Source organism: Camellia sinensis, chromosome 3 (genome assembly GCF_055761805.1).
Source record: "Camellia sinensis isolate YWXY chromosome 3, ASM5576180v1, whole genome shotgun sequence".
Classification (NCBI taxonomy): domain Eukaryota; kingdom Viridiplantae; phylum Streptophyta; class Magnoliopsida; order Ericales; family Theaceae; genus Camellia; species Camellia sinensis.
The window spans coordinates 31,861,078-32,005,256 of NC_138963.1; the positions used below are offsets into that span (position 1 = coordinate 31,861,078).

Consider the following 144,179-nt stretch of genomic DNA (forward strand, 5'->3'; position numbering starts at 1 on the left):
CAAGGATGAGACTAGTGATATTTTTATTTGGAGCCAAGAGAGGCTTAAATAATCCACTATATATGTCGCCTTGGTTACAACCAAGATGAGGTTGTGTTAAGGATCAAACAGGGATATTAGTACCCACTTTCCTTGTTGTGCCTGTTATGATTAGCCAGATGCGAGATCTCATTTGGCGCCTAAAAGGCGAGCAAATAGAGAATTCAGGTTAGGCGCTAGAAAGTGACTAGACTTATATCCGTACGGTGTATCGAGGATGCCGTCACTCTTTTGGAAGAGTTACTCCACCGTAAAATGTATTCATACTATATGTGCTTGGGGACTGAGTAATGAGGTGAAAGAATGGATCCCTGTTTCCTCACCGTGTGAGTCTTACGTGTCATTATTGATATGACTTTCATTTATGTACCCTTTTGTGACTTTTGACTATGTCATAAGGTAAGGGGTTGATGTTCTGCTACTTTAGTATGTTGTCTGCGGTCATGTATGATTCGGCCTTAAGGGACATCACTGGGAAAGCGGTCAATCATAAACTAAATGGTAAGAGGGCAAAGGGAAGATCATCTAGTATTACACCACTGTTGTATATTCACTGCCGGCAACTCACATCGCTCTATATGAGAAGCAGATTGAGTGTGAATATATTGCAAGAATTGAGAGGGTCAAACATGTTCTTTTTGAGGGATTAGAGATGTTTTTTGGACCGGTGTAATTAGATGGGTCTGGGGTATATGAGACACTATTTCTGTTCTTTTTGGGTTGATGTCTCTATGCTGGCTCTTTTTGAGTTTCTAGTATAGAGCTCCCACATGCAGGTGTTCTCAGCAGTCGCACGGTGCATTGGCTAGTATGAGATTGTTCTTTTTTAGGGAGATTGAGATAGAGATGTGGCAGTGTCATGCCAACTCATGTGTGAGTGGGAGATGTTAGAAATTGGGTGCCCATGTGACATGACCCTTTGAACCTTTTGAACCTGAACCTTTTGAACCTTATCCATGTAAGTTTGAATTTGAATTCAAAACTTATTTGGATAACCATTCAGGATATCTATATTTATCATATCAATAGATATGGATAGATGAATAGATAGATATTGGTTGTTATATCTGATTATATATTTTATATATAATATATTTAATAGATCAGATACGTATATCAGATATACGTAATGTGGTTTTTACCCATAATCTTTTTTCCAAAAACTTTCTCTCTGACTCTCTCCCAGAAAATAACGATCAAGCCATTTTACACTGTGACTTGTGTGGGTGATACTCATTTTGTAGTATCACTCCATTGCTAGATTCGTTGACTGATCAGATTTTGAAAGCACGTGATTTACCCACGGGGTTCTTCGCTACAAGATATGATTCTGATATTTTTTCCCGCTGTAATATAATACTTTGATTTACAAAACTCTTAAATTAAAATGTAAAATCATAACACATGCACTTTTGGGTCCCAAACTCAAAATCCATGGAGATTTCCTCTCAAATTAAAGAACCATGTGAAAAGTAAATATGAATGCACAAGAATTTCATAAACTCATGCCAAGATCTTGAGCTCTTTCTTACAATTCACCCTTTGAACTCATGAGAGTGCTAAACAAGAATTTACACCAGGAAACTCCTTAACTTGCTAGATATCTAGGGTAATACAACTTACATGTATGAAATTAGAGGATAAATCTTACCTTGAATGGTTTAATTGGTGAAGATTTAGCTTAATCACCTTTGTTCTTCTTCTTCCTCTTGTTTCTCTCTTTGTCTAGAACTCTCTCTCTCACTCTCTAAATGTTTTGAGCTCTTAATTGATAAGAATGAGCTCAACTCTCATATATATATATATATACATATTATTGTATAAATGAAGCCAAACATTACTTAGCGAATCAGACGAAATCAATTTTCAATTAAACTCTCCAAATGGCTCTAAAAATTCCTATTAGCATATTCATATGCTCAATTTCGGTTTCTAAATCCATTAAAACTATCAATTTCAACTCTAAAGTCGTAGCTCCAACAGATATTTTTTCGATTCAGACAAATATTCTCAAATTAATTCATATTAATGCATAATTAAATCAAAATAAATGTAATACGTATTTTGGAGCAGTTACACCGTGTCTGCCACTATATGTTTTTTCTACATAGGAAAGAAATTGCACTCCATAATCTTGTAAATATATTTGGTCAAAGAAGAGCAGTTTTCTCAATAATAATAATAATAATAATAAAATTTATTTTATATTTTTAATTTTTTTTCGAACAAAGTTTTCCCTAATAACACAAATGGGCTTAGATCATGATGGAACTAATCACCTAATAGATGATGTGATATACACTAGCGAGGGATTGGTCAAATCCAATCTCTCTCTCCAACTCCAGATACACTTATTATATAGGGATATTTTAAAGTTTTAATTTATGAGTCTTAATACTTTTAATAGGGATGAACTCCATTATGATGTGATATTTTATTTTATTTTATTATTTAATTTTTTTTGAACTGCCAACTTAGTAGAATTTACTTTTAAAACTACTAATACTACTAATCACTGCTGTATTATGTAAGTGTGATTTATTAATTTTTAAATTGATTTTGATTACTACATTTATTTTGATTCCGACCACGTACGTTTGGTCATATAAATAAATAAAAGTAAGAATTAAGATCTGACAATTTTTCTAATAAAGTGGATTTTGATTCCGACCACGTATATTTGGTCATATAAAAAAATAAAAAAATAAAATTAAAATTAAGATATGACAATTTTGATTTTTCCAATAAAGTGAATTTTGATTCCGACCACGTATATTTGATCATATAAAAAATAATTTCTTTTTCTTTTTGAAAAAGAAAAATGAAAAATAGTTAAACAAACAACCTATAGAGAAAAATAAAAACAACAAAAATAACTCGTTCAAAATATTAATTACAATTTAAGAAAAATTATCAATTTTCTCATAGATATGATTTGAAAAGTTAGATCTACATCAACACTTGCCATCGCCTATGATGCCATTGCCGTCGCTAATGTCCAAGTCCGTTGCCGCCGCCATACTTTGAACACCGCTAAAAGTTAAAGTTGAAGAGGAAGAACATCTACACTGGTATGAGAGAAGGCTCGAGAGAAAATGGAACTATTGTGAATGTTGAAAAACCAAAAATCTATGCTGAAATTGAGAGAGAAACATTCAAAACCTTCATTTCAGACATAAAAAGCCCAATTCTATACTCTAAAGTGTAGATCTACATTTTAAAAGTGTAAAAGAGGTTGCCAGAGCAATGCCGGAGCTTCACCGGAAATTTCTAAAGAGAGAGACTCTCACTGCGCGTGCTCTCTCTAGGGCATTTTCATAAAAAAAAAAAAAAAAAAGTTAGAATTAAGATATGACAATTTTGGACCGTGTTTGGTGCAACTTGTTGGAATGGTTATAAAATTCTGGATAAAACCAGAATTTTTTCCTAAGTTCGGTCTATTTTTTAGGTGGGCCCCGAGTGTCGTTTTACTCGGGTCAAAGTGGTAACGCGTTCTATGCCGCGTTGTGATTCACGTGGTATATTTGGTTGCTCAAAACCATTACCGAGTGAATGGGAAATTGAAGCCAAAGTGTGCTCCATGGAAATGGAGTTTTGGTGGAAATTCCTTAAGGTTGTAAATTGGCTTGTCCCACATTGATTTGGTGGGAGGTTTTGAAAGGGTTTATAAGGCTTAGGGTGAGATACTTGGGGTGTGCCCCAAGGGGTACCCAAGTGTTTTAGAGGGAGAGGTTATGGGCAAAATGGGTTAGACCCATTGGACCCAAAAATCACCACACGCGCGCGCCGCCGCCGTCCGGTCGGTCGGGCAGGCTGGGCGCGGGTGTGTGGTTGGGTTAGGCTTCTAATCTTTTTGGGCCAAAAACATTTGAATTTAATTTTATTTTTTATTAAAATAAAATCCAGAATTCAAATTAAATTAGTTTGGATTTTTTGTTCATCTAAACAGGGCCCTTCCCGGTTTCAAACAGAAATAAACTGTTTTGGAATTAATGCACACCCAAACAGGGCCCTTCCCGTTTTACTATCTGTTTGAATTAATTCAAATCTGTTTGAATTCAAAACCCAACAGGTATAATACCTGTTCAATTCAAAACCAAGGGCTACATACCTGTTTATTTCAAATCCAAGAGCCACCTTCACATCTATAAATAGGACCACCCTCATTTGATATTTTGCATTCAGAAATTTCGTATTTCACTTCTGTTTTCTATTCTTCATCTTGCTGCATTTTATTTTCAAAAGAAAGAGTGTAAACACTTAGTGTGTTCGTAAGGCAAACAATTAGTAGTGCTGCTATTGTTTGTGGAAGATCATTTCATCCTGGGAGATAGACGTCCGAATTCTGAAAGCACCATGGAGAGGACGAATCTGTCTTAAGGACACAGTGTTAAACACTGGACTTGATCAGAAATATAATTCGAATAAATTAAATCAAGTAAGTTATTTAATTACTTTCAGTGTTGTTTTTATTTGTTTATTTATTCAGATTTTAATTTTGTTTTTGTAACAAAATAAAATCTGTTTTTATTTATTTTTTTTTTTATTTCGAGTTTGATTTTTGTAATCAAACATATTCTCTCATTTTCTCTATTTCTTTATATTCTGGTTGTTGTTTTGTACACAACAGAATTAAATCTTTTTAAATACAGTGAAGATTGTCCTACACAACTTTATAATCATAATTCCACCCCTTCACCTAAATCGTTTGTTTGGATAGCTTGTTCAAAAATTAATTCCACTATACATTTCAAAACACACTTCTCTTTCACGTTTGACAGAACTGCTTCCAAGCCAAAGCTCTCACTTTTTCGTACATATCCTCTCATTCATCTTCTTTATTCTGAAAAGGTTCACGTGCCAAAAAAGATCAAAGCTGAAGATGCTTCATGGGTGACCTGCAGCTCTTCAATCACTTCCTCCTCTATTTGAACAATTCTTTGACCTTTAAATCTAAACCATGCTTGTGAACTGATTCCTTCATAGCCATCAATTGGTATCGACGAGCTCCCACAAATCAAGTGACTGCCAGTTTGTGTGTTGTGGTCGATCCACCCTCCGGGCAACGAAACAACGACAACAAAGAGGTACAACGTTTATAAATTTTTGTCCAAATATATATGAGTTCTGTCCAAAATAATTCCAACCAAATATACAATCAAAAGTTATTTTAAAGCAGTAATTGAATATTTATTTTCAAAAAATAATTCAGTGTGTTTGGTTTGAGTTTTCTGGATTAAATTTTTTGAAAACTGACTTTTTTGGTTTCCGTGTTTTTTTGTTTTTAGTGAATATTTTTTAAACTTTAAACATTTTTTTACTTTTTAAGATGCACCTTACTTAGATGTATCTAAAAAATAAAAAATTTGTGAAAAAATATTTTAAAAAATTAATAAATACATAAAAATACAAAAAATGTACTGAATTTTTATATATTTTTTTGTATTTTTGGTATTTATTGAATTTTTAAAAGATTTTTTTACAATATTTTTACTTTTTAGGTGTATTTATGTTAGGTGTGTCTAAAAAGTAAAAAAATTGCTTAAAATATTAAAAAAATTCATTAAAAACAAAAAAAATACGAAAAATAAGAAAGTAGAATTTTCTGAAAAATATTTTTTGAAAAGTGAAAGCAAGCATGGTGATTTATTTTGTTTGTAATATTTTCAATTAAAAAAATTTTAATGTTATTTTTTTTCATAATTATTTTTTTTTTGAATTGAATTTAAAAAGAGATTGGTTATGAGTTTTGAACAGAATTTTCAATGGTGTTTTGAATTGTGTATTTGATTATGAGTTATAACTTTTTGAATTAAGTTTTGAAATTTTTTTTTAAAATTTATAACCAAACAAATTTTCTCATTTCATATATCACATCAAAAATTCAAAACTCAATTCAAAAATCTTTTCAAAACTCGTAACCAAATAAATTTTCTCTTTTTAAATTATAATTTCAAAACTCACAAATTTAAAATACAATTCTGTTATCAAATCATAATTTTAAAATTTTACAAAACGCTACTAATAAAGTGATTTCTCCACAATAGAATGGTCCTAATATGGACTAGAGAAGTATTACTCGGTCCGTGAAATTCGTTTTAATAATTTAAATTAGGATAAATTAAACTGACACCCTTTACATTTATTTGAAATTACACTATCATCCGCTCAATTCTTTGAAATATCACTGATCTGCTCTGTCAGTTGCCACTGTTAGATAGTTGATAAAATTACTGTATTACCCTCATTAGTAAAAAAAAAAACAAAAACCTTTAAATTTTTTTCCTTCACAACTCCTTTCCTGGTCTCTCATCAGCTCTCTTCAACCTCACTCTCACACACACCACAAGCCAAGCCACCATAGCCGACCACCTTCATTGTTGCCCGCGATTAACGACCATCACTCATTGACCATCGGTGCTGCCATTGCCACCCTCACTTTTCTCCCTCTTTTGGCATCTGCAATCGAAGCCCAACCATCTGCAATAATAGAGTTTGGCCCATCACAACCTTTCATTATTGTTGCCAACTGGCAATGGATGATACCTCATCATAGCCAGCACCACAAACATCAAATCTCCCACTGCTACACAATCGCCCACAAATGTATATATCAATAGCTACATCCAAAGATAATAATTTTAAAGAGTACACATTTGGATGCATCTACATTTATGAATCCAAAGATAATAATTATGGCAGTCCAAGGCGGAATTATGTATCATCTTATCATGAGTATAGTAGTTATCAACTTCTCAATAAACACTACATTAGTGTTTTATATTGTGCAAAACTCATGAAGAAATGAAATCTTATGGATATAGAAGGACTTCTAGGGCACTTAAACTACTTGATAGGCAAGTCACTCAATATGATAAATAAATAAATTATGTCCATTAAATATTTTTATAATATTAAAGAACTAACTTAGATTTGATAAGTAAGTCACTCGATATTATAAATAAACGAATTATATCAATTAAATATTTTTATAATAATAGAAAATTAACTTAGGCATCAGAGGACCCCCAGCCGTTCAATGGCTGGGGAGTTTTATATTGTAGATGGCGATCAAGTGGAGGTTCTGTTCCTCTTCTTTATTAGCTTTATATTATAGATAAGGATCAAGTGAAGGCGCTGATCACCTTCTTCATTAGATTTCTTCATAAATAAATACGTGATTTTTTTTGTCCACACACACTATGGGGATGTTTGGGAACTATGGGTAGAGGCTTTTTTAGCTTCAAAATGAAAAATAACCTTTTAGCATAAAAAATAATCAGCCTATCCCACTGACTAAAAAAAAAACAAAAACAACAAAAAAAACAAAATAGCAGCTGGCAGACCTACACTGTCTGTGAGTGTAGGCATATTTGTAATCATAGCCTAATCCCAAATGAGTAATTGACAATTTTATCCTTCTAGATTAATTTTAAAAAAAGTAAAATTAGGGATAAATTTGTCATGTCACTTTAAATATCATTTCAAACACATTTTTCAATATAACAATTCAAATAAAAATTCAATTCAATTTTCCAAACACAAAAACTAAAATAGTCTATTAAAATAATCAAAAAATTAAAAAATTTCTGAAATAGTCACTCTCTAAACACCCACTATATATATATATATATATATATATATGGAATGTTGATTTCATTTGTACCAATTGCTACCCATTTTACTCATTTAATGCAATACAACAGTATATTATATATATATATATGTGTGTGTATTTACTACTTCCATCTCATAAAATATTTGATACTCTCTTTTGAGTTAAAAAAACATAAAAGGTTAATTACATCACTATAAAATATGGGATAAATTATAAATACACTTTTGAGATTTACTTAAATTATAAATTATTTTTTGTAGTTTTAAAAATTACATTATATCCCGTAAGATTTCTAATTTCATAACAAATAGGTCATTTTATTAATAAATCATCAAGTTAATTAACAGTTTTTAATAATATTAAAATTTTATTTCAATTAATAATTAAGATAATTTTATTATTGTATAGGTGAACAGTTAGAAATTTCACTTTTTCAATTAATTATGTTAAATAAAAAATTCTAACAGTGAGGTATTTGTAATTTTTTAAATCAGAGGGAGTAATTTGTATTTTAAGCAAATCTTAGAAGATGTATTTGTAATTTATCCTAAAACATGCAGAAACTCTCTAGTGGTAGGAAATAACAAAATGAAATTAATAGGGTGAGCATCGTTCAAATTAGTTCGATTTAGCCGTAAATCAATACCAATTTATTATTTATAGTTCCATTAAATATGAAACCAAATCAATCGATGACAATCTTGGAACAAATCTAAACCGAACCAATAAGCCATGATTCGGTTTGATTTGGTTTGGAATAGCTGATTTTAAAAATATTATCATTATTTACAATATGATTACAAAATATTATTCACAACTCAAGAATTATTATGATTGTTTAAAACTGGTTTTATCGCTATACAAAATTATATTTATAATAGTTGAGAGTTATAATTTATATATATATATATATATTTGATACTAATAAAATATTTTAATAGTTACATTTAGTAACAAATTATGTATATAATCTAAACAGTTTGATTCAATTCCAACTAGATTCGTAACTATAAAACTATAGATTGAACTGTGAAGTATAATTTGTTTATTTCAAAAATTAAAACCAAACTATGTATTGAGAAAATTAAACCGGACCGGTTTACGATTTTTTTAATTTATATGCTCAATTCAACCCTAGCACTTGAGAGTTATTCTTGGAAGAGTTTACTTTGATACGATCAGGGGCGAAACCAAGATTTAGATTTGGAGAGTAGGGGAAACTAAAAAACATTTACATTTCTAAAAAATATAGACATATTTTATAAGTTTAATCAAGGAAAATATATTAAAATTATAGATTATAAGTTTGGGAAGTTAAAAATAAATAAAAATAAATAAAAAGTCAAAAAATTATCAAAATTTTCAAAAAGCTAAAGAACTATAATTGAAATTATTATTTTTTTCTTCTTCTTTTCTCTGTAGTTATTGCACTTTAAAAAAAATCAAAAAATCTAAAATGTAATTTTTTTTACCTTATATTTTAGTCAAAAAATCAAAAAATTACTAAAATAGTTTATTGCCAAACCAACCCTAAGGCCATGTTTGTTTGGACGGATTGAATAAAGGGTGATTGTAATCTATTGGATTGTTAATCCCATGATACATAGTCCATGAACCATTTAGATGTCAGAAAATGATTGTCTAATTATGTGATTAGATGTCAGAAAATGATTATTTTATTGAATTTTATATTTGTTTGAGATATCATAAAAAATGATAAATATTCAAAAGACTAGTTTACTCTTTCTGATTGTTTAATAAGTAATAACAATATTAAATCTAAGTTATAAATTTATTTTATTTTCTAGCTAGAACTTCTAGAAAATTAAATACATATAACATCAATAAAAATTAAATAAATTTATTTTATTTTACTAAGTATAATACATAACATTAAAAAGAACATCAATAAAAATTATAAATTTTAAAATCTGAATTAAATATGAACAGAAAACCAAAATTCCCAGCACAATGGATGCAAATGTCCAAATGCAAATTTCAATTAATTATCGAACAATAATAGAAATTCAAATGGACCATATCACAAGAAAATATTTTTTGAATTTTTTGAAAGAATAGAAATTAGTTTGACAAAAATAAATATCAAAAATGTATTTTGAATTTTTAAAAATTATTTTTTATTTTTTATTTTTTTTCACGAAACTAATTTTTAATTTTTTAGAAAAAAATTACAAAGGATAAAATTACTATTTTACCAGCTAATCCAAAAGAGGGCTAGTCCAACACTTTTGTATCCCACCACTCCCCCTAAAATAGAATAGGCCCACATATGGGCGACTCACAATTTTTAACCAAACAATGAATTAGGTAAAATATTAAATATGAAATTCAATCTCACCCTTCAATCCTTCTAAATAAACATCCCTAAGGCCATCGCGACTTGAGTGGTCGGATTGGACTACTATGGCTGTAGGTTCCACTCACAGCATGTTTGGTAGGGAAATGAGAGGGCGAATTGATAGTCTAGGGGGCTTAGTAATCTCCCTCAGTAAGGGGATTAACTTGGCTAGGTTTTGGGTGGGATTAGGAAAAATAGTGCAATGATTGACTCTATTTTATATAAAAAATTTATTCTTTTAAATTTTTTTTTACCAAATGCACTTGTTTGTTTTAATTTTTTTAAACATAAATATAATTTTTTTTATTTTATTTTATAAAAAATAATTTAACAATCTCATCAGTAACCATCTCCCATACTATCATCAAAACAAACACACTTTTATTTAATCCCCTCACTAATAATTTTCACATTAACAATCTCTTCATTAACCATCATCTTACTAACAATCTCGTCCAACCTAATCTGCCAAACAAACGTGGCCTAAGTGTTTTCATAAGGATATGTCACGGGTAGGGATATGCATAATACAGCCAAAACTGTTAAAACCACATCAAACTGCACATTTTTTCAACTTTGGCGGGCGGGTTGGACAGGTGGGAGTCCCAGGAGTGGCGGGTCAGCGCAGGTAGTGGTTGGAAATTTCCAACCGGCCGTGTAAACTGACCCTACCCGACCCGCACACTGTGTCAAAAAATCACCATCTGTCATATACACATCCAGCAAGTTAATTTTAACCATTAGATTACATCTATCATACATATACTCATACACACACGATAATTCCTCAATTAAACCTAATTGACACCCACATTTCATCTCATTCATTGTCGATTCATCGCTGTTAGGGCTTTGTACAACATCTGATTTCATTCATCTTTCTTACCTTGTCAATTGGCGCTACCTACTCATCGGTAGCCTTGCTGTCACCGTTGTTAGCCTCTCCTTATTGCCGTAGCTGCTTTCTCTTTGCCTTGCCGATCAGCGTAGCCTACTCGTCGTCGGTACATGGCTTTCTCTCTCCCTCTCTCTCTCTGCTCTTTTCTTTCTCGCTGCTCTCCCTCTTTCTCTTTGCTCTTTTCTCTCGCTACTCTCTCTCTTTGTTCTTTTTTTCTCTTTTTCTCCCTGCTATATATATATATATATATAACAACTCATTACTCACTAATAATTTTTATTTATATGTAAAGTTATATTGATAATTTTTATTTATATACTTATCATCATTGTAAATTTTTTATTTTGTAATAGAGAATGGATGAGGGAAATATAAATGATGGCTACTTTGCTGGTGGAAACCCTCATACACCAACTGCAGAATCAACTACTGTTGCTAGTTCTACCATTACCACAATGCTTGTAAAAAATTCTAGTAAAACTTGTCCATGCCTTAGTATTAATTTAGATGAAAAGAAATTTGAGGTTTGGGAACACTTCACCTTACTTGATGATTGTGAGCCGGACAAACCTAGGGATGCTTGTAATTATTTTAGTTAGTTTATATATTAGATCTTTTTACTTTTTGATTCCAGTTCTATAATTTGAATTATATTTTTTATAAACCACCAAACCATTCGAACCGCCAAGGCAAATCCACCATTATTTGCCAACCGAACCGCCAGTTTTGGTAAGAAAAATGACAATTTCTAATGACACTTTTATCAATCCGCCACCCGTCGTATGGCTTTTATTTTACTTCTAAACTGCACCGACTAGCACCGCGCACACCCCTAATCATGGGTATATAAATTATTTATTTAATGGATTAGGGGCCACTTTGACATGTGTTGCTTTTAAGAAAAATATAGGGGAAATTATATGCAGATGGAAGTTAGAAAAAAAAAAATACCAACACATAGAAGAGTGCAACTGACACTTGCACCTCACAGCCTTTCATTTGCACTCCATCACAGACACACTTACACCCTTCATGTGTTTGTATTTTTTTCTCAACTCCCATTTACATGTAGTTCGCCCAAAAATATTAGATAGTCCAACACTTTGGTATTACACCCCTTCCCTAGAATAGAATAGTCCCACATATGGGAGACTTACATATTTTAACCAAAAAATAAATTAGGTAAAATATATGTGAAATCTAATCTCGTCCTTCAATCCTTCTAAATAAACATCCCTAACTGCTTTCATAAGGATATGTCACGGGTATATAAATTATTTATTTAATGGATTGGGGGCCACTTTGACATGTGTTGCTTTTAAGAAAAATATAGAGGGAATTCAATACAGGCGAGAGTTGGGAAAAAAATTATCAACACGTGGAGGAGTGCAAGTGACACTTGCAGCCTCACAGCTTTTCATTTGCACCCCACCATAGACACACTTACACTCTTCATGTGTTCGTAATTTTTTTTTTCAACTCCCACCTGCATGTAGTTCTCTCAAAAATATATGTATGCAACTAGTAGTGATGGCGTTGGAGGTCACTACGGGTGGTTTATGGTGGATGTGGCTAATGGAAGAAGTTAGTGGTTGGTCTAGGAACAGCGTCATGTGGTACTTTATGTACATTATGATTAGTGAAGAAGATGAGCCTCACAATTTTGTATTGAGTGATTGAGAAACATAAAGAGACTTGATGATTTGTGATTGGCCAAGAACATATTCAGGTGATGCCTTTGGACCAAGTAATAATTTTTTGGCTGATGGTGGAGGTTGAGGTGTGACAAATGGCGGAACTATGTTGGAGATGGGGATGCGATGGCCCCCGAGTTTTTGAAAATTACACTAGTACTTTTATATTTTATGGTATTTATAAAATGTATATTGAGATTATCTCTTAATTTTTTAGAAATTATTTTATTAATTATCTATTTCATTAATTCTTCACAATGTATAATGATGTGATTTTCAACTATTTATCATGCTATTTAATAGTATCAATATAATCTAGTCATTTTTATTTATAGAAGAGGTGTATGCCACCATTTTTTTGGTTTTTTATTTTAAAAAATCAAAGAAGCATGTATCCTTTTAATTTACCAAATATTGTCAATCAACAAAATAGTTTTATTAATAATTCAAAACTTTAGAAAAGAATTAAAAGAAAAAGAAATTTGTTAGATTTATTTTTGTACGAGCACGAAATAATCTTCTCGTATAAACTTGTTGATCAAGTTTGCACTCCTCCAAACAACGTTGCTTTGCCACCTGAAAACACAAACGTGAGCTAACCGGCGGGTGTGTGCCAGAAACCCCTCCGATGCCTAAGTCAGCAAATAGACAATAGACACAAAAGCTCTGTGTATTCTAGAGTAAGAATTGGGATACCTGTACATAGGTCTGGTCATGAGCTTTTATAGACTTTACTTGGCACAATCCTAGTAGGATTCCAACTCTCCTTATAAGAGTCCTTCTAGGAATCACACATCCTACTCACTACCAACCAAGTGAGATGGTTTGCACAATCCTAGTAGGACTTTACTCTCCTTTGCAGAGTCCTCCTAGGAGTCACACTCCTACTCACTACTAACCAAGTGAGATAGTTTTGCATAATCCTAGTAGGACTCTACTCTCCTTAGCAAAGTCCTCCTAGGAGTCTCAAGCCCAAGGATAATGATTATCCCTAAAACACACTCATCACTGCAAGCCAAGCGAGATGGCTGAACCTTTACCTCGGCTGACATTGCGGTCAACCGTGCTCACACAGCTCAGTGATACTTTAAGCATCACTGTCAGTCTTGACTCTGAGATGACGCCCTGCAGAGCTATCCTTTAGCTCGGTTCTCCTTCCACTGATACCTCAGTCCAGGATAGCTAGGTCAGGTCACTGGTAGCCCATCTCTGACCAACCCGATGTTTACATGATCAAGGACCGTGCTACATAAATAATTACCTCGACCCATAGTTTGGCCCAAACCCGAAATATGAGATGTCTTCTTGGCCTAAAACCGAGCTACACCAGCCCTTTTCTCGGCCCATTATGCGGCCCAACTCCCAAAGAAGACCCTTCCTAGCTCGGCCCAATTTATTTACAAATTACCCTCTCAATTGCCCCTTAATTCCATCTGCGTAACATGATTAGGATTATTTTTCCTCCAGCCGAGCTAAGAACGCCCCACTCTACTGAGCTAAAAAGTTGTTCAGTTTCACAGCTCGTTCGGTCCCAATAAGCCTTGTCAGTTGCTCAACACGTCCTTCCATTAATCTGGCATGTTTGATACGACGTCATTCCCAAGATACATGGCGTGCCCCCATTATCCTCGTTCTCCTGCTACAATCGTTATGTAGCTTCAAAAATTTGAACAGCCCCGCATTTTGCCTTCAACATTTATATCTTTCAAGTTCGCAATCGCACTAGAAGACGTTCTTTTTGTGTAACCGGGCTATATGTCCCACCTTTTGTAATGAAAAATTTTGATCTCTTTGCTCGGTTACTGTGTTTCTTTTTCAATGTTTTGCATCATTCCGACAGCATGCCTAGCCAAACTAATTAGGTTGGCCTTACCTGATCCTGCCAACCTTCTTTGGCTGAGATATGCATCTCGGCTGAAGAATCCAAAAAACTCTTTGGTCAAACCTGCTAACCTACTTTGGCCGAGGTAACTGTCATCTCGGCCAAAGAGTGTAAAAGTTTTGTTGGTCATACCTGCCAACTTCCTGCAGCCTAGATCCTTATCTCGGCTTAGGAGAGCTAAATGTTGATTGTTCCTGCCAACCTTCTTCAGCATTTTTCCTTATCTCGGCTGAAGAGAGCTAAATGTTGGTCATACCTGCCAACTTTCTGCAGCCTAGATCCTTATCTCGACTTAGGAGAGCTAAATGTTGGTTATTCCTACCAACCTTCTTCAGTATAGATCCTTATCTCGGCTGAAGAGAGCTAAATGTTGGTCATACCTGCCAACTTCCTGCAACCTAGATCCTTATCTCGGCTTAGGAATGAAAAAAGTGTTGGTCAAACTTGCCAACCTTTTTTGTTGCCCCCCAGTCGGGCAAAGACTTATTTAGAAAGAGTTGGTCAAACCTGCCAACCCACTTTGTCCCCAGTTGGGCAAAGACTTTTGCGCGGTCAGTCCTACTTGTTAATCGTGTTAACTCTTGCCAAAGGCTTTTTGTCTAGTATCACTGTTACGCCGAACTCTGCCTTGGTGCGCGCCCCATCTTCCTCTACCTAGATGTGTTGGTGCACTCTCTCCATTAGGGCTACCATAGTAAGGGGCGCGTCATTGTCATTGAACCCCTCAACTTATTGCTAGTTGGCAAATCTCATTTGTATTGTGCGATAGCTAGGTTTGTAGGGCAATCTCCAATCTGATTAAAAGTCTTCCAATACCAGTTATTGTAAGACTTCAATGTTTCTTTCTCACTCATGTCTATGGAGAGAAGCTGGTCACAAATGCCTCCGCTGGTATCTTGGTGTTCGTTTTGAATCTGGTCACAAATGCCTCTGCTAGTTGCGCCCACGAAGCTATGCTACCTTCTGGCAACCTTTCAAACCACGTCAAACCCAGGTCACCAAGGCTGGAAGGAAAAAGGATACACATTATAGCCTCATTTTGCCGATACACGGCCATAACCTGGTAAAAGTGGCTCAAGTGTATGTAAGGGTCCGACTTCCCCTCATAAGTGGTGAATTTGGGCTGGTGGAAGCCTGAGGGTAATGGTGCGTTCTCTTTTGTCGGAATGAACGGTGAGCTCTGCAACCTTGCTAACGCTTTGTCTGCTGGTTCATAGGCGAGGCATGGCTCTAGCATTCTAACCTCGACACTCCCATGTGTTCTTGGAGCCAATCGCTGTAGCGCGAAGATTCTGCGGGGGTCGCGAGCCTGAGTGTCTTCTCTCCTTCGAGCCCTTTCAGTCCTCATTCTCTCAGGCCTGGAGTAGCGTGTCCTGGAAGTCTTTGATTGTGTATCGCCCGACCTGAGGTTTTTACTTTCAGTTTGTGATGGTGTGACTTATCTGTCACGATCTTCTGAGTGGTAAGAGTGGGTGTTGCCTTTGCGTCCCCATTTTGCTACCACCCCTTTGCCTTTTATCTGGCTCTTCATAGACTCTATGTCAGCCGCCATTCTTCTTATTACTTCGACTTGCTCCCTTACGCGATCTTCAAGAACCTGAGGATCCATCTTCCGCCTCTGTCTATCAGGGCTTTGAGAGTGGTGTGGACTTGAGCCCCGTCTTTCTCTTGTTTCTCTCCGCGAATTCCTTCGTTGGGGATCTAATTCCTCCATGGATGGGATAGAAGGTAAACCTTCGCGCCTCCCACCCCCTTTCGAGGTTTGCCCATCAATAGCAGATTGCGGCAAGTCTTCATTGTGCACCATTGCTTTTAACTAAAGAGGAAAACTTGATCAAGAGGTTTTGCTCTTTGTGAAATTCCCACAGACGGCGCCAATTGTACGAGCACGAAATAATCTTCTCGTATAATCTTGTTGATCAAGTTTGCACCCCTCCAAACAACGTTGCTTTGCTACCTGAAAACACAAACGTGAGCTAACCAGCGGGTGTGTACCGAAAACCCCTTCGATACTTAAGTCAACAAATGGACAATAGACACAAAAGCTCTGTGTATTCTAGAGTAAGAATTGGGATACCTGTACATAGGTCTGGTCATGAGCTTTTATAGACTTTACTTGGCACAATCCTAGTAGGATTCCAACTCTCCTTATAAGAGTCCTTCTAGAAATCACGCACCATACTCACTACCAACCAAGTGAGATAGTTTGCACAATCCTAGTAGGACTTTACTCTCTTTAGCAGAGTCCTCCTAGGAGTCACACTCCTACTCACTACCAACCAAGTGAGATGGTTTTGCACAATCCTAGTAAGACTCTACTCTCCTTAGCAGAGTCTTCCTAGGAGTCTCAAGCCCAAGGATACTGATTATCCCTAAAACACCCTCATCACTGCAAGCCAAGTGAGACGGCTGAACCCTTACCTCGGCTGACATTGCGGTCAACCGTGCTTACACAGCTCGGTGATACTTTAAGCACCATTGTCAGTCTTGACTCTGAGATGATGCCCTGCAAAGCTATCCTTTAGCTCGGTTCTCCCTCCACTGATATCTTGGTCCAGGATAACTAGGTCAGGTCACTGGTAGCCTATCTCTGACCGATTCAATGCTTAGATAATCAAGGGCCGTGCTACATAAATAATTACCTCGGCCCATAGTTCGGCCCAAACCCGAAATATGTGATGTCTTCTTGGCCTAAGACCGAGCTACACCAGCCTTTATCTCGGCCCATTATGCGGCCTAACTCCCAAAGAAGACTCTTCTTAACTCGGCCCAATTTGTTTACAAATTACCCTCTCAATTTTTATCCTCATAAATTATTGTCTTTTTCACAACTATTATGTAAGAAATTATCTTCTATTAGTAATGTATCAGAATTATATATATTTTTTATGCATACACCTTGGCCCTCATCTTAAATCATGATTCTGCCCCTGGGTGTGACTGAGGTTAATTAAGGTGAGTTCAAGCTTCAGGATACTGATCATTTTCATTGGATTTTTCAGATTTTCTACAAAACATTGTCAATTTATTGGTGTTGGGCTAGTCCAAAGTTTAATGAAAGAATTGAAAACAGAGAGAGAGATGATTATAAGGATAATTTTAGTATTTTAAGTTTTATTTGTGCTGATGTCACTACATTTTGTTTGGTCAACTAACACTCAACTATTACACATATTTATAAAGTAAGGGAGGATAATGATATTTCAAGGAATAGAAGGGGTGCAAATATGATTTCAAAGGAACAGAAGGAGTGTCAGTGTAATTTACCCTTTAAGTTATTCATTTAAAAAAAATTCATATATATTGTTCATAAAAAAAAATTAAGGCCAAGTTTAGGAAGACTAAATAAGTACACTTTTTGACTTTTTTTGTATTATGTGTAGAAAAAATAGAGAGGAGATGTTGATTGATGTGACTCAAAAAAGATAAAAAGATAAAATAAGTACACTTTTTTAGGTTAGCCAAACTTGGCCTAAGTCTATCTGATGGTGGTAACCTTCTCATTTTATCGTGTTTATTTAAAAATATGAACAATAAATATATTTTTAAAGACAAACTATTCAATTTAAAAAAAAAAGCAAACAAACAAAAAAACACGATAAAATAAAGAAGTTACAATATCAAATAGATTTAATTTTTTTTATAAATAATATATATAAATAATTTCAAAAAATGAACAATTTAAATTATTGAAATAGAATTTGTGATAAAACCCCCCAAAATAATGAAGAGCAAATTTCTCCTGGACTGAGCTATCCTATTTATCTCTTGGACTAACGCAACTATGATTATCAAATAAATTTGATTTTGTGTAAACATGTACATTTTGTAATTTAAAAAATAAAGGATTCTAATTATAAAGACTAGACTCACAATAAGGCCTCGTTTGGGAATATGTTAGTTTAATAATTTTTTGATTTTTTAGTTAAAATATGAGATAAAAAAATTTGTATGTTTAAAATGATTTTGAATTTTTATAAAAAATGTGCAAAAAGTAAAGAGAAATTTTTTTTTTTTACTTTTTGATATAGGTTATAAATTTTTTAATTTTTTTAATAATTTTTTAACTTTTAAATTAAAATTATTATTTCTCAAAGGAGGCCTAAGTCTCACATGTTGAAATAACACAATCTAATCCACAGTGGACGGGACACAAGCTCAACCCAAAATAATATGGGAGTCACTTTTTCTTTAATCTTGATTGGATTTGTATCAACACTTAAGTTGTGATGGTTGCACCCTATAATTACTCCCTCTTTCAATTCCAATTCTTTGATTGCAAAAAAGTGTCGGCCAAAATTTCTCACATGTTCAAATAACATAATCTAATCCACAGTGGACAGGACACAAGCTCAACCCAAAATAATATGGGAGTCACTTTTTCTTAATTGATGGATCTTGATTGGATTTGTATCAACACATAAGTTGTGATGGTTGCACCCTATAATTACTCCCTCTATCAATTCCAAATCTTTGATTGCAAAAAAGCGTCGGCCAAAATTTCTATCACCATGTGCTATTCATTTAAAAAAAAAAAAAATTATAAATATTTTGAAATGTAAATATATTAAAAATTCTAAAAATTTTATGAAACTTGCGTAGGATTTGTCCGAGACTCACATTATGGCAAATATTTAAATAAAAATTTTAAAACTTTTAAAAGTTGAATCATTACCCTTCGAAATAACCACTATCATCACGTGATATTCATTAACTTTTATGTGAAATTTTTGGATGCACATCAATCATCACGTGGTATTGAATTTTACTTTTTTGAAGAAAAATAATCGTCTTTGATTAAGTTTTCAGTATTTATTTATTATTATTATTATTTATAATTAGAAAAATTATATTAAAAAACTCTTCAAATTCGAGTCATTTCAATAAAATAAATTCTGAATTTTTTATTTTATCAATTTAAATATTGATTTTTTGAAAAAAAAATTTCCCAATCTACACTATTTACTTATTTTTGTTAATTAATATTGACAAAAAAATAATATTTTAATCATTATACTCAAGGTAAGTGTATAAAAAATATATAAATTATTAATTTGTTATTAAATTTAATGATTAAAATATTTTTTTATCAATTTACTGAATAAAAATAGATAAATATTTAAATTGAAAACAAATTAAAAGATTATGATTTAATTTGACAAAATAAAAAAATTATTTTGTTATAAGACCCAAACTTTGGAGTTTTTTTTAATTTATAATTTTTCCAAAATAATTTGATGAAAATATATGAAAATAATGAGTATTTTTTTAGTTGTTTATAAACTTTGAAACCTAAACAGAAAATTTATTTTATATATTTTTAATAATCAAATGTTAGTTTAATAGATTTTTAGTTTTTTAAATTATAAAATTTCAATAAAATCACATTATTTTAGCTTGATTTGAAAGGTGGGGTTGCGAATAAAGAAAGATGGGAAATGTCTTGTAGTGTTTGGCCTTTTTTCCCACGTGGAACAATAAATAACCTTGGGAGCCTTGGAGGATAGTACCTTGTTTTCGGATCATTTTTGTCCTACAATTATTAGTTTTAGGTAGATCTGGAAAGGAGAAATAACTGCACATTGCAGTAGCAAAATATATATATATATATATATATATATATAAAATGATATAATATTTTAGGAGAAATTTTTTTAAAATCACTACTATTAAGATTTCATAAAATAAAAAATACATAATATTTTTATAATAGTTAGGATTTCTTAATATTTTTACAAAAAAAATTTAATTTAGAAAAATTTGTGCCAAACTTAGAGAAATTTCAATCCGACTAAGAGAAATTTCGACCTCAATACAGAAAAATTTTAATTTTCACAGAGAAATTTTATCAAGGGACCAGTTAATAAAAAAAAATATTTTAGATTTCTCCCATTACATAAAATTAGAGAGAAATATTTCATTAATTTTTCTAATATTTTAATTTTTTAAATATATACATTTTTCTATTGATTTATAATTTATTTTTTGCTGCACTACTGTGCAGTTATTTTCCCATCTGGATATAGGGATGGCAATTTAAACCCGGCCCGACAGGGACCCGACCCCCGTCCCTGATAAGAGTGATTTTTCCCTGAAAAATACTCCCGACGGGCCGAGGATAGTATTTGAAATTGAATCACCGATCAGATTCGGGCTGGGGACAGGGTTCACTTTCACAACCCCGGACCTGGCCCGTCCCCGGCCCCGTTTCTCCCCCTATCTATTTATATATATAACCCCTCTCCCTCTATTATTATACATCTGATCTGTCTCTCTCTCTCACACACGCACACTCATTCTCTCTCTTCTCTTCTCTTCTCTTACTCTCTCTCTTCTCTCCACAGACGCAGTCGGCTCCTCCTCTCGTCGCTTCTTCCTCCTCCTCCAGGTCACCACCGCCTCCTTCTTCGTTGCTTCCTCCTTATTCTTCGTCGCCTTTCGCGGCCTCCTCCCGTCTCCTCTCGCGGCCTCCTCCTCAATCGGCTCTTCCTCCGCCAGGCCACCATCAGATCTGAGAAGATTTGAGAAGATCCCGATTAGAATTGGTAGAACTGATCGCCTCCTCCTCCCTTCTGCCATGGCATATATGTCTCTTTTTTTTTATGATGTTTTTGCTGATGAAAATGATGTTGTTGATGATCGATGATGTTGTTGATGATGATAAGCTAAACAGAGAGAGAGAGAGAGAGTTACGGGAATTTTTCGGGGTTGGGGAAACCCGATCCCCTTTGGGAGGCGGGGGTGGGGGCGGGGGATGATGGGTTCCCCGCGGGGGATCGGGGCTGGGGACGAGAATTTTGTAGCTTCGGGAATCGGGGATGGGGAGTGTGATCCCCGGCCCCGCCCCGTTGCCATTCCTATCTGGATATCCCTGTCCTTATACCCATTGGTCAAACTTGTGTGAGCCCATACCCCACACATTTTTTTTGTAAATTATAATAAATCATCTTAAATTATAATTCATTTGTAATTTGTCTCATTGAATTTCAAAATATAACAGGTAATCATCTCGAATTATTATCTTACAACATTTTACATCTTCTGTTAAGATTATGTCTCAAAATTTGAACAGAATCATGTCATGTGTAAAGTACATGACATACTTATTATTTTTAGAATAATAATACTCGTTATTGATTTTTTTTAATACAATAACACCCTTATCTAGTGATCCCATTTGAACTTTAGCTCCCTTATTTTAGTGGCAAATTACAAACAGGATTAAGGATTATTGTTCCAAAATTCAATAAATGTGTCATGGGCTTTGCAGATGACATGATTTTGTGTAAATTTCTAACGGAAGAGATTAATCGTAACAAGATAATACTTTAAAGTGGTTAATTGTTGAGTTTTGAAGTTAAGTAGGGCAAAATGCAAGTGAGTCATAATTTAAAGAGGTTTACTATAATTTATCTTGTTTTTTTAAATACTAGAAAATGATTTGTAGATAAAAAAATAAATAAATTACACTAATTCTTGAGAAAAATTAATTTTTACCTCTATACTTTGCCTCAATTTTCAATTACACCCTCAGACTTCGAATAATTTTAATTTTGCCTCCAAAGTTTTTTAAAGCGTGTAGCAATTTTGCCTATGCCGTCACATTTAAAACGAAAAAAGTTTTAAAAAATTACATTTTAGCCCTAAATTTCAAAAGAAAGATGCTGACCTACCCTCACTTACTAGCAAACTACCGCCACCAACCACCACTTCAAGCCCTTCTATCTCTTTCGTCATAATTCTTTTTTACCTCTTTTTTATATCGTTAGATTCACCTCAGGGCCTAATTTTCATATCACCTCTCACAGGTCTCGTTCTTCATCTTCTTCGAAAGTTATAAAAATAAAAAATAAGACCTTTTCTTCTTGTTTCTGACATTTCTTCAAGTCATATTTTAGGCTTCATATCTTCTTCGAAAGTTTATAAAAATAAAAAATAAGACTTTTCTTCTCGTTTTTGACATTTCTTCAAGTCATATTTTAGGCTTCATATCTTTCTTGATTCTTGATGGTTGTATTTCATTCTTTCGCCATTCTATTCACATCACTTCCTACTGTGTCCTACAGTATCTCGCTTTCTTACTTCTTCGTGTAATGGACGATTTTGGTATGCCGAAAGTTGTCCGAAAACTAACTTTGAAAATTCTAAAACATTTATCTTTTGTTTCTTTCTCCTCCATCTTTCTCATTATTTTTCTTCTTCTTCACTTATAACATTATGTGGAGCATGATTTTAGTTGGTAACAGAGATGGTAATGGTAGTGGTGGAGGTTTGGCGATACTGGCAGAGCTTGCGGTGATGGTGGTCGTGGAGCTTGATGGTAGTGGTAATGGAACTTGGTTGTGAAGGAGGTGGATTTGGTGTTGTAAGGTGGTGATGATGGTGATGCTCATGGTGGTGGTAATAGAGTTCAGTGGTAGTGAAGTTGGTGGTTCTAGTGGTGATATTGGTGAAGTTAATGAAGATGATGAAGAGATAATATGTATCAATATATCATCTGTCTATATATATACATATTAATTATATATCTATCTATATCATCTGTTTATATATATACATATCAATTATCTATATATCTATCTATCTATCTATCTATAATCTCTTCATCAACTTCACCAACATTACCACCCGAACTACCAATTTCACCACTATCGAACTCCATTAACGTCACCATTAGCATCACCATCACCATCACCACCACCTTTTAACACAAAACCCACCCCCTTCATAGCCAAGTTCTATTTCCATTACCATCAAACTCCATGACCACTATTACCGCGAGCTCTACTACCATTGCCAAACCGCCACTACCACTATCACCCTCATTACTACCTAGAACTATGCTCCACATCATGTTATAAGTAAAGAAGAAGAAGAAGAATGAGGAAGATGAAGGAGAAAGAAACACAAAATGAATGTTTCAAAATTTCAAAATTAGTTTTCGAACAACTTTCGGCATACCAAAACCACCAATTACACGAAAAAGTGAGAAAGTAAGGTAGTGTAGGACAACGTAAGAAGTGAGGTGAAGAGAATGTTAAAAGAATGAAGTAGAACTGTTAAGAATTGAAAAATATATGAAATTCGAAATATGGCTCGAAGAAAAGTCGAAAACAAGAAGAAAAGTTTTTTTTTTCTTTTTATTTTTTATTATCTACTTTTGGAGCTTCGACAGTATGTAAAAAAGAAAGAATGAAACATGTGAGAGGTGATACGAAAATTAGGTTGTGGGATGAATCTAATGACATAAAAAATAGGCAAAACGAAATTATGACGAATGAGATAGAATAGCTTGAAGTGGTGATTGGTAGTGGTGGTTTGTTGACAGGAGATAGTGGGTCTATATATTTCTTTTGAAATTTGGGGCCAAAATATACCTTTTCCATTTCAAATGTGACGACAGGGGGCAAAAGTGATATGATTTCCAAAAACTTTGAGGGTAAATTGAAATTATTTGAAATCTAGGGTGTAATTGAAAATCAAAGCAAAGTATAGGAGTAAAAATTAAATTTTCTCCTAATTCTTTTTGAAATTTAGAGAAAATACATTGCATTTTGTAATTTTGACATAATTACATTAATTTTTTTTTTTTTTTAAGATTGTTTATTTGGCAACCTTTCTTTTTTCCCTTTCCAAATTCTTATCCAAATACATTGACCAAACACAACCTTAAACAAACATGGCAAAGGTAACTCATTCAATTGTCCTCCGGAAACCTCCAAACAAACATGCATTTACAAAACATAAAGACTATTGTTTTTTAGGGATTTATTACACTTTTTACCTTTAAACTATCATTATATTGTACATTTAGTTCCTGAACTATTGATTATATGCCCAAACTATATAAATCAAAGTTTGTTTATTACATAAAAAGATTACAAAAATAAAATATATACTCATATATATTATAAATTAAAAAAAGACCCTTCACAATTAAGATTTTATTACAATAAGATCTTTTAAATTTTTATTTTGTCTTTTAATGATGTTTTATTTCGTTGCGTGTTTAAATTAATATTAAAGTATGATTTTTCAGTCTTACCTATAAATTATATGAATATTATATATACTAAAGAAATAGAATTAGACAATTTAAATAATAACACTTTTCTACAAATAATAATAGAACGAAATAATACATTAATTAAGTAATAAAAAGAACTGAGTGAAAAATTTAAAAACAATCAATTAGAAATTATAAACAAAATTTGACATATAATGTTAGATAAAAGTAAGCAGATATCCATTGTAGAAAATAAGTACTATAAATAATTACCCTTATCCTTATAAAGAAAATTCAATATATGAATTGACACCCACTTTTTAAAAACAGAATAAAAATTTAAGATTTTTTTGAAATAAAATTTTAACTAAATAAGGTTTTTTTATTAATTTATAATATTTATGGACTTATATTTTATTTTTGTAATCATTTTAGGGACTAAATAAATTTAAATTAAATATTTAAGAGATTTAATGGATTCAATCGATAGTTTAGTGTAACAACTCTCACCACTGTTTACCGATTAACCACTGATTACTGCTAAACTGAAATTGATTATGAAAAGTAATTGAATCGACTGAAATACTGAACTGACTGATTAAATGCGCTAGTGTAAATGCATATCTATCTGTTGACTGTTAAGCTTATCTGTTCATGTTTTATGTTTAAACCGCAAATTGAAGGCTTTATCGGCGGCCGAATCTGAAATTGATTAGTGATATGTGTTAATCGTAATTTATGTGATTTTATGGCATATTTATTTAAATTGTGATTTGGTATGATTAAATTAGATTAAAATAAATTAAATTGCATTGGTTGGACTTAATTGCCAATATGCCACTTAGTGGCCCACTACATGGAACATTTGAGACTTGCCCTCATTCTATTTTGTACATTTCATCAGCCTTGTTGAGTGTATAACCGGCTAGAGAGTGAGAGAAGTGAGTTCAACTTGATTTTGTGAATTAGCTTGAAGAACTTGAAGAATTGAAGTATAGATTGCAAATTGAGCTCCTAGACCTTGAATACAAGACTTAAGGTAGAACATCTACCTTCTTGAACTTGTTTTAAATTGATTCATGCATGGTTCTTGTGTCCTTAGTGATCTAAGCCTAGATTGAGCCTTATAATGTTGAATTGAAGCTTAATCTTTGCATGCATGGCATACTCTTGCATCTTGAGGTTGTTCTTCATAAATTTGCCACATGCATGTTCATATCTTGAGTAGAGACTATGAATTTATCATGTCTTTGGAAGATTTGGCTCATTAGAGCATGTATTGAAGCTTGGAAGCTAGTTAAAGTCTTGCATGTTCAATTTAAGTCATGTTCATGAAAATTGGTTTGAATTGGATTTATTTGAACTACCTTTGAGCCTTGATTTTACAAATTGAGCTTTAAATCATGTCATACTATATATTTACAAGTGTTTTCCAGGAAATTGGCCCAAAGGAATCGAATTTGATACTTTTGAAGTTGAATTTGAGCTTGAGGTTCAAATTTGGGAATTCCAGATTTTGAACTCACGCTCGAGCGGGGTGACTAGCACTCGAGCGTGAAATTCGTGCTCCCAGCACTTTGCACTATTTTGAAGTCCGCTCGAGTGGGACATTGTGTCTTACACTCGAGCGGGTGTCGAGCGCCCAATCGAGCGTGATTTTCACACATCCAGCACTTTTGACTATTTTACAGTACGCTCGAGCGAGTAAGTCTACGCTCGAGCGGAAACCTTTGTCTGCAAGTCCGCTCGAGCGGAGTAACCTACGCTCGAACGTGAACCCTGTTTTCTGAAAATTCTGAAAATGCTTTTCAAGTGCATCTTTGCATCCTCATTTCATCCTAGGCATTCCTAGGCCTAGTTTAAGGTATCTTAATGAGGATATAGATGTAGAATCACACTGAGGCAAATTAGGGATTAAGTTACTATTTTCCCAACTGTATAGCTTAGTGTGTGTTCACTCTGTAACTGTGTAGGGTTGGCATCTGAGGACACGCTCTAGCTTAACTGTAGCCCAGAACTCTGTGAGTAACAACTGTGTAAAGATATGTTCAAATATGATTATCTTCTGAACAATTGAACTGTACTGTTTTCTGAAATGATACTGTTATTGAATGAATGATGTCCTAATTGTGAATTGTATTGTGGCATCCTTAGTAACCTACTGTTACTGTATTGTACTGCTACTGTCACAAAGATCTCTGCCGGTTCCCACGTTGGAACCATTACTGTTTACTGATATGATGGCCATCAACTGACTGTTCGGTCTGATAAGACCTACTGTACTGTTTTGCTACTAGATGTATCACATATGACTGTAATGACTGAATAACTGATATACTGATTGAAATGATTGTTTTCAATACTGTAAGGACATTCATTCTTAACCTCTTTACGCATTATGTTATTCACTGGGTTTTAGCTCACTGCTCATATATATATGTAGGTGTACAGGTACCGGACTGTTGCTAGAAGCGTCGGGGTAAACTCCAGTTTTGTCAAGCCAACCTATGTGCCTCACTACGAGGTTCCGAGTCCGTTCAAGCTAAGGCTATGGGGTGTTTTAGTTTCCCCCTTCTGTTCTGTTTTGTATAGACTGTATACACTGTTACTGTACTGTTCTAATAGGGATTAAGTCCTTATCCTGAACAATGTTGTACATACTGTTTTGCACTGATTGTATATATGTATGAAAAGTCTTTTTGCATACAGACTGTCACAGCTCATTGGACATTGTTTATTTACTGATTTGGTTTCCGTCATGCCCCTGTACTCTGTATTACTGTATCACTGTTAAGCAGGCCTTCGGTAATCTCGAATTACTGGCCGTTTACGGTACTAAACCCATAGGGGCGGGTTTGGGTCGTGACATTTAGAGACTTAATAGACTTTGACTTATATACTTAAAGGACCTAGTAGACACAAATCGATAGTTTATGGACTAAATAGACAATTTGATGAGAATTTAGGAATATAAAGTATAATTAATCCTTTTTTCAATTATTCGTTAGTTGTAATAGAGAAAATATTATTTCTCCTCCCAAACTTTCATGTGTTTTCAATTTGACTCCCAAACTTCGATTAATATCAATTTTACACCTAAACTTTCAAAATTTTGATCAATTTAGCGATTGTTGTCCCATTCAGTCTACAATTGGACAGAATGTGCTGACGTGGGGGCAAAATTGATTTTTAAGGTATAATTTGGGAGTAAAATGAAATTTCTAATGAACTTTGGTGCCACGTTAGCACATTTCATCCAATTGTAGACGGAATGTGACAACAGGGGCCAAATTTATCAAAATTTCAAAAGTTTGGGCATAAAATTGATATTAATCGAAATCTAAGGGTCAAATTGAAAAACAATATTTTGGAGGACAAAATGATATTTTCTCGTTGTAATCATAATAATAATAATAATAATAATAATAATAATAATACTAATAAAAAATAACTTTATCACTTTTACATTAAAAGTGTATTTTTTTTCTTACTTATTCTTTTAGCTACGTATTATTTATATTAATTTTAGTTGTTTTAGCTTAACTAAAAAAGAATTTGGTATAATTATGCCAAACTTCTTCTAGAGTTTGTTATATTTCTGAGGAAATATCATTTTGCCCCTCAAACTATTACGCAAAAATCAATTTGGCACCTAGATTTCGTATTATTTTAATTTGACACCTTAACTTTTTTAAATTTGATCATTTACCCCCTGCTGTCTGTTTTCGTCTACAATAAAATGGAATGTGCTGAGCTGTCCTCCTAAACTATTATTTGGAGGGAAAGTAAAAGTTTTCCTACCATTTCCAAACATTCTCCTTCAGATATTTAATACAAAAATGGAGAAAAGAAAATAGAGTATGTTTGTCTTATAGTTTGAGAGAGAAAATGAGGGACAATCGAGGGTCAATAAATAATGGAAGATGAAACTCAATTGAAGGAAGATGGAGCTCAAGTGGCATGGAAGACGTGATATACATCTTTCGTGGAAGATGAATGGTAATTCAAACATCATGAACTGACGCAAATCTTGGTAGGATATTCTTCAACAGTCTCAATAGTGTCACTTTACCTAGGTAGACTCAGCTATGTGCTCACAAGTAGTGTATATCATCCCAGCTATGTGCTTACATTCTGTTTGATTGTAAATAGAAACAAACGACAGAGGGTAAATTGATCAAATTTTAAAAAATTTAAGTATTAAATTAAAATAATACGAAGTATGGGTGTCAAATTGATTTTCGCATAATAATTTAGAGGGCAAAATGATGGAGTTTTATTTTTAAAACAGATTAACTACACTTAGCGTATCTCTAATGTACTGTAATCTCACTTTAGTCTTTTTATTTTTAATTATGACCATTAATTCCTCACACTTTTAAATCAAGTTGTAATGTCATTATGTTCATCCATGGTTAACAAGGTTGATGAAAGTTAATGATGAAGAGATCAAAGCGAGATTTTAATAAAATTATAAGAACTAAAGTGAGATTTCGATAAAAGTGTGAGACACTTATGAAAAAAATGTCACACTTAGCTCATATGACAAATTCTGTTAGCATTATTAATCATATATAGACAGAAGAATAACATTATAACTTGACTTATATTGTAAGGGACTATCTGTCACAATTTAAAGTGAAGGGATCAAAATAAAATTACAGTAAAAGTGTGGCTCCAATTGTAATTAACCCTTTTTAAAACCATTGGACCCAAAACTACATTATTCTCGGTGGATATTCTGTTTGTACGATGATATATCCTTTAACTGTGATATTTTGAAAAATATCACAATTACCCCTTTTTAAAATGAGAATTTAATCAAAACTCTCTAATAATAAAATTTTAATGTATTAAGGATAAGTATTAAAAATTTTCTTTGAAAAATCTAACACATATCATTATTATCAAAATATTAAATTTTAAAATAATATAACTTTTGATTTAGGTGTCGATTTTTAATAAAATTAGTATTTTAAGAATCTTTTCACCAAAATTTATCAAATAAGATTCACGTTGATTATAAAATTCTTAAAAAAAAAAAAAATTTGTTACCGCTAAAATTAATATAAATAGTAATATGTCATATCATGTGACAAACGTGTAGTTTACTTTACTATACATTATTTGACTTTTTTTTACAAAGTTGTTGAAATAATTTGTGATCTAACAACAAACAAAAAAATTTAGTTTTTAACCCAAGGGGTTGTGGCATTGTGGTAGGCCTTAGGATTTAAGCCCCAAGGTCACAGGTTCAATTTTTTCCTTGGGCTAATCTCCTGGGCGAAGCACTGTTGGTTAGGAATCTCCTGGGCGAAGCACTGTTGGTTAGGAGGTTGGACCTCAAGGATGCCTAATCAGTTACTTGGTGTGGGTTTAATGCTCCTGACTTAATCGAAACTTGCTTTGGACACCCTAGTGATCTCCTCATTGGGCGCTGCCTTGGACCTGCGGGAGGATGGGAGGATTTCCCTGTAACAAAAAAAAAAAAAAAAAAAAAGCTTAATGAATTAAAATTGTGAGTAGATTTGAAGTTTTTGCTCCTTAATAATCTTTTTAATTCAATAAGCTTTTTTTTTTTTTTTTTTTTAAAAAAAAAACTTCGTTTGAAACTTGTGGTGTGAAAACAAGGGGCTCACAAATAATATGTTTTGATCTAAAAACTATTTTTGTGATATTTACACATAAATCATAATTTATGAATTTATATTCTATTAAATCATAACTAAAATTTTTTTGGACCTTCAAGTCCCATTAAATTTTTAATAGTCGGAAATACTTTTCAAACAATGATTACTCATCATTTATGATTATACATAAACAAGATGATTTAACATTTATTTTGATTTTCAAAACTTTAAAATATAAACTTTTAAATTGAAAAAACTAAAAAGATAAAAATTATGTGCAAAAAAAAAAAAAAAACTAATCAGTGTGTTTGGTTTCAGTTTTCTGAAAAGTAAGCTTTTTGTTTTTACGAATTTTTTTTTAGTGAATATTTTTAAAATTGTAAGCAATTTTTTTTTTTTTTACTTTTTTTAGATATACCTTACTTAGATGTATCTAAATAATAAAATATTTGTGAAAAAGTATTTTTAAAATTTAATAAATACACAAAAATAAGAAAAATGTAATGAATTTTTTTTTAAAATTTTAATTTTTGATATTTACTGAATTTTTTAAAGATTTTTTCACAAATATTATATGTTTTAAGTGTGTTTATGTTAATTGTGTCTAAAAATTAATAAAAAAATTGCTTAAAATATTAAAAAAATCATTGAAAACAAAAAATACGAAAAATAAAAAAGTAGAATTTTCTGAAAAGTGTTTTTTGGAAACCTAAACAAAATTTTATTTTTGGAAAAAATTGAACTATTTTTTTATACAAAACTGAAAATTTCGTGTCTATAAAGGAGCATGATGATGAAACATTGATGCGCAAAACTGAAAAAAAAAATTTAAAAATGAAAAAGCTGATAATGTTATCAGTTTTAAAACTAGAAAAAACCGATAATGTTCTCGATTTTATTGGATAGTTGATTCAAACTAATAAGTAAAAAGATAAAAACATTTAATGTCACACTCTATTTTTTTATCAGTTAGTGGAACAATTATTTAAAATATTAGTATACATAATTGATAATATTCTTAATTTTAAAAATTAAAAAAAATTGATAATATTCTTAATTTTTTTAAATAATACATATTGTTTCAAAAAAATCTTAAATAAAACATTAACTCATTATTTTTTAAAGGGCCCATGATCAGGCTATGAGATTTTGTAGTTGGAAATGCTTTTTTGAACGGTAAAATTGAATAAGTCAAGATTACAAACTCCTAGATCTGAAAAATTGGTCCCAAAAATGAATTTTCATGCTATGAATATCATTTTTTAGATAATATTCTTGAAGTTATCTCCATATAATCAAATCGTAAGTAAACCCCTATAATTGTATATGTCTTTCATCCATAATTTAAATTAGAGAATGTTGTATGAGCATGTGGAGTTCATTATAAGTTTCATTTCTATGATGTAAACTATTTACATTATAGGACTCGTCATGTATATCATTCACATAAAAATTAAGTTAATTCAATAATTATAATATATTCAATTTATCGCATTTGTCTCTAAAAAATTAGATAACAAGTGTGTTTTTAAAAATAGACTATTTTTTTTTTTTTGGGTGACAAAAGTAATAAATTGAAAATGTTACGGAAATCTGATTGATCTATTTTTTTTTGTTGTGAAAAATACATGAAAAATTCTATAAAACAAACATTCAAATTATTAAAACGAGACTTATGATAGATGCAACGATTAAGACAGAGTCTTCCATCCATCCAGATAATGGATGATTGGAAAGGAGCCTAGTCCATTATATATTAGTTTTAATAATAATAATAAAAAAAATACAGTGCACTAGTGCCTCTGGTGCATTAATTTATAGAGCAATGCTACATACTTCGAATTTGAGTTTGTCTCGAATGGTTCGAATTTCATTTTGTTTGCGGTTCGGCAAAAAGGCTGATAACCACGATCGATAAGATGACAACTGCGGATAACAATTGTTTCACCCAGTCAATCGATGAATACAAAATCGAGCCATTCGAGGCAACTCAATTCGAGACACTAAGAATTTCTGTAATTTATATTGAGAGTAAGGTGAAAAGTTGCCGTGTAAAATCGGTCTACCAACCCACAGCTCACTCGAAATTCGCTTGTGATCTGGCCTAGTTCGGCCTAAGTCTAAGCCCAGACCCAAGTTCGGTAGTCTGGCTAAGGCCTAACCCGTCAATCTGGCCAAAGGTCCAAGTACCACTGGACCAAGCTTAGGTCTGAACAATGATTTTATGCGAGTGGCCGACTCGATTTTTTGAGAGAGCCCATTAAACCCAACGATAGCCAGTTCAGGCCGAATTATTTTTACACCTCTAATGAAAACTAATTTGAAAAGAATAACAAAATGTTAAAAAATGTTCTAAATTAGTTGAAGGTGTCGTAAAATTGTTAAGATTGTTGGTGGTGGCAGGGACGGAATTACGGAGAGACTGTTAGGGGCACGGCCCCCGCTTAAAAGAAAAAAATTATTTATATATATATCTTTTCAATAAAGTATTAGTAGTAAAATGGCCTGGCTTTGTTTTGTGGGCTGGGCTAGGCTCAATCTCTTTCTTAGATGGCCAGGGAGGGCTCTGTGTCCCCTTTTTTTTTTTTTTTTTTTTTTTTTTTTTTTTTTTTTTTTTAAAAAAAACCCTTAATATAAATAGAAGAAGTCAAAAAGAAGAAGGAAACGTAATTCCTATGACCTGCACTACCCAACGCCGCCGTCTCAATTTATTGAAAGCAGTCATAGGTTTTTTTTTTTTGATAAATCAACTTGGGTACATAAAAAAAAAAAAAAAAAAAAAAAGTCTTGCTTTCGTTATTAATCTTCGTATTATTATAGGTATGTGATTCATATTTTTTTTTATTGTTATTTTTAATTTGTAATATTTTCATTATCTTTTTTTTAATGTCATATTGATACAATTGTATTTTTTTTGAATTTTACATATTAAGAAAAAAAATCATAAATTAGGACGTATGATTTCAATTACTAGGGTTTTTTTTAATCATATTTGGGCAAATTTAATTTTATTCAGATTAAGTGTTATAAATTAAAAATTAAAATGAATTAAGACTTGTATAAAATTTATGTGTTGAATCTGAATTCTAAATTTTTAAATTCATATGAAATTTGTTTTAATTAATTTTTTAATACATGACTTTGCTTTTATTCATATATTAAATTTATATGATTTTATTTTTTACGTACTAATTTAATATTAAATTTTAATTTACTTTTTGAATTCGAAAAAATAATAATTTATATCAATTCATATAAAAATTTATTTATGTCTTAACCCCTCACAAATGAATTCTTGGTTTCCTCCCTCGCTGGGTGGTGGTGTGGTGTCATTGTTTTTGTTTTTGTTTTTACTTGTTTTGTTTTATGGAAATGAGCTGTAGCTCGACAGGAGAGGCTCGAATTGGCTCGAAAGAGGGAGAGGAGAAAGAGAAGGGAGAGGAGGGAGAGGAAGAACGAAGAGAGGAGATCGTCGCGCAGTACCACCGCCGTCGCCTCACCGCCGATCGTCGCAGCTTCAGACCGTTGCCGCCGTCGTCGCAGGACCTTTGCTCCTCGCCGATCATCGCAGGTGGAAGCTCCACCACCGCCTCGCCCCACCTCCTCCTCTAGCAGATTTTTATGGCCTCCTCCACTCCGTCCTCCTCCTCCTCCTCCCTTCTCTTCTCCCTTCTTCTCCTTCTCTTCTTCTCCCTTCTTCTTCATCTCCTTCTTCGTTCTGCAACAAAAAGACGGAAAAAAAAAAAAAAAAATCGACACCAAAACGAGTCGGGTTTTGAGCCACGAATTTCGAGCTACGTAGCACTACCGTTGGTTTTATTCTTCTCATGTCAGAGGAGCATTTATTAGCAAGGCGTCAAAAAGTAAATAAAGGAGTATTAACATCCTACCTAGATTGGTTTGCATCAAGAATAGGATGAAAAATATTCTAAAAAATAGGTGTTTTTTTTTATTATTTAAAAAAATGTTATAAAATCAATAAATCTGGTAATAAAATCAGTACAAATTATTTTATGTTGTTTTATTTTTTATATTTTTCTTGTGCTGAAGGCATCTATTAAAATTAGCGAAAATGTCAGAATTAGTTGTAAAGTTTCACACTGGTACAAAATGCTGAACTGGATGTAGTATTTTATAGGCCACTTTTGGAGCAAAACAATCAATGAAAAATATTTGAGCCCCATTACAACATATAAGAATTTTAGCCTCCGTCTAGAAAGGGAGTTGGCTTTTTAGCTTTTTAATTTTTTGGTTTTATTGATTATTTTAGTCTGGGCTAAAAAGTTTGGTTTGGGAAGGGCTTTTTGACTTTTTGAGTTTTTTGACTTTTTTTGTGAGAGAAGAATGTAATGATTATGGGTTAGATGTGATATTTTGTTTTTTGTGGCTAAAATAGCCTATTTTGTCTTTTGTGGCTAAAATAGCCAAAAAAATCCCGTTTAGTTCTTGCCAAACGGAGCCTTAATAATTAAATTTTTTTTTTATTTTTAAAAGTAAAAATTCTGTTAAAAAAAACCTTTGGGGACCATGTTTTGTCGTTAAGGACAGTTGCTATCAGATCGTCTCAAAAAGTAAAAAAAATGACTTTTAGTGATAATTTTAAAAATATCGTTAACAAATTCACCTTTAGAGACAAAAAAAAATTAATTCCAAAAGATAATAATTTATCACTAAATATTTAATTTCATTGCTAAAAATATTATGGCAATAAAAATATTTTGTTCTTAAAAAGTAAATTTGTCCCTAATTTTTTTTTTTCTACTCTAAAACTTAAATTTGTTGTAGTGCAAGTTAAAGGAAATTAAAACAGCAAAACACAAAAATGATATATTTCTAGAGGTGACAAATGGATTGGTTTAAAATGAGTGATACATGTATAAAACAATTCAACTCAAACGCTAACTAGTGCCCCGGGGCATTGGTTTGCGTAAAAAATGTGGTGAAAAAATTTTGTGAAAAGGCAAAAGAATTTTTTTAAAAATGTTCTAAAATTCATCAAGTTGTTTCAAAAGCGACCAAAAATGTTTTGTATTAATTTTTTTGATGTCTTCTTTTTTTTTTTTTTTTTTGGGGTGTTTCGGGCAGTCCTAGTTTGGCAAGACTAAATAAGTGCACTTTTTGACTTTTTATGAAATATGAGTTGGGTTTGAGTTGGGTTTGAAGTGATGTGTTAGAGAGGTGATGTAACTTAAATAAGATGATATGACTTAAATAGAATAGTAACTTTTTAACTTTTTATCTTTTTTCAATAATGCCAAACTTGACCTTAACAATACTTTTATTGCACGCTTGTTTGTAACATTAAAAGAACAATTGAAAATGGAGGAAATATATGGCGCACTTCCGATTTTTAGGATAAGTAAAAAGGAACGTGAGGTAAGAAATATTCGGGTCCCACTTCTATGTTGTTTTTTTCGTAGTTTACCACAATTATTTCGGTATCAAGGGAATAACAATGATTCATATATGTATATTTTTTTTTGAGACCTTACAATCCTTTTGAATCTCAACTCGAGATCTAAAGAAAATTATAGGGGTCTAAAAAAAAAAAAGTCGGAAACATTTTTTTTAATAGTGTGTTTAGTTGAGAAATTTGAGGAATAATTTAAAAAATGAAATAAAAAAAGTCTATGAAATGTAAATAAAATATACTTATATTTCATCTAGTTTCACAAACATTTTTTCTTTCTCTTTCTAAATCTATCCCTAATTCTTCCAACCAAACATAGCGTAAAAGAATTGATACCACTTCTATTAAACCTCTCCGGATTATTTTATTTTATTCTTATAGGTGTCGTTTGAGAAGAGCTCATTTAGGCTCTTTTGGCTCTTTGAGCCACAAAAGACAGAATAGGCTATTTAAGCCACAACAGACAAAACATCACATCCAACCCATAATCATTACTCTCTTCTTTCACAAAAAAAGTCAAAAAAATCAAAAAATCATTCCCAAACCAAGCTTTTGAGCCCAGGCTCAAATAGCCAAAAAAACCAAAAAGTCAAAAAACCAACACACTTCCCAAACGGAGGCATAGTACCTCAGTGCCTCTATTCAATCATTTATCTTATCAATTAACTTATCATTTATAATTATATCCATAATTCTAGCATACAACAATGCTATATACCACAAAAAGTAGTGTTCTAAAGTATCATTAATGAGTTGACATACATTTAAAAAAAAAAAAAAAACAAGGCACAGCAACACTGTGGCAGTGGATGAGACTCACTGCCACATCATTAGTGCTACCACTAATTAGTGGTCTCAAGCATTTTTGTTCTAGCATATATCTAATTATTCATTCTATCAATCTCATGATATAATTTATGACACATAAGGCATGTTTGATGTAGCTTACATGTGTTGTTTATAACTTTTTTATTCTAGAAATTTGTATTAGACTGTTTTGTACAGTTTTTATATATAGTTTATTAGGCAAAAGTAACTTGAACAAGTTGATTTTTGAAAGTTATGGGGAGTGTTTTTGACTTTTACTTTTAGTTCATGTTTGATTCCACAAGACTAATAGTGAGGTATTAATAATCCAATCAAATTAGTGTGGTATTCACAATCCCACCCCTACCCCATTACTAATAATCCTACAAATTTGTTAGATTAATTATCCATTGGATTGATAATCCTAAAACAAAATGTCAAAACAAACATAGGATAATTGGGCCCGCGGATTAATAATCCCAATCCCATGCTCTAATCCTTCCAATCAAACATGCCATTAGATTATTAATTTTTAACCTACAATAAACTGTACAAAACAACACCATAATTCTATCAATAATGCTATCACATTAGCCTTGGTTTGGCATTCTTGCTAGGCTATATAATCACAAAAGAAAAAAAAAATAGCTAGAAAATCACAAAAAAAAAAAAAAAAAAGCTACAAAAGTACCAAACTACGCCATATACAAACAAAAAGCCAAAAAAGCATCGTTCTATACTAAGGGCAATTTTGTCATTCTAAAGTCAAAAAGTCAAAAAAGTCAAACAAGAATACCAAACGATTAAAAAAATCTCAGACTAAAAAAGTCAAAAAAAATTAAAAAATCAACTAAAAAAATCAATGTCAAACGACCCCTTAATCTCATAAAAAATAATACCACACTCAAACATGGCCTTAAAAATAAGAAGAAAAAACAAAAGGAGTCAAAAACTAGTTGTAGTTGGGTTGAAAGTAAAGTTTACAGGCTATTTAAAGGCCACCTTTGTAGCAAAACAATCAAACAACACTTTGAGTAGCTCATGAAGCTGAGAAGTGAATAACAATGTTCTACGCATGATTTCTTTCCTATAGATAGTACTAGTACTACTGGATTCTAGAGGAGCTCGATCTCCGTTCTGATTAGAGGTGGCAAACGAACGAGTTTGAACAAATCAAAACGGGTTGTGATATATATATATATACACAACGTTCCTCTGTAAGTTCTTGAATTCGAATATCAACCTCAGAGCTTCACAGCTAGCATGGCTTCTACTCAGAGGATACAAGGTACCCATTTCATAGTAGTAGCTTCCAATAACCTCCCTTTACGCTACTATTCAGCTTGTCTGTTCCAATTTTTAGGATTTACCTTTCAAAAAAATTGAAATTTTTTATTTTCCATTTTTTTTTTCGCTAAATCTTTTTAATTTTTATACACACTTAACAAAAATATACTTGAAAAGTATAATATTGTAAAAAAAAAATCTTTAGAAAATTTACTAAATACAAAAAAATATAAGAAAAAAAAAACAAACGTTCAGTACATTTTTCATATTTTTGTATATTTATTGATTTTTTAAATATTTTTGTAAAAATATATTACTTTTTGGATTCATCTAACTTCTAAGCAAGATATCTAAAAAAGTAAAAAAAATTGTTTAAAATTTTAAAAATATTCATTAAAAACAAAAAGACACGAAAAATAAAAAACTCAATTTCTAAAAAATTGAATCTAGAAAAATTAAAACCAAACACACTGATTCTTATTGTAGCTTTTGTTGCATGGAATTTACAAAAAAAATCAAATGTCCATGTCGGAACCGACAATCAAACAAAGGTGGGATATATGTTCGATGCTTTTCATCGGACCCTTCTCATATATTTATATTTAACATTATCTTAGATGTATGATTTATTGTGTAATTGCTATAAAATATTTATTTGACGTTGTATGTTACATATAGTACTGTTTTATCGCACATAATAGATTTAAAAATACAAAAATATGAAACACTTTTGCTGAGTTCTCATATTCTTAAATTTAAGATTTGATAAGTCTGACATTGAAATACACACACGTACCCAGCACCTGTAACGGAGTCCATGTAACATAGGTAGCTAAACTTGAGAGTGTAGATCTTGTGTGTCTCATTCTTCATACTATGACCATTTTGTTTTGAATATTTCTAATTTTATAAATTTTTATATTCATATGAGTTGTTGTTTTGGCTTGTCAATAAATTTTGAAAATGTCATTAATAAAGGTACCTTTAGGGATAAAATAATTTAAATTGAACAATATTTATTTTTTTAGATAAACAAATTTAATTTCAAAAGGATAGTAATTCATTATTAAATTTTTAATTTTATTACTAAAAATATAATAATGACACTTTTAACAAATAAAAATATTTTTATTCTTAAAAAATAATTTTCTCTATAAAGTTTTGTTCCAAAAACCCTAATTTAATGTAGTGTCTCAAATCGGAAAGAGTCATAGTTTACAAAGATTGGGTAGTGGTGGTGACCTAATCTGCATAAATAAATCATTAGATTTGGTTAATTTAAACGGGGAAATTAAAATTCAGTTTTAACTTTAAAAAAAAAAATTACAGAATCATGAAGAAATAGAATTTTAATAATTAAATTTTATCATTGATTTATAATTTTTTTGGGATAAATTATAAATACATCCTCTGAGATTTGTTTAAAATATAAATTGTTCATTGTGGTTTAAAAAATTATAAATATCCAATTGTCATAATTTTTTATTTAATAGAATTAACTAAAAAAATAAAATTTCTAACTGTTCTCCTATACAATAGTAAAATTACTTGAATATTAAAATAAATTTATGATATTATTAAAAACTGTTCATTAACTTGATAATTTATTAATAAAATAAGACATTTGTTATGAAATTAAAATTTTCAGGGAGTGTGATGTAGTTTTTAGAATCACATGAGACTATTAATATTTTCAGTAAATTTCAAAAGGTATATTTACTTTTTCTTTTCTTTTCTAAACTTGCATTGTGCTATTATTTTTCCTTTTTAAATTAAAAATATAAATCAATAATATTACAAATTTAACCTTAATTATTCAAAAATTATATAAAATTATCATCTTATAATTTAAATTTATTTATTTTTTATATACATCTCACACTATGCCTCCGTTTGGGAAGTGGGTTGGCTTTTTGGCTTTTTGGCTTTTTTGGCTATTTTAGCCTGGGCTAAAAAGCTTGGTTTGGGAAGGGCTTTTTGGCTTTTTGGCTTTTTTGACTTTTTTTGTGAGAGAAGAATGTAATGATTATGGGTTGGATGTGATGTTTTGTTTGTTATGACTAAAATAGCCTATTTTGTTTTTTGTGGCTAAAATAGCCAAAAAAGCCTAAAAAAGCCCTTACCAAACGGAGGCTATATAAATTTAATTTCTACTACTCAACTGTCCCCTTAAAAATTTCTAGATTTCCGACGTTATCTATTCCAATATATATGTCTAGTCACTTTTATGTGGTTGTGCTAAGCGGAGACACGGGTGAGGAATTTATGGTGAGTAATGGTGGAGATTTTAAATATTTTCTTAATATTATTATCAAAGATATATATTGGTTTGGGAAGTGAATTGATTTTTTAATTTTTTTGGTTATTTTAACCTGTATTAAAAAATTTAGACCAAGTTTGGGTAGTATGAAAAAATTTAAAAAGTCAAAAAGTTACTCAAAAAGTTAAAAAGTTAACACTATTCATCAAAAGTCAACAATTACGGCTGCACAACTCCTAATCTTAATTTTTCCCTACAAACTAATTTTTACAATTTTTTATTACACATTTTTTTCATAAAAAGTCAAAAAATTAACTCAAACATTCATATTTTTTTCCTCAACTTTTTAATCCAAAAAGACAAAAAGTGCGCTTATTTAGGACACCCCAAACAATCCCTTAGTTTGGGAAGGGCTTTTTGGTTTTTTGAATTTTTTGACTTTTTTTGTGAGAGAAGAGTGTAATGATTATGGGTTGGATGTGATGTTTTGTTTGTTGTGGCTAAAATAGCTTATTTTGTCTTTTGTGGCTAAAATAGCCAAAAAAGCCCACAAAATCACTTCCTAAACTGTATATGTGGTATTTTGAAAAGTTAATAAAAAGTTGATTTTTTAGTTTTTTGATTTTTTGGGTGATTTTTTTTTTGTTTGGTTTGAATTTTCTAGGTTAAGTTTTTTAAAAATTGAATTTTTTATTTTTCGTATTTTTTTGTTTTTAGTGAATATTTTTAAATTTTTAAACATTTTTTTTTTACTTTTTTAGATGCAACTTACTTAGATGTATCTAAAAAGTAAAAAATTTATAAAAAAATATTTTAAAAAATTAATAAATACATAAAAATACAAAAAATATATTGAATTCTTGCAATTTTTTTTGTATATTTTTGGCATTTAGTGAATCTTTAAAAGGTTTTTTTCACAAATTTTTTACTTTTTAAGTATATTTATGTTAGATATGTCTAAAAATTGCTTAAAATATTAAAAAAATTTAGTAAAAATAAAAAAATACAGAAAACAAGAAAGTAAAATTTTTTAAAAACTATTTTCATAAAAACGAAACTAAACAAGCTATAAAAAAAGTTAAATAGTCAAAAAAAATTGACTTTCTTGTTGTCAAAAGACCCCATAATGTGGATTCTATACCTAAGTAAAATATTTGATAAAAATATTAATAAAATATTTAATTTTTAAAATATTTTTCATTCATGATTTGGATGATTTGGTAGATAAATAGATAGATTGATTTTGATTGTGACAGGGTTGTTATCTATCTATACTATATATTAAGTAAAAGGGGATTTTTAACCCCAAAGTCTGTGGGAGTTCTTAATCCTAATTTTTTAATTTTTTGATTTTAAAAAAAAAACTTCAGCATTTATTGACTTCTCCCAACCCACAATCTCTTTTGACTTCTCTTATAAATATTGCAACACTCTTTTTCAATTTCTCCCATATACTATGGTTACACACAAAAATTAAAAAAAAAAAAGAATTTAACTATAGATCTCAAAAAGATATAACATTTAAATTTAAATTTTGATTTAATAATATAATTATGTATTTTTTTATGTATATCTATCAAAATTTAAAATCACTTACTGCAGTAGCCTTTTTAATTTCTCCTGTACACTATGGTTAGTGATAAGATTTTTAAATTGTTTTTATAAAAAATCTTAAAAAACATAATTTATATATTAAAAAAATTAAAACAAATATAAATATCTATAATTATCCCGTGCATAGCACGGGTGATAGGCTATCTATACTTACTATATATTAAGCAAAAACGGATTTTTAACCCCAAGGCCTGTGGGAGCTTCAATATCCCAATCTGAATTTTCTATATTTTTTATTTTTTATTTAAAAAAAAACTCAACATTTATTGATTTGGTTAAAATTCTCTGATCAACATTTATTAACTTTTTTTAATCCACATATCTTTTCACATGCTTGCATTCATTGATTTGGTCAAAATTTCCTAATCAGCATTTAAAATCTCTTTATACAAATAATTATAGATACAATCCGTATATAATTACTGCAGTACCCTTTTCAACTTCTCTCATATACTATGGCTAGTGATAAGATTGTTAAATTATTTTTATAAAAAATCTTACAAAACAAAATTTCTATATTAAAAAAATCTAAAATAAATATAAATGTGTATAATTATTTCGTGCATAGCACAGGTGATAGGCTAGTATTTATAAATGGAATAGACTGTTGCTTAGTTGTCGCTAATGGAGACAAGTGGGGTTGGTGATGTGGGTAGATCTCTTAATGCACTTCTTCATTGACACAAGTCCAACACGATTCAATAGCCATGTGTGCTAGAGTTTATAAGTTATTTATTTTAGTTTTTAGTGTAATTTAAGTTAAAATATTATGTTTGGTATAATTTAAATTAATCAATTTATAGTGTAAATCAAGTTATTTTTCAGCTTATCTCAAAAGCTGGTCAAAGGATGTTTAAATTTTTAAGTTAAGCATGCAGCTAGTGTGGAGGGCTAAAATTATTTAAATACCCTCGTCAATACTCAAATATTAATATTAATATTAACTAATATTAATATTAATTAAAAAAAAATTGTATATTTCTAAAGAAAAAGAAAAAAATCAATATTAATTGAAAATTTAATTGGTATTAATTATTAATAAATTCATATTGTATATTTTTATATTAATTAAAAAATAAAAAATTGTATATTTATGAAGAAAAAGAAAAAAATCAATATTAATTAAAAAAATCAATATTAATTGGTATTAATTATTAATAAATTAATATTGTATACTTTTATAATGAATTAATTATTAATTGATACTAATTAATAACAATTGTTGATTATTAATATTAATTTATACTAATTAATAATTTTAGTATTAATTGAGACTAATTAAGCCATTAACTGATACTAATTAATAATTTTAGTATTAATTGATACCAATTAAGCAATTAATTAATACTAATTAATTTATAGTGGAAAATAATTGTGGCAATAATACTTCCATTCATTTTTAGCAAATGTATCAATTTTTATATTAATTAATACTAATTATATTAACTTTTATTAATGAAAATTAAAACTGAAAAAAATGACAAAATGATCATTTTTATATCATATAAGGGTAAAAAAGACAATTATACAGTAAAAAGCTATTTTACAGCTTATTAACTAAACACTACTCTGCTGCTTAAATTCATAATCCCATAGCTGCACCAAACAAATTAACAGCTTATGTTCACAGTTATAAATTATAATCTGTTAAGTTATAATCTATAATCGTTTTTCTACAGCTCTACCAAACGGGGCCATATAGGTTTCGTTTCGCTATCTTGATTGGGATTAAAAAACATATAAAAGATAAAATAAGTTAAATAATTTAATAAAATAAAATATTATATTTAAATTATAATTATTTCACTTCTCTTTTTTTTTCTTTTTTTTTTTATAAAAGTTAGAAAAAAAATAATAATTTGTCAAACGAAACTTTTAGCTCAAAACTGAAAAAATCTCAATTCCAAAAAACTAATTAAATTTTTTTTTGCTAAACGACGACATAATTATGTGTTTGGTTTGGCTTTTAAAATATTTTTTTGTTTATTTTTATTAATTTTTGTACTACTTTTTATATGCATATAAAATAAATTAACTAAAAATATTTTTTTAAAAAAATAATAAATGAAAATTTGAACAAAAATCAATGTGTATTTTTGTTAGGATTTTTATTTATTTTTAATGAATTTTTTAAATATTTTAATTAAATTTTTAAAAAAAATTTAGATGTATATATACATTTAAAAAGTATAAAAAAATTACTAAGATATGAAAAAAATTTAGTAAAAAAAAAAAAAATCATAATATTAAAAATTGTAACCAAACAAAAACATGTGATTGTCGTGTTATGCTTTTTTATATATCTATACTAATAAGAGTGAGGCACTTGGGGTTTAGTATGTGTTGCTTTTCCTATTGCCAATTTTGCACCTCTTTTGGTGTTATTTACATTTTTTTTTTTGGTCTTATGCAAGGCTTGTATTTTTTATTTTCAATTTTGCCCCTCTTTTTGATGTTATTTACAGCTTTTTGGGTCTTTTATCTCTGCCTAATATATTTAGAGTAAATTATAAATACACTTATTGGGATTTGTTTAAATATGAATTATTCCCTATAATTTTACAAATTATAAATACTTTTCTTCTCAGATTTTTATATTATTGTCTCCTATACAACAACAAAATCACTAAAATTGTTAATTAAAATATATTTATGAAGTTATTAAAAGTATTAATTAACTTAATAATTTATAAATAAAATGACTGAAATTATTTTTAGTCTTATTAGAATTTCAATGAATTTGCCTTGCTTTTTTGGAAATTATTTTTTAATTGTATATTTTGATTTTGTATTGGGATAATGAGTTAGCAGTGGTGGTGGAAGTAAAAATGGTACTTATAATGCCAATGACAATGGTGGTGCAGATAGAGAGGCAATAAAAGGGTAATGTAGTGATGATGAAAATTAGGTGGTGGCGGTGGTGTAATAAAGGCAGTGGAATGATGGCAATTATTGTGGAGGTGGAACGATGGTGGTGGTTATAACAACGGTGACAGTAGTTGTGGATGTGAAGGGTTCTAATAGCTGTTGCAGTGGTGGTGGTAATGACAATATAACAATCTATCTACACTATATATATAAGCAAATGTAGTGATCTCTTAAAAAAATTCAAAACTCTCAATCCTAACATCTCATGAACCTCTTTCCTACGTGACACATCCATTCTTCTCTCATTCTATTTTCCTATTTTTTCTTATCTTTTTTTTTATATTTTTTATTTCACTTTTTAATTACTTATGACATGGATATAAAAGATTTTCAAAATATTTAAAGATAAAAGATTTTCAAAATATTTAAAAATAGAAGATGAGTTTGACTCTAATTCAAATTTCTTCATCAAAACTCTCAATCCTAACATCTCATGTACCTCTTTCCTACGTGGCACATCCATTCTTCTCTCATTCTATTTTCCTATTTTTTCTTATCTTTTTTTATTTTTTTATTTCACTTTTTAATTACTTATGGCATGAATATAAAAGATTTCCAAAATATTTAAAGAAAAAAGATTTTCAAAATATTTAAAAATAAAAGATGAGTTTGACTCTAATTCAAATTTCTTCATCAATTTATGTGTTACCCAAGGATATTTGAAATAAATAAATAAATAAATTTATAAATCTCAAAACCCAACTTCTATGACAATATGAAATTAGGCAAAAAAGATTGGAGAACAAAAATAACGTTCTAAAGAAATTAAACGGGTGATTTAACCAATTATGCAAAATTTTTAGCATCTTATGTGAAAAGAAGCACATGTTTTAAATCTCATATTGTGTTTTTTGATCTCTTTTACTTTTGTAATTTATCTAAGTTTCTATTTCTATATTCATATAATTTATCTTCAAATTTTCATTTGATTTTTTTTTTAATCTTTATCTTATATTTACAGGATCGATTCTTGCTTTTGATTTTCAATTAAGTTTATTCTATTTTTATCTGATTTTCACTTTCTATATTCTTATAATTTTTTATTCTTTCTTATTTCAATTAAGTAGCTTTAGAAGACAAAATTTGATTAAATTATAGGGAGTAGACACAAAATAGAGTTAAAATTTGTATAATAAGATAACATAATTGCTTATTTTTTAACTACACAAAATTTAAATTTTAGAAAATTATAAGTGGCACTTAAATCTTATCTGATTTTTAACATACTACCTCGATTTTATTTTAGTTTTTTTTTTTACAAATTTTAAAAAATTATAAGTGGCATTTCACTCTTATCTAATTTTTTAATTATTACCCTTTCCATTTCTTCTGTTATTAGAGTTATATTAGATTTTATTTTTCTTTTCAAGTTTGTCTTATCTTATTTTTTTATTTTAAATTTCAACTTTGTTTTTTTTTTTTTTTTTCAATTACTGAATTTCTCTCTACCTCATTTTTCTAGGATTTGTCTAATTTTCTTATATATATATATATATATATATATATATTTATAGTTTATCTTCAAATTTAAACTTAATCTGTTTTTATCTATATCTTATATTTACAGAATCCACTCTTACTCTTAATTTTCAGTTCAACTTTTTTTTCTTCTAAAATTTATTTAATTAAATATAGTAAGATCACTAAATACATTATTTCAACACCCATCTAAATAAATATCATAGTATTTAATTGTTAATTTTTAGCATGTTCAACATTATTTACCATTTTTTGTTACTTGCCCGTGTATAGCACGGGTTACCGCTAGTATATATTGATACTAATGTATAAGTATTTATAAGTTCTATTAGAATTAAATAAGTTTTCTACTAATTAATTTTTATTTTTATTTTTTAGCTTTCATATTTAGAACCATTTAAATTTTTAAGATAAATTACAAATACACCTCCTGAGGTTTGATTAAAATATGAATCGTCTCATGTAGTTTTAAAAATTACATTTCACCCCCTAAGATTTCTATTTTCATAATAAATTGCTCCTTTTATTAATAAATCATCAAGTCAATTAACAGTTTTTAATGATGTTAAAAATATGTTTCAATTAATAATTTAGGTAATTTTATTATTGTATAAAAGAGTAATTATGAATTTCATTTTTTTAGTTAATTATGTTAAATAAAAAATACTAACAACGAGGTATTTGCCAAACCACATGGAGCAATCTATATTTTAAACAAACTTCAAGAGGTGTATTTGTAATTTACCTAAAATTTTAAGTTATACTATTTGTGATTATCAAATAAACTTAATTAATTTTAACTTAATACAATCAAATTTAAATATTGAATTAAATTATCAAATATCACCTTAAATAATCTAATTAATTTACATTTTTTAATAAAATTACTGAACCTTCAACCCGTACCTTGCACGGGCTTTTTCTTCACTAGTTATATTATAAAAATTACATTAGAAATTGGGGGTTTCTTTTCTGTCACCTTTTTGTATTTGTTGGCCGGTTGCTTCATTGGATACATGAATGTTGTTGATATATGGCTAGAATAATGTTAGGTATCATGAAAATAATGTCACAAAAAGTCTTCATAAAGATTATTCACCTTTGGATTAGATTATAGTGTTTGTAGTATTTTATTGTATATTATGCATTCATCCTTAGATTAGTTTCATAAAATTTTTCATGATATGTAACATTACATAATATAGTGTTTGTAGTGTTTCTTCGTATGACTATTGATTAAATTTAATGCACAATACAGTCATGAATGATACATAAATAGAATTTCGGATAAATTATGATAGTTTTAATTATTGTCTTGTTTTAGTTTTTATAATTTCAATTGATTCGATTTTGATTATAAATTTATGATTTTATTTTATTTTGGTCTAATTGATTGCAATTATAAGCATTTTTTAATAGAAATTATCCAATGTCATACTTTTAGAAATAAAATTATAAACTTGCTCAATTCAATAGGTTAACATTAACTAACTCAATGATTATTTTTTGTAAAAAAAAACCCCTAATAGTGTTATCAATTATTGATACAATCTAAAATTAAGAGTAAAAAATTGAACTAATTGTAAATATAGAAATCAAAACAACACAAAAAATAAAATGTAAAGACTAACAATGTAATTTACTCTAGAATTTTTATACAGAATAGGATTTCTTTTTATAATCCTTTCATTTCCAATCAAAACACCCACCATTATTCTCACAATTCTACAAATGCCATTAACATTTTTTTTTTTTTGGTTTACAAATCATTTTCGTACAGTTTCAGACAGTTGATTGGTTGGTTTACTTTTTTTTTTCTTCTGTATTTAAATCTTAAATTTGTCGTGAAAAAAAATGTTACCCTCAAAACATTTTCTAATGAAAAACATTTTTTACAGAATTTTTTTTTCCCAGAAAATATTTTTTAGAAAAAATATTTTTCTATGATTGGTGGTGGTGGTGGTGGAATGAAGGTGGATGTGGTGGGTTGGCGACGATGGTGATGGTGATAGTGGTTGTGGTGATGGTAGCGTGGTGGTGGATGTGAGAGTAGCGGTGGTAGTGTGGTAACATTGGTAAAACTTTAGTTCAGAAAACGTTTTCAGCCTTTTAAAAGTGAAAAATATTTTCTACCCCTATAACCTTGTTTTCTGTTGATCATGAAAAATATTTTATGTTAACTTTCATTTTCTATTATACTAAATACCAAAAAATACGAAAAATATTTTCAAAAAATGTTTTTTTGCCCAAACAAAAGGAGCAATGTCAACGGAAAGTAAATTTATTTGGGCAAAAAATATTTCACTTTTAAAATGCGGAAACATTTTCCAAATTAAAATCTTATTAATATCACCACACTATCACCACTATTCTCACCTTCACCACCCCACCCCACCGCCGCCGCCACCCCACCACCATGTCACCACCTCCACCTCCACCTCCACCTTCACCTTTGTCCCACTACCACAACCACCAAACATGTAGAAAAAGTTTTTTGTAGAAATCGTTTTTTGTTAGAAAACATCTTATACCCAAACAAACGGAGTTCAATATCTGGTCAATGAATAAAATGGATCAGAAATTGGGTTTTCTGTCTCTGTGCATTTGCCTGTTTCTGTTTGAGTAATGGATAGTGAAAACAAATACAAACAAATTCAAATCTTTGGCACAAATTCATGGCCTGTGAACATTTTTTGTTTTTAGTACTAATTTATCTTTCAAAACATCTCAGAATATGAAAGTCTATCAACACCACTATTGAGTGAAAAAGATGGGAATCATACAACAGATCATAAAGGGAATCAAACAACACTAGGCCGCGCTAATTTTCTAAGCCGCTGGACATTTTCATGGATCAATCCTTTGCTGAAATTGGGTTACTCTAGACCATTGGTTCTTGAAGACATAACAACCCTTTTGCCAGAAGATGAAGCTTTCATAGCTTATGAGACATTTGCAGCAAAATGGGATAAACTCAGAAAAAAATGCAATACCCACGAAACCAATCCCGGAAGTTTGATTATTAATGTGATGACTAAAGTATTCGCAAAAGACATGATAATTGTAGGACTCTGTGCACTCCTTAGAACAATTGCCGTTGTGGTTTCCCCTCTTTTGCTATATGCATTTGTGCAGTACTCCAATTGTTTGGATAAAGATCTCAATCAAGGTCTCATTCTTGTTGGGTGGTTATTGGTCATGAAGGGTATTGAGTGTGTGTGCCAAAGACACTGGTTTTTCAATTCTAGGAGGTCTGGGATGAGAATGAGATCAGCTTTAATGGTTGCAATCTACAAGAAGCAGCTAAACCTTTCAAGCCTTGGAAAGCGAAGGCACTCTACAGGGGAGATTGTGAATTATATTGCTGTTGATGCTTATCGAATGGGGGAAGCTTTCTGGTGGTTCCACATGGCATGGAGTCTCGTACTCCAACTTTTTCTCTCGATTGGTGTGCTTATTTGTGTCTTAGGTTATGGTGTCCTTCCGGGTTTGGTTCCACTTTTCATTGTCGTCCTTTTCAATGTACCCATGGCAAGGATCTATAACAATTGTCTATCCAAATTCATGACTGCGCAAGATGAACGGTTGAGAGCTACTTCAGAGATCTTGAATAATATGAAAATCATCAAGTTGCAGTCGTGGGAAGAGAAATTCAAGAATGTGATTGACTCTCTTCGCGAAAAAGAATTCAAATGGTTAGCTGAAACTCAAATTAAGAAGTCCTATTCGACAATACTATATTGGTTTGCACCCACCATAATCTCCATCATGGTGTTCATTGGATGCGTGATCCTCCAAACTGCGCCGTTGAATGCTGCCAACATATTCATGATTCTTGCTATGTTACGGAACATGCAAGAACCTGTTAGAACAATCCCCGAGTCTATTTCTACATTGATTCAAGTCAGGGTCTCGTTGGATCGTATAGGTACCTTTTTGCTTGACGATGAGTTCTGTGAGAAAATGAGGGTCCCAATGATCAATTCCGACATCAGTATCAGAATTCAAGGAGGTACTTTCAGTTGGGTTCCCGAATCTGCAATTCCAGCAGTCAAAGATATGAATTTGGAAGTGAAAAGAGGGCAAACAGTTGCAGTTTGTGGGCCAGTTGGTGCCGGAAAATCATCACTTTTACATGCAATAGTAGGCGAAGTACCCAAAATCTCAGGATCAGTGAGTGAAAACAGACACATTACAACATTACTCTCCCTCTTCTTATTCTTTTCTTCTAATTATGGTGATTGATGTATATGATTGTAGGTGAATGTTATTGGGTCTGTTGCTTATGTATCTCAAGCACCTTGGATCCAAAGTGGGACAATTCGAGATAACATACTCTTTGGAAAGCCAATGAACAGAATCAAATATCTTGAAGCCATAAAAGCATGCGCTCTAGATATAGATCTTAAAAGTTTCAACCATGGTGACCTCACAGAAATTGGTCAAAGAGGGCTTAATTTGAGTGGTGGACAGAAACAAAGGATCCAGCTTGCCAGAGCAGTCTACGATGATGCTGACATCTATCTTCTCGATGACCCTTTTAGTGCAGTTGATGCACATACAGCTGCAGTTCTTTTCAATGTATGAAAACAATCTCCGATTTCCTTTAGAAGTGAAAAAAAAAAAAGACTGAAAATGTTTATTTCATTTTTTTTTTTCCGAGTTTGTTTTGTTACTGACATCTGATTACACCATTGCAGGGTTGTGTTGTGGCTGCTCTGCAGGATAAAACCGTCATTCTAGTAACTCATCAGGTTGAGTTTCTCAACAAAGCTGATAAAATTCTGGTATGAACTTACACTAGAACATCACAAGCATCGCCTTTTGTATCTATGTCTGCCGTTTGACGCATTTAGATTTGCCTTTTCAGGTCATGGAAGGAGGACAAGTGACTCAATTAGGAAGCTATGAAGAACTACTAACATCCGGGACAGTTTTTGAACAACTTGTGAATGCTCACAACGATGCAGTCTTATCTTCAAATAATGAAAACCAAGGTGAATCAAAAAAATTGGAGGCAGATCAGCTACGCGAGCCATATCAGTCTCACAGCATTCAAGAAAACACTGAAAAGGAGCTTTCGGTTGAGGGTATTCCAGGGATCCAACTAACAAAAGAGGAAGATACAGCAATGGGAAATGTTGGGTGGAGGCCATTCTTGGATTATATCAATATTTCAAAGGGGTCATTTCTTCTTGGTTTGACCTTGTTCGTGCAGTTTGCTTTCTCTGCTTTGCAGGCGGCGGCAACTTATTGGTTAGCAATAGCCATTGAAGTTCCCAAAATAAACTATGCAACATTGATTGGAGTCTATGCTGGACTGTCAACCCTAAGTACATTATTTGTATTTCTAAGAACTTTGTTTTCAGCCTATCTAGGACTCAAAGCTTCCAGGGCTTTCTTCCTAGGTTTTATGAATTCAGTGATCAAAGCACCCATGCTCTTCTTTGACTCCACGCCCATTGGAAGGATATTTACTAGGGTAACAAATCTCCATTGCAAAATCTCTTTTTTCGTGTTAATTGAATCCATACCTTGTTTTTAGGGCACCGAAAAAACATGGAATCATTTTATCACCAAACAAGTATATCATGGAATCATTTTATCTCATTTCCTTTCCTAACTGATATTGTTATGCTGTAGGTTTCATCAGATATGAGCATTTTGGATTTCGACATACCTTTTGCTATTGCCTATTATGTTCATTGTGTAATAGATATGTTGGCAATAATTGGAATAATGGCCTCTGTCACATGGCCGGTGCTCATTGTAGCGGCTCCTGCAATAATAGCTGCAACATATGCTCAGGTAAATCTCATTTCCCTTTCATCCTCGGATCAACAAGGGCAATTCTAATTTTTATTGGTCATGACAACAGAGATATTACCTATCCTCTGCAAGGGAATTAATGAGAATCAATGGAGTAACCAAAGCGCCAATTATGAACTACACAGCAGAAAGTTCACTAGGTGTAGTCACTATAAGAGCTTTTAACATGACAGGCCAGTTCTTCCGGAACTACCTCAAGCTCGTTGACACAGATGCAAGACTCTTCTTTCATTCCAACACTGCCACGGAATGGTTACTTCTACGAGTGGAAACACTACAAAATCTGACTCTAATCACTAATGCTCTTCTTCTTGTCCTGCTTCCTCAGGGTTACTTAGATTCAGGTACGTGTTATCTTTGAGAATTAGCTAATCCAATAATGCTTGTAGAAAATTTGTTTATCAATGGAGGTTCAACTGTTTGGCAGGGCTCATGGGACTATCTCTTTCTTATGCTCTCACACTGAGCACTGTTCAAGTGATGATGTCACGTTGGTATTGCAATTTAGCAAACTACATCATTTCTGTTGAACGAATCAAACAATTCATGGATATACCACCAGAACCTCCTGCAATTGTAGATGACGCGAGGCCACCTCCTTCGTGGCCCTCTCATGGAAGGATAGAGTTGCATGATCTAAAAGTAAGCCTCTGCCAATGGCTTACAGAATAATAAGTACTTATGACTAAATAAATTTTAAATCATCGCCAATAGGGCTTATCTGAGAGTTACCTAAAAGTTTCCAGTGCATTTTGGCGCTTAGGCTCTCATTTTTCAGTCCCTCAAATTTTTATTTTTATTTTTTAAATGGTTTCAGATTAGGTATCGGCCAAATGCTCCACTGGTTCTCAAGGGAATCGCTTGCACTTTCAATGAAGGCCGTCGAGTGGGAGTTGTTGGAAGAACTGGAAGTGGTAAAAGTACACTAATAAGTGCTCTGTTCAGATTAGTGGAGCCTGAAAGTGGCAGAATTCTCATAGATGGCCTCAATATATGCTCTATGGGTTTGAAGGATTTAAGATCAAAACTCAGTATCATCCCTCAAGACCCCACTCTTTTTCGGGGCAGCATTCGATCAAACTTGGATCCTCTAGGCCTGTACTCTGATACTGAGATATGGGAGGTAATGGTCATTCCAATTTCCTAATGCTTTTAATATCTTTTTGCATTAATTCAATGAGAAAAAAGTCATGAAATTCATCAAAAAGCTGATTGGATCTTCATTTTCTAGGCCCTCAGCAAATGCCAACTTAAGGATACAGTAAGCAGTCAACCGAACCTTCTAGATTCAGTGGGTAAGTTGAATTCAAAGGATTATAATGGAACGATTTTATTGGCTTCATAGTTCTCAACAAGACCATATGTCCTCATTTTTTGGATTCAACAGTGAGTGATGAAGGTGAAAATTGGAGTGTTGGGCAGCGTCAACTCTTGTGTCTTGGAAGAGTCCTCCTTAAAAGAAACAAGATTCTAGTTCTAGACGAAGCTACTGCATCAATTGACACTGCTACAGATGCCATTGTGCAGACAATTATCCGACAAGAGTTCCCTAGCTGTACGGTGATAACCGTAGCTCACAGAGTTCCCACAGTCACAAATAGTGACATGGTCATGGTTCTCTCTTTCGGTATGCCTCACTTCCTCATCACACATACACACATTTATATGATGTGTTCTGAACTGGTTGATTTGTTTTGAAGGGGAAATGGTGGAGTATGATGAGCCCTTAAAGCTTATGCAGACCAACTCCTATTTTTCAAGGCTTGTTGAGGAATACTGGTCTAGCTGTGGGAGAAATTCTGTTCAAGGATTCGGTAATTTTTAGTGGAAAACCGGTAAACTGTCATTTATATAAGAGCGACCTAGTGCACGAGGCTCCTGCTGAAGCGAGATTCGGGTAAAGAAAGTCAGGCCGATACCGTGTTGATAAATTTGTTGTATTTGTTAATTTCTTCATCTGTTTGCTTGGATTAAAACAACTTATCTGCATACCCTCCTTCATCAGATTTTTGAGTTGTGCTGATGAGAGGACAGAGATAAAAGATCAAACAATAGTATCACTTTTTTTTGGGGAAAGGGGGGGGGGGGGGGGGGGGATGCAGAGTTCTGGCAGGTATTCTTGGTGTGTTTTACAGATGTTTTTGTGTTGTGGGCTGTAATGCTTAGTTTGCTGTTCATGCTTTTGAATCATTAGTGAAAATTTTGAAATGAAATGATTATGAATGTATTAGCAGGTTATAATTGCATTTTGATTTGTTGTTGATTATGAATGAATAATGGAAATGAATTTACTTTCTTTGTTGTTTTTGTAAGTTTTCTGTAACAACCCTCATTTTGACTTAGTCATACTTGCATATATTTATGGATGATCTTGTTTTAATATGTGCATTTGCAAATCTTGTCTTGTTTTGCTTGAATGATTGCTTGCATGCTTTGTTCTTGACTAGTGTGTTGCCGAGGTCATCTTAAGCCTAGACACCTTCGAGACCTTTATCACTTAGAACCATCTTGGAACCCCTTTAGTTGACCTTCACCTTCACCCTGGCACATTGGCCGAGATGTCACCATCTAGGCCGAGGTACGCGTCGCCTAAGCCGAGATGTGCATCATCTGGGCCGAGATGTTAATATCTAGGCGTTCTAGATCCTTGATCCTTACATTAGTGATTTTGTTCCTGGAATGGTATGACCTAGACCGAGGTGTGGCACATCTAGGCCAAGGTGTGGCATAACTTAGTCAAGTGTTGTCCTTCCAAGCCAATGTCATTGTTACCCTGCTTGCCGAAGCTTTGCCCTTAGCCGAGATCATCACTTGCCGGAGTACTCTTGTTGTTTAGCTTGTTGAGTACACTTTGTCTTGGTCTTGTCTCGTCAAGTCAGTCACCTTTTCGAGTAGAGCCAATCAGCCGGTGCCACGTGTCCCGACAGAGGGATTAAATCAGTGATTGTCGTAAGGAGCATATCTTTTTGGTATCAATCTTGCCTTTTAGAGAGAGAAACGCTAGAAAGAAGAAGGGAAGTTTGAGCTAGAGAGAGTGAACTTCCAAGCTTGATCGTTGGAGCTTGAGCCGTTAGATTCGAGATTTGAGGTTAGAATCTTAACCTATTCTTGTTGTTTTTATTGATCATCTAGCTGCATTGCACGATCAAACCTGTTCTACACGCCATTCATCGATTTAAAGTTGGTTTTGGAAAGAGAAAACGGTTTTCATGTGTTTTTGAAGAAAAGCCTCGTTTGATCCGAAAGTTTGCATTAAGGCTCATGCTTTTGTGTTTGTTTTGATAAAATCCCTGAGCGTGGTTACCCAGGTCCATGTTTTTGAAATTATAGCATGAAATCTCAACTTTTGTAATAGCAAGTTTTGATCTTTGCGTTCATCTTCTTCATACTCATGTTCTTCATGTTTATCAAGAGGGAAACCCAGATTTTCCCGACTTCGCTTTTGAATGTGGCCATCGAGGCTACACCTCGGCAAGGAGGTGTGGGACCTCAGCCTAGACCTGGTAGTTGCCCAGCGTGTTTTTCCAAAGATAAGAAATTGTGTTTCGATTTGATTGACTTAGTTTTTGAAGAATGCCGAGGTCATTTGCATGTAAGCTAGACTTGTTTTGAGTGGTGCATTCAATAGACTTTGCCATGCGTTTGTAGGACTTGGACTTGCCTTGACCCCGACGTTTGAAAAACTAGGTGAGTAGTATTTTTAATAAAGCTATGTTATACGTTTTGATAAAGACTTTGCTTTGCTTTGTTTTGAAAGTATTTGTTAAGCATGAATAATTGTCCCTGTTTTGTATATCAAGTATGATCTTGTCTTGATGACCTTCTCGGAAAGTCCCTTGTGCTGGAGGACTCTAAACTTTCGCAGCACATCTCGTTTTGGAAATCCTTTGTGCTGGAGGACTCTAAACTTTCGCAGCACATCTTGTTTGAAAGTCCCTTGTGCTGGAGGACTCTAAACTTTCGTAGCACCCTTGATTTGTACTCTAGTGTTAAAGGGCTACGGGCCTTTGTAACATAGGTCCCTCGTGCTGGAGGACTCTAAACTTTCGCAGCACATCTTGTCTTGAAAGTCCCTTGTGCTAGAGGACTCTAAACTTTAGTAGCACCTTTCTTTGAGATGCCTCTCTTGCTTTGTCTTGTTTTGCCACGGACGGTTTACCATGTGGATACGTTTGCCGGAATGTTAATATTTGTAATATGTGATGCTAGTGAGTATCCCTTGAAGCTTTGAAGATCTGTTAGACGGACGAGGTCCATTCCTTGTTATATATGAAGTTTTGTCTTGTTTTGTTTTGAGAGGACTTCAGCTATTATTCATGCAAACCCCTTTATTATTTATACCATTCACTGAGTATCCAAGCTCACCCTCTCTATATATATGTAGGTGATGAGTAAGAAGGCGGTGACGCCTAGATGTGATTCTGGAGTTTATTTTGGATTTTGATTATGTCGGCTTAACCTGTAATTGCGTCGACAGTCTTGAAAATCATGCTTCTCGATTTGTAATACTTGTATGTTGCATACGTCGGCTTGAGAAGCCTTTTGATCAAGATGTGTGTTTTGTATACATGTTATGTCGGCAGTGGGGATGTCGGCAATTCTGAAGATTTTGCTTCTAGCTGTCTTTCATGTATTTTGTTCATGTTGGCTTGTGAAGCCATTTTGTTAATATGTAAAATGTAATTTGTACTTTGCTTTGTTTGTAATTAAGTTATAACCCATATGCAAATGGTTGCTATCTCATTTGACTTATGCACAGCTCTTATGGACTAATCTGTTTGTATAAATCGCTTCCGTACTTGTTAGCCCCATATAATTGTACTCTGATTGTGTGTGAATTTTGTAAGTTGGCCTTCGGTAATCCCGGATTACTGGCCATCACGACACTAAACTACTAGGGGCGGTTTGGGGTCGTGACATTTTCTGTATATTCAATTGTATATTTGATTACAGTTAGACCTTGGAATATATAGCCCTAACTCTTAAACCAAAAAAGAAAATACAAACACTACAATCACGCCTCTAATATATACAACCCCAATTATGCCTAATTTAGAATGTACACAATATATTCTCACACTTCCGATGAACTCAAGGTGTTTTAGTAGAAAACACTAAGCCTGCGTTTGGTTGTGTTTTGTAAATGTGATTTGAGAGTATGAGTTATATTTTGAGTTATATTTTGAGTTTGTGGGTTGTAGAATTATGATTTGAGTGTAGAAAATTTGTTTGGTTATGGTTTTTAAATAGAGTGTTGAATTGTGTTTTAAAGATGTATTTTGAATTAAGTTTTGAAAGTTTGATGTGACATGTGAAAGGTGAAAATTTGTTTGGTGATGTGTTTTGAAAATAGTTTTCAAAACTTAATTCAACCAATAATTTATCATCAAACACACAACTCATATATCGATATCCATATTTTTTTATCAACAATAATAACCAAACTATTTTTAAAATACTGAAATTAAAAATTGATTTTTTTTGTCAATTAATTTTTTTTAGTAATTTTTTTGAATAATTGTTTTTTCCAAATAATTTTTCCATTTTAAAATAAAGGTTCAAACAGTTCTCTTCGTGCATAATATCAAACAGTTCAAAGTAGAGAAGTTGGCAGGAAGGGATGACCAATGGGATGACCTGGGGGATGACCGGCCGGATGACCTGGGGGACGATCGGCCGGGTGTCCCAGGTACTGCGCCTCAGGTTCTCTTCGTGCAAAGGTTCGAACAGTTCGGAGTTTAAAATTCCAACATATCTGAAATGAAAAAAACTTGTCTACAAATTCTCAGAAATCATTTGGGAACTGATTTCAACTTCTCTGAAATCATTTATACATAACAGATGAAGATTGATTTACCAGATTAGCGGGGAAAAGGTTGAAACAGTTCGGGAAAATCGAAAAACATCTGAAACAAAAAAAATAGTCGGCTACACTTCTCACAAAAGATTTGAGAACTGATTTCGACTCGTTTGAAATCATTTGCACATAATAGATGAAGAATTTATTTACCAGATTAAAAGGAAAAGAGGAAGAAGACAGACACGTTGAAAGCGGAGAACTGAACTACGAGATGCCAAACGGATTTTCAAATTGTAATTTGAATTAACATGCGGAATCAACTTTTGAATGTCGTATCCAAACGTCATGCGCGAGCTCACGTGTTGAAAATTGATTTGAATTCACAACCAAACAGAGCCTGAGAGTTTGCTAAGAAGAAACTGAAACAAAGCGGTAGTGTGAGTCTTGGTGAAGAAGTCCCAAGTTGCAAAGCCAAAGGGATGAAAGAAAGTGAGATAGAGTCAGACTGTAGATACTGGCGAACAACGTGACAAACAATCTCAATGTGTTTGGTCCGTTCATAGAAGACGGTATTGTGGGCAATCTGAACAGCACTGCGGTTGTCACAATAGAGAGAGGTTGGAGAAGACTAAGAGACACCCAAATCAGACAGGAGACAACGAAGCCAAACAATCTCAGCAGTGGTATGAGCCATAGCACAATACTTAGCTTCGGCAGTAGAGCAAGCAATGACTGATTATTTTTTGCTTTTCTAAAAGATCAAGGAATCACCAAGAAACATACAAAAACTAGACGTAGACTTGCGATCAGTAACATCACTAGCCCAATCAGAGTTAACATAGGCCACCAAATCCAAAGAGGAAGTAGAGCACAATAGTAAGCCCTAAAAGATGGTACTCCTGAGATAGCGAAGAATGCGAAGCAAAGCAGCCTAATGGGTAGAGTGAGGAGCACAAACGAATTGACTAACCACATGAATAGCATAAGCAAGATCAAGGCAAGTGACAGTCAGATAAACTAAACAACCCGCAAGCTTGCGATATAAAGCGGGATCATCTAGAGGGACACCATCAGTAGAGTTGAGCTTTACATTAAGCTCAATAGGTGTATCAAAAACCTTAATATCAGTAAGACCAGCACGGTGAATGACTTCATTAGCATAGTTAGCCTGAGACAGAAAATAGCCATTGGGAGAAGACGCAACCTCAATATCAAGAAAATACCGCAATGGACCCAGATCCTTCATTTCGAAGGTGCGGAAGAGATGCTGTTTGACCTCAGAGAAAGTAGAAGAGTTAGGGCCAGTGATAATCATATCATCCACATATAGTAAGAGAGCAACAAAACCAGTTGAGGTATGTCTCAGAAATAAAGTAGAGTGGAAAACAGAATGATGAAACCCAAGCTCGGTAACAGAATGATGAAACCCAAGCTCGGTAACAACAGTCTGAAAACGATCATACCAAGCACGAGGAGACTACTTCAGACCATACAGAGTACGCCGAAGACAACAAACTTGGCCAAAGGAATAGTGAAGGCCAGGGGGAGGACGCATGTAAACCTCCTTAGTGACATGGCCATTAAGAAAAACATTCTTAACATCTATCTGATAAAGAGGCCAAGAATGAATAGCAGCGACAGAGATCAAAGTATGGACAATAGTCATCTTGGCAATAGGAGCAAACGTCTCCTTATAATCAATACCGTAATCCCAGGAGAAACCTTTGGCAACAAGACGAGCTTTGTAGCACTCAAGAGAACCAACCAGATTCTTACCAGCAAGCAAAAGAACCCAACTCCCAAGTACTAATTTTCTGTATAGCAGACAACTCATCCTCCATAGCTTGAGCCCAATGAGGATCCTGACAGGCCTCCTTGTAAGACTGAGGTTCTGAAAAAGAATGAATAATAGACAAAAAAGTACGATAGAAAGTAGAAAAACATGTATTAGACCAACCCAACCTGTTTGGAGGATGACGCGCTCGAGTAGGATATCGTTGTGTAGCAGGATTAGAGTCGTCAGAAGCAGTAGGATCAGCAGCAGGGGCAGAGAAAACCGGTGGAAAAGGAGCCTTGCGACGAGAATAAACTAACAACGGAGGAGAAGAAAAAGCCGAAGGAGAAGAAGTAGCCAAAGGTGAAGCAGGAGGAGAAGATGGAACAAGTTCAGGAGGAACTGTGGAGATGTACTCATCAGATGGGACCTCAGAAGGAAATGGATCAATATAAACCAAATCCTCTTTGGAAACTGGGATGGTGAGAGAAAGAAGCTGAAAGTAAGGTAGACGTTCGAAAAAGCCACATAGCAGGAGGCATAAAGGCGATGGGAAACGGGGTCATAACAGTGATAACTTTTCTGAGTGAGACTATAACCCAAAAAGACACATAGGACACACCGAGCACTAAGTTTGGTCCTATCTTTATGGGGTAAAAGGGCAAAACAAGCAGACCCAAACACACGAATGAGGGAATAATTAGGAAGTTGAGAAAACAGAGCCTCATAAGGAGACTGACCAGAAAGAAGGGGCATAGGCATACAGTTGAAACGAAAAGCAGTAGTAAGAACTGCCACACCCCAAAGCGGAGTCGAAACGGAGGCAGAGAAAAGGAGAGACCTAACTGTCTCAAGGAGATGACGGTGTTTACGCTCAGCTCGACCATTTTGGGCAGGTACCTAATTTGGCCTCATATTCACAGAATTCGGTTTTAAAGTATTCCCTGCCTAAGTCAGACCACAACAATTTAATAATAGACCAAAACTGTGTAGTGACCATAGACTGGAAAGTACGGTATATCTGGTGGAAATCAGACTTATGAGTCATAAGATAAACCCAAGTGTAACGGGTGCAGTCATCAACAAATGACACATAGTATGCAGAACTCCCTTTGGCAAGAACAGGAGAAGGGCCCCAAACATCAGTATGAACTAAAGAAAATAGTATATCAGATATAGAAGTACTTTTATGAAAAGGTAAGGTTGTCATTTTGGCAAGTTTACACCCTCGACATTCAATAAGTTCACCAAGAAAAACTTTACCCAATATACCAGACTGAGCTAAAGACCGTAAGTGATCAGCAGACAAATACTCTAATCTAGAATGCTACAAGTAGAAAGGACTAGACAGAGAATCTAACTGAAAATAGGAAAAGGCAGTCAGAGAGGTTGCCATAGGCAGATGCAAGCTCTCCACCACATAGAGGTCTCCAACTCTACGACTAGTCCCAATTTGCTGCTTAGACATTCGATCATGCACAGAACAGATAGAAGAAGAAAAGATAACATCAAAACCAGAGACATCAAGCTAATAGATAGATGATAAACTGACAGATAACTGAGGCACATATAGGACAGATAAAATAGAGACAACAAACATAGCAGATGGTAGGACAGATACAATAGATATAACAGACATACCAGATCCATTAACAACATTGACAGTAATAAGAAAGAGAGGAGGAGTACAATTTTGAAGTAAGGAGAGATGGGGAGTCATATGATAAGAGGCATCGGAATCAAAAATCCAGACACACAAAGAAATACTTGAAGAAGATCCAAGCAAACCTGAATGAAGAGAGGAAACAACGGAGGCAGACGGGGATGGTTGGGAAATAGACAATATATGTTGAAGCTGACTAATCAGTGTATGCTGAAACTGACTAATCTGAGCAGTTAAGGAAGCTAAGTCAGGATCAGAAGCCGGAGTAAATGCAGTAGAACTAGTGGGAGACCGAACGGTACTCAGAGGAGGAGTGCAAAACTTGATCAGAAACTGCTGAGAAGACCAGACAGACATAGACGAAGCCGACAAACATCCCTTCTTGGGACAATGATACTTCTAATGGCCTTTCTGATGGCAGAAAGCACACTCATCAGAAGCCAGAGACATCATAGTAACCAAAAACTGAGGGGTTCAAGTATAATCAAACAAAATAGCCAAACCAGGGGTTCAAGTGTAATACTCAAAATTTGAGGGGTCAAACTGTAATAATCAGGAACTTGTTTGGTCCAAACAAGAATAAAAGAGAACTAGATAATTTCAAAATCAGGTCACGACTAAGTAAGATGTCACAGTGGGTCAACTTCGAACCACACAGAGAGAGAGAAGAGTCAAAGTCGACTCTAGAGCAGTCAGCACAAAGCAAAAGGTCGAAGTCGAAGTCGAAGTCGATCGAGAGGAACAAGGGCAGACAGCTCTTCGATTGTGCAAATCAAAGCAAGAGAGAACCAGCGATGACAACGACTCAACTTCACGAGTCCAGTGACAGATCACGAACCAGAAAGATCACGAACCAAAGGCTAGGTTTTTCGCGAATAGGTCGCGAGGCAGAGAACCAAAGAGACGAACCAGACGACCGGATGAAGGACAACTAGGGACCTTCGTTCGAACCAGACGAACATAGAAGAAGAAGAGGGAGTCATGACCTGCGACTTAGAGAGATAAAACCGTAGGGCTGATTTCTGAGAGACAATTGTGATCAACTCAGAGACAGCTTCTAGGGTTTCACTTCAGAGTGGCTCTGATACCATGTAAGTTTTATGTATATTCAATTGTGTATAGGATTACAATCAGACCTTAGAATATATAGCCCTAACTCCTAAACCAAAAAGGAAAATACAAACACTACAATCACACCTCTAATAGGAAAATACAATCATGCCTCTAATATGTACAACCACAATCATACCTAATTTAGAATATACACAATATATCCTCATAGTTTTCTCTCATGAAAGGGATTGATTAAAGATAATTTGGATTAGTGTAACAACCCACAAAAACAAAAAAATAAATAAAGTAGCTGCCTTGAAAAAAAATGAAAGCAATAGGATGTAGCTGTCTTGCAAAAAATCCTATGTTAACAGTAACAAGAATTGCAAAAAAAGGATTTATGTAACCGACTGCATTTGAGTGGGACAAAATATTTAGTTTGTTTTGATTTAATAAACGTTTCACCCAAAGTCAGTACAATGAGTTCTGATAAAATTCTATCCCCACGTTCAGCAAAGTCAAACACAAGTAGCAAAATGAAGCACATGCAGCTTCCTAGAAACTTTATCCTCCATTTGTTTTGATAAACATCATCTTTTGAAAATTGTTTTTTATGGAATTTTTTTTCCAGAAAAATATTTTTTGTAAAAAACGTTTTCCTGAGTTTGGTTGAGCAGCCTTCCAAACCATTTTGGATTCATCTGGTTAGCTGAATTTAAAAAGATGATAAAGACAAGCATTTTATTTGGTCAAAGTTATTGACATATCATCCTTCCCAGTTTTCTGGTTTCAACAGTGAGTGACAGAGGCGAAAATTGGAGTGTCGGGCAGCGCCAACTTTTGTGTCTTGGAAGAGTCCTACTTAAAAGAAACAGAATTCTAGTTCCAGATGAAGCAACTGCTTCGATTGACACTGGCACGAGTTCTTGAGCTGTACAGTGATAACTGTGGCTCACAGAGTTCCCACAGTCACAGATAGTGACATGGTCATGGTCTCTCTTATGGTATGCCACTCTTCTTCACTGCACATGCGTGCACACAACCGATGCGTTTTGAACTGGTGGTTTTACGTTTTCCATGGGAGGTGGCGGAGTATGACGTGCCTTCAAAGCATATGTAGAACGACTCTGCCTTTTCAAGGCTTGTGGAAGAATACTGGTCTGGCTGTGGGAGAAACTCCCTCTGACTCTAATTTAATCTAGTTCTCATAATATTTATAAATTATAAATTTATAATTTCTCAAAATTTAAAAGCATTATGGAAATTTGAGCTATGCTTCCACACCTTTAGTTGAAGATTATTGAGTTCAGTCACAACCCCTGCTACTTCGTTTTTTTATATCAGACGTCTTGTGGCACCAAGGTTCTAGGAAATGGTCTAATATGAATTTCCAAAATTGACTTTCTATAATTAACTTCTGGACTGGATAGAAACATTCATCGCAAAGAGGAGAAAAAAAAAAAAAAAAAGCATTATAACAACATGCTCATAAGGAATTACTGCAAGAGGGAGAAAATAAGTCACATTCATTGCAAAGAAATGTTGGATAAATATAGCAAGTACAATGGACAGCAGTGATGGTTTTAAAATCGATCTAAACATAAAAATTTACTGGTAGTAGAAGTTCACCAATTTAGCAGGACGGTACGATAAGATTGCTGCTTGTATGCATCCTTATTCTGGGAATGGTAATCAATCTCCGCCTGCAAAAAAATAAAAAATAAAAAAATGTAAACTACGCTCATCATCCTTTTTTGCATTTGAATTTCTGGAAATGCATTAAAAGAATATTGACAGAAGTCATAGGAGAATTGAAGGAAAAAAATCTAATATGTAAAGAAACTTAATGATGGAATGACGAGATACAAGCCGAAGTAAAATAAAAAATAAAAAAAATGAATGCATTAAAAAGTGGAAAAATGATTTTAAAAAATGATAAAATTTATCAGATACAAGTGGGTTAATAAGGAGGTTAAAGACAGTTAGAGATGCTCAGTGGATAAAAGAAAATTTACGAACTTGCTAAATTGAGAGAGAAAAACAAGAGATTTTAATCAGGTTAATGATATAAAATGGGAAGATTTGAGGGTGTTACTAAACGAAAGGTGAAAAAATTATTTTGAAAAACTGTTAAATGAGTAACATTTAGATACTAAAGACTGATCCAAATGGGACTAAACATTTAGAAAACATGAAGAGTGATAGTGTTAACATTTAAAAGACTGCTAAATGTCCTTTCATTATCTAAAGAAATTATGGTCTCTGCATGAAATTATAATCTGTTAAAACCTATCACCTACTTCACCCACTTAAACCTACTCCACTAAACCTAACCCACTACACCACTACCACCTCACCTACTCCACTAAACCTAACCCACTACACCACTACCACCTCCACTTCACCTACTCCTTACCTACTACACACTCACCCTCTTCTATATATAGGAATCATGAATCATTGTAATAAATATAACATTATATCAATCAATAATATACATCAATTTATTTTACATGGTATCAGAGCAGGTTTAGAACCTAATATTTTCGCTTCACCGGCGGGCGGCAACCTCACCTTAGCCGTCCGCCGGACCTCAACCTATTCCGCTTATTTTCTACACATACCTTCCCATCATTGCCCAAATCCACCTGTCCAACCCAATTGCCGACCGGCTCCCATTCTGTGCTCACCGCTACTACGCCGGCGACAAACACTCACACCACCACATATACTCATCATTCTCTGATCATCAATCATGGCGTTGAATGGACCCGGTTACTCCAACCCGGCACAGAAACCGCCGAGCAAGCTCCGGTGGGGTGAACTGGAGGAGGACGACGGCGAGGACCTCGATTTCCTTCTACCTCCGCGGCGAGTGATCGGACCCGACGAGAATGGAATCAAGAAGGTGATCGAGTACAAATTCAATGACGAAGGCAACACGGTCAAGATCACCACCACCACTCACGTCCGCAAGCTCGCCAAGGCACGCCTCAGCAAACGCGCCGTCGAGAGGCGCTCTTGGGCCAAGTTCGGTGATGCTGTTCACGTAGATGTTGGTAGTCGCCTCACCATGGTCTCCACCGAGGAGATCTTGCTCGAGCGTCCTCGCGCCCCTGGTACCAAAGAAGAAACTAAGGTTGCTGGTGACTCCCTGGCTCAGCTTGGAAAAGGTGGTGCTGTTCTCATGGTGTGTCGGACTTGCGGCAAGAAAGGCGACCATTGGACATCTAGAAATGAAGAGAACTCAGTTCGTGTCACCAATCTATCAGAAGACAAGCGTGAACCGGACTTGCACGAGCTGTTCCGCACGTTTGGCGCTGTGAGTCGCGTCTATGTTGCTATTGATCAGAAAACTTGGTACATGGGGAAGTGGACTCACGTGGGTGGTAATTTGGCCCACGGTTTTTGATCAAAACCACCATATAGTTTCAAACATCTCTGGTCTTTTTTATTTTCTGTTCTCTTTTTTTATCATTTAACTACTCTTTATCTTTTTTATTATTTTCATTATCTTCCTCCCACTCACACAACGCATGAGGTCTCATTTTTTATTATTATTAAAAAAGCCCACCCAAGTGGTCTCATTTTTTATTATTATTAAAAAGTGGTCTAATTACTACCCTCATGTTTTCCACTGGCCGTGTCCACCTTTTGCACTCCACTTTTTTTTCTTTTATTTGATTTATTTATTTTTTTTAACATTATTAAAAAAAAAAAAAAAAAAACCATTGCAGATTTTCCCAACATCGTGGGCCACGAACCCACGTGAACCATTCTCCTTTTTCCCTCACTCTCTCGTTTTGCTTTCACATATCTTCTTATTATTTCTTTCTTTTTTTATTTCTCTTTCACTTTATTTTTCATCTTTTTTTTTTCATTGTTATTTCTTTGCACCAACACACAACAAACCACAAAAAAAAAAAAAAAAAAAAACAAACAAACAAACAAGCGGAAGAAGACGAACTGCACACCAACTTATTTTATTCATGTCGGGGCTCACCCTGATCACCATTTTACACCACAAAAAAAAAAAAAAAAACAAACAACAACAAAAACAAAACCAAACCAACACAAATCGGCACAGTGGGATTTTTCTTCTCTACTCTGCCGCCGGTCTCTTCTTCTTGCCTCCGTCCTGAGCGGCCCTTGACGGTGTTGCCTCCGTGTTTCCCACTCCACTGGGTATGATCACTACTCCCTGCTCCTCCACTGCAGCATATGGCGGCCCTCCAAATCGGAACATAACGGTGGCCTTCCGCTTCAGCTCCTTGTTTTCCGCCTTTAGCACACTTATCTCTGCTCGCGCATCCTTATACATGCGTTGGAGCAGAGCCAGTTGGGCGTTTAACTGCTGCACCTCATTTGCCCTACTCTGCAGCCGGTTCGACAAGTTTGTAACCGCAGTCATGGTTTCCACACATGACTTCAATGTATACTGATTGGCCTCCACATCCGACTGCACTGCCATTCTTTGCTCCACAGACCGCATAGGAAAGTTCAACGGAGCAAACTCCGGGGCACTTGGTTGCGGTTCCAGTGCCACCGCACCAGTTATCTCTCTTGTTGACTCGTTGAGGTCGGGAAAGAGAGTGAGCAGACTGCGAGAAGACGAAGCCATTTTTCTGGGCAACAGAGTGTTACAGAGTATCTTTCTCAGCAAAACGAAGAATTTTTCAGAGGTTTCTCTCAGTTTTTCTGTCTCAGCTTCTGCCTCAGCCTCAGCCTCAGCCTCCGTCTTGGTTAAATAGCCGAGGCAGCCACGCGTATCGCGCGCCACTTGACGCCAGACGACAAACGGGCGCGCCAGCCAAGGCACTCACGTGCCTCGCCATCATGTCTGGCACGCCTTTTTATGGATTGGGCAGGCCTTTTGATGGCACGCCTTTTGAAAGATTGGGCACACCTTTTGAGGGTGCGACTTTTTAGGGGTCCGACAAGACTCTGTAAACTGTCCCGACATTAATTCCGGTTAGCTCCTTCATGGGTCCGACAAGACTCTGTAAACTGTCCCGACATTGATTCCGGTTAGCTCCTTTATGGGTCCGACAAGACTCTGTAAACTGTCCCGACATTGATTTCGGTTAGTTTCTACAAGGGTCCAGCAAGACTCCGTAAACTGTCACAACAACTATCACAACATTGTCTGCTACAACGGTCCGACATGACCCCATAAACTGTCTTCTACATCGGTCTGACACAACCATCCAGTGTCCTCTACAACGTTATGACACCACCATACAGTGTCTTCACCATCGGTCTGACACGACCATACAGTGTCTCCTATCCTCTTTTCTTTTATGTATTCGTCTATTTTCTTGTTTTGTTACTCTCTCCAAACTCAAGTTGGCTAGTTCCTATCCCCCTTGAGTTTGCGGGGGGCTGTTAAAACCTATCACCTACTTCACCCACTTAAACCTACTCCACTAAACCTAACCCACTACACCACTACCACCTCACCTACTCCACTAAACCTAACCCACTACACCACTACCACCTCCACTTCACCTACTCCTTACCTACTACACACTCACCCTCTTCTATATATAGGAATCATGAATCATTGTAATAAATATAACATTATATCAATCAATAATATACATCAATTTATTTTACATAATCTAATAAATCACTATCACTTGTACCAATTTCATCCATATGTGTTACTGTAAAAGATTTTAGGCTTCAGAGTCCAATGATAAGTCACATTGTTCAAAACCAGAAAGGCTTGAATCCTTCAAAAAAAGTCTTAACATTCTAAAGAAGAAAAAATTCCAAAAACATAGATGGAACATACCTTCCAAACTTGTATTTCAGCTTCTGAAAGATTTCACTAACTAGATTTCCCAAGAGATTGTCTTTTTGAAGAGCTTCTACAGATTCAATAAGTGTTGCTGGCAATCTTTGAAGCTCTGTACCAAGGTTCTCTGTTTCATAATTAAATAACATTTCTGCATCACTCTGTGGTAGAACATTTTCTACTAGCATGAACAGCACAAACAAGCACCATATAACTTTCTTCAAGATCAACATTGGATGCTATTAAGAGGACAAAAAAATAAGCAAATGAGAATATATACATGAATGATTGCATCTCCTAGAATATGTGAAATGAGGAAATAATAATAACTCTCTCTCTCTCTCTCTCTCATACACACACAAACATTTCTTCATTCTCTGCTGTCCTCCTAGACTGAAAAATCTAGCTTGAATAGAATTAGATAAGACTCTCTAGAGCTATACAAATCCAAATGCAGAAATCAACTTAATTAGGCCATAAACAGAACTAGATTAAATTTCCAAAATAGAAAATGAACTTGGGAAAAATTAGTTTGCTATAGAAGAATAACATATGACTGCAAAAATGAGAAGTTATGAATTAGAGGTCATTCTTCGCTGTATAAATGTATCAATTCTCAACTATTTTTTTCCTTTCTCATTCTTTGGTCTAATTATATGTGAAATAATTATACCAAAAGTTTTAGATTGATTACTACTTTTCATGTTTTGTCAAAGATCCATTGTGTGTTCCCTCTCTTCTATTTCACTCATGAAGGTACAATATTCTCTAGTAAAGTTTATATGGTTGTTTTTTCTTTTAATAAAGAATGCATTGTGTGCGCACTGACTTCTAGATCAGTCATGGAGAAACAATAGATTTTGCAGGGCTATATCATCAGGCATTCTTGTCCTACGTCCTACTTTGAAAGATTAGTAACATACTTATATTGACTTCATCTGTAAAAAAAGATATATTTCAGTTGATTCACTAGTTAACTTGAAATGTAGAAATATTAACTGTGAATCTAATAGTTAATTCAAGATCATTATAAAAACTTGAAAATAATAGTGCAAAAAAGGTTTTCACAACTCATTTAGTATCATCAATAATAATCATAATTCTATTCAAAAGAAAAAATTATCATCTTACCCCAGGGTTCAGGCAGAATAAGATTTCTTCGAAGGCCATCAATTCCAGCAGCAGTAATAGAAGCCATGACCAAGTAAGGATTAGCACACCCATCAATTGATTTAACCTCAGAGTTGGTCACACCATCTGAACTTTCAGGTAAGTATGCTATTCTTATTGGAGCTTCTCTATTTCATCTACTCCAACACTGGAGTCTTCCACTCCATTTATTGGGTTGTATTTGATCATAACTACAGAACAAAGTCAAACAAAATATCAGTGTTCTCATATCTTCGTCTTTTGGGAATAAATACTTTTTTAAAAGTTCAAAAAATAACTTTAAAATGTTCCCTATACATGGCAGGTGTAAGCGTTTTCAGAGTCCACTTTAAACCCTAAACCCTTACGATATGTTTGGTTAGAAGATTTGAAGGGGGATTTGGAAAGGGAAAGAGAAAAAGTTAGGTGAAATATTTCACCTAGTTTCACATATCTTTTCTCTTTCCTTTTCTAAATCTCTTCCCAAATCCCTCAACCAAACACAGCATTAATTGGTGTCTACTACTCAAGCTTCTATTACAACTCAAATTTGTTTAAGCAAATTACACCAGTATTTCTTACATTTTAACTTTTGTGTTATTTTAATCTCTACACTTTTAATTAACTCAATTTTAACTTTTAATTTTATATTTTGTGTCAATTTGGTCCACTTGACAAAGTCAATAAGATTTTTTTACGAAAAATGATTATTAAGTTGGTTGAGAGAGATTAACACACCAAATTAATCAAATTTATAATTTTTGTCTCTAAAAGTATGACACATATCACTCATTTACATATTTTTTATAAAATAATGCTAACAATTGTAATAAATTAGACCAAATTAAGATAATAAAAAATTCAGAATTAAAATCAAACCAATTAAAATTACAGGATGTAAATGACACCAGTACTAAAATATAAAAACTACGGATGTAATTTACCCAAACTGTTCTGTGTATGGGATTGCCAAACTAAACTACTTTTAACACTGATAGCATCAGATAAAGAACACAATATGCATATTTATACATCAAACAACTACAGTTTTTAAGTAGCAGCTATAAGTTTCTATCTAGTTCTTTGCTTATTACTAGTAGATCCTGTCTTTGGTATCAGAGCTAGTTTTGTTATGGCTATTGTAGCGTAAACACTTATCAGGGTAGTAAGGCCTCTGTTGTGAATGATTATCATGCTTTATTTAATGTTTAAAACTATATTTTGTGAACAGCATCAAAACCTTCATATTCACTCATGGGATAGCAGGTTCGACAAAGTTTTTCTTTCTTGTCCTTCTGCTTCTGTCTTGGCTGTTGCTGAGGATGCTGAGGAGGATAGGATGATTCAGCATCAGTATCAGTTTCCGGCGGTTGTGGTTTCGATTTTCTTCTTCTCCTTTCACCACCTTCCGTTCGTCGGTGATACTCTGCATAACGGGTGTCTGGATGTCGGGTACTGGCTTGTTCCAGAGTTTCCTTGAAAACATGTGGTTGTTCTTCAAAGAATAACAGTGTTTCTTGCCGATTACGAGATTCATTCTGAATAGATTGAGTGTCATCGTCAGACTGCATTACTTCATTATCATTGGAATCATAATGAACTGGATCTGCACGTTGAGCGGCGACATAATCTCCGAATCGTAAGCTGAAATTTCCTCCTGGCAAATTTCGAGAGACAGCAGTTGTTGGCTGTTGAGGATGTATCCTTCTGGTTGGTGGCCTTATGATCCAATTGCGACCTCGTAAAATGTCAGTGGGGACTTGTTCTCCTGGTATGGCTTTGACTCCTCGGGATGTTAGGAATTCAGTAACCCCTTGAATTTCATATGCAAATCCAACGTTTGGAGTGTTGGATAATCGTCCGACTAATCCCCGAGTTATCAATAGGTTGGCTTCTCCTCCTCGCCAATTTTCGTATCCCCTTGTCTGAATCACAATCTGCACATGATTGTAGAAATCGCCAATAGTCATCATAGTATTGGGAACTATGTAGACCATCTGTATCCCTCGTGTAAGATCAACCTCCATAGATGCGAAGGTCGCTTGATCTCCTGTCCATCTTGTGTCCCGTAGAACTAGAACAGCAAGGTTCCCTTGTTCTATCCGATGTAAGACTTGAAGTCGGATTTGAACTACACCGAGATTGATAAGCCACAGCTAACCCTACGAACAGACTGCCAAGCTATAATTAGCTTTTTCAACAAAACAGTGGACCACAAACCGTCACGGTCTAGATGGATAGCATTTACCGGCACGGACTGTGAATTCCTCCTGATTGTGATTAAAAAGGAGTACCTTAACTTCTCCTCTATAATCAGGATCTATTACCCCTGCGCCGACATCTATTCCATGGATTAGAGCAAGCCCAGACCTTGGGGCAATGCGGCCATAAAGACCACAAGGCGAATCGTAAGCTGAAATTTCCTCCTGGCAAATTTCGAGAGACAGCAGTTGTTGGCTGTTGAGGATGTATCCTTCTGGTTGGTGGCCTTATGATCCAATTGCGACCTCGTAAAATGTCAGTGGGGACTTGTTCTCCTGGTATGGCTTTGACTCCTCGGGATGTTAGGAATTCAGTAACCCCTTGAATTTCATATGCAAATCCAACGTTTGGAGTGTTGGATAATCGTCCGACTAATCCCCGAGTTATCAATAGGTTGGCTTCTCCTCCTCGCCAATTTTCGTATCCCCTTGTCTGAATCACAATCTGCACATGATTGTAGAAATCGCCAATAGTCATCATAGTATTGGGAACTATGTAGACCATCTGTATCCCTCGTGTAAGATCAACCTCCATAGATGTCAAGAAGCTTCCGCTCTCTGTAATAAATTTCTGTAAGTTTCTATCTAGTTCTTTGCTTATTACTAGTAGATCCTGTCTTTGGTATCAGAGCTAGTTTTGTTATGGCTATTGTAGCGTAAACACTTATCAGGGTAGTAAGGCCTCTGTTGTGAATGATTATCATGCTTTATTTAATGTTTAAAACTATATTTTGTTATTAGTATCCTGCCAGGGCAAAGGTAATCGTATATTAACCAAGGCAAAGGCTGTTAAAGTTTTCAAAATTATAAAAAGGTATAGCATGATTTCTGTATTTAAGTTTCTAAAGGCAGTATAATCCTTGAAGTTAAGATTTAAGTAAAAGACACAGGCCCTATATCTGGCAGAGAGGAGTAAGTCCAGTGAACTCCTGTGGTGAACAAGAACTTTAACTGGTAAGGACTACTTGGACCTTGAAATTTAAATATAGTCTATAGCGCTTCCTTTTGGTAAATTGATAATCCAGACAGCTCAGACTAGTTAATATATTCTTACTCAGACCAGTAGAAATGCTATGACAAATATATGGGAACAAAACATTAGAGAATGGTATGAAAAATCTGAGACTTCACGCCTGAACTACCTTGATCTTGCCTCAACTGAAAAGCCATCTACTAAAGAACTAGCTCATAATATTGCTGTAATTTACGATCGAGTCTGTCTCTCAAGCAAAGTTAATTTGAAAGAATTTAGAAGTCAGCAAATTCAAATTCAGTCCTTGGAAACCTCAATTCAGCAGCTTGACGCAAAGGTAGAAAAACTTGAAAAAGGAATTAATTCCTTAACTCAGGTTTTCCTTGAAAGCAAGTCGTGGAACAAGGAAGAGCAACAGTTAAGATCAATTGAAGGAATTCTTCAACAGCTCAAAAGAGCACTTGTTGAATGAGTCAAAACGATTTGGTGTATCTGGAAGCCCTCAAAGCATCTGAGACAACAGAAGCACCAGGAATCGGCTTAACAACTTCCTCTGACAAGTTGTCTATACCATCAGGAGTAAAAACCCTGATTCGACAAAATAATACCATAATTGAACTCTGTTTAAGATTGTCAAAACAGGTTGAAGCACTTGAAGGAAGAATCCGAGCTTTGGAAGCCCAGAAGTCTCCAGCACTATCAACCGACGATCTTGTTGCAAAAATCGCAAAACTTTCACTCGGACCAAAGGAGAAGCCAAAGGAAGGAAAAGGACTTCTCAGAGTTCATAGGGATCCAAACAAGTTGTTGCAGGAGGAGCTTGACAAACTCAGGCTTAAAAACTCGTGATGGCCTCAACATCCAGGACAAGGACGGTGACCCTGCCACGAGTTACAAACCAACCACGGCCAACAACAGCAACACCTGGAGCACCACTATTCGAGGATCAGATCAGAGAATATCGTCAGGACCAGCGACGAAATTATGTTTTGCGAAGAAATGCCAGAAATGCACTTCAACGGATAAGAGGGCGTCCTTCTACATCAAATACCTTGGAGCAACAGATCTCTCCAGAGGTACAATTGCAATTATCTATGGCGGAACGAGCAAATATAGCACCAGCTGAGGTGTTGTATAGGACTAGACGAGATGATGCTCATCATCGAGTTTATGTTCATCGATCTGAGGAAGCCATACTTTGCGTAGGAGAAACGCAGATTGAAAGGCCCTTCATCCAGGAAGAAAGTTATGAAGAATTACGAAGGAGCCATATGCAGTACATCCATCTCGGTGTAGTTCAAATCCGACTTCAAGTCTTACATCGGATAGAACAAGGGAACCTTGCTGTTCTAGTTCTACGGGACACAAGATGGACAGGAGATCAAGCGACCTTTGCATCTATGGAGGTTGATCTTACACGAGGGATACAGATGGTCTACATAGTTCCCAATACTATGATGACTATTGGCGATTTCTACAATCATGTGCAGATTGTGATTCAGACAAGGGGATACGAAAATTGGCGAGGAGGAGAAGCCAACCTATTGATAACTCGGGGATTAGTCGGACGATTATCCAACACTCCAAACGTTGGATTTGCATATGAAATTCAAGGGGTTACTGAATTCCTAACATCCCGAGGAGTCAAAGCCATACCAGGAGAACAAGTCCCCACTGACATTTTACGAGGTCGCAATTGGATCATAAGGCCACCAACCAGAAGGATACATCCTCAACAGCCAACAACTGCTGTCTCTCGAAATTTGCCAGGAGGAAATTTCAGCTTACGATTCGGAGATTATGTCGCCGCTCAACGTGCAGATCCAGTTCATTATGATTCCAATGATAATGAAGTAATGCAGTCTGACGATGACACTCAATCTATTCAGAATGAATCTCGTAATCGGCAAGAAACACTGTTATTCTTTGAAGAACAACCACATGTTTTCAAGGAAACTCTGGAACAAGCCAGTACCCGACATCCAGACACCCGTTATGCAGAGTATCACCGACGAACGGAAGGTGGTGAAAGGAGAAGAAGAAAATCGAAACCACAACCGCCGGAAACTGATACTGATGCTGAATCATCCTATCCTCCTCAGCATCCTCAGCAACAGCCAAGACAGAAGCAGAAGGACAAGAAAGAAAAACTTATCCCATGAGTGAATATGAAGGTTTTGATGCTGTTCAATTCATCAAAATGTTGCCACAAGCTACCAGGCCATCTCGAGCAACTGATGGAGCCGTTGGCTATGATCTTACATCAATTGCCATGTATGTCATCCCAGCCCAAGGAAGAACATAAATCTCTACTGGTATAGCCATGGAGATACCTTGTGGTCTTTATGGCCGCATTGCCCCAAGGTCTGGGCTTGCTCTAATCCAAGGAATAGATGTCGGCGCAGGGGTAATAGATCCTGATTATAGAGGAGAAGTTAAGGTACTCCTTTTTAATCACAATCAGGAGGAATTCACAGTCCGTGCCGGTGACAGAATTGCTCAAATAATCTTTGAGAAGGTCTCCTTGCCAAGGATGGTGGAGAAAGATGGTCGTAATCTATGTGACGTCAGGCACGATGACAGGAATGAAGCTCGCTACTGGAGGGGCACTGAAGGATTTGGAAGCACTGGAAAAGCTGCCCTAGAGTACAGAGATGAAGATTCAGATGATTCTTTGGAGTATCATGATCCTTTGGGATATCAACATGAAGAAGAAGAATCTGACTCCACTCTCAACATAATCGCCATGATGGAGGAAATAGAGGAAGAAGCAGAGACAGAATACCCGCAGATCGCAAAGTTAAAAGCTTTGATTGAAAAACGGCAACAGCAGCAGTCTCAACAGCAGCAGCCTCATTATCTTCTATCCTCATCATCAGCGGTAACCTCTCATTATAATCCTCCGCAGGATTCTATGATGGGTCCCCCAGGTTATCCACCAGCAACGGGACATGGCCCTTCAATTAATATTCCTGAAAGACCTTCTTATACAGGAATACGATCAAATTTCAGACGCGGAACCAACAATGAGATGTGGAATTTACCATCCGCAATGCATCACACAGGAGCTATGTTTGTCATCCCACAAGCTCTTGGCAAATTTGACGATGCCTTCATGAGATGGGAATCGATCACAAGGTCGTATGTTGCTTCTCAAGGGTTTACAGACGTAAGAGATAAACTCCTGTTCATGGAGAATCTCCTTGGTGAAACAGAGAAGTTAATTTGGACGCAATGGCGAATGAGATATGCAGATGAATATGCTAATCTTGTAGCCATAGGCGATGGGAATGAAGGTACACAGAACATCATCTCTCAGATGAGAACTGTGTTTACTCTAGAAGACCCCTACCAAGGTTCAACCCTGATGCAAGAGGAAGCTTATCGAGATCTCGAACGACTTTCATGCAGGGATGTAAAAGATATCATTAAGTTCTTAAATGATTATCTACATCTTGCAACAAAGTCAGGACGATTATTTATTGGGGAAGAGTTGTCCTCTAAGCTTTGGTCAAAAATGCCAGGTGACCTTGGAGAAAGAATCAAGAAGGGATTTGCAGAACGACATGGAGCAAACACAATAGGAGTCGTTCCAAGAATTCTTTATGCCTACAAGTACCTGGAAGCTGAATGTAAAAATGCAGCGTTCCAAAAATCACTTCGAAACCTGGACTTTTGCAGGGAGATCCCTATCCCTGGATACTACAAGGAGCCAGAAAAGAAATTTGGTATTCGAAAAGCCACTACTTACAAAGGGAAGCCACATAGTTCTCATGTCAGAATTGACAAGAGAAAGTATTTGCAGAAATCTAAGCATTGTAAATGCTACTTATGTGGAGAAGAAGGACATTATGCTCGAGATTGCACAAAGGAGAAGAAAAATGTCAAGAGAGTGGCTATGTTTGAAAATCTGGGCATCCCTGAAGACTATGATGTCATGTCTGTTCAACCAGGAGACGATGACTCAGATGCAATCTACTCAGTATCAGAAGGATTTGACGATACTGAACAAATTGGTGGAGGCCTTGTGGAAACAATTTATATGCTGCGAGAAGCAGATCAATATTATTGGCTTGGAAAGGAAGGAGGGTACAGGGCACAGGTCAAAGTTTCCCCGGAAATCTATCATTGCAACCATGAATGGGACCAACAGAACCCATTACCGGAGGACAGAAGGCCAGAATGTACCACATGCAAAAGAGATTTAACTTCCTATTCAAAGGCCTTTTGCAACAAATGTAATGCTTTAACATGCTCATTATGTGCTAAGCATTATTTCAATCTCACGACGTTCATCACCCGAAAAGCTCCGATTCCCTATAATCAGAAGCCTTTACTTCAGGAGCAGCAAGAATACATCAGATGGTGTGAAGCTGAGATGAAACGCCTGCGGGAAGAGGCAATTCAATATAAGACAGAGCTCGAAGAACTCAAATTGGTAATGCAGCTTCAAGAGGATGAACGAGATCTTAAGAAAAAGGGGAAATATAAAGAGGAAGAGCTTCATGATCTGGAAACTGAAGCACTGGAGCATGAAACTCATGTTAGATTTGAAGGAACTTCAGAAACAGCTCTTGCCCTCGAAGAAATACTAGCTGGAGGGGAGTTGAAAGAGAAGAAGAAGAATATGCTCTACAACATCACAGTGGAATTAGAAATTCCAGGTGTACCAAAAACCTCTCTCAATGCAATTCTAGACACAGGAGCAACAACATGTGTCGTAGATTCTGAATCTGTTCCAGCTGATGCCTTGGAGGAAAACTCATACACTGTTGAATTCAATGGTCTAAATTCAAAGTCTAAGGCGAACAAGAAGCTGAAAAGTGGGAAGATGTACATAGGGGATAATTGGTTCAGAATCCCTTATACATACAGTTTTCCTTTCTGCCTTGGAGGACGCATTCAAATGATCATCGGATGTAATTTTATCCGAGCAATGTATGGAGGAGTCAGAATTGAAGGTGACAATGTTACATTCTACAAGAATGTAATAACAATCCAGACTCGACAGGCAGTGAACCTCCTAGAAGGACTTGAAGAAGAAGAAGACTTTTCGATGGACCATTATTATGATCCCTCAACTGAGTGGATATTTCATTCCGAAAAGATCAACCCTGGTTTTGAGCAGAAATTCTCAGCAACAATGATGAAGCTCAAAAATCATGGAATCATAGGTGATGATCCTATGAAATACTGGTCCCGAAATCAGATCACTTGTAAACTTGATCTGAAAAATCCAGATTTTACAATCAATGACCGACCAATGAAGCATGTCACCCCGTCAATGAAGGAAAGCTTTTCAAAGCATATTGAACAGCTTTTGCAACTCAAGGTGATAAGAACAAGTAAAAGTCGGCATCGGACAACGGCGTTCATTGTAAACTCTGGCACTTATATTGATCCTGTCACAAAGGAAGAAAGACGTGGCAAAGAACGTATGGTGTGTAATTACAAGCGATTAAATGACAATACACACAAGGATCAATATAGTCTACCTGGGATTAATACTATTATGGCAAAAATTGGCCATAGTAATATTTATTCCAAGTTTGACCTCAAAAGTGGTTTTCACCAGGTTGCCATGCACCCTGACTCCATTGAATGGACCGCATTCTGGACACCACTTGGATTATATGAATGGCTGGTTATGCCATTCGGCCTGAAGAACGCTCCTGCAGTTTTCCAGAGAAAGATGGATCTATGTTTTAAAGGGACTGAAGATTTTATTGCAGTCTACATTGACGACATTCTTGTCTTCTCTCCAGATGAGCGATCCCACTCAAAGCATATCCAGACTATGCTTGAAATCTGCAGAACGAATGGGCTTATCCTTAGCCCAACAAAGATGAAGATTGGAGCAGTTCAAATTGATTTCCTTGGATCAACAATTGGGCAAGGGGAAATAAAGTTACAACCTCACATTGTGACAAAGGTGGCCCAATTTCCTGATGAAACTCTCACAAATAATAAGGGCCTACGCTCTTGGTTGGGCCTGCTAAATTATGCCAGGCAATATGTCAAAGATTTGGGCCGAATGCTCAGCCCATTATACTCAAAAGTAAGCCCAAATGGTGAGAAAAGGCTTAATGCTCAGGATTGGAATTTGATCCATAAGATTAAGGAGAAAATCCAGAAACTGCCAAATTTATCTATTCCTCCAATGAAATGTGTCATCATCCTTGAAACCGATGGATGCATGGAAGGATGGGGAGGAATCTGCAAATGGAAGCCAGCTGTGAATGATCCTCGATCAACTGAAAGGATTTGTGCCTATGCAAGTGGGAAATTCAATCCCATCAAATCAACAATTGATGCGGAGATATATGCTTGCATGAATTCCTTGGAAGCTTTCAAGATATATTATCTTGATAAGCCACAGCTAACCCTACGAACAGACTGCCAAGCTATAATTAGCTTTTTCAACAAAACAGTGGACCACAAACCGTCACGGTCTAGATGGATAGCATTTACAGACTACATTACTGGTCTAGGCATAGAAGTATCTTTAGAACACATAAATGGTTCTGATAATACTCTTGCTGATGCTCTCTCCAGACTTGTTTATCCATTGTTTTCTTGCACAGAATGGCCAACAGAGGTGGAGCCGGACGATATGGAGGTGCTAATCGGCCTGCAGCAGTTAGAAGAACTTATCCAGCCCTTCAGAGACATGAACGGATCATCCTCTCACAGACAGAGCCATCAAGTCGCTGGATTGATCCTCAATTTCATCCCATTGCTGTACGATACCAATCTCTTCTGCAGCAAATTGAAGATAGGTTCACTTACGACTCAGGAATCCCCCTCGATGAAATGGCAGAAATTCAGGTCAGTCTCGCCGAAGAAGAAGATAATGCCATTGAACAGGCAAGAACAGCAATTCAACAGTTACGCAAGATCCAGCAGCTTAAGCTTGAAGCCATCGCCAGAGCCGCTTGCAGTGACAACCAATACTCTGACCAACTGCCAGAAGTACACCAGCAGACCTGTGAACTAAATGAAATTGATGGAGAATTATTTGATCTCGTCATGCTGATGAGAAGGTTTCGTTACTGATAAGATCAACAGGTGGATCTTATTCCATGCTTATCTCTTTGGAAGAACGTGGTGGGCATGGTTCAGTCTAAATGTCAGTGTCAATAGTGTCGATCAGTAGTGTCGGTCAGTATTATTCCACTTTAATCAATACTCAGGCATCTGAGAAAAACTGTGGGAATAATATCAGTTTGTCGTATTATAGATATTTTGCAATAATGTGCCTGAATTATGAATCTGTCATAATCTGGCTCGTCTATCAATGTAATTGTGTGAACCAGAGTTATGAACCTGTCATATCCTGGTAGTCAAGTTGTGTCAGTGGAGAATCATCAGGACACCAATAATGCGTCGATGAGGCTAACAGTGTACTCGGCATTATTGCATGCATCCTTGATATTTTCTCTATAAATAGGTTCCTAAGCTTATAGTTTCAAGCATCAAGACAAGTTCCAAAAACTACACTTGAAACTTGAAATCGAGTCTTATAATTGAGTCTTGTAATCAAAGTTCAAGAAGCTTCCGCTACACCGAGATGGATGTACTGCATATGGCTCCTTCGTAATTCTTCATAACTTTCTTCCTGGATGAAGGGCCTTTCAATCTGCGTTTCTCCTACGCAAAGTATGGCTTCCTCAGATCGATGAACATAAACTCGATGATGAGCATCATCTCGTCTAGTCCTATACAACACCTCAGCTGGTGCTATATTTGCTCGTTCCGCCATAGATAATTGCAATTGTACCAAAGAACTAGATAGAAACTTACAGAAATTTATTACAGAGAGCGGAAGCTTCTTGAACTTTGATTACAAGACTCAATTATAAGACTCGATTTCAAGTTTCAAGTGTAGTTTTTGGAACTTGTCTTGATGCTTGAAACTATAAGCTTAGGAACCTATTTATAGAGAAAATATCAAGGATGCATGCAATAATGCCGAGTACACTGTTAGCCTCATCGACGCATTATTGGTGTCCTGATGATTCTCCACTGACACAACTTGACTACCAGGATATGACAGGTTCATAACTCTGGTTCACACAATTACATTGATAGACGAGCCAGATTATGACAGATTCATAATTCAGGCACATTATTGCAAAATATCTATAATACGACAAACTGATATTATTCCCACAGTTTTTCTCAGATGCCTGAGTATTGATTAAAGTGGAATAATACTGACCGACACTACTGATCGACACTATTGACACTGACATTTAGACTGAACCATGCCCACCACGTTCTTCCAAAGAGATAAGCATGGAATAAGATCCACCTGTTGATCTTATCAGTAACGAAACCTTCTCATCAACATGACGAGATCAAATAATTCTCCATCAATTTCATTTAGTTCACAGGTCTGCTGGTGTACTTCTGGCAGTTGGTCAGAGTATTGGTTGTCACTGCAAGCGGCTCTGGCGATGGCTTCAAGCTTAAGCTGCTGGATCTTGCGTAACTGTTGAATTGCTGTTCTTGCCTGTTCAATGGCATTATCTTCTTCTTCGGCGAGACTGACCTGAATTTCTGCCATTTCATCGAGGGGGATTCCTGAGTCGTAAGTGAACCTATCTTCAATTTGCTGCAGAAGAGATTGGTATCGTACAGCAATGGGATGAAATTGAGGATCAATCCAGCGACTTGATGGCTCTGTCTGTGAGAGGATGATCCGTTCATGTCTCTGAAGGGCTGGATAAGTTCTTCTAACTGCTGCAGGCCGATTAGCACCTCCATATCGTCCGGCTCCACCTCTGTTGGCCATTCTGTGCAAGAAAACAATGGATAAACAAGTCTGGAGAGAGCATCAGCAAGAGTATTATCAGAACCATTTATGTGTTCTAAAGATACTTCTATGCCTAGACCAGTAATGTAGTCTGTAAATGCTATCCATCTAGACCGTGACGGTTTGTGGTCCACTGTTTTGTTGAAAAAGCTAATTATAGCTTGGCAGTCTGTTCGTAGGGTTAGCTGTGGCTTATCAAGATAATATATCTTGAAAGCTTCCAAGGAATTCATGCAAGCATATATCTCCGCATCAATTGTTGATTTGATGGGATTGAATTTCCCACTTGCATAGGCACAAATCCTTTCAGTTGATCGAGGATCATTCACAGCTGGCTTCCATTTGCAGATTCCTCCCCATCCTTCCATGCATCCATCGGTTTCAAGGATGATGACACATTTCATTGGAGGAATAGATAAATTTGGCAGTTTCTGGATTTTCTCCTTAATCTTATGGATCAAATTCCAATCCTGAGCATTAAGCCTTTTCTCACCATTTGGGCTTACTTTTGAGTATAATGGGCTGAGCATTCGGCCCAAATCTTTGACATATTGCCTGGCATAATTTAGCAGGCCCAACCAAGAGCGTAGGCCCTTATTATTTGTGAGAGTTTCATCAGGAAATTGGGCCACCTTTGTCACAATGTGAGGTTGTAACTTTATTTCCCCTTGCCCAATTGTTGATCCAAGGAAATCAATTTGAACTGCTCCAATCTTCATCTTTGTTGGGCTAAGGATAAGCCCATTCGTTCTGCAGATTTCAAGCATAGTCTGGATATGCTTTGAGTGGGATCGCTCATCTGGAGAGAAGACAAGAATGTCGTCAATGTAGACTGCAATAAAATCTTCAGTCCCTTTAAAACATAGATCCATCTTTCTCTGGAAAACTGCAGGAGCGTTCTTCAGGCCGAATGGCATAACCAGCCATTCATATAATCCAAGTGGTGTCCAGAATGCGGTCCATTCAATGGAGTCAGGGTGCATGGCAACCTGGTGAAAACCACTTTTGAGGTCAAACTTGGAATAAATATTACTATGGCCAATTTTTGCCATAATAGTATTAATCCCAGGTAGACTATATTGATCCTTGTGTGTATTGTCATTTAATCGCTTGTAATTACACACCATACGTTCTTTGCCACGTCTTTCTTCCTTTGTGACAGGATCAATATAAGTGCCAGAGTTTACAATGAACGCCGTTGTCCGATGCCGACTTTTACTTGTTCTTATCACCTTGAGTTGCAAAAGCTGTTCAATATGCTTTGAAAAGCTTTCCTTCATTGACGGGGTGACATGCTTCATTGGTCGGTCATTGATTGTAAAATCTGGATTTTTCAGATCAAGTTTACAAGTGATCTGATTTCGGGACCAGTATTTCATAGGATCATCACCTATGATTCCATGATTTTTGAGCTTCATCATTGTTGCTGAGAATTTCTGCTCAAAACCAGGGTTGATCTTTTCGGAATGAAATATCCACTCAGTTGAGGGATCATAATAATGGTCCATCGAAAAGTCTTCTTCTTCTTCAAGTCCTTCTAGGAGGTTCACTGCCTGTCGAGTCTGGATTGTTATTACATTCTTGTAGAATGTAACATTGTCACCTTCAATTCTGACTCCTCCATACATTGCTCGGATAAAATTACATCCGATGATCATTTGAATGCGTCCTCCAAGGCAGAAAGGAAAACTGTATGTATAAGGGATTCTGAACCAATTATCCCCTATGTACATCTTCCCACTTTTCAGCTTCTTGTTCGCCTTAGACTTTGAATTTAGACCATTGAATTCAACAGTGTATGAGTTTTCCTCCAAGGCATCAGCTGGAACAGATTCAGAATCTACGACACATGTTGTTGCTCCTGTGTCTAGAATTGCATTGAGAGAGGTTTTTGGTACACCTGGAATTTCTAATTCCACTGTGATGTTGTAGAGCATATTCTTCTTCTTCTCTTTCAACTCCCCTCCAGCTAGTATTTCTTCGAGGGCAAGAGCTGTTTCTGAAGTTCCTTCAAATCTAACATGAGTTTCATGCTCCAGTGCTTCAGTTTCCAGATCATGAAGCTCCTCCTCTTTATATTTCCCCTTTTTCTTAAGATCTCGTTCATCCTCTTGAAGCTGCATTACCAATTTGAGTTCTTCGAGCTCTGTCTTATATTGAATTGCCTCTTCCCGCAGGCGTTTCATCTCAGCTTCACACCATCTGATGTATTCTTGCTGCTCCTGAAGTAAAGGCTTCTGATTATAGGGAATCGGAGCTTTTCGGGTGATGAACGTCGTGAGATTGAAATAATGCTTAGCACATAATGAGCATGTTAAAGCATTACATTTGTTGCAAAAGGCCTTTGAATAGGAAGTTAAATCTCTTTTGCATGTGGTACATTCTGGCCTTCTGTCCTCCGGTAATGGGTTCTGTTGGTCCCATTCATGGTTGCAATGATAGATTTCCGGGGAAACTTTGACCTGTGCCCTGTACCCTCCTTCCTTTCCAAGCCAATAATATTGATCTGCTTCTCGCAGCATATAAATTGTTTCCACAAGGCCTCCACCAATTTGTTCAGTATCGTCAAATCCTTCTGATACTGAGTAGATTGCATCTGAGTCATCGTCTCCTGGTTGAACAGACATGACATCATAGTCTTCAGGGATGCCCAGATTTTCAAACATAGCCACTCTCTTGACATTTTTCTTCTCCTTTGTGCAATCTCGAGCATAATGTCCTTCTTCTCCACATAAGTAGCATTTACAATGCTTAGATTTCTGCAAATACTTTCTCTTGTCAATTCTGACATGAGAACTATGTGGCTTCCCTTTGTAAGTAGTGGCTTTTCGAATACCAAATTTCTTTTCTGGCTCCTTGTAGTATCCAGGGATAGGGATCTCCCTGCAAAAGTCCAGGTTTCGAAGTGATTTTTGGAACGCTGCATTTTTACATTCAGCTTCCAGGTACTTGTAGGCATAAAGAATTCTTGGAACGACTCCTATTGTGTTTGCTCCATGTCGTTCTGCAAATCCCTTCTTGATTCTTTCTCCAAGGTCACCTGGCATTTTTGACCAAAGCTTAGAGGACAACTCTTCCCCAATAAATAATCGTCCTGACTTTGTTGCAAGATGTAGATAATCATTTAAGAACTTAATGATATCTTTTACATCCCTGCATGAAAGTCGTTCGAGATCTCGATAAGCTTCCTCTTGCATCAGGGTTGAACCTTGGTAGGGGTCTTCTAGAGTAAACACAGTTCTCATCTGAGAGATGATGTTCTGTGTACCTTCATTCTCATCGCCTATGGCTACAAGATTAGCATATTCATCTGCATATCTCATTCGCCATTGCGTCCAAATTAACTTCTCTGTTTCACCAAGGAGATTCTCCATGAACAGGAGTTTATCTCTTACGTCTGTAAACCCTTGAGAAGCAACATACGACCTTGTGATCGATTCCCATCTCATGAAGGCATCGTCAAATTTGCCAAGAGCTTGTGGGATGACAAACATAGCTCCTGTGTGATGCATTGCGGATGGTAAATTCCACATCTCATTGTTGGTTCCGCGTCTGAAATTTGATCGTATTCCTGTATAAGAAGGTCTTTCAGGAATATTAATTGAAGGGCCATGTCCCGTTGCTGGTGGATAACCTGGGGGACCCATCATAGAATCCTGCGGAGGATTATAATGAGAGGTTACCGCTGATGATGAGGATAGAAGATAATGAGGCTGCTGCTGTTGAGACTGCTGCTGTTGCCGTTTTTCAATCAAAGCTTTTAACTTTGCGATCTGCGGGTATTCTGTCTCTGCTTCTTCCTCTATTTCCTCCATCATGGCGATTATGTTGAGAGTGGAGTCAGATTCTTCTTCTTCATGTTGATATCCCAAAGGATCATGATACTCCAAAGAATCATCTGAATCTTCATCTCTGTACTCTAGGGCAGCTTTTCCAGTGCTTCCAAATCCTTCAGTGCCCCTCCAGTAGCGAGCTTCATTCCTGTCATCGTGCCTGACGTCACATAGATTACGACCATCTTTCTCCACCATCCTTGGCAAGGAGACCTTCTCAAAGATTATTTGAGCAATTCAAAATTATAAAAAGGTATAGCATGATTTCTGTATTTAAGTTTCTAAAGGCAGTATAATCCTTGAAGTTAAGATTTAAGTAAAAGACACAGGCCCTATATCTGGCAGAGAGGAGTAAGTCCAGTGAACTCCTGTGGTGAACAAGAACTTTAACTGGTAAGGACTACTTGGACCTTGAAATTTAAATATAGTCTATAGCGCTTCCTTTTGGTAAATTGATAATCCAGACAGCTCAGACTAGTTAATATATTCTTACTCAGACCAGTAGAAATGCTATGACAAATATATGGGAACAAAACATTAGAGAATGGTATGAAAAATCTGAGACTTCACGCCTGAACTACCTTGATCTTGCCTCAACTGAAAAGCCATCTACTAAAGAACTAGCTCATAATATTGCTGTAATTTACGATCGAGTCTGTCTCTCAAGCAAAGTTAATTTGAAAGAATTTAGAAGTCAACAAATTCAAATTCAGTCCTTGGAAACCTCAATTCAGCAGCTTGACGCAAAGGTAGAAAAACTTGAAAAAGGAATTAATTCCTTAACTCAGGTTTTCCTTGAAAGCAAGTCGTGGAACAAGGAAGAGCAACAGTTAAGATCAATTGAAGGAATTCTTCAACAGCTCAAAAGAGCACTTGTTGAATGAGTCAAAACGATTTGGTGTATCTGGAAGCCCTCAAAGCATCTGAGACAACAGAAGCACCAGGAATCGGCTTAACAACTTCCTCTGACAAGTTGTCTATACCATCAGGAGTACTGTCACCGGCACGGACTGTGAATTCCTCCTGATTGTGATTAAAAAGGAGTACCTTAACTTCTCCTCTATAATCAGGATCTATTACCCCTGCGCCGACATCTATTCCATGGATTAGAGCAAGCCCAGACCTTGGGGCAATGCGGCCATAAAGACCACAAGGTATCTCCATGGCTATACCAGTAGAGATTAATGTTCTTCCTTGGGCTGAGATGACATACATGGCAATTGATGTAAGATCATAGCCAACGGCTCCATCAGTTGCTCGAGATGGCCTGGTAGCTTGTGGCAACATTTTGATGAATTGAACAGCATCAAAACCATGTAACTTAGGCATTTTGACTCCGATCACTTGCATTTTCATTACAAAAGAAACTTAAATTATTGGGATACAAGAACATAAACTCCTTCAAACTTGATTGATTGATCACTCAAATAACCTTAAAATGATCGATTTGGATCCTTCCAACATTGTTCTTTGTGAAATTACTACGCCTTCGGGCAGCAGAAAACTTTCCCCAGTTGTATGGTCTGTATTTGGGAGGGTTTCGATCGTTTATTAGCTCCTCCAGAGGCTCAACCATGGTGTAATGTGCTGGGTAGAAGAAGAACACAATCGAAATCCTTTCCTTTTCAGAGTTCACCATTGCCCTGTGCACCACACTCTCGTACTTGTCATTGCTCCAAACCTGTACAAAACATTCTTTTTTTTTAGACATGAAATGAACATACGTTGGGCTAACCATATAAAACGAATCAAGATCCTCACCTTAAATTGTCTCCTTCACTTCTTACTTGTAAGGTTATTAGGCCTATTTTTTGGCCCAATTTCAATGTCTGAATCACTTATATTTTAAGATTTATTAAGTATATTATACCTGTAAAAAATTAAATTGATCGGATATCAAAAAGTATGTGTTTGGAAAACTTAAAATTTTTTAAAAAATAGTTTTTAGTTTGATATTTCAAACATATAGTTTCTGATATCCGATCAACTTAATTTTTTACAAATATGATATACTTAATAAATCTTAAAATGTAAACGGTTCAGATCATCGAAATTACGCCCAAAAGTGAACCTAATAACTATGCAAGTAGGGAATGAAGGAGACAACTCAAGGAGAGGATCTTGATTTTATACATACGAATCAGGATCCCCTCCTTGCCTACCCTCCTTGACTTTCTACTTGCTGGGTAATTGGGCCCACTTTTAGGCCTAATTTCGATAATTCGAACCGTTCACATTTTAAAATTTGTTAAGTATATTATACTTGTAAAAAATCAAATTGATCGGATATCAAAAAGTATGTGTTTAAAAAACTATTTATTAAATTTTTTTAAAAATAGCTTTTAATTCGATGATCCGAACACATACTTTTTTATATCAGATCAATTTGATTTTTTACAGGTATGATATAATCAACAAATCTTAAAATATAAACGGTTCGAATTATAAAAATTATACCTAAAAGTAGACTCAATAATCCTGCAAATAAAAAGTCAAGAAAGAAAGTTAAGGAGGGGATCTTGACTCTATATATACACCCTTCAATACATGTTTTAAGAGGTAATTTCTAATAGAAAAGAGCAACTCATGTGTCCAAAAATTATTGACTGTCCAAGCATAGTCACTTTTTTTTTACAGTCATATCATATTTCGTCTATTGTACTTTTAATAAGATTTTAAAGTAAGAGTGTTAGTATCTATAAAATTATTTGTAGGACAAATTAAAGTGATAGTCTTTATATTTTGGCATTTATATCAATTTGATTTTTATAATTTTGATTGACTTAATTTTAATTTTAACTTTAAATATATAATTTTGTTTCAATTTGATCCAATTGATTATAAATTTTAGTGTTTTTTCACAAATAAAATAAAAAAAATGCGGACATAAACGACATGTGTTATGCTTTTTTATAGATAAAATTGTAAACTTATTCAATTTAGTGAGCTAATCTCAATCAACTCAGTGATTATTTTCTTTCAAAAATCTTAATCGGCGTTATCAATTGGACTAAAATTGACATAAAATCTAAAATTAAGAGTCAAAATTGAACTAATTGAAATGACAGAAACTAAAATGATACAAAAAAAAAAAAAAATGCAGGACTACTAATATAATTTTCCCTTATTCTTAATTTTTGGTGCCATCTCAAATATAGCATCTATAAAAATAAAATAATTTAAAAAAAAATATGATTTAAGTATGTTTTGGCGGTTTAGTTTGGTTACCTGAAAAATGTCGCAAATGATAACTAAATAGGCATGAGGGTTGGGTTTGACAGGAACCCACTTTCCATCCCATTTTCGCTTCACTTGCAATCCTCCAACATCATCTTGAGCCAAGATGGATAAGGCTCCGGAATCAGTGTGCTGGCCAACACCAAGAACTTGACCAGGGTGGTTAGGGCAAGGTGGGTAGTGGTTGAACCTAACAATGCTGGTTTGGTCTTTGAAGAAGTGATTCAACCTTTGTCTTGGCAATCCTAAGCTTAGAGACAAGAGTTCCAACAATTGGTAACCCAGCTTTTCGATTTCTTTAGCATATTCCTCACATACCTCCCTGCAAGTTGAAGCAATATATAGCAGCGTAACATATATGGAAAATTACAAAAGAAGGTAAATGAGGCCAAGCTTATTTCTGATCTAAAATTTACCCAAAAAATTGATAAATGATTCAAATTCAATTATGAAATAGCAAGACTTACATCTTAGATAAATGGTCCAAAAACCTTAATGGACCATTTACTTCCCTATAACGTGGCTTCTTCAAAACCATTAACACCTTATTGAATTAAAGGGACTTGGATCCAAAGTCAATTTAAAAGATTATATTATCCCTACATGGTTCTTCAAAACCATTAACATCTTATTGAATTAAGAGCAATGGTAGAGGGCCCAAATTCTGTGGCTCAAATGGCCAAAACGACGTCGTTTTGAGTAAAAAACAACATCAAAATGGCCAAAACGACGTCGTTTTGACCATTTGAGCCACATTTGAGCCACAGAATTAGGGCCCCCAAACATTTTTCTTGAATTAAAGGGACTTGGATCAAAGTCAATTTAAAAGATTATATTAACCCTACATGGTTATCTATCAACTGTCCACACCTATCTATCTACATATTATTCATCTTTCCACCTATATGTCGACATGTCATCTCATATTTATTTACATGTCACCTATCTGTTTTTACTTGTCCATATCACTACCACCATCAAAAGCTGCCAGTGGTGGCGACTTTTCCAATTATTTTTTTGGTAACTTTTCTGGCACCAACAACTTTTCCGGTGGTGATTTGGCAGCAGTTCAGTGGTGGTCCAACGCCATCTAACGGTAGTGAAGTAAAAAAAAAAAAAAAAATTAAAAATATTTCAAAACAATAATTTATAACAATTTTGTTAATCATATCATTATCTTTAAAAAAAAAATTAATAATTGGACCTAATTTCATATCACAAAGAAACATACTTATAAATAAACCCTTGAATTTGTTCCCCCAAAAAAAAATATATATATAAACCCTTGAATTAATTTTTAAAACAAAATCAAAAAATTAAAGGTAAAATTATAAGAACCAAATTGATAATGCCAAAATATTTACTAAGCCTAAAATTGATAATTTTACCTAAATTGAGTAGGAAATTGGGGCCACTGATTAACCGACTCCCTCAGTTCCAAGTCATGGGGATCAGGGGAAGCTGGAAAGAGAGTGGGATTTTGGACTGTGAAATCAAACACCTCTTTCCAGTCCCTCACATTCATCGTAATCTCCGAATCATGGTACCCCAATGGATTCCTCTCGTACCTCCACACTTTCTTCTTCTCTTCTTTCGGCTGATCAAAGAACTGCCTCGACGCCGACTCGATTGCTCGGCTCTGCTCGACCGGCACGCCGTGGTTGATGACTTGGAAGCAACCCCAGGTCTCACAGGCTTCGGTTATCTCGGCTGCTAGGCTTGCAATGGAGTCGGCTGAAGAAAAGTTGTTTGGAGAGTTTAGCAGAGACAGGTCTATCAATGGAATGTTGTTGTCTTTGGTTGTTATCGCTTTGCTCTCTTCCATGGCAAAATTAACTAACAAAACAGATGCATATGCGAATTGCCCGACGAAATATCATTTTATCCCAAAATTTGACGCATTTTTTAATTTTTTTTTTTTTGTCGGCAAAATAAATCTTTAATGATGAAATCAAACAGAAAAGATGGAGAAGAGGAGCTCAAAGCTAGATGAAACTCAAAGCTCTGGTTGGTGAGAAACCAACAAAAGGAAAAAAAGAAGAAAAAACAAAAGACAACATCAGAAACCACCAAAACAGAAGAAAAAACAAATAAATCTTTAATTTGACGCATTTTTTAATTTAACTTTCAGATTTAAATTAATATTAATTTTACATCTAAATTTTTAAAATTTTGATTAATTTAACCTTTATCATCACATTTCGTTTATAATTGAACGAAATATGCTGACGTGATATCAAAATTTATTTAAAATTTCATTTTATCGCCCAAATTATACCTTAAAAATTAATTTGCTCTCCAAATATAAAAAATTAAATTTTAAATAATATATATTTTGCAAAAAAATATAAAAATCCTCATTTAGAATTATCTTGAGATTATGAAGTATGAATATTTCGACAAACATGTCGTACCCATACTAAATATACCGGGTGCACAAAACACGTATTCAAATTTTTCTTTCTTAATTTTTGACGTACCTAAACATATCTAGTATATACCCAAATCATGCCATATCTCAATTGAAATAATATTTTCTTTTACTACAAAGATAAAATTCCTTTTACTAGACTTCTTTCATTTTCAGTTTTGTGCTTAGTATGGTTTTAAAATTAAGTTATGTTTGTATATTATTTAATATACTGATATTTAACTTTGGTTTATCTTATACCTGTACTTTTGGCATTAAATGTCAATTATATGTTGAATTTAACAAATTAAAAACAAATATTATTAAAAACAAATATTCAAAATTAAAAACAAATATTTTTTAACAACCATATTAAGCCATACTCATAACTTACTTTTTTATTTTTATTTTACTGTGTTGACGTGCCCATATTGTACAAATACTAGTACGTATACCCATATCTGTGCTTCATAGGTCTCAAATTATTTTGAGTTGATTATGGAGAAACTTTTTGAGCTAAAAATTTCTTAACGACTCTATATGTGTGTGCGTGCGCAATTGTAACTAAATTTATTACCAAAAATAATTTCAATAAAATTGATCGACTAATAGTAATTTCAAATTTGAGTGGAAAGAAATTTTCAAAATTTGGTAAGTATTCCGTAGGGGTACGGCATGTTTGCCAATGCACTCATGCTTCATAATCTCAAGATAATTCTAAATGAGGGTTTATATATATATATTTTTTTGCAAAGTATATATTATTTAAATTTTAATTTTTTCTTTATTAAGATAAAAAAAATTATTTATTAAATATTTAAATTTATTTTTTTTTATATTTGGGGGGTAAATTGATTTTTAAGGTATGATGTGGGGGGTAAAATGAAATTCTAAATGAATTTTAGTGCCATGTCAGTACATTCCGTCCAATTATAGATGAATATGATGACAGCGGCCAAATTGATCAAAATTTTAAAAGTTTGGATATAAAATTGATATTAATCAAAGTCTGGAGGTCAAATTGAAAAATATGTGAAAGTTTGAGGGGCAAAATGATATTTTCTCGAATTTCCCTCTACAATCATGATAAACTGCCCTTCATCCCTCATCTCTACATATCTCTCTATACTCTTTTCGGATCCGTACAAATGATCTAAATTGTTTGCCTCGTAGATTCCGTAATGAAAGTCATTCATGCGAAAAATTAATTTTATCAGACAACTATAAATCTAGAACAAATCGGATTTTATTTTATAAAATAAATAGTTAGAATTCCCTAATAATTCTGATACTTCTAGTGATAGTGAAATTAATCATTTAGCAGATTTACAATCAACACGAAGTAAAAAATTTTGATTTAATATATCATCTTGAAATTTAATAATACATAAAACAGTAGATAATTTCTTGTTTAATAGTACTATAATTTTTCTGTGCTTTATTCCAGATACCAGAATGGAAACGAACAATTTGTTCAGATGACTAAGGCGTGAGTTTCTGAAGCAGAATACCACCATAACCAATATCAGAAGCATCAGTTTGAATAATTTTGAAAGAATTTTCAGCAGGAATACCAAGACAAGACAAAGTCTTGACATATTTTTTGACTTGTTGAACAATAGAAGTATGAATAGGAGATCAAGGAGGAGGATTGTCTTTTAACCTATCAAAAAGGGATTGACAAATTTTCCGAAGGCCTTTATAAAATTCAGCAATATAGTTTAATGAACCTAAAAATCGTTGTAACTAATGTTTATCAAGGATTTCATCAAGAAATTTAGAAGCAAATTCAATATAGCTGCTAATGGGAAGAATAGTGCCTTGGTGAATATCATATCCTAAGAATCGAATTTAAGTTTGGAAAAGTTTAATTTTGGGAGCAGAAATGACTAGACCATTATATTTAATAACATGGAAAAAGGAATTAAGATGTTTCCAATGTTCATCGATTGACTTAGAAAAAAAAAGATATCATCTATGTAGACAATGGAAAAATGACTAAAGGGATTAAAAATTTCATTCATAATATTTTGAAATTCACTGGGAGCATTTTTTAAACCAAAGGGCATGACATTCCATTCATAATGACCAAAAGGAGTAGTGAAAGCAGTTTTATAACGATCATTAGGATGAATTTGAATTTGCCAAAAATCACTTTTTAAATCAAATTTACTAAAAATGACGGTTTGACTAAGTCTTTTAATTAGATGTTTTTTTATTAGGGATGGGATACCTAATCCATTCTAAAACTTTATTCAATGGTTTATAATTAATAACTAATCGAGGAATACCTCGTTCAAGTTCAGCATTTATATTGACATAAAAAGCAGGACAAGACCAAGGTGACTTAATATGGCCGATAATTTTATTCTTTAATAGTTCATTAATTTCTTTTTTGCACATTTCGACTAATTCATGATTCATTTAAATAGATCGAGATTTAGTAGGGATTTGTCTTTCATGAAAGTTTTTAATATATGGGAGTGTTACTACATATTTCTTCCTATGCCAAAAAGCACTAGGTAAAGTAGAGCAGGCAGTATTTTCTAATTGATTTTTAAAATTATCAATTTTTGATATTAAAAGAGGATTAGTTAATTGAGTTTCAATTCTTTTATACTTAATTTCTTCTTTAAGAAATTTAAGTTGTTTAGTTAATCGATTAATAGATTGAGAAATGGAACAATCTTTTAATTGATTTAATTCATTGACCTCGGGAGGAGACAAAAATTTAAAAGTAACTATGTGACCGAAAGCTTGTGTGGTTATACCATGATTAGTTGTAGTAAAAGGATATAATAGGAAAATAAACGGTGTTCCTAAAATAACTTTATCAGTTAAATTTCTAACTAGAACAAAAGATGTTTTAAAACAAACATTATCTTGGCAAATATGTACTTTTGGTAATTTATATTTGATATGCATTTGACTTCCATTAGCAGAACTTAATTGTTCAGTAGATTTATGATAATATTTGGTTAGGATTAATCTTTCTTGAATACAATTTAAATCAGCACCAGTATCTATTAATGCAATAACTTCTGTTTCAAAATCATTGATAACTAATTTGATTTTTGAATGCCATTTCTGTATATTAATTCTATGAATTATATTAAGACGTTTACTATCTTGATCACTGTTATGTGTAGTAGTACGATTATCAAAAATGACTCTATCAAGATCAGGTTCAGATCCAGATCCTTCTTCTAATTCGTGAGCAAATTTATCAGATTGTTGAAAATCATTAAGACTTTTGTTAATTTTTAATATGAAAATTTCTCCTTCTAAAGATTTGTCCTTATTTTTTAATTCTTGAATAGTTGATTTAATTTGATTAATTTCATTTCGTAAGTCTTGTAGAGTAATTTCTTTATGTTTTTCTTTTTTAAATCGATCTAAAGTTTTATTTAGACTAATGATTAGTTTATCATGTTTAGGCTTTTTATCTTTATTGGTTAATAAGGATTTTAACTTATTAGTATATTGTTTTTTTAAGTCAAGATTTTCTAATTTAGCAATTAACTCAATAAGAGCAGATTCTTCTTGTTGGGATTTACTAAGAACATTAATTGTTTTACAACAAGTATCATTACAATCTAGTTTAATTTCATTATCTGTACTATCAGTAGGAGAATAACAAGTGGAAGTGTTACTAGAGGTAATATCAGCATCAGATGAGTGACTAGAGTGATCTGGAGACTGTTTTGGAGAAACATTTAATTTGAATATTTCAAATATTTGTTGTTGGTTCTCTCTAGTAATTTGTAATTGGTTGAGTTTAGTTCTAAGTTTTTCTTTAACTTTACATTTATTAGAATAATGACCCTTTTTACCACAATTGTAACAGGTAACATCTTGAGTAGGTTTTGACCCTTTTTTGGATTTCTTGGAATATTTCTTTTTGGGATTAGTATAATATTTATCTGTTGATTTAGAAGGGTAATATTTCTTTTTTCCTTTATTGGAATATTTGTAGGAAGATTTTTTATTTTTGTTTTTACTAGATTTTCGTCGTGAAGGAGCTAATGGGTCAGTAGCAAGTGCAGATGAATAATTAGGTCTAGGGATGTTACCAAAAATTTGATAATGGTTGACTAGTTCAGCAGGATGGTATCTGGTGACTAATTCCAAAGGAGGAGGAACTGGTTGACTAGAAGGAACAAGAGCCTTACCGGAAGGTCTCAAAGGTTTCTGACCAGACATTTATAGAACAAAAGAACTGAATTTAGCATCCACTAAGGAGATCTAAATAGTTTTGGTGATAATCCAAACAGTTGAAATAGTGAGCTCGGGAAGTAGTCTTTTTGGCTAATTTGAGGCAAGCAATTCTGTAAGCTGTTTGGTGAATAAGATGTTTATAATGGGAAACTTGTGACTTATGGTAAGAGATAAAAGGAGTGGCCATCTCTATCCCCCCTGTAAAAATTCTTGGGTAAGAAAATCAAGAATAGAATTTTGACTACCAGATATATATTCAATATCAAAATAAAAAATACTTAAAATGGATTGCCATCGGGCAAAAATTTGCTTACTAGCAAGATTTTGAAATCACATTCTTCCGCTCCTTTGGTATCAAAGCCAAGTTTCAAGTTGTTGATATGTTGCTTCTTGTTGTTAATTCTTTCTGTTTAAACTTCCCATTTGATTTTATTCCATTAAATTCCAGTGTCCTTATTCTTGGTTAACTTATCTTTGTTTTCCACTTTGTCAGTAGCCACCCACCTTTCATCCCAATCCTTTGTAAGTCCTTAGGTTTAGGCAGTTGATGGATATAAGGGTTTTCCGGAAAGGGTATGAGTGAACACTCCGTATGCGAAAACATAATAAGTTATAATTGAATTTTGGAATATTGGATTTAATTTTATAAAATCAAAATGAGTCGATTATTCAGAAGTAATTCTTCAGTTAGCTCTAAATCTACAACGCTTGTTCTTATACCTAGTACGGATTTAGTATTAAATGAAGAAGAACATGAATATCAAGATGTAAAAATTGATTTAGGATGGAATATACCTAAAGTTAAAACTAAGGAAATATATAAAACTAGTTTTTTACAATCTACCTTTAATGTTGATTTGCAAGTCAAAACTGTTGAACAAGTTTATGCTTTAAGTAAACCAAGAGAAACCTGCCAATTATTATCTAAAGATGCAATTAAAAAACATCTTAAGGATGGTTATAATTTTATTCATCTAGGATTAATACAAGTAGGAATAAATCCATTAACTCAACAAGGTAAAAATACTTATGTTTTGTTATGTTTAAGAGATGCTCGATCTATTAATTGTAATGCTAGTGTCATGGGTACGATGGAATTTGGACTCTATAAAGGTCCTGTCTATTTTAATTGTTTCCTTCATTTTACTTTAAGTTTACGAGATCCTCACATATTAAAAGCTTTAACATTTAATATTTAATTATTTGAAGAATTTACTAATATGTTAGAAAGTGTTCATAACATTGCTTTAATTTATCGAATCTATTACAAGTGTATTAAAACTAATTTAAATGTTCAACTTTTAACCAAAAGTCCAAAAGATAAAACTTTGCTAATCCATGGCAGTACAACTGCAACCAATATTACTGTTCCAAAAATGATTCAATGGAAAGATATCAATCTTCCTAATAATTGGGTTACTATTAATGGAAATTATTCCCAAAATCAACAATCTTCTGATGATCAAGATATTCAACATATTCAACAATTTAATGATGGTTATGTTCATATTAGGTTTAATAGAACTTACAGTCAATCTACTAGACATAATACATCTAGTTCACCCACAGAAACTGATGAGGATGAAATCTTCAATATTCTTTTATTTACTAGGAAAGATAAGAAACTTCACCTAAATGAATCCTCTTCACATATCCATAGTAAAATGAAAGGAATAGATAACTCCTCTACTTCCCAAATTAGTAAACGAGTTTACTCTACCCACACTCATCTTCAAGAAGAAGATACAGTTTCCTAGGATTCACCTACTCAAACTGATTTCGAAGTTGTTCCTCTTATTAATCCACAATTATTGACTCTAAGTAAACCATTTACTCCAGACCTAAATAAACTTCATGCTGAATACAAATCTAATGCAAATAACTCAAAACGTCATAATTATTATCAACAATATGATAAAACACAACAATCAAAGATTACTAAAAAATGGTGGAAATCAATATTGAAATTAATTATTTGATTCTTTAGAAAATTACTATCAAAATATAAATGTGATTACAAAACTAAATGGAAAACTTCTTCCAATACTGTTGTTTCGGCTAGTCATCCTCCTTTAGAGAAAATTCTTATTGAACATAAAGGAACTGTTGTTCCAGCTTCTCCATTCAAACTCCCTGGTGATGAATCATCTGAAGTCAAAAAGGTAATTGAACAAAATAATTATACCAATCAATGTTTAAAAACTATTGGTAAACAACTTGATAAGATTGAAACTTCCTTTGAAGAATATTCTACTAGTTATACTTCTATCAGTAAACCTTTAGATAAACCTCTTATTAATCTTCCCAGTAATAGAAAACGATTAAGTTTGACCACTCAGGATCATACTACTGTTGATGCAATTGAGAAAATATTTAGTAAAATATCTACATCCACTAGTAAAGAAACATCTACATCCAATACTACAGGAATTACTGTCTTAACACAACAACCTCCATTAGAATTCCCTAATAATTCTGATACTTCTAGTGATAGTGAAATTAATCATTTAGCACAACAATTTCAACATTTTCAACTTAATAAAATCACACATCCTAAAGTTAATCCTACTGCTCTTACAAAAAAATTGGTATAATAAACCTACATCTCCTGATCTCCAATTTAAAGAAACAAATATTAGTAATCAATTTTCTGTTTCAGCTAAAAAGTTATATGAATGGAATATAGATGGTCTTAGTGAACATTAAATACTTCTCAAACTCAATCATTTATCTATGGTTTCAAAAAGTTATCTAAACAATTATCCTGATTATACTCAACCAGAAATAGTTATTTTAATCACTACTGGATTTACTGGTACCCTCAAATCTTGGTGGGACAAATACCTTACTTCTGATAAATGAGAATTAATCCAATATGCTGTTCAAATGAATGATGAAGTTTTTCCCATTTTTGATGAAGAAATAGGTTCTACCATACCTGGTGGTATTAATACTTTAACATATACCATAGTCAAACATTTTATTGGAACACCTACTAATATCCATTTTCGAATTCATGATCAACTTAGTAACCTAACTTGTCCAACTTTAAGTGATTTTAGATGGTATAAAGATGTTTTTACTTCTAGAGTAATGCTTAGAGATGATTGTACTAAGTCATTTTGGAAAGAAAAATTCATAAATGGATTACCTAGTCTTTTTGCCCATAAGATTAGAGATGTCCTTAGTCAACTCTCTGGTATTATCGAATATGATAACTTAACTTATGGTGATATTATTAGTACAATTCAAAAAGAAGGTTTAAAAATGTGTATTGATTTAAAACTTAGTCAAAAAGCTGCTAAAGATAAACACAAAGCTAAATATGAATTGGGTAATTTCTATGAACAATATGGTCTACCTCCTATAGCTCCTTCATGACGAAAATCTAGTAAAAACAAAAATAAAAAATCTTCCTACAAATATTCCAATAAAGGAAAAAAGAAATATTACCCTTCTAAATCAACAGATAAATATTATACTAATCCCAAAAAGAAATATTCCAGGAATCCAAAAAAGGGTCAAAACCTACTAAAGATGTTACTCGTTACAATTGTGGTAAAAAGGGTCATTATTCTAATAAATGTAAAGTTAAAGAAAAACTTAAAACTAAACTCAACCAATTACAAATTACTGAAGAGAACCAACAACAAATATTTGAAATATTCAAATTAAATGTTTCTCCAAAACAGTCCCCAGATCACTCTAGTCACTCATCTATTACTGGTATTACCTCTAGTAGCACTTCCACTTATTATTCACCTTCTAACAGTACGGATAATGAAATTGAACTATGATGTAATGATACCTATTGTAAATGTGACAACCCTCGCGACTGATTACTGCTAAACTGTGACTGAACATGATAAGTAACTGGTTAGACTGAAATTCTGAGCTGATTGTGTGTGTATGTTGTTTTAGTACGTTTCTATCTGTTTGCCATTGACTTATCTGTTCATGTTTTTAGTTTCGAATTGCGAATTGAAGGCCTTATCGGCGGCCGATTCAGAAATTGTTTGGTATTTTATGCTAGTTAGAATTTATGTGATTTTATGGTAGGTTTAATTTAAATTTGATTTGGTATGATTGAATTAGATTAAATAACATTAAATTACATTAGATTGTGTTATTTACCTAATTGCCACCTAGTGGGCCACTTTACAAACCTTGTGTAGAGCTTAGTCTTGCATCACTCTTCATTCATTTTCTTGCCCCAAAACCGTGGGAGAGAGAGAGGTAGGAGAAAATAGATTTCATCAAAGAATTGACTTGAAGTTTAGTAGAATTGAAGAGCATTTGCAAAATTGAGCTTGTGTATTGAAATCAAGATCTAGGTAAGAAATCCATCCTCTCAATTGTGAGTTTTAGTTGTGTCTTGCATGATTCATGGTAAATTGGTGATCTAAGTCAAGAATTTAAGTAAAGAGTTGAATTTGAGAGTGAGTTCATGCATGCATGTTCATATTCTTGCATTTTGAGGTTGGTTTGCACGAATTCCTCCCATGCATGTGTATATTTTGAATGTAGTCCATGAATTCACCATGTTCTCAAGCTTAATCTTGCATTTGGCCAAGTTTTAGAGCACTTAATTCATAAGAGTTCTTGCATGTTATGTTTTTACATAGAACATGAGAGTTTCTTGAAATTGGTGTTCAATTGACTTACTTTTGGGCTTGATTTTAAAAAATTGATCTTCAAAACATGTTGTAGTATGAGTTTTTAAGTATTTTCCAGAAAATAGGCCCAAAAGGTTGAGTTTTGATGTGTTGAATGCTTGGTTTGGGCTTAGGAGGCAAATCTGGAAATTCCAGATTTTGGCTTCCACGCTCGAGCGAAGGATTCCACGCTCGAGCGACCATCTTTTGTTCAAAGCTCCGCTCGAGCGAAAGGATACTGGCTCGAGCGTAGATTGCAAGCTCTCAGGTTTTTGGTACACGCAGACGCACGCTCGAGCGAGGGAACCTATGCTCGAGCGAGGACTGTGTCTCATGCTCGAGCGAGCGTCAAGTGGGCGTCGAGCGAAAATTTTCAATATCCAGCACTTTTTGCATTTTTACAGACCGCTCGAGAGAGGAAGCCCACGCTCGAGCGACCCCACTGTTTTGACAAGCTCACTCGAGCGAAGAAAGCCACGCTCGAGCGAGACCCCTGTTTTCTGAAAATTTTGAAAAGTGTTTTAAAGTACATCTTTGCATCCTCATTTCATCCTAGGCATTCCTAGGCCTAGTTTAAGGCATCTTAATGAGGTTATTGATGTAGAACCACACCGAGTCAAGATAGGGACTAAGTTGTTGATTCCCAAGTGTGTAACTTAGTGTGTGTTCGTTCTGTAACTATGTAGGATTGGCATCCGAGGACGTTCATTAGCTACTTATACCCCAGTGCTCTGTGAGTAATAATGTTGTAAAGATATGTTCAATTGTGAATATTTTCTGAATGATCAACTATTCTATTTACTGAAACATTATTGTTTAATGAATAAATGCTTGTCCTATTTATAAACTGTATTCATGGCATCCATAGTAATTTACTGTTACTGTACTATTACTGCTACTGTTACAGAGATCTCTGTCAGTTCCCATGTTTGGAACCACTACTGTTTACTGTTATGATGGCCATCAACTGACTATTCGGTCTGTTAAGACCTACTGCACTGTTTGCTATTGGATGTACCATATATAACTGCTATGGTTTCTAAATGACTGATATGACTGTTTAATTACTGAAAGGACGTTCATTCTTAACCTCTTTACACAGTTGTTATTCACTGGGCTTTAGCTCACTGTTTATATTTATATGTAGGTGTTTAGGCACCGGATCGATGCTAGGAGCGTCGGGTTAACTCTCTTTTTGTCAAGCCAACCATTGTGCCTCACCTCGAGATTCCAAGTCGGACCGAGCTAAGGCTGTTTTAGGGTGTCTCAGTTTCACCCTTCCGTCTCTGTTTTGTAATACTGTTTAAGACTTGTACTGTACTCTGAATGTTTGTACATATGGTGTATATATGTTTTGCTTATGAATGAGAATATGTTCAAAAAAGTCTTTTTAAATACAGACTGTCACAGCTCATTGGACATCTTTTATTACTATTTTGGCTTCCGCCAGCCCCTGTACTCTGTATTACTGTCTTTACTGTCAAGCAGGCCTTCGGTAATCACAGATTATTGGCCGGTTACGGTGCTAAATCCATAGGGGCGGGTTTGGGTCGTGACAGTAAAACAATTAATGTTCTCAGTAAGTCCCAACAAGAAGAATCTGTTCTTATTGAGTTAATTACTAAATTAGAAAATCCTAACTTAAAAACACAATATACTAATAAGTTAAAATCCTTATTAACCAATAAAGATAAAAAGTCTAAACATGATAAACCAATCATTAGTCTAAATAAAACTTTTGATCGATTTGAAAAAGAAAAACATAAAGAAATTACTCTACAAGACTTACAAAATGAAATTAATCAAATTAAATCAACTATTCAAGAATTAAAAAATAAGGACAAATCTTTAGAAAAAGAAATTGCCATATTAAAAATTAACAGAAGCCTCAATGATTTTCAACAATCTAATAAATCTGCTCACGAATTAGAAGAAGGATCTAGATCTGAACCTAATCCTGATAGAGTCATTTTTGATAATCGTACTACTACACATAACAGTGATCAAGCTAGTAAACGTCTTAATATAATTCATAGAATTAATATACAGAAATGGCATTCAAAAATCAAATTAATTATCAATGATTTTGAAACAGAAGTTATTGCACTAATAGATACTGGTGCTGATTTAAGTTGTATTCAAGAAAGATTAATCGCAACCAAATATTATCATAAATCTACTGAACAATTAAGTTCTGCTAATGGAAGTCAAATGCATATCAAATATAAATTACCAAAAGTATATATTTGCCAAGATAATGTTTGCTTTAAAATATCTTTTGTTCTAGTTAGAACTGATAAAGTTATTTTAGGAACACCGTTTATTTTCCTATTTTATCCTTTTACTACAACTAATCATGATATAACCACACAAGCTTTTGGTACACAGTTACTTTTAAATTTTTGTCACCTCTCTAGGTCAAGGAACTAAATCAATTAAAAGATTGTTCCATTTCTCAATCTATTAATCGATTAACTAAACAATTTAAATTTCTTAAAGAAAAAAATTAAGTATAAAAGAATTGAAACTCAATTAACTGATCCTCTTTTAATATCCAAAATTGATAATTTTAAAAGTCAATTAGAAAATACTGTCTGCTCTACTTTACCTAGTGCTTTTTGGCATAGGAAGAAATATGTAGTAACACTCCCATATATTAAAAACTTTCAAGAAAGACAAATCCCTACTAAATCTCGACCTATTCAAATGAATCATGAATTAGTCGAAATGTGCAAAAAAGAAATTAATGAACTATTAAAGAATAAAATTATCAGCCGTGGTAAGTCACCCTGGTCTTGCCCTGTTTTTATGTCAATAAAAATGCTGAACTTGAACGAGGTGTTCCTCGATTAGTTATTAATTACAAACCATTGAATAAAGTTTTAGAATGGATTAGGTATCCCATCCTTAATAAAAAAGACCTAATTAAAAGACTTAGTCAAGCCATCATTTTTAGTAAGTTTGATTTAAAAAGTGGTTTTTGACAAATTCAAATTCATCCTAATGATCGTTCTAAAACTCCTTTCACTACTCCTTTTGGTCATTATGAATGGAATGTCATGCCCTTTGGTTTAAAAAATGCTCCCAGTGAATTTCAAAATATTATGAATGAAATTTTTAATCCCTTTAGTCATTTTTCCATTGTCTACATAGATGATATCCTTATTTTTTCTAAGTCAATTGATGAACATTGGAAACATCTCAATTCCTTTTTCCATGTTATTAAATATAATGGTCTAGTCATTTCTGCTCCCAAAATTAAACTTTTTCAAACTAAAGTTCGATTCTTAGGATATGATATTCACCAAGGCACTATTCTTCCCATTAGCTGCTTTATTGAATTTGCTTCTAAATTTCCTGATGAAATCCTTGATAAACATTAGTTACAACGATTTTTAGGTTCATTAAACTATATTGCTAAATTTTATAAAGATCTTCGGAAAATTTATCAACCCCTTTTTGATAGGTTAAAAGACAATCCTCCTCCTTGGTCTCCTATTCATACTTCTGTTGTTTAACAAGTCAAAAAATATGTCAAGACTTTGCCTTGTCTTGGTATTCCTGCTGAAAATTCTTTCAAAATTATTCAAATTGATGCTTTTGATATTGGTTATGGGGGTATTCTGCTTCAGAAAGTCACCCCTCAGTCATCTGAACAAATTGTTCATTTCCATTCTGGTGTTTGGAATAAAGCACAGCAAAATTATAGTACTATTAAACAAGAAATTTTATCTATTGTTTTATGTATTAGTAAATTTCAAGATGATATATTAAATGAAAAATTTTTACTTCGTGTTGATTGTAAATCTGCTAAATATATTTTAAAAAAAGATGTTCAAAATCTTGTCAGTAAGCAAATTTTTGCCCGTTGGCAATCCATTTTAAGTATTTTTTATTTTGATATTGAATATATACCTGGTAGTCAAAATTTTATTCTTGATTTTCTTACCCGAGAATTTTTACAGTGGGGATAGGGATGGCCACTCCTTTTATCTCTTACCATAAGTCACAAGTTTCCCATTATAAACATCTTATTCACCAAACTGCTTACAGAATTGCTTGCCTCAAATTAGCCAAAACGACTACTCCCTGAGCTCAGTATATTGAATTTCACCAAATCCAAAGTCGTCGCCATTTACTTGCTCACTATTTCAACTGTTTGGATTATCATCAAAACTATTTAGATCTCCTTAGTGGATGCTAAATTCAGTTCTTTTGTTCTACAGATGTCTGGTCAAAAACCTTTGAGACCTTCCGGTAAGGCTCTTGCTCCTTCTAGTCAACCAGTTCCTCCTCCTTTGGAATTAGTCACTAGATACCTCCTGTTGAATTAGTCAACCGTTACCAAATTCTTGGTAACATCCCTAGACCTAATTATTCATCTGCACTTGCTACTGACCCATTTCCTTCTTCCTCCCAGTTAATTACTCCTTATCCTCCTAACCCTATTAAATCAGCTCGATCTAATTATGTTCAATCCCATACTACTAATCTCTTTTTTAAAGAACCTAGTCACCCAAAGTCTCAAACTGTTCTTGACCTAGTCAAATCCTATTTTCCTCTTGGATGTCATTTTGTTCCCCTTCATCCAAAAAAGTCAATTACTTATTACAAAGACATCTTGTTTTGTTCAACCATGAGTCCATTGTTATTAAACCTATTTATGATCGAACTTGCACCAGTAAACTTGTGTACCATTCATTGTATATTCACAATATAGTCTCTTTGAATGAATGGGATTCTCCTTTCCAACTCTGTGATTTACCTGGTCATACAATTCAATATAGTTATTATGATTATATTGATGCCTAGTTCAAAGTTCTCCTCTATCAAAATGAGTTAAATAGTCATTCTTGGTTCCTCCAATTTGGTCATAAATTCAAGTCAGAGTTCCCTACTTGGTTCCTTCGATGGTGGACTCAGTATAGGGCTATTAATGATATCTCCCCCTCCATTTTGATTGAACAAGTCAACTATTTTTCTACTGTTTTCCCATTTAGTCCACAACAAAAGAAATTTCCTAAGTTACTTGTTTTCATATCCAAATACAAAGTCCCATGGATATTTAAATGGAATTATGCTATTTCTGATGACATAATCATTCGCCAACACTCTGTTAAATGGTGGGATAATTTCAAAATTCCACGCATCATGGAACAAGTTCAAGTAGAGTTCCCAGTCAACCTTCATGCTCCAACACCTGCCATGGTCAAAGCTCAGTAGAACCCAACTACTTTATTAACTCAAGGAAGCCAACTTCCTACAGTCAATCTTGGAAGCCCAATTTCTAGTTCTTCCAAGCCCAAGTCAGCAAAGCCCAAATCTGATTCAACAAAGTCCAAGGCTATGTCTAAGCCATCATCATCTCAGGCTAAGCCCAAAGTCAAGTCCAAGTCATCCAAGGATGTGCTTCTTCAAATAGCTCGACTACTCGTGGCTCAAGCCAAGTCAGAATCTGAACGCAGTTCAGAAGAAGGTTCAAATAGTTCACACTCTTCTTCAAGTTCAGCTAATCAGAATCCTTATGGGCTCCAGTTTCAAGATGCTCAGGACCCATATGCTTGATATAGTCAAACAGAATTTATATAGTTATAATTATTAGCTTCAGTCAATACTCTTCTTTTGAGAAAAGCTGCTGATAAATATGTTTATATTGATTCTCTTAGTCACATGCCTCCACCGAAAGCATTGAATAGTGAAAAAGTCAAATTTACTGTTCATTATACTGTTATTCACAAAATACTTTCCCACAACTGTCCCCTAGGTTCTATTACCTCGACATCCTAAGGTGATGAAACCTACATTGTTTGTTCAAATACAATGTCGGCTAAATGTTCATTCCGTCCCCTTGACCGAGATCTTTACTTGTCAGCTTTAAGTACCCAGCACTTAACTGTCCATTTTTATCAGGGATCAAGAACCAAGAACCAAGTTCTTTAAGTATCTTAACTGAGATCGTTCCTCTAGCCAAGGTTTTTGCTTCATTAAATCAAGAACTCCAAAAGTTTTATCTACGCATGAGCTGTCACGTACGATTTTCTCAACCGTTTCTACCATGCATTCTTCTCTCATTGGTTTGTACCTAACACGAGCTATCGGGTCGCGTCGCTTTTGTGCACTCCCCCTGACAAACACATCATCCAAGGCGTATTCATTTCCTTTTGCCGCCTTTTCAGTTTTTAACAAAAACCCTCTTTCTCTCTCTTTGTCTTCTTATTTCACAACTTTGATTTCTCTTTTTGTCTGAAGCTCTCTCTCTCTCTCTACGAAAACCTCCATTTTCATACCTTCAAAGCTTTTTGCAACCGTGCTCCATTCCGCACCTCCGACGAAACCTTCAAGTCCGTCTGACTTCGGCGAGCCTTACTTCGGCATCCTCGTTTTCGACCTTATTCGGTAAGTCCTAAATTTATGTCCTTTAATGACTTCTTTCTTTTTACGTGCTTCACATTGCATTTATTGCTGTGAGACTTGTATATGTATAGTTGGACTCTATTTTTTCATCATTCAGAATGCAAAACATGTTTGTTTGCGATTTGTGCTGTTTAATCTATCTTTGTGTCACTGTTCATATATTTGATGCTTTAACAATTTTGTCGCTGTTCTTGGCTTTTGCACCTCTGCACACACCTACTCAGTGTTTCTTGAAAAATGTTACTTTCTTAATTCTGAATCACGTTCCTTTCTGTTTTTCTTTGACTTGTTTCTAGATTCTTGCCCTTAATTCTTGTTTCTGTATAGACTTAGGTTTGGGATTTGATAGAAATTACATTCTTTAGGAAAATTGAAACAAATTTCCCCTAGATCTTTAAAAACCCTCGATCCAGCTCCAGCTTAGGTTTTAGCTGAGGTTCCCAATCCCTACCATTTTCTTCTCTTTGACATTCATCCCAAAACACTCTAAGCCGAGATAATAGGTATGTTTAAGTGGAGGGTAGATTCCCCAGAAAAACTTGAGCACTTTAGGAGAGAGTTTTCTATCCAAGCCGATGTCCAACTTAGGTTAGCTAGGGAAGAGGACTCTGTTATGCCGGATGGGAATTCTATGCCCTTTCCAGTGGTTGCCTTTATTAAATGTGGACTTCGGTTTTCCCTTGATACTCTCTTTTGTGAAATCCTCCATTATCACAAACCTAACCCCATGCAACTTGCCATAAACTCATATAGGGTCATCAATGGCATAATTGAACTAGCACACCGAGAAAAAGTTAGGATCACTTTAGCCAACATCCAATTCTGCTATACCATGCGTGGCCTTAAGTTTGAAAAAGGCTACTGTAGACACCCCATTTTTGACCGACCTTAAGACTCAGACGTCACCAACTGAGCGCTCGGTGATATTGCATATTATGCTCGTTCTGAGGTTTCAGAGTCTCGGCTGTGAGCCTTGCCTCCGGGCTTTCGGACTCTTTTGTACTTTGCCTCGGTTTGCGAACCAGGTCCCGTTTCCTTCATTTTATCTTTCCAAAGGGAGGGAGAGGTCTCGTAGACCATCTCTCAATGGCCGTAGGCTACGTTTCATGGCCGTAGGCCATTTTTCCCGTTTGGAGCCCAGTTTTCGGTTTTCAGAGCCGTCGGCCGTATGCCTCGGTTCAGGACCGCTTAACTACTTCCGTTTGCTCCAGTTTTTGGCACACCCCTTATTTTCTCCCTTTAGAGGGACATTGTGGCCCAGGAGACCACCTTCGTGGTTATACGCCACTTCCGATGCCTAACAGCCTGTTTTCGGGGTCTCGGACTGCGCGTTTTGGCCCCCGAACTCTCGTTTTGCATCCGTCTTGGTCCATTTTTGGTAGGGACCCTATTTTTATTGCTAGGGAGGTGATAGGATTGTGGGAGGCCACCTTTTTCCCTGAAAAACCAGTTTTCTCTTTTTCTCTCTCCAAAAGTCGATTTTTCTGACAGAAAGCTGATTTTTCTCACTTTTGAGCCATAATTTCTGGTTTTTCATACCACCCTTGTGTTGTGCTCATCTGGAAGGCCACCAATATGGGCAAGCTGACCAGTAATTCACCTTGACCCTTTTGAACCTTGCTAAAAAGCTGGTTTTTCTCTCTCTTGGGTCACATTTTTTGGTTTTTCACTATACAGCTGTGTTGCACTCATCTGGGAGGCCACCTTTTTGGGGTGGCTGGCCAGAAATTTTTCTTGACCTTTTTGACCCCTGGTCGGCCGACTAGAGGAAGTGGCCGGCCGGCCACTTGAACTGGCCAGCCTGCTTCTTGCTTTTTGCCCTCTGTGAATGCATCACAACTGTGCCAACTGTGAGGCAATTGGACCATCCTCCATACTGTGTATGGAGGATATGTGAAGCCACTTTAAGATATTTTGGAGCCTCTCCTCTATAAAGGGAGGCTGATCTTCTTTGGCAAGGGTTGAACCCTTTTGAAGGCTTATAACTCTCTTTCTTTCACTATATCTCTACACTTGAGCCTCCAAACCCTAATTTTCTTGCATCATTTGCACTACAACCCTTAGCACCACACCTCCTTCATCCATTCCAGCACTTGGGACTGATTTGCAAGGGTTGAAGGTTCACCAACTTGGTCCAAAAGCTCCAGCTTTGCTACTCTTCAAGGGTAAGCGCCTATTTTCCTTAAACTTGCATTTTTTTGCTCCATTGATTAGCCTTACTTGAAAATGTTTCTGGAATTTGTCATAAACTAAAAAGTATCATATTTTGAGCTCCTCTTGAATATTGATTAAGGACACTTTTCTGTTTGAGGTCTCCTACATCCTTGTATGCTTTATCCCTCTTCGTAGGCCTATTTTGCATCATATCTTAGTCCTACTTGTGAGCATTTTTGAGATTTTTCATAAACTAGAAAAAGTTTTATTTTGAGCTTATAAACATGTTTGTTTAAGATACTTTTTCTGTTTGGGGTCATCTACCCCCTTTCATGCCTTATTTCCTCATGTTTTGAGCTATGCATGTGAGCACTTGCATTGGCCTTGATTTGGCCTTTTAGCCACTGAAATCCAGCAGATTTTTAGTGGCTTAGATGTGCCTTTGAGCTTCAAAATCATAGAGGGGTAACCCTCTCACCCCTCATTCTCTTTACTAGCTTTGTTGGCCTTCCAAAGGGACCCTCACTTGCATGTTGTGAAGTCACTTTTTGGGCTCAATTTGGTGAGTTTCAAGGCCTGCCTTAGCTCTGTCCGGAGCCTCTTTGGTCTTATTTTATGTCTATAATGCATGTGTAGAACAATTTCATTCAAGGCCTTTTGAGGGGGCCTTTCATTGTATGCTTCATTGACCCATTTCAGGGCCAATTTGGTGAGTTTTAGGCTTGTCATATTTGATTTCCAGAGTTGGTTTTTCCATGCTAAGTGTCCTTGTTGTATGTGTTGAGTAACCCCTTGCATGGCCCTCCAAAGAAGCTCATCATTTTTGCATGCATTGGATGCATTTCAGTGGTTATTTGGGCATATTTTGTCATGTTTTATTCACTGTTTTTGGCTGGTTTGATGAGTTCTCATACGCTTCATATACATGCCATGTAAACCATGCTTGCTAGCCAAATTTGCATGCTATTTTAGTCCATTATGTTAGCACTTTTTGGCCATGCTTTAAATTAGAAATGTGCACGTTTTGGGACTGCCTTGGCTCTGTCTTTGTACTTCATGGCCAAATAATGCTTGCTTTATATAGTTATAATTCAATACATGTGCCTAGCTTTGAGTTTCGGGGCTTATTTCATGCATTGGGTGCCATATTTCCATGTTTCGGGACCATTTAGCATCATGTTTCAGTGCTGGAAATTACATGTTTGTATGTCATCTTTCATCCCTTGCCATGCTTTGGTAGAGTGGCATTTTATGCCTTAGGTTCGGTCCTCGGTATGCGTGCATGTGTGCACACATTTTGGTTCTCTCATTTCCATCACATGGCCACTGATGTGAGTGTGGCTGAGGTCCACTCATGTTGGTATAAGTCCATCGTGCATTGTGTATGCCATCTCATTTGCATCATGTTTGGGATAGGAGTTAGCCCAAGAACGGGAAACGAGGTACGTTTCGTACTCCGAGTGACGGAACGTGTCTCAATTCCCTGTCGCCGACACTCCGGATTACCCATGATGGAGTTTAGGTCTTGTCGTGTTTTCATGTGCATTCATTTCATATTGAGTCGTGCAATTCGACTCCTCGGCCATCATGCATCGATATGCGTGATTGGTGGCACGAGGATCGAGGACTACACTCCCTGAAGAGTAGTCATGCATACATATGTGAAAATACTTTGCCATGCCCCTTTGTTGCTCTCTGTTGTAGTAAATCAGAGATCAGTGACCTTTTGGAGCGTTGCGCAATATTCCGAAAACAATTGCAAACAGAGGCAAACTGGGGCATCGTAATGGATTTCTGCGCATGGCAACTCGAGCATGCATCATTCATCATTTGGAACAGAGCTGAGGCGGTCCATGGATTTGCATGCTAATTTACCTGCTTTTCTAAATTAATTTGTTAATTAATTAGGATTTTGTATTTATTCGGACTGTACTATTTATTCGGACTGTATATTATTTATTCGGACCCTCCGAGCGAGGGCAATGTTGTAATAAGTGTGCGTGAGTGTGATGTATGTCTTCTAACCCCACGTCTTTCTCCCTTTTATTTACCAGCTTATGATGGTTATGATAGCATGTTTTCATTCATTCATCTGTCTTGCATGCACCGGGCTCAGCGCATCATACTAACTACATTGTATTTCAATTCCAAGTTGAATACTTGTTAGTTGTAGCATCATCACATGCCATCTTTAGAATAGCCGAGCCTATTGTAATTGCATTCCTGCATGTGTTGCATTAGGCATTTCTGTATAGTTAGGATCATGCATGGATTTGTAACATAGCTTTTATTTTGGCTTGGAGTACTCAGTAAGTTTTATGCTTTAGCATCCTTGCATGTATGTGAGTGACTTCCATGATAGCATGCTTGCCATGAGGCTAATTGCTTATGTGATATAACTGCCTGAATGCCTGTGGGTGAATGTTGGGTTATTTGGATTGGAACAATTCATCAATTGTGAGTTTTAAGCCCACTTGAGAGTGGCAAATCATCTTGTTTTCTAAGCCCACTTGAGGGTGGCAAATCCACATTTTAGCCTACTTGCGAGTAGCAAACCGTTTTCAAAACAAACATGAGATGTTTCGTTCCAATTCAGGCAACCCAGTCTATACTTGTATGCTGTGTGCATCACATAGTAAATCTAGGCTAATAACCGGAATAAGAACGCATAATGTTTTCAAAACTAGATATCATGGTTAGTAGAAGCCGATCTTTGATCGGGCGAGCGGGGGTGCTCACGAAGTGACCTTCCCCAATCGTACCCAAGTTCCCGAGCCGAGGTAACTTTGGTGATGACGGACACGTGGCCTTAGGCAACGAGTCAGGGTTTCCTAAATCGCCCCAAAATAAATATTTAGATGGCGACTCTGTATCTAGCAAAGCAGTCCATGTTTGGCACTTCTTTCAAAAAATCTGTTTTCAAAAACGATTTGCCGGATTTGGACTCTTTGATGATTCATTGGTCTTGCATTGCACTCTGCGAGATTAGATACAGGACCGTGACAATTGAGTCCGAACTGTAGTGAGGCCCAAGGGCGCGTCTACAGTTTCTGGCGACTCCGCTGGAGAGATAGAGAACTTGACTCGAACTCATGATATCTTGTTTTGACTACACTTATGTGTTTCTTTGCATTGCATGTGCATTGGTGCACCTAGGACACCGTGTTTTCCGTATGCTATTCTTGAACGGTTTGCTGGAGGCTCGCTTTGAGAAGCGTGCCATAAGGCTGACCGGTTGCGGGCTCTGCCACGATGGGAACACAAACCCCGGTTTTCACCGGGGCACTCTTTTGACCATTCGACCTAGTGCATATTCGGAATCCATAGTGACCATTCTAAAGTTAGGACAGGTTGCTTACCCGATTATAGGTTGTTTGAAACCGCTTGCGTACGTAATGAAACCCTAGCTCCTGACAAAATAGGACAGGGAAACCCTACCCCTCCATAGGGGTGTTTTTGGTTCTCACTTGCTTACTATGTGCTGTTAGAGTGTGTCTCTACAGGTTGCACGTATCAGTTTGCAAGTCTGGGTATCAGGCCTGCGGGTATCAGTATTTTGAGAATCAGTTATATCTGTGGGTATCAGGTTCAGTTTTGGGGCAGCAATTTGAGGAACAGTGATCGGTAGTCGAATACAGTTATTCAGCTATGCTCATATCTGTTTTGGTGAAATCAGGTTGAGATGCTGTCTGTTTTCTTCTTTTGCAAGGTAGTCTCGGAACCATAGCTTCAGAATGTCCAACATCCCTCGGGTACATTGGACTTATGTTGATAGACTTTGTCAGGTCAGAGATTCAATTCAAGGGCAAATCAGTGTTCCTTCGCCAGAGGTAGAGTAAAAAGGCCAGTCAAGCACAGATCATCAGTTTAACGGTCTTCGAACCAGCGGTCACTATCCATCTCACCTGTGCGCAGTTGGGTTGAGATATCTACTTTTACCTCAGGGAGATACACCTATTATTCAACTAGATCAGGGCAGTATGGCAGGAATGGAGGAAATGATGCGTCAACTCCAAGAAAGTATGAAGGTCATGTAGCAGGATGCTGTTCATCGAGATGAATTTGCCAAACAACAGGCCAAGGTCATGGCTCAACAAGCAGAGTTGATTGCCAGGTTATAGCAGCAAACCAGAGCATCTGCTTCGCACCAAGCCCCACCCCCATCAGGAGTTCCAGCACCCGAGGAGGCACCAAATGTCCAGGGAGATACGGACATTCCGACAGGACCGGCTTCGCTCCCAATCCTACCCCAATTATCCAAAACACCCAGCAACTTGCCGAATTCTCCCTTTGAGTCCGAGGTGGACCCCACAGCATTGAAGGTGAGCAAGCTTGAAAAGCTGTTCAAGAAATCTCAGGGCGTCAAGTCCATCCCAGACATTGAGGATGGGTATATCGATGCGGTCGTGACGCTGCCGGACCGCTTTAAAATGCCACATATTGACCGCTTTGACGGGTCCGGGGATCCCATGGTGCACTTACGGCTGTTTTCAGACATATTGAGGCCGATGGGGCTCACCAGACTACAGAAGCTTTCTTTAATCGCCGAACCCTGTCGGGTGTGGCGGCCATCTAGTACGCAAAACTGGAAGATGATGTTAAGAGAAATTGGGATGAGATGGCCGAGGCTTTTGTCGCTCAGTACGCCTATAATACGCAGATCGAGGTCATAACCCGCGATCTTAAGACAACAAGGCAAGAGCCTAAGGAGAGCTTTTCAGATTTTGTGGCCCGGTGGAGGGCGAAGGCCTCAATGATGACCACTAGGCCCACTGACAAAGATCAGATTCGGATGATTGTGCGCAATCTCCAGCCCAAGCTTATTCAAAAAATGATCGTTCTCCCCTTCCCCACCTTTTTAGTCTTACATGAGATGGGAGTACAGATCGAGGACGCTATGAAGCAGGGCCTTCTTGACCAGGAGAAAGAGTAGCCCAGGAAGGCGTTTTCCCCCAGTTCAAATGCGACCACCAATGGTGATGTAGTTGCAAGATCTTCTGAAGTGGGCATGGTTACCACCACCGCATCAAAAACAGCTACCCCATTCACCGGTGCGTCCGGAAGTAGCTCACAAGAAACCAAATATCCACCTCGAGTCAAGAGGGTTTTTACCCACTTCATATGCCTTTGTCAAAGGCTCTAGAGGTTTTACTCCGGAAAAGACATTTGAAACCATGGAATAACGGCCCCTACCCGATCCTATCCCTGCAAAGCATGATCAGACTAAATGTTGTGCCTACCATCAACAAACCGGTCATGACACCGACAGTTGCTTTTGTCTTCGCCATGATGTACAAGATCTGTTTGACAATGGGGTCATTGCCGCACCAGGTCCTGCAAAGTCTATCGGCACTTGATCAGTGAACTTGTGGGGGATAATGTGATTATGTGATCGGGGGATGAACCAGTTACGGGTGGCGCTCGATTTACTCCAGATGTGGCGTATGGCACGCACTGTTTTGAGCATTTGCGAATGCTAGTTTCTGACTGGGGTATTTAGGTCAGTTTTGTTGTGTTGTTTTGAGTCTGTCTCTTTGTTTTGAGTCAGTCTTTTTGTTTCAGGTCTGCCTTGTTGTATCGAGTCAGTCCTGTTGTGTTAGAGTCAGGTGATTCCGGGGGTGTTACCTCGGGCATCACTATTTTGTGTTTGTCTTTTTGCTCTCTTTTGCGTCTGTTTCTGCCAGGGAGCCAGTTGTGCCAACAGATTTTGAATGAAACAACAGTGATTTTCATACTCTTATGTTTGTTTCTGCCTTGCGCCAGTTGTGCCAAAAAGTTTGAATAAACGACAGTACTTTTCACCTGCTCTTCTGTGCCTTGAAATTGTTGCATTGACCTAAGTTTTTTAAAAAATTTTGAACACTGTGGTGAAAACAAAGAGGGAGGAATTCCTCAGGTTTTGCAAAGTTTGATCAATTGAGAGAAAGAGAGACATGCTAAGCCCTTAATGAATGAAATCATGTTTGTTAATATGAGTACTGAGAAGGACCCTGGCTTGATCCAGATTGGTTCCACACTATCTTCAGTGCGAGCGATTTGTCGCTTTCTTAAAAAATTTCAAAAACAAAATATTTTTGCGCGGTCCTACGAAAACTTGTACGGAATCGCTCTTGAGATTGTACAGCCTAGGATCGCTCTCAGCCTCAAGATTCAACCCCTTTGCTCTCAAAACCTTGAACTTGGGATCGGAATGATCAATGGTCAACCATCAACGTGAGGCCTGTGTGGCCAGATTTAAAGCAGCCCTCGAACAAGAGGCACCAAATTCAGATCAAGAAGATCAGTTGTGATCAAAGGAAGCTTGCAAAGCTCAATCAAAAGCACCCCTCGAACTAGGGGCAAAAGAATTTCAAATGTGCTCGAAGAGTCAAAGATGAAGAACGGCAAGAATGCCAAATCCTAGAAGGGAGGAAAGAAAAAAGCATTGCTGAAGAACAACTGAGTTCTTATCCACAACACTAGGGGCAAATTCACCTCCCAGATGGACGTCTACATCATCAGCGAACAACGGCCACTCTCCTGGATACAGATGGCCTCAAAACCCTAAAACCATTTGGCATGGACTTGTTACACTTTTACCCTTTGAGAGGCTCACTGGGCCGAAAACCCGAAAGGGCGACCCAGGCAAAAGTTAGAGCAAGAGAAAAATACAAAAAAAAGAGAAAAAATGCAAAAGAAAAAAGTAGAGAAAAGATGAAAAGATTTGAAAAAGAAAAGACAAAAAAATGCAAAAAAAAAAGAGAGAAGAATTGAAAAGAACAGAAAAACAAAGCTCGCAAGGTTGAAAACCCAGAAAGGGCGGCCTTGGCAAAAGTTAGAGCGTAAAAGGAGAGGTTAATACCCGAGTGTACCTTAATCCCGAACTACGTAAGGCTTGATTCCCATGTTTGGGATACGTAGGCAACTTCACTCTAAAGTCCAGCCGTAAAACACTTCAAATTCGATTATGTCCATGTGATGGTTCTGGTCATCTTTGTCATTTCTATATCCAAGAGTTCGGCTATGATCGTCACCTTGAAAACTGGTTACAGTATGCTGCGGTGCTATTCAAACAAAGGGCAATTTTTCGTTGCCATACAGCGCGTTGCAGTGCCATTCAGACAAGGGGCAACTTTCCGTTGCCGTGCAGTGCCATTTAGACAAAGGGCAATTTTCCATTGCTATGGATCGAGGTTGTGCATCTCGAGAGTAGGTTCCGTGCTCGTTGAGTAGTGGCCGTTTGTAAGAACAGTTTTGAGAATTTTTAATGAAGTTGACTAATTTTCTCAAAAATTATTCCATTTTTCCAAAACTGGACCATTTCTTGGACCCCAAAAGGAAAATTTTTAGTGCTCATAGCCTAACTTGCATGATTTCAAATCAAAAAGTTAAACAAGCATGTTAATCTAACTCTCATGTCGGTCAAAATTGTTTTACTAGAAAACCAAAACAAAAATGGTCAAAATGATGAACTAGGGGCACAGTTGAGTCAGGCTTCCTGTGTTTTCCCTGTTGTTATTGCATTTGCTAGAAAGGGCACCATACTTGCCGGAAAGGGCACTCTATTCGCCAAGAAGGGCACGGCGGAAGCTAACAGAAAAGGGCTGAAAGCTCTCATGTCCTCCGAGCAGCGAGGTATCAGGCCATGTACAAGGCATGAATTGGAATGGATCAAGATATTCCAGTCCCTCATCTGGACAGATCTAACCATGTCCAAACTCCCCGGCAAAGCATCATCAACTGATGTCAGTTGTAGATTTGCTACACACCCAGTCTCATTGCAACCCCTCTGTGGGAGGAACTCAATGGCTGTGAGCGGAACAAAAAGAATCTAGCAGCAAGCTAGGGACAAGAGCCTGTAATTTCTTGTTTATCCTTCAACCACCCAGGGGAGGGATAAAAAGTGAGAGATTGAAGAATAGAGAGATGTGCGCTGAAAGAAAAAGTGAAGAAAAGGGCTTTGTGAGAAAAGCCGAGCTTGAGGGCCGAGTGATGTGAGAATCACAAATGAGAGAGGGTGGGAAACAATACCCAGAGAAACAGGCTCCCTGTGCACGTTTGAGTGTCGTGTCTTTTTGTTTTATCTCGATTCTTGTTTTGAGTAGTTTCGAGTGTTACTCGATGTGTTTAGGTTGTTTACCTTTTGTTTTCCGTTGTTGAGTCATAGTGCGTTGTGTTCAGTCGTAGGCTCAATACCCAATTGAGAACTTATTCTCACTCTCAATTTCAAAAAATCGTTTTGTGCTCAGAGTGTCGTGTCGTTCTCCACATTTGTGCAAAACAGGATTTTGTTCTTTAAAAAACCGCAGGGTTTAACCCGGGTCATGTGGGAACAGTAAAACCAGGACCTATCCGAAGCTATATTGGTTCCAAACTGCAAAGCAAAAGAAAAGAGGGAAAAATTTGGAGCATCTGAGGTTGTTTCAACTTCTGTAAATTCCAAGATTGTATTCTGGATATACCTTTTTAGGTCTTGCTAATGCTTCGAAGTATGAGTGTGCCTCTACCTCAAGCTCAAGGTCAAGTCTGCTTCAACCCAGAATGGCGATCAGAAGTGCTCTCCTCGAGTACCGTTTCGTGCCAGAGGCATCTTGGCTGTGTTCGCGATGAGTTCCTAGAAGACCAACTGCGACGGTGGAAACTAGAGTTCGAATGGCTTATGCCTAGAATGCAAAGGTTCAGGATTTCCGAGACTAAAGTCTGGTTTAAATACCCAGAGGCGTGTCCTCGGCTTGAAATCTGTATGGAAGCCCCATAGATTGAGATAGCGTGTATGCACCTCAATTCTAGATACTGAACCAACCTAGTCTGTCACCCCGTTGAAGAATAGGGAAAGTTGTGATTATGATTAGGAAGAAAGACAGCATCCAAAGTGTTCTACGTGTAGAACCCTTGTCAGTATTTCAGAGCCTTGGTACTGTAAGAAAGGTAAGTGTTCGAAGAGCACGATGGGAGATCCCCATCAGAGTAGAGCGGTTCATCGCCACTCACCCCATGAGGTGCTTTCTAAAGCGCCGCTATGCTTGTTTATTGCGTTCTTTAAACATCATGCATTGTATTGCATTGTACCTATCAAGTTTCTTTCTCATTCATGCACGATATTGTATGTACGGTTCATTCAAAGAAGTTCCGTTTAAAATCATTCACTTAGTGTATCAATTACACTCTCACACTTCATTCATCGTATATCTATCACACACATTCTCATTTTCAGTATCTATTGCATACATTCTCATTTTCTGTATCTATCACACACCATTCAGTTAGTGTACCAATCACACTTCATTTATTTAGTGTATCAATCACACCTCATTCACCCTTAGTGTATCAATCACACTTTCTTCATTCGTTTAGTGTATCAATCACACTCTCTTCATTTAGTGTATCAATCACACATTCTCACTTTGTGTATCTATCACACACATTCTCATTTTCTGTATCTATCACACATATTCTCATTTTCTGTATCTATCACACACATCCTCATTTTGTGTATCTATCATGCACAAATTCACTTCAATATCTTTAGTGTATCCATCACTTCTTGTTCACTTAGTGCATCTATCACACTCTGTGTTCATCTTTTAGGGTATCAATCATACCCTGTTCACTAAGTGCATCTATCACACTTTGTGTTCACCTTTTGTGTATCCATCACACTTGTTCACTTAGTGCATCTATCACACTTTGTGTTCATCTTTTAGGGTATCCATCACACCTTGTTCACTTAGTGCATCTATCACACTTTGTGTTCATCTTTTAGGGTATCAATCATACTCTATTCACTAAGTGCATCTATCACACTTTGTGTTCACCTTTTGTGTATCCATCACACTTGTTCACTAAGTGCATCTATCACACTTCGTGTTCATTTTTTAGGGTATCAATCACACTTTGTGTTCATCTTTTAGGGTATCAATCATACCCTGTTCACTAAGTGCATCTATCACACTTCGTGTTCACATTTAGTATATCAATCATACTTTGTTCACTAAGTGCATCTATCACACTTCGTGTTCACATTTAGTATATCAATCATACCCTGTTCACTAAGTGCATCTATCACACTTCGTGTTCACATTTAGTATATCAATCATACTTTGTTCACTAAGTGCATCTATTACACATCGTGTTCACATTTAGTATATCAATCATACTTTGTTCACTAAATGCATCTATCACACTTTGTGTTCACCTTTAGTGTATCCATCACACTTCATTATCTTTAGTATATCAATCATACTTTGTTCACTAAGTGCATCTATCACACTTCGTGTTCACATTTAGTATATCAATCATACTTTGTTCACTAAGTGCATCTATCACACTTTGTGTTCACCTTTAGTGTATCCATCACACTTCATTATCTTTAGTATATCAATCATACTTTGTTCACTAAGTGCATTTATCACACTTCATTTTCACATTTAGTATATCAATCATACCCTGTTCACTAAGTGCATCTATCACACTTCGTGTTCACATTTAGTATATCAATCATACTTTGTTCACTAAGTGCATCTATCACACTTCGTGTTCACATTTAGTATATCAATCATACTTTGTTCACTAAGTACATCTATCACACTTTGTGTTCACCTTTAGTGTATCCATCACACTTGTTCACTAAGTGCATCTATCACACTTCGTGTTCACCTATTAGTGTATCCATCACACTTGTTCACTAAGTGCATCTATCACACTTCGTGTTCACCTATTATGTATCCATCACACTTGTTCACTTACTGCATCTATCACACTTTGTGTTTGCCTTTTTGTGTATCCATTACACTTTGCTCACTTCACCCTTTGTGTATCAATCACACTTTGTGTTCACCCTTTGTGTATCTATCACACGCTCACTTTGTGTATCCATCACACGTTTCCTTTGTGTATCCATCACACGTTCACCTTGTGTATCTATCACACTTCGTTCACTTTTGTGATTGCATAATCTTCTTACGTCCTTTCTGCAAGTGATGTAGTTTGATTTGTATTCGCTTGCTTAAAATGTTGCATTTATTGTGTATAATTGCTTCGTTACAGCTTTCTTTGCATGATCATGAGTTACGTCCGGCTTTGTGCATATCATTTTGCATCTTGCCCCCTACCTGCAGGCACATCTTTGTTATCTTGCCTGTTTGTCTAAGTCTTCGGCCTTGTCAAAAATGGGTCGTCTCTGGGCTTTAACATTTACTCCCGTCAATTACGACTTTCGAGTTTTGTCAAAGAGGGGCAACTGTAGACACCCCATTTTTGATTGACCTTAAGACTCAGACGTCACCAACTGAGTGCTCGGTGATATTGAATATTGTGCTCGTTCTGAGGTTTCAGAGTCTCAACTGCGAGCCTTGCCTCTGGACTTCCGGACTCTTTTGTACTTTGCCTCGGTTTACGAATCAGGTCCCATTTCCTCTGTTTTCTCTTCCCGAAGGGAGGGAGAGGTCTCGTAGACCATCTCTCAATGGCCGTAGGCTATGTTTCTTGGTCGTAGGCCATTTTTCCCGTTAGGAGCTCAGTTTTCGGTTTTCGGAGCCGTCGGCCGTATGCCTCGGTTCGGGACCGCTTTACTACTTCCATTTGCTCTGGTTTTTGGCACACCCCTTATTTTCTCACTTTAGAGGGACATTGTGGCCCGGGAGACCACCTTCGTGGTCATACGCCACTTTCGGTGCCTAACAGCCTATTTTCGGGGCCTCGGACTGCGCGTTTTGGCCCCCGAACTCTCGTTTTGCATCCGTCTTGGTCCATTTTTGGTGGGGACCCTATTTTCATTGCTAGGGAGGTGATAGGATGGTGGGAGGCCATCTTTTTCCCTGAAAAACCAGTTTTCTCTTTTTCTCTCTCCAAAAGCCGATTTTTCTGACAAAAAGCTGGTTTTTCTCATTTTTGAGCCACAATTTCTGGCTTTTCATACCACCATTGTGTTGTGCTCATCTGGAAGGCCACCAATATGGGTAGGCCGACCAGTAATTCACCTTGACCCTTTTGAACCTTGCTAAAAAGCTGGTTTTTCTCTCTTTTGGGTCACATTTTCTGGTTTTTCACTATACAGCTGTGTTGCACTCATCTGGGAGGCCACCTTTTTGGGGTGGCCGGCCAGAAATTTTTCTTGACCTTTTTGATCCCTGGTCGGCCGACCAGGGGGAGTGGCCGGCCGGCCACTTGAACTGGCCGGCCTGCTTCTTGCTTTTTGCCCTCTGTGAATGCATCACAACTGTGCCAGCTGTGAGGCAATTGGACCATTCTCCATACACATGTATGGAGGATATGTGAAGCCACTTTAAGATATTTTGGAGCCTCTCCTCTATAAAGGGGAGGCTGATCTTCTTTGGCAAGGGTTGAACCCCTTTGAAGGCTTATAACTCTCTCTCTCTCTCTCTATCTCTACACTTGAGCCTCCAAACCCTAATTTTCTTGCATCATTTGCACTACAACCCTTAGCACCACACCTCCTCCATTCATTCCAGCACTTTGGGACTGATTTTCAAGGGTTGAAGGTTCACCAACTTGGTCCAAAAGCTCCAGTTTTCCTACTCTTCAAGGGTAAGCACCTATTTCCCTTAAACTTGCATTTTTTTGCTCCATTGATTAGCCTTACTTGAAAATATTTCTGGACTTTTTCATAAACTAAAAAGTATCATATTTTGAGCTCCTCTTGAATATTGATTAAGGACACTTTTCTTTTTGAGGTCTCCTACATCCTTGTATGCTTTATCCCTCTTCGTAGGCCTATTTTGCATCATATCTTAGTCCTACTTGTGAGCATTTTCGAGATTTGTTATAAACTAGAAAAAGTTTCCTTTTAAGTTATAAACATGTTTGTTTAAGATACTTTTTCTGTTTGGGGTCATCTACCCCCTTTCATGCCTTATTTCCTCATGTTTTGAGCTATGCATGTGAGCACTTGCATTGGCCTTGATTTGGCCTTTTAGCCACTGAAATCCAGCGGATTTTCAGTGGCTTAGATGTGCCTTTGAGCTTCAAAATCATAGAGGGGTGACCCTCTCACCCCTCATTCTCTTTACTAGCTTTGTTGGCCTTCCAAAGGAACCCTCACTTGCATGTTGTGAAGTCACTTTTTGGGCTCAATTTGATGAGTTTCAAGGCCTACCTTAGCTCTGTCCAAACCCTCTTTGGTCTTATTTTATGTCTATAATGCATGTGTAGAACAATTCCATTTAAGGCCTTTTTTGGGGGCCTTTCATTGTATGCTTCATTGACCCATTTCAGGGCCAATTTGGTGAGTTTTAGGCTTGTCATATTTGATTTCCAAAGTTGGTTTTGCCATGCTAAGTGTCCTTGTTGTATGTGTTGAGTAACCCCTTGCATGACCCTCCAAAGAAGCTCATCATTTTTGCATGCATTGGATACATTTCAGTGGTTATTTGGGCATATTTTGTCATGTTTTATTCACTGTTTTTGGATGGTTTGATGAGTTCTCATACGCTTCATATACATGCCATGTAAACCATGCTTGCTAGCCAAATTTGCATGCTATTTTAGTCCATTTTGTTAGCACTTTTTGGCCATACTTTAAACTAGAAATGTGCATGTTTTGGGACTGCCTTGGCTCTGTCTTTGTACTTCATGGCCAAATAATGCTTGCTTTACATAGTTATAATTCAATACATGTGCCTAGCTTTGAGTTTCAGGACTTATTTCATGCATCGGGTGCCATATTTCCATGTTTCGGGACCATTTGGCATCATGTTTCAGTGCTGAAAATTACATGTTTGTATGCCATCTTTCATCCCTTGCCATGCTTTGGTAGAGTGGCATTTTATGCCTTAGGTTCAGTCCTCGGTATGCGTGCACGTGTGCACGCATTTCGGTTCTCTCATTTTCATCACATGGCCACTGATGTGAGTGTGGCTGAGGTCCACTCATGTTGGTATAAGTCCATCGTGCATCGTGTATGCCATCTCATTTGCATCGTGTTTGGGATAGGAGTTAGCCCAAGAACAGGAATGAGGTACGTTTCGTACTCCGAATGACGAACGTGTCTCAATTCAATGCCGCCGACACTCTGGATTACCCATGATGGAGTTTAGATCTTGTCATGTTTTCATGTGCATTCATTTCATATTGAGTCGTGCAATTCGACTCCTCGGCCATCATGCATTGATATGCGTGATTGGAGGCACGAGGATCGAGGACTACACTCCCTGAAGAGTAGTCATGCATACATATGTGAAAATACTTTGCCATGCCCCTTTGTTGCTCTCTGTTGCAGTAAATCAGAGATCAACGGCCTTCTGGAGAGTTGCGCAATATTCCGAGAACAATTGCAAACAGAGGCAAACTGGGGCATCGTAATGGATTTCTGCGCATGGCAACTCGAGCATGCATCATTCATCATTTGGAACAGAGCTGAGGCGGTCCATGGATTTGCGTGCTAATTTACCTGCTTTCCTAGATTAATTTGTTAATTAATTAGGATTTTGTATTTATTCGGACTGTACTATTTATTCGGACTGTATATTATTTATTCGGACTCTCCGAGCGAGGGCAATGTTGTAATAAGTTTGCGTGAGTGTGATGTATGTCTTCCAACCCCACGTCTTTCTCCCTTTTATTTACCAGCTTATGATGGTTAATTTAGGGCATGTTTGAATTAGCATGCAGTATGATAGCATGTTTGCATTAATTCATCTGTTTTGCATGCACCGGGCTCGGCGCATCATACTAACTACATTGTATTTCAATTCCAAGTTGAATACTTGTTAGTTGTAGCATCATCACATGCCATCTTCAGAATAGCCGAGCCTATTGTAATTGCATTCCTGCATGTGTTGCATTAGGCATTTCTGTATAGTTAGGATCATGCATGGATTTCTAACATAGCTTTTTTTTTGGCTTGGAGTACTCGGTAAGTTTTACGCTTTAGCATCCTTGCATGTGCGTGAGTGACTGCCATGATAGCATGCTTGCCATGAGGCTAATTGCTTATGTGATATAACTGCCTGAATGCCTGTGAGTGAAGGTTGGGTTATTTGGATTGGAACAATTCATCAATTATGAGTTTTAAGCCCACTTGAGAGTGGCAAATCATCTTGTTTTCTAAGCCCACCTGAGGGTGGCAAATCCACATTTTAGCCTACTTGCAAGTAGCAAACCGTTTTCAAAACAAACATGAGATGTTTCGTTCCAATTCAGGCGACCCAGTCTATACCTGTATGCTGTGCGCATCACATAGTAAATCTAGGCTAATAACCGGAGTAAGAACGCATAATGTTTTCAAAACTAGATATCATGGTTAGTAGAGGCCGATCTTTGATCGGGCGAGCGGGGGTGCTCACGAAGTGACCTTCCCCAATCATACCCAAGTTCCCGAGCCGAGGCAACTTTGGTGATGACGGACACGTGGCCTTAGGCAACGAGTCAGGGTTTCCTAAATTTCCCCAAAATAAATATTTAGGTGGTGACTCTGTATCTGGAAAAGCAGTCCATGTTTGGCACTTCTTTCAAAAAATCTGTTTTCAAAAATGATTTGCCGGATTTGGACTATTTGATGATTCATCGGTCTTGCATTGCACTCCGCGAGATTAGATACAGGACCGTGACAATTGAGTCCGAACTGTAGTGAGGCCTAAGGGCGCGTCTACAGCTACATATACTACCTCAAGCCCTGGTCCACTGCCTACAAATTAATAGCCGACCTCCCAGACTCTGACAAGGGTGTTAGAGATGATTACTTCATCGTCTTAGGCAATTGGGAATTTGCACCTGACGACGACCTTCATCTCTATCATCTGTGCCGATCGGTGTTTAAAGAGGGTGATGGTAAGAGCTGAGTTACCCTTTTAATCATACTTCGGCTAGGATTTGTCAGTATATATCTATTTTTTGTAATGTTCTTCTTCTCACTTTTTTTTGCAGCTTTTCCCCAGCCAACAAAGGCTTTCCGGCAGACCTTCTTCCCCAGCCTCGACCTAAAAAAGCTTTTAGGTTTGGATATTAATAAGCGCAAAGTCCCTTTGTTCCTTAATTATATCCCGTACAAGTCGGCTTTACCCGACGTCCCACACCGAAGCAAGGCTCCGCCATCAGCAACAACTCCAACAATTGCTTCATTGCCAAGGCCAGATCAAGCCTCTTCATCAGACCCAGTAGAACAACCCTCCACATCTGCTCTAGCTCAACTAATCCCATAATCTCAGCGCTGACGCCAACGTCGTGCTCTACCAAACATACCAACAAGCCGAACTCATAGCCGCAAACGACAAGATTCTGAGGCATCGGACTACGACCCGACCAATCCTCCCATTGCCTTTCCTGCCATTCACTTCAGTACCAAAGTTATACTTGCTGCCACTGCCGACGAAATGGGCCGCAATCAGCCATTGTCAAGGACCTTTTAGCTGGTATTCCTGGGGTAGTGACTGTTAAGTCCTCCTCTTCTCCTTTTCAACCCAAGCCAAAGCCTAAAAGAGTCAAGAAGGCTGAGGCCAAGGCTACAACAACTCAGATTGATTCTAAGAACACTGTATCGATTCCAAAACTGGTCGAGTCTGAAAGGAATACTGTTGCTGCTGATAAGAGGCCAGTCGAGGCTCCATCGACCGACGCCCCTCCTACAAACAAGTCGAGGTCTAAACACCCTGAAGGTAGCAGCAACTTTCCTCGTAGCATGATCTGGGCTCCCGAGGTCATGGTATGGGACAGATCTTTGACAACTGGTGATAGCGCGATCTAGGACGTGGAGGTCGGCGCTGCCTTGTCAACTGTGCTTTTACCAGAAGATTTGAATCAAATGGCCAATCTCCATGAGTATGAGAACTTTAGCCTAATAATGCAGCATTCAGTCTTGGTCAGCCTCCTTATTTACTCTTTTATAGTCTTTCAACACTTAGTCAAATTTTTCATAATTTGTTTCAATCCTTGCAGGCCATCCAGCACGCGCATTCATACGCGGTCAAGATAGAGATGACAAGGAAGGAGTTGGCAAAGAAAACTCAAGAAGCTACCAAAATCCTGTCCTCGTTCAATTATGTCGAGGTCAAAAATAGAGCTCTGTTGGATCAAGCCAAGGCTTCCAAGGCTGCTTAGAACCAAGCTAAAGAGAAAGCAAAAGCGGCTGAGGCTGAAACCGAAGCTGCCAAAGCCGATCTTGAGGCTACCAGAGCCAAGGCAGCTGAGTTAGAGGCCAAGCTCCAAGAGGCCCTTGACTCAAAAGATACCCAGGTCAAGGCGGCCGATGAAAAGGCTTTCGAAGAAGGGCATGCCGCCGTTTGCGATCAATACAAATGGCAAGTTCACCTGGCTTGCAACCAAAGTTATTACCTCAGCTGGACGGCGGCGCTCAACAAGATGTATGTCCCAATAAACTCTCTACTCCGTGACATTGACCAGTTCCATGTGTCTTTTCCTCCGGCTCCATAAGATTCTGATGACAATGGCGAGGAGGATGACCCCGAGGAGGAGGCTGCGAACAAAGACGAGACTGTTGTTGGGGCCAAGTCCCCTACTCTGAATGAGCAAGTCCTTGACTTGACTCAAGATGAGGAGGACAAGATCACCAAGAGTACCTCTCCCAAGAGAGCCATATTAGAAGCCGAGGTACAAACAGCCGAGAAAAGCCTCGACCAAACTCTTCTCGAGATCGATGTTGAGATTAAGGTGGAGAGGACTACCGAGAAGCTTTCCCAACTGTCTGCCGAGGTCGATACATAGCCAATCGCCGATGCAGAGCGGTCCACTTAGAATCTTTTCCCTTTTTATACTTTGCACTTTTTCTTTTGTAGTCATTGTAACCTTTTGAACAATGTTTTAGCTTCAATTTGGCTGATGTGCCTTTTTTGTACCCAAATAAGTTGTCTTTTTTGCCAGGCCGAAATGCCTTTTTGTTTGTGAACAAGTTCCAACTTCTGAGTGCAAGTCTTATATTTCCTTCTAAGTGTTGAATGCTTTGCTTACTGCTTTTTTTCTATGCATTGTATGCTTTTATACTTAGAATAATTTTCCATTTCTTCAAAGTACACCTTAATTTTGTATTCACCTCGGGGTAAAATACCTCGGATACTTCCTTTATTATTACCTCGGCTAATTTCGACTTGTAAATTTTTCTGAAATTTCAACAAGTGTTAAGCCAATTCTAACTTGTAAATTTTTTCGAAATTTCAACAAGTGTCAAACTCTTAAGTTTATTCATTATTCCAACTCCTTGCCCCCTAATGTGAACCTAAGTTCCACTTAAGTTCACATTAAGCCTGTGTCTATGGTCTCTCGCCGAAGTCAAATTCAAACAAAGACTAGCCGAGGTGTTTCAACCTTGGTTTTTCTGAAATGGCAAGTGTAGGTTAATTCAACTTAGTTCAACTCTATTATATGCAAGTATAATTCAACTCTGCGATAATATAAGTTTAAGTTATTCGTCATGTTTCATTCAGAAATATCGCCAACTTAGTTCAACTCTATTATATGCAAGTATAATTTAACTCTGCGATAAAATAAGTCTAAGTTATTTGTCATGTTTCATTCAGAAACATCGTCAACTTAGTTCAACTCTATTATATGCAAGTATAATTCAACTCTGCCATATAATAAGTTTAAGTTATTCGTCATGTTTCATTTGGAAACATCGCCATAGGATTGGTCAGTCCTGTCACACAAATTTCAAATTCATAAAAATCAAACTAAATTTTTTTTATTACTTCGGCTAATGACATAAACTTCGAAAAAAAATCTAATGATAGAAAAATTTCAAGTTGTAAGTGTTCGGTCTTGGCAACTCTTTGTCATCACTGTCTTCAAGCCGATATGCCCCATTGCCGGTGACCGAGATGATTCTATAAGGCCCCTCCCAATTTGGGCCAAGCTTGCTCTCCCTAGGATCCTTCTTGTTGCCAACTACTTTCCTTAGCACAAGGTCCCCAACTTTGAATTCTTTTGGGTTGACCTTCTTGTTGTAAGCCCTAGCAAGCTACTGCTGGTATGCCCCTAACCGAATTGCTACTCTCTCTCTTCTCTCCTCCAGAAGGTCCAGATCTTGGACCAGGAATGCCTTATTAGTCCCATTTTTCACTCCCTGGGTTCTGATCCCTGGGATGCCGACTTCTAGTGGGATAACTGCTTCAGTGCCATAAGCCATGGCAAATGGAGACTCCCCAGTTAATTTTCTCGGCATAGTCCGATATGCCCAGAGTACATTGGGCAACTCCTCCACCTATTTTCCCTTTGCTGCTTCTAGCATCTTTTTGATCCCATCCAAGATAGTCTTATTGAATGCTTCTACGTGACCATTGCTCTGAGGGAAACTTGGAGTAGAGTAATAGTTCTTGATTTTGTACTCTGCAGAGAAGCTTTTGATTAGCTTACTGTCAAATTGTGTACCATTGTCTGTTATTATTGCCCTTGAGATCCCGAAGTTGGTGATGATGTTCTTCCATATGAAGTTCTTCACATCAATATCTCGAATCTTCGTAAGGGGTTTAGCTTCTACCCACTTTGTGAAGTAATCAGTTTCTACTAGCAGAAACTTCCTTTGCCCAGTTGCTTGGGGCAGTTGTCCAACTAGTTCCATTCCCCATTTGGCAAATGGCCAATGGCTGGATATTGGGTTTAAATCTGTTGCTGGTTGATCTATCAAAAATGCAAACCTTTGACACTTCTCACACTTTCTGACATAGGCTGCAGCATCCTTCTACATGTAGGGCCACCAGTACCCTTGAGTAATGGCCCTATAAGCAAGTAATCTGCCCTAGCATGGCTTCTACATACCCCTTCATGTATTTCATACAAGAAGTCTTCAATCTAGTAGGGATACACACACCTCAAAAGGGGACCAGTAAAGACCTTCTGTAGAGATGTCCATCTGCTATTAGGTTAAACCTTGCTGACTTCAGACTAGTTTTATGCGCCTCTTTGCGATCATCCGGCAGCTTCCCGTCCTTAAGAAACATCACTATTGCATTCATCCTGCTTGGACCCATCTTCACATCCATTGCCTCATACTCTATGATTAGTGGTTCCACACTTGGGCCTAACAAATAATCAACCATTATTGTCCTTGCCTCCTCTGATTTCATTGCACTAGCCAGGTTAGCCAAGGCATCAACATAATTGTTATCTCGGCTAACCTGCTGTAGTCAACAATTCTGAAACAAGGCTAGCAGTCTAACAACTTCTTTGACATAGGCTATCATTCTTTCATCTCGGGCTGCATACTCGCCTGTTGCCTGGTTCATTATAAGTTAGGAGTCACAGAAGATTACCACTTCATCGGTTTTCATTGTTGCTGCTAGCTTCAACCCTGCGATCAGTGCCTCTTATTCTGCTTCATTGTTTGAGGCCTTGAATCCCAAATGAATAGATTGCTCTAACATTCGCCCATTTAGCGATGTTAATACTACTCCTGCCGCTGCTCCTTGACAATTTGAACTTCCATCAGCAAGCAGGTGGAAGGAGTCGCCGATGTAGATGTCACAGGGCTTTGTTTTCTCTTCTTTCTTCGGTTTTTCTTGAGTGGGGTTCTTTGTCCCCAGCTGGGTTTCTTTCTGCTCTCCTCGACACCCCAAGCCGCGGCTCATCGAAGTCCGACATGGGATGGCACCAGGTGTGAACTTGGACACAAAGTCGGCCAAAACCTGGCCCTTAATTGCTGTTATGGGCCTGAACTCTAAATCATATTGGCCCAACACTACTGCCCATCTGGTTACCCTACCTGTCAGATCTCCTTGCTGCAACAGAGACTTCAAAGGATGCTCAGTTGGTATCACGATTTTGTGGGCTTGGAAGTAGTATTTAGTTTCTTCGAAGCCATTACCAAGGTTAGTGTCAATTTTTCCAAGGGTAAGTACTTAGTCTCTGCGCTTGCTAGGATTTTACTCACGTAGTACATTACCCTTTGTTCTCCATTCTCTTTTTTGATTATCATTGAATTCACTACGTGTTTTGAAACTGCTAAGTATAGGAACAGTTTTTCTCCAGGAATTGGATTTAACAGAATCGGAGCTGTTGTCAGGTACTTTTTTAAGTCGGCCAAAGCGACTTCGCACTCCTCTGTCCAAAAAAAATTTGTGGTCTTCTTTAGCAAACTAAAAAATGATTTACACTTATCAAAACTTCGGCTAATAAACCTGTTCAGGACTGCGACCCTTCCAGTCAACATCTACACTTGTTTTGCCGATGTCGGGCTTTTCAAGTCAAAGATGGCCTTGATTTGATCCGGACTTGCCTCAATGCCCCTTCTGGTGACCAAGTACCCTAGAAACCTACTAGACCTGACTTCAAATGCGCATCTGGAAGCATTGAGTCAGAGCCGATATATTCTCAGGATATCAAAAACTGTCTTTAAGTTAGCGAGATGATTCTCAGGTTCTTTGGTCTTCACGACCTTGTCATCAATGTACATTTCTATTGTTTTGCCAATCAGATGTCTGAACATCTTGGTCACCAACCTTTGGTAGGTTGCTCCTACATTTTTCAACTCAAAAGGCATCACTCTATAGCAATACAACCCTTTTGGAGTAATAAATGCAGTCTTCTCCTCATCAGGAGGATACATCGCTATCTAGTGGTATCTCCTGTAAGTATCAAGGAAGCTCATCCCTCCATACCTTGAAGTGGCATCTACTAACTGATCAATCTTGGGCAGTGGGAAACTGTCTTTGAGACAAGCCTTATTCAGCTTGGTGAAGTCCACGCAGACCTTCCACTTCCTATTTTTCTTTTTCACAATAATTGTGTTAGACAACCAAGTTGGGTAGTTTACCTCCCGAATGGCTCTGTCCTCTAACAATTTGTCCACTTCCGCCTCTACTACCTCCACATGAAGCAACGTCAGCCTTCTTACTTGTTGAATGACAGGTTTAGCTGACATGTCTACATTTAGTCTATGGAAAGTGACCTCGGGGTCAATGCCAGACATCTCGTATGGCGTCCAGGCAAAAACCTCTATGTTTGCTCACAAGAATGCATCTAACTCCCTTTCCTCCTCCTCGGCAAAGCCTGAGCCAAGAAAAAGAAGCGTTCTTCATCCCATTGTTGGACCAAAATTTTCTTCAAGGTTTTCTTGCTCTTCTCGGATGGTTCTTTGCCGACATCATCTATAACTTCCATATCTTTGTCTTCAATTTCTGTTGTCTCTATATCTAGGACGTTGTAAGTAGATTTCATTGCTGCCATGGAGCAATTTTTTGCATGCACCTGATCCTCTCTAACTTCCTCAATTCCATGCTCCATTGGGAACCACAACAATTGGTGCACTGGTGAGGAACAACAGTCATTGCGTGTAACCATGGCCTTTCCAAAATAACATTGTAAAGGGAGGGAGTGTCAATCACTGTAAACTCTATGCTTACCCTCCTGGTGCCTACCTGCACCTCCAAATTTATTGCTCCCAGGGGCCATGTCGGCGTTCCATTAACCCGACCATCGAGCTGAAGGACTGCTCCAAATTATCGTGATGAAGGCCAAGCTCCTTGTAACACCTGACATACATGATGCCACAAGAGTTACCTTGGTTGATCAGAATACACCTTACTTGGCATTCTCCAATCTTGAGGGTCACTACCAGAGCATCGTTGTGTGGATGTTGCACCATGTCTAGGTCTGTTTCAGTAAAGGACACCATTGGTTCTTAGTACTCGTTTGTCCTAGGCCTCTTTTGCTGGACCTGATTGTGACAACCCTCACTACTATTTACTGATAACGCCATTGATTAGTGCTAATCTATGATTAAGCATGTTAATTGACTGATTGACTGAAATTCTGAACTGATTGATTGAGTGTGTTAGTTTGAATGCAATTCTATCTGTTGACTGTTAAATGATCTGTCCATGTTTTATGTTTTAAACTGCAAATCGAAGGCCTTATCGGCGGCCGAATCTGAAATTGATTAATGTTTTATGCTAGTTAGAATTTATGTGTTTTTATGGTATATTTAATTGAAATGTGATTTGGTATGATTAAATTAGATTAATTATTGATAAATTACATAAGTTAGACTTATTTACCCTTTTGCCACTTAGTGGCCTATCTCTACAACACTTTGAGACTTGATACTGTATCATTTCATCAGCCTATTTCTTGAGTCCAAAATCGACTAGAGAGAGAGAGACTTAGGAAAGAATTATTTTCAACAAGTTTTGCTAAGAGAATTAGAAGATTGAAGAGAGAATTGTAAACTTGTGCCCCTACACCTTGAATTGAGACCTAAGGTAGGATATTCGTCCCTTGGTTTATGTATTTGAGTTGTTCTTGCATGAGTCTTGGAAGGGTTAATAATTTAAGGCATGTATTAGTTTAAATTGTTAAATTGGAGCTTAAATCTTGCATGCATGTGCATATCATGGAGTTTAAAGTTGTTTTCATGGAAATTCTTGAATGCATATTTACATTTTGGTTGAAGTCCATGAACTCACCATGTTTTGAAGTTAAATCTTGCATTTGATCTTGTTTTAGAACATTGGAGTTTCAAGGAACCCATGCATGTGTTGAATTTGCATTGTTCTTCATGTTTTTGAAGTTTTGTTTGAAAATGTCTTTAATTGAACTACCTTTGGGCTTTGATTTCTCAAATTGATCTTTGAAACATGTCATATTTTGAGTTCCCAAGTGTTTTCCAGAAAATTAGCCCAAAAGGATCGAATTTGGTACATTTAAAGTTGATTTTGAGCTTGAGGTTCAAATCTGGAAATTCCAGATTTTGGACTCACACTCGAGCGAGGAACTCCACGCTCGAGCGTACACACTGAGTTCATGCAGTCCGCTCAAGTGGGAAAAGTGATGCTCGAACAGGAAATGCGTGTATCCAGTACTTTGCATTGTTTTACAGTCCGCTCGAGCGGGGAAATGCACGCTCGAGCGGGGACCCGAGTCACACGCTCGAGCGGGGGTCGAGCGCCCGTCGAGCGTGAATTTCGTGCATCCAGTACTTTTACAGTCTGCTCAAGCGGGGGAAGTCACGCTTGAGCGGAGCTCTTTGTCTGCATGTCCTCTCCAGCGGGGAATCCCACGCTCGAGCGGGACCCTTATTTTCTGAAAATTTTAAAAAGTGTTTAAGAGTGCATCTTTGCATCCTCATTCCATCCTAGGCATTCTTAGGCCTAGTTTAAGGCATCTTAATGAGGATATTGATGTAGAACCACACCGAGGCAAATTAGGGATTAAGTTATTATTTTCCCAACTGTGTAGCTTAGTGTGTGTTCATTCTGTAACTGTAGGGTTGGTATCCGAGGACGCTCAACAATGTTGTAAAGATATGTTCAATCATGAATATTTTCTGAATGAACGACTGTACTGCTTTCTAAAATGATATTTCTTACTGAATGAATGCTTGTCCTATTTGCGAACTGTATTCGTGGCATCCATAGCAATTTACTGTTACTGTACTTTACTGCTACTGTCACAGAGATCTCTGTCGGTTCCTATGTTGGAACCACTACCGTTTACTGATATGATGACCATCAACTGACTGTTCGGTCTGTTAAGACCTACTGTACTGTTTGTTATTGGATGTACCACTTATGACTGCTATGATTGAAAAATTAATATACTGTTCAAATGACTGTTTTAAATACTGAAAGGACATTCACTCTTAACCTCTTTACGCATATGTTATTCACTGGGGTTTAGCTCATTGCTCATATATATATGTAGGTGTACAGGCACTAGACCGTTGCTAGGAACGTCAGGCTAAGCTCCCGTTTTGTCAAGCCAACCACCGCGCCTCACTGCGAGGTTCCAAGTCCTTCAAGCTAAGGCTTTTTGAGGTGTTTTAGATTTCTCCTTTTTTGTATCTGGTTTTGTAATACTGTATAGACTGACTGTACCTGTACTGTACTATTATAATAGGGATTAAGTCCCTATCCTGGATGATTGTATATGTGATGTATGTACATACTGTTTTTGTTTCGAATGTGAATATGTTATGAAAAGTCTTTTTGCATACAGACTGTCACAGCTCATTGGACATCTTTTAATTACTGTTTTGGCTTTCGCCAGCCCCTGTACTCTGTCTTACTGTTTTACTATTAAGCAGGCCTTCGGTAATCTCGGATTACTGGCCGGTTACGGTGCTAAACCCATAGGGGCGAGTTTAGGTCGTGACACTGATATACATGCTGTAAGTGCTTTACCCTCTGAGTCTCCCCACGTACCTCATTCTCATTGACCATCGAATGAATCACATTGATCACCTGAGGTACATCTGCTTACCGTTGTGGTGGTGGTGGAGGTGGTATTGTTGGTGCCTGGGGCAGTCTTGCCTGTTCTTTTCTCGTTCTAGCCTCATCTATCAGGTCCCTCAAGTGACCTTGTCTGACCAGATCTTCCAAATGTGTTTTTAGGGCTCTACACCCCTAATTTAGGTGCCCGTCCTCATTGTGGTAGGCGCAGTGTTTCTCAAGACTTCTCCCTATAAATTCGCCAGGAATTTTCTCTAGCGCTCTATAATACGGTTGGTTTCTAATCCTTCCTAGAACTTTATAAACCGGGATCTAGAACACAATGGTGACTGCCTGTGTAGCTCTTAGCTCTATTTCTTGTCTATTAAAACTTGTATTACATTAGCCTCGCTTCGGCCAGTCATTCCTCTTCTCCTATTTTGGCGCCTTTGTTCCCGGTGTATCCTTTTCTGCTCTGGCATATTTCTTGATTTTTACCATGAGCTTTCCATACTCTTTGGCAGAGTCTTTGCCAATGACTTCCGAAGCGTGTAATCATCCCCCAGCCGTTCTTAAAAGACACAACCGCCAAATCCTAGTTACATCCCAGTATTCGGTTAAACACCTCATAATACCTTTTGGCATAAGCCCTGAGGCTTTCACCCTTACCAATTTTCAGAGCCATCAGGGAGTCTACCCTCAATGGTTGCAATTTGTTTGTAACACACCTGGCCACAAACATCTCGGCCAGGCCTTCCCAACTCTTCACAGTTCCTTTCAGCAACTTGTGAAACGAATCCGATGCGATTTCCCCAAAGGATGAAGGGAACACCTTGCATAGCAACGGTTCGTTCCTGGTATACAGTGCCATTGAATTCAAATATAAGCCGACGTGAAAGTTCAGATCGGACTTACCGTCAAATATCTGGAACCTCAACTTATGGAACCTTTTTGGGGCTTTAAACTTATCTAACTCCATTGAGAACGACGTTCTTGGCTTGACCGAAGATGTGACCTTGGCATTCTACCGCTTCCTCTGGAGGTAGTCCCTCAAATCCTCCTTAGTCCGACCAGGAGCTCGGCTGTCAAAGGATTTTAGCCTTTTTGGTGCGCTGCTCCCGGTGTCGTTATGCGTCTTCTTGGTCTTCTCTTTATTTACCGTGTCAAAACAAAGTTCCTTCCTTTAAACATGTCGATCTTCCCTGGCATAAGTTCCCTTGGTATGAGGCGTCCTCTAAGACTCTCCTTTCATTGACTCTGCTCGCCCAACATCCTATGAAGGTTGATGTGAGCGTTCCTTCTGTCTGTCATGCTGAGGGACTGCTGGAATTGCTTTTTGCCTCCCTTTCTGGGTGACGTTCTTGGCCGCTGGAATCAATGTGTCCTTCAATGGAAACGGTAGCTGCATGATGTTGTTTTGTATCATGAAGTTAACAACCGATTGTAGGTCTGCCAACTTGTTTTCCATTCCCTTCATCTCGCCGTCCCTCCTCGAGCATCTAGCTTTCCATACTTAGAGGTCGCTTTTGTTGTAATACTCGTCTCGGCCTGCTTTCTTCGAGAGGTCTCTTTCTTGGCCGACGTCCTTTTCCCTAGGATTCTGATCCCGTGTTCCTTCATTATGGTTTTCCTCTTCTATGTTAAGATTGGCCAATTTACCACTCCCACTAAGGATATCGTCCCCAATCTTCTCTTTCTGCCCGTCGTTGGCTATCTATTCTCCTTACGTTCCCACAGACGGTGCCAAGTTGTGGGTGTTGATTTTTAACGACACAACCAAACGGGAAACTCAACTAGAGAGCACCAGCAGAATAGATTAAGTCCGAACAACCTGTCACAGAAAGATAAGAATTTGGCGGTGGTTTGTTCACCCGGGGGCACTCCAACGATCAAGTTAGCAATCAAATATCTCTCAAAGATAGCAAATTGTGCTTAACTCACAAGAAAGAACTTACTGCTCACAGTATATCACAAATAAAAGCATCACAAATAAAAGCCTCCCTTAGACCCACAAGGGTGCCTTACTTATATAGCCAGCACTGAACTGATCCCTATAGAAGCCTCACTTCAGTGGACTCAGGCTCAATGCTTATCCTGGACTCTCAGCTAGATAGGGATAAATTCCCTAAGAGTTTTGTCTTTACCCAGACTGAGATTCTCCCATGTTCTAGGACTCTTATCCTTTATCCGCTTATCTCAGATTTCGGTATCTCCGCAGATAATCTCGGCCTAGCTGAGATCACTTTGGCATCAAGATTAGGCCACGTAGCACCTCAGCTGACACTCCGGTGCCACCTTAGCCACGTGCTGTTATTCACAAAACACTTCCCTACAATTGTGAGACTTACAAAATAAATAATTTAGATCATCGATGTGGATTTAAACTGAAACCTACAAGAAGAATATGAAAAATTATGAAAAGATGAAATATAGAAAGGAGTTTATCCTACACTTGTACATCTCAGCCAAACACTCACTTGTTTTGACTTGTCAAAATTGGTTTTTAAATTTAAATTCGTATTTTTTTTATTAAACTTTTTAAAAATTTTAATCGTATTTGAGAATATTTTTTTAAAAATTAATAAATATAAAAAATATAAAATTTTATGTGGTGAGTGAGCTGAAATTTCTCTGTAAAGACAAAGTTCTCTATACTAAAATTTTTCTGTGTTGAAATTTCTCTATGAAAATGTTGAGAGACCCAAACTACTATAAGAATATTAAATGTTATTTATCTTATAAAATCTTAATATCAGATACCTTATACTAAAATCCCAATTTTTTTATTATAAATTTTATACTTTTTAAATATATTAAAATTAGATTAAATGAATTTAAAAAATAAAATATATTTATTGAAGTTTAAAAATTTTACTCAAAATAAAAATATACAAATTTAAAATTCAAAAATTATTTTTAAAAACTCTAAAACCTGATTCAATTTTTGGTAAAAGACTCTGTATTGATAGATTTTTTTAACCAACAAAACATACGCCAAGACAACCATAAAATTTGCTTAAAATTTCGATAAAATATAAGTTTGTTTAAAATTAAAAAATTATAAATATCCTCTTGTTATAGTTTTTTATTTAGAAAAATTAACAAAAAAAATAAAATTTTTAACTATTTTCTTACACAATAATAAAATTACATGAATTATTAATTTAAATATATTTATTACATCATTAAAAATTATTAATTGATTTTATAATTTATTAATAAAAAAATCATTTATTATGCGATTATAAACTTAAAGGAGTAAGATGTAATTTTTAAAACTATAAAAAAATTTATATTTTAAATAAATCTTATGAAATGTATTTATAATTTATCCAAAAAAATTTGGCCCAGTTGGGTGCTAGGGAGATTCTATTTTTATTGTTATTTTTAGGGTTAGTGGCACTTTTCACTGCTAAGGTTGATCTTATTTTACTTTACCACCTATATTTTAAATTGATTAATTTGTTCCATATACTTTAAGTGTAGTTTAATTTAGTATTTTTTTATCTAAATTAAAGGTTAAAATTAATAATTTTAAAATACTTATCACCAATTTTCTTAGGTGTACGCAAAGACAAATTTAACGAATGATCAAATTGAAACTGAACTTAAAATACTATAAAGATTAAATTGTTCAAATTAAAATAATAAGGACTGAAGTGAAATTTGTTTATAAATTTATGATACTCTCTTGAGATTTAGACAAACTACAGCAAGTCTTACAGTTTTAAAATAATTAAATTGAGTTTCCTTCGACGATGTTTAGATTATGAACTTGAGTAGAAATTTAAAAAGAAAAAAGAAAAATGTGGGTCAAATATAAGTAAAATATAATTATATTTTATTCATATTTCACATACTTTTTTTCTTTTCCTGTTTAAATCCCTATTCAAATTTATAATTCAAACATAGTTAAAGTTTTAATTTATATAATATTATATTTAATCTCATTTTCATTAATAGTTCATTAGTAAAAAATATTAAAACAATAATATAATTTCTTTTAACCAAACCAGGTATGCAGAGACTTGGCATCGCGACAAGATAACAACTGAAGTCATATCAAATTGATGGTGTAGTAGAGTAAAATAAAAGGGTACCAAAAACTTTATTTAATAATAACAAAACATATATATTGGAGTTTCTATTTAATTACATTATCAGAGCTTAGATTATGACTATAAAGTGCCTTGTGCCTACCCACGCACTGGTCCTGACACGTCACCTGAAAGTGATAAACAACTATAAGCACATGACAGAGTGAGAAATATTATCCTAAGAGTGTAAGGGCATAAAAATCACCATGAATAATTAGTGGCTAAACAGAACTTGATATTAAAATACAGAGTATATAATTCTGAAATTATTTAACATATAATACAAAATAATTATAATCACAGTACCGAACGGAATAGAACAGATGTATAGACTCAAGAGGTGGCTCATACGAACTCTAGATGTGGCTCTCACAATAGTATAGTACTTAGCTCCGTACAACACTTTGCTCCACACCAGAAATCAGAGTGTCAATGAATCCATAACAGACAGAGGGCCACAAGGTGACCATTCAGGAGGCAATGGTTTATTTAAGTCTCCCAAAGCATGAGACTCTCATGGTGATACTTATAAAATCACTGTTAAATACTTTTTTAAATCAAACCACATATCCATGGATTTTAATTTAAGCAAATAGAGTTCAGAAAGTAATCCATGTAATTAAAATAGTAATATAATTTATAAAACATAACTTACGTAAAATAAATTATAGTAATTTAAAATAGACGTAAAATATATTATAGTGACTCAATGTATTATATAACTCACCTTAATATTAATTTCTTACTATTTTTCTTTTGACGCTACTTTCCGAGGTCTTTGTTTTTTTTTTTTTTTTCATTGGCTTACCAATCACTCCCTTTTATACCCAAGTTTGAGCAGGTGACTCACCCTGCAATTATTACCCTCCATGTTGATTCACTTCCCCTTTTACTTAGATCCAACACGTGGTACGCCCGTAGTTGTCCAGCAAATTGGCCACCTTTCACCTAAATTTCACCATGGGCCAACTAATTTGTCCCAACTAATTTAATAATTAATTATCATCTTTTGGTTAAACACAATAATTCCTAATTTAAATTAAATTACATTTTAACACATACGATTATAAAATTAAATATTCTTTTTCAAGCATCAATTTAACTATTTTATATTAATTCAGCTTAAAGTATTCAAAAATAGAGATGTTACAATCTTCCCTTTTTTTTTTGTTTAAATTTTGTTCTCGAAATTGATTTATATGTCTTTTCATTTCCGCTCAGCACATAGATACATTTTTTATTTATTTATAAATTTTTGAACTTTCTGATCAAGTACAATAGAATTTTTTATTTTTTTGAATACTGAATTGGAAATTGTGTGTATTTAATTATATTATAATTTGGGTGGGCGCTTGAACCCGACACCCTTTGTTCATTTTTTTTTTTACTATAACAAATATAAATTATATCTAATATCCTTCACTACTAGAGTATAAATATTCAAATTATGCACACACAATATATATATATATATATATATATAATCATATAAAATTATAATATAATTAAAATCATATAAAATTATAATATAATTAAATCGACTAACAAAATATAATATTTAGGTATTAATTATCCGCTATCCTACTTCTTAAATGTATGTGTGTCCAATGCTCTAATAATGATTTTTTTTTTGAATATATCATTGCTCTGATACTATTTTGTCACGACGCAAATCCGGTACCCAGAGGCTTGGCATCGCGATAAGATAATAACTGAAGTCATACCAAATTGATGGTGCAGTGGAGTAAAATAAAAGGGTACCCAAAACTTTATTTAATAATAACAAAACATACAAATTGGAGCTTTTATTTAATTACATTGTCAAAACCTAGATCATGACTATAAAGTGCCTTGTGCCTACCCACGTAGGTGTTCGCGGATCGATTTTGTGCGGTTTGCGGTTCGGTTTTGACCCGCCCGCATCTATGCGGTTTGGGAAAAAGTCAACCCGCAACCGCCCGCAGTGCGGTTTGCGGTTTGTACGGATAGGGTTTGCAAATGTGCGGGCGGTTGCGAGCGGTTTGCGGTTTACACTTTTTTTCTTTAAAAATTAATTTTCGAGTTTTTTTTTCCCAGTGAATTTAGGCATCAAATTCATTTTATATATTTGTGATAACAATTTTTTGATGAGTTTACAAATAAAAGTTGAATATCAATGCATTAAATGAAAGTACCCAAAACAAAGAGATCCTACACTAGCATTTTTGCCATGAAAAAAATGTATATCAATGCATTAAAGGTTGTACTCAATTAGAATTGCTAGTTCAGTAATCAATAATCAAACTATAAGTTCCATCGACCATTAGAAGGAAAATTTTATTAGAAAAAAGTGGATGAATCACCAATGAAAATCATATAAGAAACCAAGTTTAGGACTTGATAATTCTACGGCATTAAGAAAGTTGAGAAATACTTAAAAATAAGGATCCTATAGTGTCATAGATAATATAATGGTGCTCCTATAAAAGTTACAAAGTTGGTATATAAAAAGTAAAAATAATAATAATAATAATAATAATTAAAGTGCGGGCGGTTTTTGCGGGTTGCGGGTTTAAACCGCGACCCGCCCGCAACCTGCAAATTTTTCATATTTCAAACCGCATCCGCCCGCATTATGTTTGCGAAACCGCCCATTTATATGCGGGTTGGGCGGATTGGGCGGTTTGAGCGGTTCGGATAAACTGTTGCCCACCCCTACGTACTGGTCTTAACACGTCACCTGAAAGTGGTAGACAATTATAAGCACATGACAGAGTGAAAAATATTATACTAAGAATATAAAGACATATAAATCACCATGGATAATTAGTGGCTAAACAAAGCTTGATATTGAAATACAGAGTATGTAATACAGAAATCATTTAACATATAATACAAAATAATCATAATCACGGTATAGAACAGAACAGAACATATGTATAGACTCAAGAGGTAGCTCGTACGAACTCTAGAGGTGGCTCCCACAATAGTGTAGCACTTAGCTTTATACAACACTTTGCTCCACACCAGAAATCAGAGTGTCAGTAGATCCATGACAGACAGAGGGTTACAAGATGACCAATCAGAAGTTAATAGTTTACTTAAGTCTCTCAAGGCATGAAACTCTCATGATGGTACTTATAAAATCATTTTCCAATACTTTTTAAAATCAAACAACATATTCATAGGTTTCAATTTAAGTAAATAGAATTCAGAAAGTATTCAACGTAATTAAAATAATAATATAATTTATAAAACACAACTTACATAAAATAAATTATAATAACTTAAAATATACGTAAAATATATTATGATAACTCAAAATATAATATAACTCACCTTAATATTAATATCTTCTTATTTTTCTTTTGACGCTGCTTTCCGAGGCCTTTGTTTTCTTTTCCTTTTTGTATTTTCTTTCTTTTCGTTGGCTTACCAATCATTTTCTTTTATACCCAAGTTTGTGCAGGTGACTCACCTTGCAATTAGTACCCTACATGCTGCTGATTCACTTCCCATATTACCTAGGTGCAAGGTGACTCACCCTGCAATTAGTACCCTACATGCTGATTCACTTCCTTTATTATCTAGGTTCAACATGTGGTACGCCCACAGTTGCCCAGCAAATTGGCCACCTTCACCTAAATTTCACCGTGGCCCAACTAATTTAATAATTAATTATCATCTTTTGGTTAAATACAACTAGCCTATTACTTGTGTTATGCACGGAATAATTATAAATATTTATATTTATTTTATTTTTTTTAATATATAAATTATATTTTTTAATATTTTTTATAAAAATAATTTAACAATCTTATCACTAATCATAGTGTACAGGAGAAATTAAAAAAGCTACTGCAGTAACTATACACGAGTTGTATCTATAATTATTTGTATGAGGGGATTTTAAATGCTAACTAGAAATTTTAACCAAATAAATAAATGCAGGCATGTGGATTAGAAAAAGTTAATAAATGCTGATCAGGAGATTTTGAACAAATCAATAAATGCTGAGATTTTTTTTTTAAATAAAAAATTTAGAAAATTAAGATTGCGAGATTGGAGCTCCTATAAGGCTTGAGGTTTAAAAACCCCATTTTTCTTAATATATTTACAATTATCTATATATGCGAATTGCGATTTTTAAATGTCTTCTTTTTTTCCTTTTTTTTATATTATATTAAAGTTTAATATTTTGATAATAATCATATGTGTTGGACTTTTTAAGGAATTAAATGTCTTCTTTTTTTTTATTATATTATATTAAAGTTTAATATTTTGATAATAATCATATGTGTTGGACTTTTCAAGAAATTTTTTTTTATCCTTGTTCTTAATACATTAAAGTGTTATTATGAGGGATAATAATCATATGTGTTGGGACTTTTCAAGGAATTCATATTTGTTAGATTTCAAAGATTTTTTTTTTTTTTTTTGCTTGTTCTTAATGCATTAAAGTGTTATTATGAGGGTAAGACTTGGGAGTTGGGGAAGTTAATAAATGCTAAGGTTTTTTTTTTTTTAAAATCAAAAAATCAGAAAATTTAGATTGGAAGATTGGAGCTCCCACAAAGTTTGGGTTAAAAACCCCCTTTTGCTTAATATATAGTATAAATAATCGCTAATTTCAATTAAATTATATTTTAACACATACAATTATAAAATTAAATATTCTTTTCTAAGTATCAATTTAATTATTTTATATTAATTTAACTTAAAGTATTCAAAAATAGAGATGTTACAATATGTATATATATATATATATATATATTCTTGTACTTTCATGTCATTTATGTTAATTTTGATCCATTTAATTTTATTAAAAAATTAACTTTATGTTTTTTTTAAATTTTTTTTAAAAAGAGATTAATATAATTTCCTTTATTGTAACTTTGTGTATTTATTTGGAGTGTTGTGAGAAGTTAGTTAAAAATTATTTTTTTAAAAAAACAAATTTCTTATCTTTTTATAAGTAAAAATATAAAAAGTGATGTGAACTAAGTTAAAAGTCAAAATTTAATTTTTAATCAACTTGCCAAATAAACCATTTATGGCTTCAAAAGCCATGCAGCTCTATAGGATATATATATATATATATATATATATATATGTATTTTAACACGAAATAGCTTTATTCGGGGGCAATTTGGAAAGTGGAAAAGTCAATTTTTTTGACTTTTTATCAATTTTTTCAAAAAAATTACAAAAAAACCAATTTTTTTTTACCAAAAAAAAACCAAAAAATCAAAAAAAAAACTTTTTATCAATTTCTCATAGCTTCTGATTGTACTGGTGTTTTTGTTCTTCACTTGTACAGATGTCCTGCTGCACGTCACCACACCAGACTCACTTGTGCATAAAAATTAAAAGAATAATGTTTGAGAAGTCGAATTTGACCCCCTTAATTTCCTTAATTCTCAATACGACGTTGTTTTGGGGATTTTTTTTTTCTTTCTCCATTTTTGACTCTGAAACAGGGAGAGGGAGAGGGAGAGGGAGAGGGAGAGAAGCAGAGGGGAGGGGAAGAGAGAGAGAGAGAGAAGACGATCGTCGATCGCCGATGCCCAGTCACTGATCGTCACCCAGCCGCCGGTCGTCGTCGCAGCCCAGCCCCGCCGTCGCAGTCCCCTCCTTCCTCCTCCTCTTCTCCTTCTCTGCTTCTGAAAGGCCCCCTCCAGTCTCCTCCTTCCTCTTCCTCTTCCTCCTCCCCCTCCCTCCTTCCTCCTCCTTCTCTGCTTCTGAAAAAAAAAAAAAAAAATTAGGGGGATTCGGGGTAGCTCATTTCGAGCTACCCAGCACGACTCAAATTAAAAAATAAAATCAGAAAAAACAAAGAATGGGCCTTTTCAAAATATGATTGGTAAATTATAACATTTTATTGGTCCAACATATGAATGCGTGATGTTTCTAATTTATTAGATAATTTTTACATTCTAAGGCATTAAAAAGAAAAAAAAAAAAAAAAGAAAACATCTAAAAATGCATAAACGGATCATAAAATTTAACACAACCTTTTTATATGGAGTGAGTCTTACTTTTATGTATGTCTCATATTCATTTGAGAGGATCATATCATATTGTGTGATTGATTTTTATGAAAATAGATAAATTGAAAAAATGGAATTAATTACACTTTTCACCTTTATGGTTTGACTCAAATTTCACTTCAGTCTTTATAGTTTCAATTTGAACAATTTGATTTTTACATTTTAAGTTGAGTTTCAATTTTGATATTTCTGTCTAATCTAGAAGTTAAAATTAACAATTTTGAAATACTTATTAATTTTCTAAAGTTTCAATTTGATTTATCTGTTTAAATTGGAGATTAAAATAAATAATTTTGGAATCCTAATCAATTTTTTTAAGTCTATACATATACAAAATTAACAAAAAATTTGATAAAATTATCAAATTAAAGTTAAACTTAAAGTTTAAAAATTAAAATTATAGAGAGTAAAATTAAATTTAAATTAAAATATAGAAGTGAAAGGCTTGTCTCTATCCATTGGACGGTGCTGTTAGGCCCATGAGACCTATTATGGGTCATGTTTCGTTAATCTGAACTGTTCAATACGTAGAGTTCGTTGAATATTTTATCCTTGTAAAAAACTACATTCATCGGATATCGATAGTTATTTGATTGGATTAGATTTTTATCAATTTATTTTGCAAATTATATTTATAATTGACAAAAATCTAATCCGATCAAGTAACTGATATTCGATCAAAATAATTTTTTATAAAAATAAATTATTTAATAAATTTTAAATATTAAATAGTCCAAATCATTAAAATATGACGTGTGATAGACCCCAGGTCTAATAACATACTATGATGTGATCTCAAATCGAGAAGAAGCTTGACTTTAAAAATGAAAAATAAAAAAAATGGGACCTTTACACAGAGCAGAGATCATTCTCAGCTGATATGATATTGCATAAGACAAAGAATGGTGCTTTCGAGAAGAGTCTTGTTCTAAAAAAATAACATAAATGTGGATTTGGTGATCGGATCCAAACTTACCCAAATTGTGTGATTTGGACTAATTTTTTTTTTTTTT

The 144,179-nt window shown here is 35.5% G+C and overlaps 3 protein-coding genes across 8 annotated transcripts; 2 read left to right on the forward strand and 1 right to left on the reverse strand.

Annotated features, from left to right (window-relative positions):
* The first annotated feature begins 37,377 nt into the window (after positions 1-37,377).
* Positions 37,378-53,816, forward strand: LOC114295824 (ABC transporter C family member 8). Of its 2 annotated transcripts, XM_028240124.2 has the most exons (12): positions 37,378-37,631; positions 48,643-50,084; positions 50,172-50,492; positions 50,612-50,698; positions 50,782-51,393; positions 51,555-51,719; positions 51,790-52,084; positions 52,168-52,382; positions 52,558-52,863; positions 52,972-53,035; positions 53,128-53,367; positions 53,441-53,816. In XM_028240124.2, the coding sequence occupies exons 1-12, from the start codon at positions 37,607-37,609 to the stop codon at positions 53,563-53,565; spliced, it is 3,897 nt and encodes a 1,298-aa protein (XP_028095925.2). In that variant the 5' UTR covers positions 37,378-37,606; the 3' UTR covers positions 53,566-53,816. The 2 variants fall into 2 exon arrangements, with proteins under 2 accessions (XP_028095925.2, XP_082775584.1); XM_082919458.1 differs by lacking the exons at positions 51,790-52,084; positions 52,168-52,382.
* Positions 49,929-90,191, reverse strand: LOC114295822 (protein LATERAL BRANCHING OXIDOREDUCTASE 1). Of its 5 annotated transcripts, XM_082919460.1 has the most exons (6): positions 89,490-90,191; positions 88,093-88,423; positions 86,297-86,545; positions 68,962-69,191; positions 67,828-68,069; positions 63,538-63,733 (listed from the first exon to the last, which is right to left on the reverse strand). In XM_082919460.1, exons 1-4 carry the CDS (start codon positions 89,924-89,926, stop codon positions 69,186-69,188), a joined length of 1,023 nt encoding a protein of 340 aa, XP_082775586.1. In that variant the 5' UTR covers positions 89,927-90,191; the 3' UTR covers positions 63,538-63,733; positions 67,828-68,069; positions 68,962-69,185. The 5 variants fall into 5 exon arrangements, with proteins under 5 accessions (XP_082775585.1, XP_082775586.1, XP_028095922.2 ...); XM_082919459.1 differs by lacking the exons at positions 68,962-69,191; positions 86,297-86,545 and adding an exon at positions 49,929-49,947 and having other exon boundaries at positions 63,660-63,733; XM_082919461.1 differs by lacking the exon at positions 63,538-63,733 and having other exon boundaries at positions 67,828-67,957.
* On the forward strand, positions 64,293-65,981 carry LOC145822440 (uncharacterized). Its single transcript, XM_082919462.1, has one exon. The coding sequence runs from the start codon at positions 64,786-64,788 to the stop codon at positions 65,440-65,442; it is 657 nt and encodes a 218-aa protein (XP_082775588.1). The 5' UTR covers positions 64,293-64,785; the 3' UTR covers positions 65,443-65,981.
* Positions 90,192-144,179: the final 53,988 nt, after the last annotated feature.

What these genes read in the sequence shown, in the direction of transcription:
- LOC114295822 (XM_082919459.1), bottom strand. Translation starts at nt 89,926, where the DNA reads ATGGAAGAGAGCAAAGCGATAACAACCAAAGACAACAACATTCCATTG. An exon ending in CAATTTCCTACTCAATTTAG is followed by an intron (nt 88,424 to 89,489) that starts GTAAAATTATCA and finishes TTCAACTTGCAG; the next exon opens with GGAGGTATGTGAGGAATATG. An exon ending in TCATTTGCGACATTTTTCAG is followed by an intron (nt 68,070 to 88,092) that starts GTAACCAAACTA and finishes TCCTCTTAATAG; the next exon opens with CATCCAATGTTGATCTTGAA.
- LOC114295824 (XM_028240124.2), top strand. Translation starts at nt 37,607, where the DNA reads ATGGCTTCTACTCAGAGGATACAAG. An exon ending in TACCCAAAATCTCAGGATCA is followed by an intron (nt 50,085 to 50,171) that starts GTGAGTGAAAAC and finishes ATATGATTGTAG; the next exon opens with GTGAATGTTATTGGGTCTGT. An exon ending in TCAGGGTTACTTAGATTCAG is followed by an intron (nt 52,085 to 52,167) that starts GTACGTGTTATC and finishes ACTGTTTGGCAG; the next exon opens with GGCTCATGGGACTATCTCTT.
- LOC145822440 (XM_082919462.1), top strand. Translation starts at nt 64,786, where the DNA reads ATGGCGTTGAATGGACCCGGTTACTCCAACCCGGCACAGAAACCGCCG.